Here is a 144,179-nt window from a genome sequence, read left to right as displayed (position 1 = left end):
GCTGGTGAAGAGCCCCTTCCACCGGCTGCACCGCTTCGCAGGCCCCACCCCTCCCTGGGCATCACCGCGGGGCTGACTGCCGCAGCGCTTGCTGCCTGGGGCGGCCCTTGCAGGCCTCCCGGAAGCGTCTGCCAGGCAGCGATGCAACCGCTCCAAACACACCCAGCTGCAAGCATCTTGCCAGGCAGCCGTAGCTCCGGCTGCTGCTGCTGCTTATGAGCAGAGCCCTCTGCAGCCCGGCTGGCACACGGGCACGGAGAGCCCCCCGTGCAGGCTGCCCCACATGCCACCAGTGCCAGCTCCAGGGGGAATCCAGGGGAAGTCGGTCCCTGCCGAGCACCATCGTCCCTGCCCTTGTGCAGGGCGCGGCCGAGGCGCCTTCCGCGTGACCTGGCTTTGGCTGGCCGCTTCGCTGTTCTGGATGCCGCTTCCTTCGAGAGAGAGCGGGGTTCCTGTGATTGTTCTGTGTGCGTTGCCTTCCCCGTGTGCTGCCCTGAGCCCGGGGAAAACCATTCAGCCCGTTGTGACGCAGCGCCTGCCGCCCCCCTCCCTCCCGCTCCCCCCCCCTGCAGTACGAGCAGGAGATCGCCCAGCTGAAGGACCGCCTGCGGGTGTCCAGCCGGCGGCTGGAGGAGTACGAGCAGCGCCTCCTGGTGCAGGAGCAGCACATGCAGAAGCTGCTGCTCGAGTACAAGGCCAGGCTGGAGGACAGCGAGGAGCGGCTGCGGCGGCAGCAGGAGGAGAAGGACAGCCAGATGAAGAGCATCATCAGCCGGTGAGCGGTGGCCTGGGGCGCCCGCTGGGCGGGGTGGCGGGGCTCCGCGCCGGGCACCTGCAGATCCTGGGGGGGCTCGTCTTGCACACAGACCAGGGCTCAACCGCTCAACCCAAGGGCGGCAGAGCCCCGGCGGCAGAGCTGGGGAACGAGTTGCGGGGGTTATTCCGCGGCAGCATTTGGTGGGGCCACACTAAAGCGGGCGAGGATTGCGGGCTGCAGACGCCAGCCCGCCTTGTCCTCTTCCTGTGGATCCCCAGTCGTCCCGGAGTTTGGGCGGCTGTTGCGAAGGCCCCGGGGCTCGTCCGGCTGCTCCGCTGAGGAAGGCAGGTTTGGCCTGAGCCAGGCACAGAGACGCCAGGGCATCGTGTTTCTGCGATGCCCCGAGACGCAGCCAGGCGTGGCGCTGATGTGCTTTCCCTTCCCAGGTTGATGGCCGTGGAAGAGGAGCTGAAGAAGGACCACGCGGAAATGCAGGCCGTCATCGACACGAAGCAGAAAATAATTGACGCCCAGGTAAGGAGCAGCGGGCTCTCGCCCCCAGGCCCGGCGGCCGCGGCCCCGTCCAGGTGTGTCCCGTGACCGGCTCGTGAGGAATGCCCGAGGTGGCACCTCGGTCGGGCCATCTCCCTCCCCAGGGGGTGCCTGCTGGCTTGGGAGAGCCCGAAGCAAGTCTCTCCGAAGCACACCCGTCCCCGGCAGCCCCGGGAGGGCGCCGTGGCGGAGTGCCTCTGGACGAGGAGGCGCAGCTCTGGATGCGGCCCCAGCTGGCACCGGGAGGCAGAGATGCGTGCGGGCACGTGCCGTTCCCCTCGCGTGCTCTTGTGCAGCGGGTGCGAGGCTTTGCTCGGACTTCCTGTGCCTCCCGCTTGGGTGCTCTCACTTGCTCAGCCAGGAGAGAAGAGGACTGGGACCGCATGAAGTCATCGCTTTGATCTCCTCCTGTACGCTGGGCAGGTGAGACCTTGTGCCTAGGGAAGGGCCCTTGCTTGGGAGCTCATCCTTGCCGGGAAACCGCTGGCGTGGCGTCCTCCGGCCGCTGCCGCGTTCCCCTGGCTGTGCCCAGCAGCAGAGGCCCATTGGCCAGTCTGCCCAGAAGCTGCACGGTGGTGCCTCCCTTTACTCCGAGGGAGAGCACACGGAAGGAAGATGGATGCAGCTGGGACCAAGCAGGGGACAGCCCTGATGCATCCCTGAATTTATGGCACAGTTCAGAAAACCAGTTTCCTTCCTCGGGGGCATTATGAAATAATGGCGCACAACATTTCATATAAACATGCGTAAAGATCAGCCGTCTGCACCAAATGGCTCTCTCTTAAGAGCAAGCCACGTGCGGCCCGAGCGTATTGACCAGGCGGGGCTCGGGCACTCCTGCAGTGGCCAGGAAGGCCCTCAGGGTCAGAGCTGGGCTCCACGTTCGGAGCGCCCTCCTTCGCCGGCACAGTGGCTGCAGTTCTTTTGTCCCGGCGGCTGTTGTGCTCTTGCGATGGCGAACGCGGAGCGGGCGTTGTGGGGGAGACGCTGCCTTCCTGCGAGGAATCCCAGCGGTGCCGCAGCCTCCCTCCCCCAAGCAGGAGCAAAGCACCAAAACTGAGGACTGCTTGGGGGGTGGGAGGCGCACTGGGGCAGTCCTCGCCCCCACGATCCTGCCACCTGTGGTCCTCCCGGTTCAGGGGGTAAGGGTTGGGGCAGCCCTATTGAAGGGCACACTTAGCCTTGGTTTAGTTTTTATTATTTTAAATAGATGTTTATATGAATGTTCTTTTCATTCAGGATTTTAGGATGCCCTGGGGAAGGAAAATTGGGGGTTTTTTAATGGGTTAGGCATTGCGTCTTCCATGCGAATTTGCTCGATTTAAATCCAGTGAAAAATGCCTGGCTTTAAACAGCAGCTGCTTGCCTGCTCTCCTGGGGTGAGTGTAGATCTCTTCCGGGTAACCATTGCAGAAGAAGGGCTTTGTTCTCCCCCCTTTGGGAAGGGCCCTGTGCAAGGCAGAAGTGCCCGGCAGGATCCCTGCGGGCTTCATGCGCAGCGCGTGGCTCGCCCTTCGCAGGACCCATGCTTCATCCTCCCCAGTGCATGGAAGCCGAGCACCCTCGGTCGGCCGTGCGCAACCAGGAGGGGCAGGAGAGCGCCCGCTTGCCCAGCCTGGCCGTTTCCCTGCTGCCAGCCGGCCTCTCTCCGCCAGTGGGGAGGGGGAGCCCGGATGCCCCCCGTGCCCCCCACCAAGGCTGAGCAGCACTTCACTGTGTGCCGAGCTTCCGTTTGCATCTGCGAGTGACGTCACCCTGTGTTGAATTGCAGGTCTTAAATGGGGATGAGATAATGCAAGCAGGCAAGTACACCCGATCAGTTCTCTAGCTGAGCACCACCCCATCCTGGCCTGGCGCACTCGCCTCCCCCACGCATTCCAGCTCCCGCCACTCCCTGAGCCCCCGGTGTGGTGGCAGCGCCCGCGGGCCACCCTGCTCCTGCTTTCTGCGTGAGCGGGGCGCCAGCACCCCGCTCCGTCCCCTCCCAAGCACAGGCCCTCCAGACCAATCTGTTTGCGGGGGGTTGGGGGGAGCATCGACTCGCACACACGGATGTCACACCAAAGCAGTGGCGGGAGGGGGGCGTACCGTTGGCGAAAGCAGAGTCCACACTAGACGGCGGCTTGGGAAGAGCGTTGCGGCCGGCACTGACGGTCCCTTCTAGAGCACTTCCGGTCTTCAGTGCAAGTCTGTGCTGTTGAGGAACGTCCCATGAACGCCAGAGCGCAGCCAGTCGTAGGCAGGTTGCCGGGGGGGCTGAGGGGGGTCTGCACGTGGCACACGGAGGGGCTGGGTGGCGTTCAGCGGCAAGGCACGCTCTTCGCTGAAGCACCCGTCTGCGCGCTGCACCGAGCCTGTGCCGGCAGTGACCTGCGCCCAGTCAACCCCCCTCCGTGGCGCCGGGGACCAAGGCCCTCCGGCGCCATCTCAGAGCAGGCACTGAGAGGGAACTCCTGCGCGACAGGCGCTTCTTTGTCACGTGCCTCCAGGTAAACAGGGAAGGCCCATGATCGGCATCTTCTGCCTTCACAGGAGCCCTGGAAGCATAGCGAGAGGAAACCGCTGGCCCAGGCTTGCCCTCGGGACGCTGCTGGGCGATTGCCCGGCGGCTCCGAGGGTGTTGGCTGCAGCGGCTCTTCCTAGCCTGCGTGTTGGGGTGCGCCAGGAGAGAACTGGGGGAGCAGATCAGCCAGCTTGAGGCTCCACGGAGCCCAGGCTGCCCACACCTCCGAGGCTCCGTGCTAAGATGACTGCTCCGTCCTCCGGCAAGACAGTCCAGCTGCACGCTGATCACCGGCAGCCAGCGGGCGGGCACTCTGGACGCCTCGAGCCTCTGCAAGCCCCGGTGCCGCCCTTTCCTCCGCTCCCCACTTGCCGTGCGGAGGCGTGGGACCCGCTTGGCGTGCTCCACAGAAGCTGAGCCGGCTGAGCCCCCATGGGGGGAAGTGTCCTCGGCGCAGGCGCTGTGCTGGGACCTTCCCCCGGAGGGGCGCAGCCGGTCCAGCCGGCCCCTCACGGCAGCTGGGCTGCCTCCTTCCCTTCCCTTTTCGCGGGGCTCATGTGGGCAGAGCGGAGCGTGCACAGCGGCACCGAGCAGGCCGAGTGCCGTTGCCTTCCAAGGGACACGGCTCGCTCGTTCCTCCCTGTCTGTGCCCTTCCGTCCCTCGTTCCTCCTTCCCTCGTCTGCGTTTGGCTGGCAGGGCGATTGCATGCTGCATCGGTGGCTGCTGAAGCGGATGCTGGAAGAGAGCTCCGGTTTCCCACCAAAAGGCCCCCCGTTGCCGCTTGGGTGTCAAAAGGAGCTTCGGCAAAGTGGCCCTCCCCTCCCGCAGCGCCGACTGCCTCCGTGTTGGCCCTCCCTCGCGCCCCTCGGCCTCCATTCCTGGAATGAGGAGCCCCCGTTTCTGAGCCAACGGCGGGAAGCGCCTTCTGGTCGTGCAGAGCCCTGGAGTGACCGAGCTGGAATGGGTCCAAGGAGCCAGGCGCCCCGTGTGGTTTCTGTGTCTTGGCAATGGCATACCATCCCTCACTCCCCCCACCCTCCTCACACTCCCCTCCCCTCCCCTCCCTTCCCCGCTCATTCGTAACTCCTCGTTACCAGCTTCTGGCTGCCACCCCCTCCCCACCATGTCGCGCCTGCTCCTTTACACTGCTGGCATTTATTGGCGGTAAAACTGTTCCGTGTGCTGCAGGGACGCTCCAGGAAGGCATCTTTGGCGTCTCCCGGGGTCCGTCCACGCTGCCTGCCCTCTAGAACGATCGCACACTCATCCCGGTCAACTGCCTTTTTCTGTTCTCCTGCCTGCCAAGACTAACCCTTAAGCCTTTCGGAGCTTCCCTGCCAGCTTCTGCCTCAAAGTTCCTACCTAATCCACCACCGAATTAGCTTTCCAAACTGGCTAATTAATTGGCAGTTTCCAGAGAAGAGAAGCCGGACAGCAGAAAGAGGCAAGCTCACTCTGTCCTTCTGCAGAGCTCTTTGTAGGCTGGGTCAGCCTAGGAAGGACTCCCTAAAGATCTGATGGCACCCCGAGACACGGATCCTGCAGGTCCTGAAGCCACGAAGGCCGTTCTGTGACAAACCCGGACAGTGCCGACCTCACACTGTGTGTTTCCTTGCAGGAAAAAAGGATCCTCTCCCTGGACTCGGCCAACACACGGCTAATGAGTGCCCTCACCCAGGTGAAGGAACACTACAGCATGCAGGCCCGGAACGGCATCTCCCCCACCAACCCCACCAAGCTTTCCATCACGGAGAACGGTGAATTTAAAAACAGCAGCTGCTAACAGCAACTCCTCGCACCAACCAGGCGGCCAGCTTCTCTTTCCTCTCCCCCTGCTCCATGCCAGGTCCCCAGACTCCCTCGGTGTTTCCCGGGGCCACCTGCTTTGGAGCCGGAAGCCTCAGGGAAGTCCAAGAACAGGGATGCCGGGACCACGGACCAGTGTGGCACCTCCCCAGCCGGCTGGCCGGCCCCCCCCCCCCCCCCGCACAGATACAGGCTGGCCTGAGAGTCCCTCCAAGCTGCAAGGGAGAGTCAGGAACTCCTTCCCAAAGCTGGCACCTCGGCATTTCCACGCTGCCTCTCCGGGGGCAGGAGCGTGGCAGCAGCTTCCGCTGGGCTGGCCGTGGCCGAGGGCGGTGTGGCCACAGCTGGAGCAGGCTGCCAGCATGGGATGCAGGGCCCTCATGCTGCCAGCGAGCTGACCGGGCAGCTCTGGGGGAGAAGCCACGCCTGCGCTTGACCGCTGGCCAGAGGGCCCACCAGGAGTAGAACGGCGCAGTCGGCGAGTGCAGGGGATGGCTGGATGAAAGCGCTGTGTCGGTCACTGTTCTCGCATCACCATTTCCCAAGTGACCCCGGAGCCTCCTGCTCTAAAGAGGGATGCTTTGTGAAGCTCTGGGTCGAGCACAGAGAGGCCCTCCGCGGATTGTGGCCTCCTTACTTCCAGGGACGCTGCGAGCCCCTGCGCTCCCCACTCCAGCCCTGGTCCCAAGGCATTCACGGAGGCTGTTTGCACAGTATCAGGGCAGTTCCTTCCACCCCACCATTACAAAACATTCCCCCTCCCCCACATAGGAAATCTCTTTCTCTTTTTATTTATTGGGTTTTTTTTTTAACTTTTATTGAAAAGTTTAAGGTTTCTAGTGATATAATATGTAAATTGCACCCATAAAATGAAGAAAACCCTTCTGTTATTTTAGTTTGTTAATTACCTACATTAAAGCAGTATGTGTGATCATACCCTTTCTTCAGGTTTGTTTTCATTCCAAAACATGGCTTCAAGTGGCTGCCCTTTTTCTAGAAATAGACGTGCAGAACTTGTCTTGTTCATCCACTCCTGAGTAAGAGCAATCAGCTTTTCTTCATCGCTCCCCAACTAAGCGTTTCCCCTTGTTCTTACTATAGTCTTCTTTACAATAACAATTTTGGCAGCTGGTAGGAAAACATCTCACTAAATCTCTGTGTTCCTTAACAACATTCTTCCTTGCATCCTGTGCGGGACACAGTCGCTGCCCAGTGTCAAAACCACGTCACTGCCAAGCAGCTGCGAACGGGCGCGCTCGGCCGGGGTGGGGAACTGCCCCCTGGCCCCCTGGGCACCTGCCGACGGCCAGCCCCTTCCCTTTGCCCCGGCCCTCTCCTCCAGCCACAGACCGTCCGGTGGATCCCCCGCTTCTGTGCAGTCTTCCCCCAGTTCCAGAAGTCGGAGTGCCTCTCCTAAGGATTCGTCGCTAGCAGGAAGCCCTGCAATACGCGGGGTTTTTTAAATGATTGTGCATGAATTCACTCCAGAGTATAGTAAGCCGGGCCTAGTGCGCCTAGGACTCTCCTGCCTGCTCCCCAGGCCTCTGCCCGCATCCTTCCCCGCACGAGTCTCTGGCAGCCAAGCAGTAGAGGAGGGCAGCCAGCACAGAGAAGCGCTGAGCGGATGCCCATTGCTCATGCTTCCCCTGCAGCCGCACCCCTGCCCCTCCCAAAGCAAGCCTTTGGCCCCCGTGGGTTCCGGCAGGGGCCCCTGCACGGCAGCCAAGGGGCAGCCGAGCGGCCGGAGCGAGGGACCCCGCCAGGCATGTCCTGCATTTCCACTTTTGTGGTGATTGCTTGGAAGCTGACTCCACAAATGCAGCTCCGTCAGCAGCCCCCTGATTTGGCCCGAAGAGGAAAATGTGTGATTACAAATAGCACCCCATTCTCTCCCAAATCATCTGCACCCTGTTCACTAACATCTGGCAGGTTAATTGCCAGATGTGCCGGCCTCAGTGCATCTGCCCGACTCTTCCAGCCTCTGCCGGTGCCCCACGCGTGGCTGCCAGCCTTAGCATCTTAATGCCACCGGAAGAGTCCGTGCAGGCTTTCTTTTACCGCTACATTTAAGCTCAACACTAAAGCTTTACAAATGCTATTCCAGTGTTCTTCCCGTATCTTTGGTTTGCAGAGCCTTGAAGTATTTGGCATTTATGGAGATTTAACAATACACATTCAAATTCAGTCCGATTTCTTATAATTCAGATTTCTTGGCATTCTTTGCCCTTTTAGATCACTAATTCCTGATTTGTAACACTGGAAAAGCAAGGGAGAAGGTCTTGTGTTTTATTTGACTTCACTGTATATCAAGAACTTTGTCCAATATGTAAATTAAAAAAGTTTGTCAGTGTAGCATTTTCCCATGCACAGAATTACAGACTTCTAGCTGTAGGAAAGCCAGTTTGATAAATGGCAGAAGAGTGCAGTTATGCGATAGCAGCAAATTGTTATTTTTTCCCCAGATTTCTATTACGAAATCATGTGCATAAAAAGCTTTCTCTAGTACACACCTTTCTTTGTGGCTATTACAAAACCTTGCTAATAAATAGGTTAACTGGGATCAATGCCTTCATTTCCCACCACTGGCAGGCACACGCACCCCTCTCAGAATCGCAGCAGGGTGGTCTTGGCAGGATTCGGGGTGGCGGGCCCTTCCCCTTGTGCCTTCAGCAGTGCGGTCGTGTTCTTAGCCCCGTGGGGCCGTATTCTTCCAAAAAAACAAAAAGCCCCATGCATTCAAGGTTGAATTAAGTCCTTAACTTCTGCAGTGGTGTTGTACAACCACAGTAAGAAAAAAAGGACAGCACTGTAGGCAATAAGCTTATTTTTTCAGCCATCAGATGCTTTGTTCAAACCCTAGATTTTAAACACGTGTGAATCGGCACGTTGACCACGGAGTCGGCAGCCCAGGCTGCCTAGTGGGGCGGCTACATGGAAGGAGAGGGGAAGACCGAGCAGTCCGTTCCGGCTTCCTCTTGCCCCACATGTTCCGATGCCCCTGATTTGGAGCGGGGTGGATGGATGGCGCTCATGAAGGAGAGATCAAGACCTCTCCGTACGGACGATGCCTCCAGGTGGGGCAGGGCTGAACTGGGGAAGAGGTTCCTCTCTGAGCCGCAGAAGGTGTTGGGCTTCCGGAGTGCAAAGCTGTGAGCTGTGATGACCCCCCCCCCGGCCCCCGCCCACGTCGCTTTGTATCTCGGTGTAGAGAAATTCTCTCCATTCCTTTTGTCTCCCTTAGAAGGCAGGCAGGGCGGGAGGGAGGGGGGCTGTGTCGGTGGCACCAATGTTGAATTCTACCCGTACAGTAGATCTGCTTTCTCCAGGGCCTTAATGAGAATGTTATCTGACTGGATTCTTTGTTTCTGCAACGCTAGCTTTCAATAATTTATTTCCTCATGGTTTCTCCCTTAACATAGTACCTTCCCTCCCCACGACCTGTGTTTTTATGCCAGTACTGCTGGACTTTTTGGGTCTCCAAGATCCACTTTTGCATTTCATTGTCTGGGTTTGTTCTAAAGAAGATTTATTTTTGTTCTGTGAATATTTTTGGACAGTTTCTTGTATATGTACAGATATAGATACATTTGAGGTCTTTTATTGATATTCCTACAAAGAATTACAAAATAAACTTTAACTTTAAGCAGTTTGGACTCAGCCTCTCTCTGCAGTAATGAAAGTTGAGCTGTCCGTTTGGAGTGTGAATGACGGGACGTGCCTTTTCTAGGAACGCTCTGAACTGCAACCTCAGGTATTTCCCCAGTCTGGAAGCTGAACCCAGACTCAGCCATCAAGAGTTTGGTGGTGGCCTTGCGGGACCCAGTAGGAACCAAACTTCTGGTAGCCTGAGTCGTTGGCAGGCACCCAGGCAGTGACGCACTGGCTTCCACGGTGGTGCCCACAGCAGTTTCTCAAATTCCCAAACGAGCCTCTGGGCCCAGAAAGCTTGGGGACCACTCCCCCAACCCGACTCTAAACTTAACAGCTCAGCTCCCCTTCGCCCTGGGCCCAAACGCGCCAACTGCTTGAACTGAGACATTCCAGCTTCCCAAACCACCTCCGCCCAGTACATTTCCCTTCGCTCTGGCCTAAACATCGCACCTCCCGAGCAATCCCCCTCCACCCACTCGTAGGGCAAATGCGTGCGGATCAGAGTGACGTAGCCGAAGGGGCACCTTTCGAAGCGGTAGGGTGCAAAACACGCATGGTCCGGGATTTCGAGCAGGACGTGAGTCCCGTCTGCATTCGAACAGATCCTGCTCTACTTTAAGTGATGTGGAGGAGAGGTTCCGTTTCGTTCTGCCTTGGTGCCAGGATATCTCGGTCCCAAGGTAACATTCCCGCTAGCTCTGCGTTTTCCTGGCGGACACACCTTGACTACCCTGCGCTGGAGGACGGGGGCTTCCGTGCCCCTCTGGGTGCCTCGCGGGCACTGGGCGTCCCAAGACGCGGCACGTTCAGGCAGTTCTCCCCTGTCTGATGGGGAGGGTCAGAAGGTGGTGCTGTTGGTCCACTGTGTGGTCTGGAGCTTGGGAAGTGTCATACGGTTCGGGATGCCTCTCTGCTTAATGCCTCCTTATGGGATGAGATCGTTCGGAGATCTGCGTTGGGTTGCAATATATATGCTGATGATGCCAGCTCGCTTTCTCTCCCCATCAGATCCTAGGGAGCCCGTGGACGCCGTGAGCCCTGTGCCTGAGACCAGCCATGCGGTGACTATGGGATGGATGGGCACGTTTTCTTTTATTCAGGACTTTCTCACCCTGCTCTTTAGCTGCTGAACAAGCGTCTCAGATTAGCATGCGAAAACCCAATTATTATTACTGCACTGCATTTATATCCCACCATTTTTCTTCTTGTGAAGAACCTAGGGTGACTTACAGAGTTTCATTTTATCCTCACAACAGCCCTGCGAGGGAGGGAGGGAGGGAGGGAGGAAAGGCCGAGAGTCTGACTGGCCCAAAGTTACCCACTGGGATTCATGACTGAGTGGGGACAAGAACCCAGATCTCTTGGTGGGCATGTCGTGAGCGGAGCTGGCTGGAGCCAGGGGTCAGACTAGATGGCCTGGGAGGCCCCTTCTGACTCTCTTTCTCTTGGGTCCCCGGTCCAGCGTTCCCATCGTCATGCCACACTGGCCTTCTTCATTCTAGTGAACAAATACCACTGGTAGTCACTAATACTAAAAACAGAGCAGTTAATCACGTAGTGAGCAGCTTTACAGCAAAGATTCAAAATAAAACAAATCTACAATTGAAGGCATTTAATGCCCTGGTCAAATAAAGCTTTTCAAACCAGGTGAGCCTTTTTGGGAAGGTTGTTCCATAAATCTGGCATTCCAAATGAGAAGGGCCCTGAGTTTTTCTACCCAGCACGTTTATCACGCACCGGTAATTCAGCACTCATGGTTGTTTACCCGAGACAACAAAGTGACTTTCCAATTTCACTTTGGTTTCTAAGCAACATTTTTCTGAAAACTGTTAAGAGCAAGGAAAAGGTGGCATTTAATTGTGAAAATGAAAACCGTGCAATTTCCTCTTGTAGATTTGCTTTATTCCACAGTGTCACCTACGAATTATATAGGACAACCATAGGGAAGATGGTTTAGTGCTCAGATCTCAGTTCTGCAGTGAAAAAGAAGCCAGAGTTGGCCAACTAACAGCCCTGTGTAGAAAAGTTCCCCGTCTCCACGCACCCTCTGCCTTCCTCTAGTCGGTGTGGGAATCTGAGCCTGATCTTAATGGCTGGGCAAGCTTGCAACCCTGGCATAAAACACACACACCCACACAAGGTCTGGGCACACCTCAGGTAACGGACTGAACAAGAAGAGCCGCATGTCACAGGGCTCTTCTGCACTAGCTTCAGGTTATAGCTGGTCCGGTACCGAATTGGATAGAATTCCCAATAACCAGTTGGGTGGAAAAGTGACCTTTGTGAACCTGTATCTTGGGTGGTGGTTGTGAGGATGAAAGGGAGAGGGGACCAGGTGAGCCACCTTGGTTTCCTTGCAAGAGGCAGACAGGTAGGGTATAAACACGGTGCAAGAACCGTTGTAAGAATGGCCAGGCAGAAAGCACAGAGGCCTGCAGCTCCCAGCGTGGCCCCTGTGACACGGAAGTTGTGGGACTTTCTCTGTCCAAACATTCACAGGATTAGGCCCTTAGGCATTCCATCACATCGAATTTTCTTTTTACCATGTGAAGATGGCGAACTGTTTGTATGTCTTCTGAAATGCAGATAGTTTTAACCGTTGCAAAGAGAGCTTTGGGGGTGTTCCTCAGGCATGAGTCGTCCTGGGCTTGGCCGCGGCACTTTTCTGAGTCGTTCCCTACTGCACTCGTTCTGCTTTTCTGCCTCCACCCAACACCATCCCATTTTCTGGCTCGCTCTTCTCGCAAGGAGTCGGTGCTGCTGTTTCTCCTCTCTTGCGGAGGTGCCCAGGTGGCCTGCAAGCACGTCACTCTGTGCTCGCTTCATACTCAACCCAGGTCAGCTGGAAGGCGCCTGTGGAAAATCCAGTTTCCAGCAGCTGTCTTGCCTGGCAAATGCAAAAGAAAAGCACGCAGAGAGTCGCACTTAAACAAAAGCTTCAGAGAGACAAGGGTGCACATGGTTGGTTTGTTTCTTTCTGGAGCGCTTCCCATATACAGCACCACGTTATTCCACAGGACCTTTTTCTCATTGATTGGTCCAGCCTGTGATGTAGAGTTGAAGATTCCCCCGCCCACCAGGACGCATGCAGGCACCCAGAAAGACAATGGGGGCCCATGTATGCGTGCTGAACAAGGAACGGGGGCTGTGCACCCAAAGCATTGAGTCGCCAGGGCAGAATGCAGGGTGCACTCCTGGAAGGGGGGTGTCTGCTCTCAGGAAGCCCCCGAGCAGGCTCCTTGTTCGTTCATGTGCGTATTCTGGGCAGGGAGCCACCATGTCTTCTGCCAGAGCGAAGCATCGTGCCCTTTGTGATGCTCCAGCGTCTTGCAGAGGAGTCACGGCTGGTTCTGCCTCGGCATGGAATGCTTTTGGATGGGCTTTTATAGTCTCTATCCCCTCTTGCTCACTTCTGCATCCGTGGTGTGATGTGCCTCCGGATGAAGCAGTGGGCCAGGCATGATGGGGGGCAGGGGCTGTGGGTGACTCCTGGGGGTGAGTGCGCATGACTGGTGGTGGTCCAGAGCTTAGTCTGGGGGACCCACGTGCCTCGGCTTCTGATCTGCAAAGGAATTGTTTTAAGAGTGTTGTGCAAAAATAATCACTTTGACTGGGGAAAATTCCTGTGATTCTCAGTAGGGATGGTCCTTCGCTTACGGAAAGATGGACTGTGGAGAAGTCCAACACTTATTCCGGTATGCAAGGGGATATATAAAATTTAATTTCTATTGAAGCTGCTGGTTCAGCTCTCCTGAACTTCTGTAGGAGTAAGGAACTGCTCTCTAACAAAGAACCAACCTCATCCTTTTCTCTTTTCCATGGCAGAACAGGTTTGGCAGTTTGTGGAAGAGATGCTTTCTTTTCACTTTTCATGGCCCAGAAAGGGCTGGCCAACTGGAAGTTGGAAAGCCACAGGCTAGGGCCTCTGAGCTACAGAAGAGCATTGCTCCTGCGTCACACAGGTCCCCAAGTAATGGGTCTAGCAGGGGCAATGCGTGGCACATGGGTGAAAAGTAACCTTGCAGCAGCGTGTGCAAGATTCCCTGGCCGGTGCACGGCCACCTGGCAGGCAAGTGTTCTGCGGAGCGAGGAGAGTACTTGGGAAGCATCTAGAAAGAAATGCTAGCGTGCACCCAGAAGCGTTGGAAGTGCGGCCGGTGTGAAGCAGGGCCTCTTCCCCTGGCCCACACATTTACTCGGGTTGAACTTTGCGCATGAAAACCACGTACAGGGGCCTCATAGCAGTTTCTCTCCTTGCCACTCACCTCGGCCAGAAGTGGCTCGATCAGGGAGCTGTTTGGTGGCAGGGAAGAAACCAGGTCGACCTTCAGAACCAGGTACCTTGCATCTACAGCAAGAGAACAGGAGTAAGAAGGTTACTGATTAGCTGCGATGTGGATTATGGGGCTGGTGGACTCCACCAGCCCTCCTAGCAATAGGGGGTCCCCCACACATGGCTTTCCATCCCTCCCAGCATGCAAGGATGGAGTTCAATCAGACTAGATGCCTCTTCTGCACCCCAACAGTTGAGGGCCCATAACAGGGTGCAAAGGGATGCCCCGATCTTCCTTCCCTCACCCGATTTCCTGCCAGCTTCATACATCAAGGAGAGATCTGCGTTCGGGTTGCCGAGGGTGGGGATTTCTGCACACCTCCGAGCAAACAGAATCCCCGCAGCGTGTGTGCAGCTCTCAGCACAGATAACATGGCCCTCAGGGACGAAACTGGATGTACAGCCCAGTTCGCGAGCCTAATGTGTATAGAGAAAGCCAGCTGAGTGCAGAGAACTGCTCCAAATACCTGACTGGGAAGTGCTTCCGGCAGGATTCACAGGAGGTCCAAAAAAGAAGCCATTGCCAAAACCAGTTCCATTTCCAGCGTCTCCAAAGAAACTGTCAAATCCGAAACTGGCTCCGCTTCCAATGCCTAGCCCAGAAAAACATTGAAGGAGGTACTGTAAGCGGGACCACAAGGTGCGGTGCACTGTGTAGGTTGCTGTGATGTGTCGCCAGCCATCATGTGGAATGGGCTGTTCAGACGGTCTGCTCCAAGTCATGTGGCTAAAAAAGTGAATGTAAACGCCCCAGATCAGCAAGAAGAACTTTCTGGATCAGGGTGAGTCAGGCAATGATCCAGAGCCTCATTCGAGACAAAGGGAAATAGCTAATGCCTCATTTTGATCCAAGAACTTCGGATTCTGCAAATCCACCAGGATCTGCAAGAAGGCAGACCTGGAATGGCACCCAAGTTGGCCCAAACCTCCAAGGGTGGTCTGGAATCATGGACCAAAGAGCTTCATCAGTTTAAACAAGAATAACGTGAAGAATGGCTGGCTGTCCACAGTCCTGAGGTTCACAACTGAGTAATAAATCATACACCTTCCATCATTCGAATTCTCTGAGGGTTGGGAGCAGGATTGGAGCGGGACAAGCAGATCTGCTCTCTCTCTTCATATGTTGGGTAGTGAGACTGCAACGGAGCTTAATCTGGAACCCAGGGATGCAGGGCGCACCCACTCCATTTCTGAGTGGAGGAAAGCACCAATCCTGATTTGTCCTGGAAGGCAGGGGACATTTAGATCTGCGCAATCAAACCCTAGGCATTGCGCAGTGCTGCCGTCTGTTACCGCTAGCGATTCACCTTCATGTTGACAGTCACGAAATGGGACTGCGAGCCCCTATAGCAAAGCACAGAATATGCTCACTGCTCTACCTACACCGAGAGGGAGAGAAGGGAGGAGAAGAAAACCGCAACCAGAGCAACTCTATAAACCTCTCTCTCCGGCTGCCAGAGGAAATCAAAGCAAACTAAGAATGAAGACAGAGAAATGGCAAGGACAGGCACGTGGAATCAGCTGCTCCTGTCCAGGTTGGGTGGAGATACAGCACTGAAGACAATGACCGTACCTCCTCTGAACTTTCTACTCCAGGTTCTTGCAGTGCAAATTGATTTAACATTATTTTAAAACTGGCAGAACATATTTAATAACTTCATACATCAAAATAAATGAGCAAGACTTGGAAATGGCGTTCTTTGGAAGTAGTCGTGCCTGGAAGAGCTTGGAATACAAATGCAGCAAGGAACCTGCTGTTGCACGTATGCCGGATACACAGCTGACAATGAAGCCTTCATCGCTCGCAGCCTGTACATGCCTTGAAATCTTCTGAATCCCCTTGCCCTGACGGGGCTGCAAATTTAGCTATTTGGACTAAAACCTGGGCATCGTGTCCCTTCCTTTTCCTCTTTTGCATCATCTTCTGTTTTACAACAAAATGAGGAATCAACAACTTAAAGGCTGGAAACCCAAGAGTCCATGCACTCAGAGATCTGTGCAAAGCTAGGAAAGCACTAATGAGAACGCAACTGAAAGACAACTGTTGCAGCTGACCAGTTGACTGTCCGTCAAGTTAACTAATTTACTTCCAGTGCCACCATTTTATCTCATGCTGCCAGATCCCAAGAATCACCCAGAGCAGCTGATTAAAATACAGCGCATTTCTGGCACACATGCATAGGGTGCCCCGTGATTCAATGTGCCAGGATCCACCCAGCAGTGCAGCTCCCCTGGTGGCCCGATAGAGAAGGCAGCCGGCTTTCCCTTGCAAGTATTTGCAAGGTGGTGCTGGCCCTGTAGGTGCTTGCAGGATTAGGGCTGGGCCAACCTGCAGGCCAGCTGGGGGCCACAGGAAAAGCATCCTGCTCCTGCGCAGCTTCGCCACAGCAGCAGGCGTGTTGTGAGGACGGCTCTGTGCACCAGATCCGGCCTCTGCCCCCAGCCCTGCCATTCTGGCCTCCAGGTCTCCTGCCCGCCACACGCCCGGCAAGCCTTGATTCTCCTGCAGCCGCCAGCAAGCCTGGCCCCAGAGCACCAGCCAAAGGCGCTTGTGCCACAGATGTGCACTCTCTGCCATCAGAAGGGCCACTGCGGCCCTGCGACGCAGGAATGCTGCACTGGCGGGGACAGCAGGCTCCGCGGGGCCCTCGGGCCACAGAATACATCCTCCCGCTAGCCGGCTTGGCTGGAGAAGGTGTCCCATCTCGTCCACACAGCCAGCACACGGAGTCCTGTTCCGACGGGGAGTGATTTATGGAGAAAGATTCTGCCGTAACAGAGCAAGCATGACTCCGTCATCCCCTTTGCAACCCCCCGTGAACAGTCCAGCCGCAAAACCGCCGGAAACTCTTGGCTGCCCAGGGAACGGCTTGTTAAGGTAAGATGGACGGATTATTTTTTCCTTCAAGGAACCCGAGGCAGCTCTCATAAGCCTCGCCCCCTCCAATTTATCCTCACCGCACCCCTGTGAGGTAGGTTAGGCTAGGTGCCAGTGACTGATCCAAAGTTGCGCAGGGAACTTCATGGCCGATGATACATAATATTGCTCCATAATCACAACTATCCAAAAAATCCATCCCATGAACTTCACTACCACTTACCATTTTGTGAACTGAGCATGTACACATTTGTTCTTTAAAAAACAGCTTATCAGGTTTTTTTAACCTGGTTGTGTGGCAAAACTTGAGTCACACCCACTGTCTTCATGTCCTCAGAGTGCCTCTGAGCATGCATGGAGTCCAGAGACAGCCTGTGGAAATGAAGGAGGCAGGCACAGAAGACAGAAGAAACATGGCAAACTGCTGCAGGACCCAACCCCGAGGCCCTGACCTTGGCCTCGAGGTCCATTCGTCCGTTCTCCTGGTTTCCCCATCCCACTCCCGCTGCCATCTTAATCCTGCTTCCCGGCACGGTGGGGAGGAGGGCCCCGTGATCATGTTTTCCGATGGCGACCGCCATCTCGCTGGGCAGGGAGCGCGTGACTTCCTCCCTGCAACGTCCCCACAGCAACCCCGTAATTCTGGCCACTCCAGCAGCACTGCCTGCAGGGAAATTCTCTCCTGCGCCCTTGAGTGTTTGGGGCTCAGCGTGCACAATGCCCCCACCCCACCCGCCAGCTCGCCTTCTCCAGGCTGGATCCATTCCGCACACCCTTTAAAGCCGAGCTTTACCCTGCTCCCTCCCCATCTCAGGCTGCCGTTCGCAAGAAACACGCCGCTTGTACCTGCCAGTCCCAGCAAGACGGCCAGCAGCTCAGAATGCATCCTTGCACTCGTCTGCAGCCTGCAGGACACATGGCAAGCTGGTGGCGTCTCCTTGTTAAATAACACAGGACGATTTGACTAAGGGAGCCACACCCGCAGCGAACAGGATCTGGCTCTGGGACACTGCCCCGTCCTTGTTTATCTTGAGCCCTTTCCTCCACACCTCTGTTATTTAATCCTCTTTCCTCTCCTTCCCCTGCCTTCCTCTTGCTTCCTTTCGCTTCCTGCCCTACTACGGAAATCCCGATGCTCAGCTTCTCGAAGCAGGACCCTGTAATTTTGGAGGGGCTTCCAAAGAAGCTTTGCACAGTGCCGTTGTCCTGCCATGCTCGCAGGATGTAGCAAGGGCGGGGGCATCCAGACAGATGTGCCACCCCCTCATCGTTCTCCCATCTTTCCCTGCGTCTTTGCCCATGTTCTGTTCTCCCTGCTGCAGCAAAACCATTTAGGAAAAATGATGCTTAAAAATGCAGCAGGGAGCAGACCCCGAGCGTGGTCCCGTTTTGATTTCATGCATCCTGCTGTCACGTCCTTTCACAGAATGGAAAAGTCGATTGCAGGGGCAAGTTCCAGGCCAGGGCCACGCTCCAAACGCCCTGAGACCTCCTTGAGAGCAGGGGGGGCTTTCTCCTGGGCAAGCGTGAGGCGGATTGCACCCCACACCAGGTGCCTTCTCTGTGCATTGAGCAGCCCTTCCTCCAGGCTGCAGCCACGGGACAGGCTGGCACACGGGGACACAGGGAAGCTGGCGGGGGGGGCAGCTCCTCCCCTCCCTGAATTACTGCCCTCCCTGCCGTGCTTGCCCAAGCCACTTTAAGGACTGGGGCCTGCCTTTGCTGGCTTGTCTCTTCCTTCCGCTTCCCCTTCCCTGTGCACCGTTTAAAGAGCCCTGTAGGATACTTTTAAAATGTGGTACACTTTAAAAATTGTAACCAAAATGTTTATCATTTGGGGTTTCCTACTGGATATTGGAAAAAAAAAGATGGAGTAATTCCAGATACTCAAGATATATTCATAGGCCCGACGTCTTTTAGAACTCCTTCCTGAGGGTAGTAAGGAATAGATGCACTGCATGAGATAATAAGAAAATGAAAACACATAACCAGTTGTCACTTTTCCGCCACCTGGAGTTCCTCTGTCTGGTCTCATTTTTGCGGTGGCTTCTGCAGTTGAGGTCAGAAGGTTCGTCACAGGCACGGATTGCCTGGCCCAAGGAAGCCTTGCACTTGTCGGGGTGCTCTTAGACCCCTGCTTTCTGCACTCCAGGAATCCGCACTCTTTGGTGAGTTCACTTCCCACGCCACAAATATTTATTTTTTTTATAATAAGTTTTATTCAAAATTATGACCCTAAAACAAAGAAAAACTAAAAACAACATCAAGCATCAGAAACATCGGACCTGCTGGGTCAGCCCCCACTTTTTTTTCCATTTATGATAACTTAAAAACAGATTTAGATCTATACTAAGTCCTGTTTCTCTAGCCAATAATAAAAAGAGCCCCAAGTTTGATAGAAATCAATATCTTCTTTTTCTTTCAATGACAAAGTCAATCTATCCATTTCTGCACAGTCCAAGATCTTTTTTAGGATCAATTCGTCAGTGGGTGGTTCTTCACTTTTCCAATATTGAGCAAATGCAATCCTCGCCGCAGTAGTTACATGTAAAATCAAATACATTTCTTGTTTACTAATATCAACAGGTATAGTGCCTAATAAGACTTCAGGTTTAAAAGCTAAGGATTTTTGTAACATTTCCTCAAGCCATTTATGTATTTTAATCCAATACTTTTTCGCATTATCGCAAGTCCACCACATAGGATAGAAAGTACCCAATTTATGTTTACATTTCCACCCACGCCACAAATATTTATAATGCTACTAAGCAAACAGCACTGACATTTCCTTGCTCTCTAAGTGAGTAGCACTCTTTCTCCCAGAAGCTTTCAGCTCTTGCTGATGGATACTTCCAGACACCATGCTTCCAATGAGCGGATCTTGCGTAGCATCTCAGCATGGAGTACCGAGAGCACCTACTGACTTGCGGTGCAGAATTAGGTCTGCTAGACACGTGTGGGGTTTGGAGCATGTTCTAGGCTGCATCCAGCCTATTTCTTTAGCTGCCAATCAGCCGCTTTCCTTGTGGAAGTTTGTTCAAAAGTACATTCATTGCAAAGGAGGAAGCATGAGTTAAGCCTGCTATGCCTTTGCTTCGTGTGCATGGCTCCCCACCCCCACCCACAGCAACACACCAGGCCCAAAGTTGCACTTGCGACTTTGGAGCTGTAACTGGCATGGAGAGAACCACGCGGGTGCCCGGGGCAGAGCGCCATGCCCAGCCGCAGCCCCACTTCAGAACACGTTTCGGGCCGCAGGGCTGGGCCCTTAGAGGTGTAAAGGAGGCACGCGATGCACCCTTCAGAGCAGCAAATGGTTTTGCGTCCCCTGCAGGGTGAATTTATTTCAGCATGAGCTTTTGCCGGTGCTGTTCCACCTGATAAAAGGGGCTGTTTCCATAAGGGCTTAAATGAAAATAACGGTGCTAGTCTTTAAGGTGGCCCAAAACTCTTCATTGTTTTTCACTGGAACAGACTAACAGGGTCACCACTTTGGGGCATGCTCTTAAAATATACATTTTCTCATTTCGTTTTCAATTTAGTCTACCCAGTTGTCCTCTGGTGCATCTGGTTAATTTTTTAAGATTGTACGGGAACCCTATATCTTTGCCATTTCCTGCAATTGGGAAAGCCGGTACACACCACAGACCAGTAAATAAATAAAAGAACCACAAGTTAAAATGAATGCCTGAGTTCTGGTTGGCTAGGCCAAAAAGGAAGAGGGTGTCCCTTAAAAAGAAAGAAGCGCTGTGCACGTACTATGGAAAATTGGCTCCGCTTCTAACCTGCCACCCGCAGAAAGGGTTGCTTAAACTTTTTTCCCCACCAAAAGTGGAAAATAATCAAGGGATGTCACAAGGAAAGCAGAAGCCAAACACTGCCAGCAGGCCTCCAATTTGCATCTGCAAACTGTAGAGAGCAGAAAGGGAATAACCCGAACATTTCCATGGCTGGGGGCTCTGCTGCCCCAGGGAAAACATCTGTAGCTTTGAACAAGGAGCGTATTCAAAGTTCCTTGCTGCTCGCCTGCATCCGCCAGGCCCCAGATCCGATCCGCACTTGGTGCACAGCAGCTCTGAGGCAGGGGAGACAACAGTAAACACAAAGCGAGGAACTCAGGCTGCATCCGCCCCATTCAAAAGCAAATCAGATAGCCGGGCTGCGCCTGGAGCCCCTGGGGAAGGCAGGCACGATTTCCTCAGGAGCAGGCATCACTTTGATCTGCCATGTTGGCGGATGCAGCAGGGGATGCCTGAGGCTTGTTTGCATGCAGACGAGCCTTCCCCCACCTGTCCCTCCAGCTGTGTCCTCCTAGCCTGCCCATCAGCCACAGCCAGAATGACCGTGTTTGGAGGTACTGAGAGCTATAATCCAGAACATCCGGGGGCTCTGTGCTGGGGAAGCGTGGCCCAAAGTCAGCAGCATGTTTCTACTAGACTTGAAAGGATGGAAGGCCTGGGCAGGGTCCCTGGCGCTCTGGAAGGCAGCTTTGGCAGCGGAGAAGTGCACCTGCTGCTAACACCAGGCAGCACCTGGCGGCAGGAAAGCCAGGGTGAGGCGAGGGGCCTGCAAGGTTTGGGTGCTGGTCCCAACCTGGCAAGAAGCCACCTGGGCGACTCAGGCGAGCCCCTTTGTGTTCTTGGCAAGAGGCAGCCGGTCGGGATCTGAATGCAGTAAAAAGGTGTGCAGGGTCGTGTTTCTCGTGGCCTCGGCAAGGCAAGGCAAGGCAAGGCTTGGACGACGGAGCAGTGATGGAGCAATCCAGGAAACTGGTGAAGACGTCTGCCAAGATGGCACCAAGGAGTGGCCAGTCTGCTTCCCTTTCATGTGTATTTGTTAGATTTCACTTTCTTAATTTGATTTTCACAAGTACTTGTGAAAAAAACAAACTTCTGCCCATGTGAGCGATTGCAGTTACACATGAGTGGCAGCAGAAACCCTGGGACAGCTAATGTGGGGAGGCTACTGGAAAATCCAGCCGCCCCCCGCCCTCCGCTGGTCCACTTCTCCCCTCCACGGCACAGGCAAAAAGATCTCCACACACTTTTCTCCGCACCGCTGTCAAAACGACGACACTGGCCACCACTTGATTGTTTTTAAATGTTTCTCTTAGAGCTTCGGAGTTGGAGATTCTCCGCCACATGGTCTGCAGATCTCTTCTTGATCATCCCAGAGCGCAGGACATGGAATAACGGACTTTGGTTACAGGAAGCCAGATTCTGGCTAGGTATCAGGGGAAAAAATCCTCACTATCAGAGCAGTATGACACTGGAACCCATGACCTAGGAAGGTGGCAGGCTCTCCCACACTGGAGGCATTCAAGATGCAACTGGATCGCCAGCTGAGGGGGTGGTGCCACTTGGCGGACCCACAACTGCAGTGGGTTGAACCCGCTGGCCTTTCTTGGCCCCTTCCAACTCTACTCTTCTGTGATTCTATCCCTGCAGGGGTCTGCCTCAAAGGAAGAGCAGCATTTCATGTCAGCCTCTGCCGTGTTCAGAAGACAGCTGGCTGATTTTTCTTGCATGCAAAAAGTGTGCCGTCTGATTTGTTTTTCCTCTTTCCACTGGAGGGAGCTAAAGCACGTCCTACTGTTGGGTTGGACACAGCTTCCCTTTGCTATTTAAAGGATGTTGCTGTTTCCTTTTTCCTTTTCTGCACAATCATTACTTGTGTGTGATGCAGAATCCACCGGGCTTTCCTCAAGTGAGCACTTTAGTCACAGGGAGAATCATTTCCCCAGCATTCAAACCACAGCATGTCACTGGGAAGTTAATGCGATTTCCCTTGTAATACGCAGGTGCTTTATTGCTGAGCTGTGTGCGTGTTACATGAGACACCAAGATTTAAGAAAGATGCAGAGAAATTAAAAAGGGTCCAGAGGAAGGCAAAAAGTGATCCAGGGATTGGCGACACTGCCCTGTGAGGAGAGACTGGGAGAGACTGGGCATGTTCAGCCTTGAGAAGAGAAGGCTGAGGGGGGACATGATATCCCTCTGTAAGTCCCTCAATGGCTGCCACAAAGAGGAAGGTCAAGGTCTCTCCTCGCTGATGCCAGAGTGTAGGACATGGAAATAATCAAGTCAAGTTGCGACAACCCAGATTCAGGACAGACATCAGGAAAGGCTTCCTCACTGCCGGAGCAATACGGCAGTGGGACCAGCTGCCTGGAGAGGTGGGGGGCTCTCCCACACTGGAGACACTCAAAAAGAAACTGGGCGGCCACCTGAATGGGATGGTGTGACCTGGTGTCCTGCAACAGCAGCGGGGTGGACCCAAGGGCCACTTTGGGTCCTAGCGGCTCTACTGTTCTGTGATTCTATAAGATCCAGCAAGAAGGGGCTGGAACTGGCAGCACTGCCTCCATCAAGAAAGGGTACATTTGTAGGGTCAAACTAGAGGAGGTGAGAGATGTAGGAAGTGTCCTGAATGGAGCAGAAGGGGGGGGGGAGAGAGAGAGAGAGAGACTGAGTTTTAACACAGCTGCAGCTGTTTAGGAAAGTAGAAATGGTCTCTCTGTGGCTGCAGGCTGAAATAGCACCCACTTTCTCCATCCCTTCTAGATATCTAAGAAGGACCTGAAGGTGTCCTGAAAGGACAGGACTAAAATCAAGACAGCCTCAAAACATATATGAAAGGAAATGGAGCACACCTTTCATCAAGAAGGAAGGAAGGAAGGAAGGAAGGAAGGAAGGAAGGAAGGAGACAGACAGACAGACAGACAGACAGACAGACAGACAGAGTCATCCTACTGTGCACAATCAAAATGTTCATCTTGCCATGATTCATTCAGCTTCACCAAGACCATAACTGGCAGTCAAGCACTAGTTGCTCCTGAATTTTATTGGAACAGAAAGCAGAGCACTGGGCATTCCCAGTCAGTTCCCAGACAAGAAACAGCACTTCCAGCAGCTACGGGTAGCAGCTGAAGATCCTTGGGCAGGGCTGGGGGGAGCGGGAGGCCCTCCAAGCAGCCTTCCCAGGGAATTCCCCAAAGGCAGGACAAAGGCCACCAGCGTGACTGATGTGGTGCAGTGAGGAGCACTGACCACGTCGCTGGCAATTCAAAACAGGCAGCAAAACAGACCTGATGCAAGCCATGGGGTGTGTGAGGAGGGGCTGTTAACCCTTTACCTCCCCCCCCCACACACACACACCAAGTTCTAAATCTGGATCTGCCATTTTCTGCTATTTGGCCCAGGAAGTAAACTGTCTTTTGTTTCTTCGCCCCTTTCTTGCTGATCTCTCCCAAGTGCTTTAGGGAGTTGGCTCATGATATTCTGCTGCCGGAAGTGTTCCCCTCCCTCCGCAGGTACAGAAGCTGACCCGGTGGCCAAATTCATCTTCCTGCGACAGGGAGGTGGGGACAGCATCTTTGCAGCAGGCTGGCTTGGCGACACGCCCTGCCTCCCTCTTCCAAGGGCCCGTTGCCGCTCCCAGCATCCGCTGACCACTGCTTTCTGTGGAGCAGTAAGGGCCCACTCTGGTGCTTTTTCCTGCAAAGGGAAACAGGGCTACCTGGATCCTATGAAGAATTATGTTTTCAGGATTATATACAGCTGCTTGTTCAATTGCAGTCCAGGCAGCTGATATTAAATATTCTTAACGCTGCTGAAACTGCAGACTGATGCGAACCAGGCTCTGCCTGGAGCAAACGTAAATCCAAAGCTCTAAACTCCACACTTTTGCCAGCATTTTTGCTTTTCTGGAGAAGGTCTTGGGGCAAGCTCAACTACATTAAATGAAGTGCCCTGCTAGAAACAGTTCATAGACACATAGAAACAGAGCGAGTCAGAAGGGGCCTCCCGGGCCATCTAGTTCGGCCTGGAGTTCATGAGGGCAGCTGTGAGCCAAAAACGGTGGTTGCCGCGATACGTATTAATTGGCTGGCTTTGGCCCAACATTAATCCAAACCTGTTAGCCAGCTTTGGGATGTGCCAGAGCCGCTTGCCGGGCTGTGTTCCCGAGGCAAGGTATTCGGGGATTGTGGGCTCGGAGCCAAGGAAAATTAGCCCCCTGGGGTGCAGGATCCAGCTGATGTCATGTCTGCTGGCGCTGGATGAGCAGCCAAGCTCCCGGAGGCATTGCGCAGGACCCCAGCCCACCCCCGTCCTTGCTCCTGCTCGTGAGTAGAGGCAAGGCTGTGAGTGCAGCCACTGCCCAGAACATAACCCCCCCCCCCCTTGTGCAGTCGTCATCTTCCTCTTTTTCTCCTCCTCCAGCCCCAGACTGCAGTCTAGGGGGAAGCCTCCGAGAAGGCTGGAGCCGGTTTTCCTCGAGGTGGGTTACGGACGCTGCAAGGTACGTGGCAGCGCAGTTTTGAGGGCCAGTCTCATGCAGTGGTATAAGTGCTGGACTGAGGACCTGGAGGCTCCAGGCTCTAGTCCCCACTCAGCCGTGAAGGTCGCTGGTGCACTCGCAGCCTCACCTGCCTTGCAGGGCTGCTGCTGTGAGGATGCAGCGAGGGGAGGGGGGCTTTCTTGGGTGCCTCGCCAGAGGGGGAAAAAGCCCGGTGGTAAAGTCAGTGTAATAACATGAAGGAAGGATACTGAGGTGAAAGGTGCAGGAGGGTGCTCAGGCCTGGTTGTGGCATGCTCAGGGATACCCTTGCCTGCCTGTGTGTCGCTCAGCATCTGGCACCCTTAGCCAGAAGCGTGGTCATAACTGGAGCAGCGCCTGTTGTGCGGAAGGCTGGGTGGCCGCAGACCCAGAGAGGAAGCTGGGCACGGAGCTGGGCGACCCCTGTGGCTGGGCTGTGCTCGCTCAAGCACAAGGCCTTGACTGGCGCGTCCTCTGTGACACGACGCGTCAGGCAAACAGTGGCACGGCAGCACACAACGAGAGCCGTCTTGTGCTTATGAAGTGCCGCGGCGTTGATAGATGGTCTTGAATTTCAGCAGGAGCCTCTTGCAGATCTAGTTTATTGCTTGGCAAATGCATAGTTGGCAGTCCAGAGCACTTGCGGCCGCGGCAAGTCTAGCGCGAGTAATTACCTCGGTGACAGGGCTCCTACTCCGTCGCTGGGCAGGCCTGTGGATTCCGCATATAGGGGATACATACATGGCTTGTTAAACTGACATGGGGCGCAACTGGAAATGAATGCAAGCCATCGTCACTGTGCTAAGAAGCGCTGCTGCCTGGAGAAGAGCTTGGTTGTGTCTTTGGCTCAGGGATTTCTTGAAGACATGTGAAGACGGAAGTGCTCCGGCTTGTGAGAGAGAGGTCAAGTGCCAGGACAAAAGCAGCACTGGGCACCCATGGCTTGCTGCAGAAGATGCCAAGGGCTGTGAAGCAGGACCTGGGCCCCAAGGCCAACAAGAGGCCCCCTAAAAGAAGCTGCACAAAACATAAAAGGCGTCGTGTGGACTTGGTCTTGAATAGGCCTTTTGGTGCGCTCTGACAAAAAGCAAAGAAAAAGTGTCAAAACCAAATATAATCTTCTGGGACAAAACCACATGGGTAACCACATATAATTTGGCTTCCAATGATCTATCAGCCTTCCCCAACCTAGTGGCACATCTGGACTGCACGACCCAGCATTCCCAGTCAATGGGCCTGCTTGATGGCAGGAGTTGCGGTGCAAATGGCTCTGAAGGCCACCACATCGGGGAAGGTTGCGCTACTGGGTTGGCACAAATCGTAGCTGGCATTGAGGGCTGCTGTACCACCAGCAGGTGCATTTTGGCATGTTCAGCTGGTAATGCCAAGGGGAAAAAACACGTTTTCCTCTTCCCTACAAATGGATGTAGGGCCTTATATATTTATGAATCTATGCCAAAGAGTCAGCCTGATCAGTGTTCTCCAAATAATTTCCCCTCGAAACAAGGGTTTTTAATTAGATTTGCATATTGTGGATGTATTAATATGTTGTCAGTGAAGTGGCTGCACTTCCACAGTGCTACTTTTGCTGTTAATTCTAATTTAAGTTGCCATGGGAAGATCCAACTGTAATTTTTGGATTCCCAGGGGATGATACATTACAGAAAGCATTTTGATGGATTTTGTATCCAGAGTATTTTCCTTACTCTGCAGTATTAGCTTAGATGTTTGTTTCTGGCTTTTGTTTTTTAAAAGCGTTTGAACAAACTAATGACAGAACAGACTTGCTTCTATGAAGTCTAGGAAGAAGGATTTTGTATCTATTGAGAATAATTAAATGGAAGCAAAGGAGTTACGGAGGAAAAGTATGCAGCATTTGGGCAAAATGCAATGATCAAAATATTTTATTGATTTGGGGTTAGGAATTATACTTTAATAAGGCTATTTCTAAAATACTTACATGTAAGGAAAATATTTAAATAACATTTTTTAACATTCAAGATATAAACATATTGGGCCGAATCCAGTGTTAGGTGAATGGACTTCTGTTCCTTGGGTAGAACTTTCCCTTCTTCTCCTCCTTGCAGTCTCCCACATGCCCCCAGATCTGCTCGAGAAGCCCCCACAAATCTCAGGAGCAAATCATTTTTGATATGACATTTGCTTCATCAGCAGTGTCCAAGCCATGTGGATGATACAACTGTATTGATTATACTATACTATATACTCATCTGCACATGGTGGTCAGCGCGTGTAGGATTGCACTGTATGACCTGCAATATGCAATTAGTCTCTTCACATATATCAAGAAGAAGTTACTTAACTCAGTACTGTGCATATGGCTGCATATGTTTTGTGGTACTATATATTCCAATGATGTATGAATAAACACCATTTTTCAATTCAGTTGCTTAGTGAGTGGCTTTCTTTACTATGAGCTACAAGTCAGAATTGCTACCAGTTAAAAATTAAAGGTGGTCTTGGAGATTTCCATAACAAAGGATTAGTTTGTCTAATGGCTGTGAGTAAGCTGGCAAGTAGTTCTTGAACTTGTTCCAAATGTTCTCTCTCAATCATCCAAGAAATGCAGCCTTAAGGGTTAGAGGGATATTCTGTCTACTAATATATTGGATGACTTCTAATTCCTCCTGCCAAAATTTCATCTCTAAGAGCAAGACCCCCACCCCATCCTTTCCCCAGTGCATAACATCTCCAGGACTTGTTCTCACTTGAATTTAAGCCAGCTATGAGATGCCGTCTAAATTATGGAAATGTTCATTATATAGTCAATTCTTTGGAAGTAGCTTTTGTAATGTCAGTTTACTATTTAGGTTCAGTGTGGAAGTTCTTCCATATTGTGAAGTAATATCAATTGTTGAACATGTCTTTTGACTTTTTCTGCCTTACTCAAATTACAAGTGGTTCAGATTCGAGTTTGGGTCATTTCATCTGTAGATTAGGAAATTGCAGTTGTGGCACAAATTGCTAACTTGTCCGACTCATCATAAGAAAACCTCTCCTAAAGGTAAGGAAAAGCTTGTTGTAGAAAACTGAGAGTAGTCAGAGCCCCAGGCTCAGCTTGGGCTTTTTAGTCTATATCAGATGTCCAATAAGCTTCTGGTGGTTATTCCAAAGGAAAGGCCTTTTCTTTATCATCTTGAAACATTAATAAAATAATGAATGGAATTTTAATCTGTTCCAATTAATTCTTCTGTCAGTTAGAACCACTCATCTTGTACTACTAATTTTGAAGTGAAAGGTGTTGGTAATCTAAGCTCCCTCTGCAAAAGGCAAGGACTAAGGGAACAGGGGCTGTTGGAGGTGACTCTCCCATGGACGTTCATGTTCTCCCCCCACCTGTAGCCTTTGTGTGAGCCAGTGGAATACCTGCATAAGACTCCTGCCTGCTGCGTTTAATGGCACTTAAAATCAGGGCCGGAGGCGACCAGCTCCCCTGTGCCTCATGGCAGAGTTGGCTGGGAAGGGCTCCACAGACTTCGTGCAATATTTTTTTCAGGAAGGTTTCTTGTCTCTGCCACTTTGGCTGTCAGGATTTATGTTTGCTTATTGTTCCCTTTCAAGCAGAAGATATAGGGAAGAGTCTGAAGCGTCCCCAAAATTCCTCTTGGGGGCTGCTGAGCATGTGAGAGGTAGTTTTCAATGTGTCAGTCATTTTCTTCCATGTTGGCTTTTTTATCCACATCGTTCTGGGTCAGTGGCTGCCTGAGTTTGCCTTTGCTCAGGCTAAATTCTGGGGCTGCTGGCAGATAAGAACAGTGCAGCTTCCCCATGTTAAATGGTTTAGTGACTGCCAACCCATCAAAGGCTCTGGTCTCTTGAGCATCTGTCCAACTGGCCTCCTTGTCACATGCCTGGTTGAGCAGCGTTGCTTTAAATCATGAATAGCCTGTTGCCAAATAGAGTAGGGAAGACGAAGGGGAGGGGGGACCACAGGAAGAACGAGATTCATGCAGAGTGAAGATGTCTTGAAGGATAATGACTGCTTGAATCCAATGGCTCTACAGATAAATAGATCAGAGGATGCTGGAGCTATGAAAGAAAACAGGGCCTTTTTGTCTGCATCGGAGCTATTTGGAAGAATCCTAGAAAGCATGTATATGCAAATTATTCCGGTAAGTTACCATAAATGTTTGTTATATAGCCTGCCTTTCAGTGACATCATTTCCTTGAAGCTACTAAACTGATGATTCTTCAGAGCAAAACTGGGACACGAAGTGTAGAATTACAAAAGGAATGTTTAAAAGAAAACATCGTGCAGACTGTGACAATGACAGAGCCACACGTGCTGATTATTAATCCAGAACACATGATTCAGTGTTTGGTTTTGGACTATGTGGAATGAGGAGTGAATGCAGGAAGTAGGAAGAATATTCTCTGTCATATACCAAAATGCTTGGTTTTTGTTTTCCTTAGGAATTCTTCCTTTTTCCTTATAGAGTGCAGCACTTGATTGCTCATTTGCAGTATTTGATTTATGGATGATTACTAATTTTTTTTACATTTCCTATAGGATTGATTTTCCTCTCTCAGTGGTTGTCATAGTTACTAGATTCTACCAGTTGGCTAATACGAGCTGGTATAGCATAGTGGCCCATTTGAATCTCAACTTTGCTATAACTTAAAGGCAGCATCTCTCAGCATCAACATCTTCTCTCACCTCCAGTCTACGATGAGGATCATAATACTGACCTACCTTGCAGGACTGATGTAAGCATCATATCCTAAACAATACATGCTCGTCTCTTAATCTGTAGAGAGTTGCAGTGCATTATTTTCAGGTGTCTTATGGCCTTATGGTTCTCCTCCTGCAATCCTTCAGTTTGAGAAGCCTTGGAAAAACTAATCCACCACACTGGATGTATCCATCACCATGGAGTGGTCGGCACTGTCCTGCATTGATTTTCTCTCCCTGCATTATTTGGGTAGTGAAGTCACTCAGGATCCCCACAGTTAGTTTGCACTAAATCTGACGGGATTCTCAGAAGCACTTCTATTTTCCAGACATCTGAGGTCCCATACCTTTGCCCAATTGGTCAGGCAATGGTAGAGTGCAAGATGTAGGAAGCAAGGATATATTGTTGTTGATGTTATATGCTGCATTTATATCCTGAACTTTCTTTCTCCTGCAGGGAACCCAAGGTGCTCACAGGAGTCTTCGTGTTGCCATCTTATCCCCACAACAACAACCCTGTGAGGTAGGTTAGGCTGAGAGTCTGACTGGCTCAAAGTCACCCAGTTGGCTCCATGGCTGGGCAGGGACTAGAACCTAAATCTCCTGAGTCCCAGTCCAGCCCTGGGAACTGACTTTAGAGATTACAAAAGAATGAAAGAGAGAGAGAGAACATGTAAGTGATGAAGTGTGAGAGTTAAGTCTGTATGGCTCCAGTTTTAATTACAGAAATTAAAGGTTTTGGTGTAATGGAAATACTATAATGTCCTATTATTATTATTATTATTATTATTATTATTATTATTATTATTATGCAGTCTAACAAACGTGTCTAATGACATCAGACACAGTGCCCTCTTAACATTAGTCATCAACCAGCTTGGTAGAAGAGTTACATGCAGCCAAACCTGTATTTTTGTGTTGTTTACTCCCCTGGTATATCTCAAGGTTATTGCTCAACATTTTGCTGGTGTATCCTTCATCAAGTATAACCAAAAATGTTTGGTATTTTTTCTCCTTTTAGCTTTCAGTCATTTTTAATCCTTTTATCGCTTATTCCATTTTAATGAGTTGCACAGAAAAACAAAGATCTGCCTCATATGACTATGGTTGATCGGTATTTTAGAAAAGAGTTTTAGCTTTTCAGAAAAACTCAAGAGTTTGATCAAAATAGTGCTGTGGTGGTGGTGGGGAGGTTGGCTTTTCTGCAAATCACTTAAAAGAGGATTCACACCCCTGATATAGGGGCAAGGGGAAGACTGGGCTCATTCATACAATTGGGAGAGAAGAGAGATGAACAGTCTCAGAACCTGGAGGACAAATCTAAATGCTGCACAAAATCTGGCCTCACAGTATAGCCTGAAGGCATTTGAGGCCACCATGCTGAAGCTAAGCTGGTCTGGGTCTGGCCAGTGATTGGTGTGGGGAGACCATCCAGGAACACACATCTCACAATGGAAGAAAGAATGTGGAAAAGCATAGTTTTGATCTATTGTGGCTAATGACTATGCCTAGGTGATTCACGAGCTCACTAACCCACCCAGGTATTTCCACATCACACCCATAAGAACAATTTTTGCTTAGAAAAAATTAAAAAACTGCTTAGAAAAACTACAGAGCAGCCCTGTGTGACTTCAGTGAGGAATGCCCCACAGAAATATAAGTTGTCAAACAAATGCATTGAAATCTGCAGATAATATGCTGATCCTGTGAATAAAGGCTGCATGAAGAGCCATCCTTAAAGGTTTGTGCTTTGTAGATAAAGAACTGACATAAGCACATAGGAACGGATTTATTGACTATCTGAAGGCCAGGTCCCAAAGACAACAGCTCTTGCCAATCATACAGGGCGATGGCTCATCAATGAAATAAACAAAGTGATCACTGTGTCTCCCAGAGGAATTCTAGAGTTCTGTCTTCAGGCTCTCTGATGTGAAAGCATCTGTCCTTTTGCTTAAATCCTTACCATCTGTTCTCACATACGCTTCCAGTCTCTGGCAGTGATTAAATACTGTGAAAAACACCTGTTCCTTTAATTCATGGCTATGGCTGGTTCTTGAAATGAAAAGAAGTTATGCTTTACAAAATTGGAAATTGGTTTGACAACCTAATGAATACAATAAATCAAGCAGAAGCTTAGTGTCATGAATGACTGTGTTGTAATGACCACATATAGCTGGATTCTAGGTGGGTTATGCAGACCACAGAACTGTAGATGTATTTTACTGGATAGCTGAATGGTTTAATTAATTAGACAGTCAGTCTCTGGCAGTAAAGTTCAGCCGAACTTCTTCAGTGTTTGTAGCATATTGCTATCTTGTTTCAAATTTCTGGTCCATCCTCACCTTCCACTACCATTTCCTTCCCTCCCCGCCACCCTCTCAGTTTTCTTTCCTTCCTTCCTTCCTGAAACCATTTTCAGCTTCAGCATGAAATGATGTGTTTGCAATCAATTCTGGATTTGAAGTCATCAACATTTTTACTGTTATGGCTGCATAGGAGAATAGGGTGTGGGCACATTACCTTTTTTAAAGAATTCAAGAGGGTGAAGACAGCCAAGCAGGTTAGCATTTTATTACACATCTGCCCTTGGAGTGGGGTAAAAAAAAAATCCCTCCTTCACTAAATTATACAGGTGACCAAACTGCTCTGCATGCAGAACTCAGGTCAGGCTGGATGGGCTGAAAGCTCCTGAAAATTCCAGCCTCCACATTCTGCTCCCCTCTCACTCACACTGCTCATAAGTAGGTAAATACTGTGAGTAAATTAGTCAGTCATTTAAGGGAATGCAAGTTTATTCAATATATTTTGGTTCTGGTAAGGCTTTGTAAGAGGGAATGGAATACAAATTACAGCCAGAGAATTGCGGCAGAGGTGGGACATACCTTTAATTTTCATAGATTGGGCCAACACTGGACCAAACTATCTCTCCGTTGCGGTATGATGAAAAGAGACAGTGGATTGGTGATATTTTCTACATTCTATTGCAAGGATGAGATAAAGCTAATTTCTGAGATAAAGACTGACGGCTACTGTTCTTCATGTAGTCTTGATTAAGAAGGATTCAGACTGCAAGACCTCTTCATTATGATATATGAGCACCCAATTCCTAAAGGGCTACTTTAGTTACATTTGCTCCATTGTAAGGGTCCAGCGAGTAGTGCCAGCAAGACTCCCTGCTTAACTTCACACTTCCAGAATACATGTCAAGTTGAAAATATGTGTATGCACTTCAAGCATGGTGCTTTGTATCGATGTAGTTTTTCCAGGGTTTGGGAATCAGGAAGGGCCTTAGGGCTACTTCATATGGGCACGGCCCTGAGAAAGTTAACTGTATACCAAGTTTCAGTAGTTTCAGTAGAAAAGGTAAAATTATGTTTAAGCCTACAAACATATGTTCATTGCAGTAAGTCCCATTGAACTCAATAGGACTTAAACATTTTATTAAAAACAACAAAGACTCTTAGCTGACAATGTATTATCAATCTTTCATCTGAATACCCTGTAAACTTAGTCAAAAGATAGATTATACAGCATCTCAAATCAGTGCTTGGTGGATGGAAGATTCCAATCTTGGAGCACAATCTCTCTCCAAAGCCTTGTCTGGCAGGCTTAGCCTCTTTTCCCTCCCTAAATACATTTTGAACTGTAGAGACTCAGAGATACATATAGCTCTTCTACCTTTTGGGGTGCTGGGGGGGGGGAACAGAGCGGTTTGTAGATCTGGCTGACCCATTTCCTCTCCTTTCTCCAACCACTGGCACACCCTTTCTACTTTCCCTGTTCTTCTGTAAGATTACAGCAACAACCTCAGAAGAGGAGCTACCAAAGAGCTTTCTGCAGTAGCTGTGTGTCGTAGGGGAAAGCCATGATTAAATTTCCTGTTTTATGGTTGAGCTGTATCTACTGTCATGGAGTAGGGCATCTGTAGCATCTACGGCTCCCAAAATGCAAACTGAGAGCCATAGGAATGCTTTATACTTGGAATCTGAAATGCATTCGGGATGCTTTATTAAGCCTTGCCAGTATGAATGCCCTATGAGTTTGTATACTCTCAAGAGAAATCAAATAAAGCAAAGTACCACAACTGGGCAGAACGCCATTGGGGAACGAGTTCTATTAGCCAGAGAGTACAGCTGTTGTCTTTCAATAGCATAGAATCATTTACCCAAAACAAGCATTAGAAAAGATTAAAAAGAAACTAAGATTGAACTAATTTTATGTAAGATTGTTATTCTTTAAGAACACTATTCTGGCCTCTGAACTGGCATTTCAGTTTCCAGGTAAAGATAATGTGCATTTAGAACTTAGTGATGTTTGGCTACAGTTTACATTTAAAAGCTGTCAATTAAAAAGTGGTGCTGCAAGACACCATATAGTGACTTTAATCTTGCAAGAAATCTTGCAGTCAGGTCAGACTGATTTCTAATGGATAATAGCATATCTAAGGCAATAATTATAAAGAACATGTGTAAGTGAGTGAAGTATGTATTGTGTGAATGTAATCCAATATGCGACAGCTGAACCCTGGCTTCTCCACTCTGAACAGCTGCTAAATAGGTTAGCAGTGGGTTCTTCCTGTATATTTTGGAACATTTTCAAAACATTATCCACAAATGAATTCCTGATACATGGTTTGTTTTATCCATTCCCTGCCATTCTAATACAGAGTTGAGAACATATACTGTATATATACACAGATGCATTTTCACACAAGGGATATTTAAAAGCCAATTTCAGTTTGAGTGAGTCACTAGGCAGTTTCTCATCAAGCAATGTGAATTCTAAACATTAAAAAAAAATAAAGAAGTGCTTAAGACCTCAAGCACAGGGAAATCTTATTTTTTAAATTTCAGTAACAAATTAATTGCTGTATAGGCAAGTGCTTGTATTACCTTTCTGTACTTTCTGTTTTGAGGAATAGGGAATCATTATTGCAATAACTGGAATATTGTTCCAGTAACAATATTTTGTTAATAGAAACATATAATTATCCGCCTTGCTGGCTCCCAGTTGGCACGTTTATTGTGCTTGAGGTTGTTGTGTGCCATGGGGTTTCATTAACATTACAGAAAAGATAGTTGGATAGTTCTTAGACATCAGTACTAATGAAGGATGCTGTTCCACAGCACCCTGAGGCCCACACTATTGGGCAATCATTTGAATTTATGACTGGGGCCTGCAACAAAATGTTGTAGTATAGATTTCTATTTATTATTCTAGGATATTCTATTCCATTTCCTCTTCCATCACATTTTCTATTCCTTTGCATCCCTTATCAGCATTCTGTAGCCATTCAGTATCCTGCAACTTCATCTGGCTGATTTGGGGCTCCCCACTTCCCTCCCCCAATATTAGCATTTGCATGCATAGGTGCATTCACAATCCCAGTGCTGCCTTTTTGTTTTATTCTTTCTTTATTACATTTCCATCCCATTTGCTTCATAGTAAGGCTCTAGCTAGTAGTGGCAATAAGAACTCCTGCTTAACCTCACATTTCCAGGATACACGTCAAGTTTAAAACATGCACATACACTACAAACATAACAATTTTAGCTGACACATAATCATAGTTTACATGGTATATTAAAATCTTGTAAATGGAACTTTGCATTATTGCAGCTCGAGTCATGAGTAATCAAGTGATGGATGTGTATGTGGAAGTTTGTTATTACATGCAGTCAAGTTGTCTCCAACTCATGGCAACCCTCCAACGTGTCCTTTTCTTGGCAGCCCCGTTCAGCTCTTGTAAACTCACGACTGTGGCTTCCTTTATGAAATTGATTCATCTCATATTTTGTCTTCCCCTTCTTGTCTTCTCCAGGGAGTCTTGCCTTCTCATGATGTGTCCAAAGAACAATAGCTCAAATTTTATAAATTTTGCTTCCAGGGCAAGCTTGGAGGGCAAGCATTGCGGAAATAACCTTCAGTAATCAGTACATACCCCCTCCTGCTTCCTATTTCCAATTATTAGGCTCTATACCTGCAATCATGAAACTGGAGCCACCTCCTGGTTTTGTAAAATCAACACAGCCTTGAGATACCTCAAGAACGTTTTGTTGTTGATTATATTAATGTTCGGGTCAGGAAATGCAAAAGCACTGTTTGAAGATTTAGCATTGATGGAGCAACCACACATGCAAGTCCCACTTGATGAACAGTTATCAAATTGTGAAAATACAGGTCCCTGGAAGGGCCTGCAAATGTGTTGTATACAGAAGTTTCCAAGTTCAGTCCTGGGATCATTTTAGGGCTATCTTATGGCATTAAAATGGGCTATCCCATTTTATAGGAGCTGCTGCTGCTGCTGCTACTGAGCTAGCTAGAGCAATAGTCAGATTCAATATAAGGAAGCCTGGTATGTACTCATAAACCAGAGAAGCAGCTCGGCACTTTTTAACGGTAATCTGGAAAAACATAACCACAGGCTGGGGTGTTTTTTGTGCATAAATATTGTAGATGTCTATGGGATCAATACAATTAACTGAATCAACAGAAGCAAGCATTTCGAAGTCCCCCCCCCCCCCCCCGATTTCAGCAAGGGACATTAGGAAGTTTGCTCTTGAACTCCAGAACCGTAATGTTTAAGGCTGGGCTCATTAAATACAACCATGTATAAATTCTGTAATTTCCCCACCACACTGAAAATACACAAGTATGTAAAAACGTCTTTGTGCATGGTTTTGGTAGAGGATGCCAACTTTTATTGACATATGTACCTGAAACCACACCAACTGCTGTTAGCAAGACCACATGTTGGTATGATCTCTAGTAAAACCCTATTTATTTGCAATTTATCCATTACATTATAAATCACTCCCCGTAGCCCTCAATGTTTTTGAGATAAATTTCACACTTTATTAATGACACAAAAAGCCTACGGAGTATTTACTAACTCTAAAAATGGCGCATTTCCCACACGGGCATTGTACTCATGAAATAGACCCTTTTCAAAATAGAGAGCAAGTTGCAAACAAGGACTATGTTGTGGGCTTTATTTTTTCACGCAAAGTATGTGCCGCGCTTGCTTCAGGAGGCTTCTTCCACGCCTTGGCCAACGGGGGCGCGGATTCAAAGGACAAGCGTACAGCACCAGCCTACACCTGTCTACTCAGAAGTATGGCTCGTTCAGCCCAAGAGCGCTTACTCCCAAGTAAGTGCGCTAAGGCTCGGGCCCAAAACATTGTGCTGACACGCGAGGCAGCGCAGGAGCACAGCGGGCGCCGCGTCTGCGGGCTTCAGAAGCCGGAGGAGACCCGTTGCGGCGGCCGTTGCGGCCGTTGGGCGGGAGAGCGCGCGGGGGAGGGGCGGCGGGCGCAGCCGCGACCAATCCAGACCCCCCCCCCCATCGCTCGGCAGCCTGCTCGCTCGCGCCCCTCGCCTTCGAGCAGACCCCGGTCGGGCTCGACCGCGCCTGCGCGCTCCTCGCTCCCATCAAGCCGAATTCCAGGAGAAAGGAATGCCTGCGCCTGCGCATGCGCCGCGCTTCCCACCGCCTTTCCAGCTGGCGCGCGGCCGCGCGCGTGCGTGTCCGCGTGGAGGGAGATTTCCCCACCCCCCCAACCAACCTCCATAGAGGATAAGCGGCCACCGGGGCTGAATGAGAGAAGCGGCGGCGGCGGCGGGCGAGGCATCCAGCGGCACGGCTGCCCCCTCGGTCGCGGCGTGCGGGCTCGTCTCGCCTGCAGCGGCGGCGGCGGCGGCCGCTTCCCGTCGTCGGCAGGTGAGTGAGGGAGCGGAGCAGGACTCCGGCGGCGGCGGCGGGGCTCGGGCGCGTGGGCGAGGAATGCCCGCCCTGGCGGCCCTCGGGCTCGCCGGGTCTCTCGGGGGGCGAGCGCGGGCTTCTCCCTTGCTCGTCCTCCTCTCGCTGCTGGGGGGGCCCCGCTGGCCTCGCCGCCGCCCTGCAGGCGGGGGTCGGGGCTGCGGGAGGCGCCCTTCCTGTCAACGGGGTCGTCCAGTGCCCCCCACCCAAGCCCACCTATTTCCTCCCACGGACGCGAGGAAGCGGGGGGGGGGGCGCTTGGGGGCTGCGCAAGACCGAGGCGTCCCGGGAATCTTGCGCCGGTGTGATGGACGTGGAATTTATTGGAGTTTTTAATCCCTTGGAAAACAGCCCCGGTGCGAGGATATAAAGCGCAGCAACAGCAACCTGCTTCCTTCTCCCGACTGTAACTGCAAAGCTTTTGCCTAATAGGCATGTAACCTTTTCAACCGTAAATTAACCGTGGGCCCCAAAGAGAGAGAAAAAAAGACATAGATATATTCTCATCGAGAGTTATTCATAAACATTTGCCAATACAGGTGATTCTGTATTCGTTTGTGATATGCAGTAATTCTGGCACACCACATTGGCTGACCTTTTGGCCTCATGTTGTAAAAAGCAAAACTGTAAAGCTAACTGGTCTGGTTTCCTTTCCTTTGTACTCGGGATGTATGTTTGGGATAAACAGGCATGCACATACCTGCCACTTAGGTGACCTGCTATCATCTGGTAAATGGCTTTGGTTAGGAAAGTTTGAATGATTGACTTAGACTTTAGAGAGTACAATCCTATGCATGTTTAGAAAGAAAAAAGTACAACTCCTGGCATTACCCAGCCAGACATGCTAAAGGATTCCTTGTTTTTTGCCTCTAGAGTGACATGGTGATACCTGTGAATTGCTCCGTTCTGGGGCAGAGGTGAAATGTTTTTCCCATGATCCCATACATAGGTCTATCTAGAGTCCTCTCCAGACTGAATGAATTAACAGGTTCCACCCCCACTGGTATAAGGCACTGGGTATTGTTTTCCTTCTTTTCCCAAGCTTGTGGTAGTTTGTAATTGTCTAATTATGGCCCTTATGTTGCCCTATATTTGGGTATGTGATGGAGGTTTGTATATGCCACAATGGGTATGCTGTTTTAAATCTTTCACTGTCGAATCCCCCCAATCTCCTGAAACTAAAGAGCAAAAGATTATTGCTCTTACTTCCTTTCCCATGTTTAGGGCTAAAGGCTCTATCTACCATACACTGAGGAGGGAAGCCTACAACTTTCACAGGGTCCTAGTGCCTCTTAAAGTCAGCATAACCACTAGGGTTTAGCAGTCATTCGTCCTGAAAAAGTATCGGTTGTACTGTCCAGTAGCTAACTTTATTGGAAAGTATTTTTTGAATAGAGATAGATAAACAATAAGGTCAGCCCTTGCTCAGCTGCTGTACTGCCAAAGTACACTCATTGGAGGTCCATGGGCCCAGCTGCATCTGCCTCTAGTTTGGCTACTTGTTTGGGCCAGGTGATTCCCCACCTGGGGCTAGTTGTGCTGCAGAGCCTACTAGTTACTGATACATAATGAGCTGTAGTTGTATTTTTAGTAGGAAAAAGACCTGTTTTATATTTTATTAAATGCACTTATGTGAAATTAGTTAAGGGCACAGTCCTATGCATGCTTACACGGGGGAAAAAATGCTCTGCAATTCCCAGCATGCCCCAGGCAGAGTGCTGGAAGCAACATCAGCAAAAAACAGTCTGTTGCAAGAATTTGGCACATCCTTTCCTTCAGTGAATGACCCCACATAATTTCTATTCTGTTGATTCTGTCAGTTTGCCATGTAGATTATTCAGAAAGATAATTTTACCATGGTTACCATAAAGCCTTTGGGCTCAGTTTTTTGTTTTTTGTTTTTTGTTTTTTGAACTGATGCGCATGAAACCCAAAGGAATAGCTTGACACTTAATTCAGCAAGAAAACTTTGTCCTGCCAAAATGCATGCATGACTGAACAGGTAAGAGAATAAGGTGGTAATGGAGGGCCCATTGTTGAAATAAAAGGCCTGATCTGTCCTGTGCTTCTGGTGTGTGGGATGGCTAATTACATAGGCAGTATGAAAGTGAATGCAGAAGAGTTCGCCCACTCCCAAAACAGGGCAGTGTACTAGTGGACCTTTATTTATGTTTCCCATGATTAGGGTAGAGCTTAGCCAGAAGAGGGGAACAGGAGGGATAATGCAGGCTCTGGATGCTACGTTACCAGGATTAGTTGCTCCACAGGCTGAAGATTAGCCCACTAGGCCTCTATCTTTGGCACAATAAGCAGGAAGTTAAGCGAAGTTACATGTTGAGAAACAGATTTCTTAGGCATTTGCTTTTAATGTATTGCAGTGATAAAGTGCTGAATTTCTTACCTTGCTTACCTTTCTTACCTTTCTTAGTGCCTATTTACATGCAGGCTGCTGATTTTAAAAACTGTATCAGTAAAGCATTTTCAAAATGGAATATTAGTGACTGAATAGTGAACTACAGAATAGTACTTTTAATGTAGAAAGTAATGTATTGTGTAAGTGCCTTTGAATCTTCTTTGGTTATTTTTCACTTGGTGATTTTGTGCTTTGCATATGAGTAGAAGGGTTTTGAAAAGTGAGACTCTGTCCTAAAAGTCCGAACTCTGTTTCCTCTTGCAGCATACAGTGAGGCATGCAACATACTTCCAGGGTGAAATATAAATTTCAGCATGGAGAGAGTTAATATGGTTTGGTGTAGTTAAGTGAATGTGGTCTGTAAATGGATGTAAAAAGGGAAAACAAGATTTTTATCGCTAGATAATTTGTATCAGTGGGAAGTACAATGTATCTTTTGTATAGGAGTGTTTGGGTTTCTTTTAGGATGTGTGTACTTTGGACACTGGGATTTCCGATCATGAGGTATATGCAGAATGCTTGTATGCATGAACTTAAGTCACACCATTTCTAAATGGATCTTCATGGTTGCAATACAGAAGTATTGGATAGTGTGATGATTTAGCAAATAGAAGTTTAGAAGAGAACTGTATGAACAATATAGAATGGTAATTGACTACAATATAGAGCATTTTAAATCTGGTACAAGAGCTGACTAGCACTGGAAGAGAAATATAGGATGTACAATCTCTGAAATGTTTGTGTAGAAAGGCTAAGCCCTGTCCTGTAAGATGCTTTATCATATAAAGATAAGTCAAAATAGATTATAAAGAGAAAATTTGTGCTTAAAGTATATATTGGTTTATATGGTTAATCTGTAAAGCATAGATTGAAAGCGTGAACTTTCAAAATATATTCAAATATATACTCTATTAGTATTTTTCAGAAAGAACAGTCAGGTCTTGTGGCATGTCACCAGTTTGCCATGTTTTGCAACATAAATAAAACATAGGTCTCTGCCCTAATACAGTGGTACCTCAGCTCACGAATGCCTCAGTTCATGACCAAATCGGGTCGCGAACAGAAATTTCATAAAAATTTTGCCGCAGGCCGCAAACTCCGCATCAGGTGATGATCATGAATGCACCCACCTTCCCTGCACAGGCATGATTGCAGTCATGCTGAGAGGCGATGGCCACGATCGGATCGCACCCATCTCCCCCCTCCAGCACGCCCGTGATTGCGGCAGGCCTCTCCGCCTGAGAACATCCAGGATCGATTGCGCCTGGCTCCCCCCACCCCGAGCACGATTGCGGCCATCTCCCCGCCCCCCACACAATCACTGGTGGGGGAGGGGGAGGACCATGATCTTTGTTGTTCTTTGTCACTTTGTTTCAAATTTTTGTGAGTAAAAAAAAAATAGTTAACAGAACGGATTAACCATATTTATATTGACCCTTATGGGGAAATTTGACTTGGCTCATGACCAATTTAGGTCGCGACCAGAGTAATGGAACAGATTAAGTTCGTGAGCCAAGGTACCACTGTAAATATTGTTTTACAAAGTAGTGCCCTCTTACTAGAAGGAAAAGTGGTGAGAAAGATTTGGTTGCAACCTTTGCTCTTAAATATATTGGTTAACCTGCTATTTATTCTTCATGTGGATAACTGAGTTTTGCATCTGAGAGATGTCTTCCTTATTTCATCTCTTTCTAAAATATGTATGTGGACTGAATTTGCACTTTAAGTGAAAATGCAAAGCACAGGTTAGAACTGTAAGAAATGAGCTGTTAATTTCAAAGGTGACAAGTTGATATGGGGTAGGAATAGGCAATTGCATGGGCCACATGGTGGCATGCCATGTTTGTCTGTGTGCCCCCACCCCCAGTTTCCATTTCTATCAAGAACCTAGTGATTGTGTGGGGATGTGGGCTGTCGGGAACAGATTTGTTTTAAGATTGATAATTTTTCACTGAGACAGGTTAAACAGGGATGATGTCTTTTGCATGGCCTTTTCTCTGCAGACCTCAAGCATCAAACCCTTACCAATTGTCTTTCTGCTTCATTAAGGCTTCTGTGTTACTGCTTCTGCTTGACATGACCTTCCTTGCAGTCTTAAAATGCACAGCTCTTGTGAATTGTTCAAATTTGTTGTGTAGTGTGGCTGCTCAAGAGAAGGTTGAACAACTAGGGCAGGTCTGCATTAGCATCTGGGATTCTGTCTGGCCATCCAACTTCCTGGTGCTGATTACTGAAAGAAGAAGGGGAAGCTTCTTGGTAGCCTTGGGAATACTCACTGTGCTAGGGTACAGCAGTTCAGATTAATAACTTCCTATATTGCTGGTGGCTGCAAGATTAATTAGTTCATTGTGATTGGCTTTCCTTTACAAACCCAGCTAAAACAAGAATACATGCCATGTCCTGTGATGAACAGGCATTCTTCTGATCTTTTTGATTCTGAACTTGCTGCCTCTGGCTCCATGTTGATCTATTGTAAATAAAACATATGGGATTGGAGCTGCTCAGGGAAGTAAGTCAGTCACTGTGATATAACAGGGCAGCAAATAGCACTGATGCATGTCGTATTCTTAGGATGCACTTTAGTGATATGCATGTGCAGAAGTACAAAATTCATAATAAAATCTAGTAATAACAGTACATCCATTCTAGTTTACAGTGTTGATTTTATAATTCTTTGGTGTTTATAATGCCCAACTTCATACTTAATCTACCCATAAATAATTGCAAGAGGGTTACAGTAGCTCCCCTTTGCAACATAACGTGCTCCTGTTTGCTTAAAATTGAAAGATGCATGAAAGCCTAGTTGTTGCTAGTGTAATAGATTTCATGAAAGGCATATTTGCCTAGACAGTCCCATCCTTCTCTTCTCTTTTGTCCTCCCTTGGTAATCATAGTTACCATTGAATTTGGTTTCTACAGCCTTTATTCCTTTTGAACCTTAATTGTGTCATGTTTTACCTCCTCAGTGAGCTTCATTTATTTCAGAGCTCATGCAAGTAATCACTTTTATACAGTTTATTAAATCATGATTTCTGCCAGAAATTATTTAGATTTTGCTGATGCCTTATGCAGTCCAGGGTGCCCAAATGCCAGCCTCTGACCTTGATTACCAACAGGTGTCTATGTGAGGTGTATTTTTCATTTTGCTTAGAATCAGGTGTCAGGTATCTTAAGACTATATAGTTTGATACGTAGAATCTATATAAAGTTATAAAAACAACACTGTGGAGGGATAAAAAGGAATGGTTTGTGTGCAAGAAGGGGCGAAGACAGGTACAGCTAGGATACAAGGAAACTTGAACCTCTTCAAGCCTCCTCCCTCCTTCCTTCAAGATGCTCCGGATTGATAGAGTAAGAAGCTCCTTGAGCCAAAATACAGAGCGGGTGAAGGGGGAGAAGGAGATCACTGCTGTAACTTCTCCTACATTGCATTGGATGTCCATTGCACTTGGGCGTATGAGAATCCTTGAACTTTCAGCAGCCTAAAGACTTTCAAGCATTTGGTGGCACATACATGGAAATATCAATAAAGAAATCCTGATAGAATTGTGTATTGTCCATTCATGTAGGAATGTTAGCTCATATCACAAACTGGCATGCCTTTTTGCATACGGCAGTACTACTGTTTGATAATACACCATCAAAAAGTATCCTCAGCTATGTGTCCGGGTGGCATATTGTCACTATCCACAGTGCATGTTGAAATGTGTGTCAATGCACTTCTCTTCAGAGTATGGGCTTTTCCAGAGTATTCTTGGAAAAGATACACAGCTGAGTTCATGTGCTGTTGTTGTTTCATTTCTATACCACCCTGTAGCCAAAGCTCTCTGGGTGGTTTGCACAATCCATAAAAACAAATGATAAAAATACAATAAAAATATCAGAAAAACATTAAAAGGTTAAAAACAGCTAAAAACCTATGGCAAATCACACAGTGTAAAGAATGACCAAACAGAGTGATGCTGTGAAAGACCTGATGTATGAATTCATACTTAGCTTGTATCCATCTAGGGACAAGTGCTTGCTCTATAGGCATGTCTTGAGTAAAGACAGAAGAAACAATTTGTTGGCTTTGTAGAACTATGGTGTATACATTTGCCCTAGCTTTTCTTTGATGCATTAGGGTGCATTGTCAAAGTCACAGACAGAAAAAAAAATGAGGTGAATATCAAAAGATGTGGTAGAATAGTTAGCCACTTGGATTCTCCCTCTCTCTCTCTCTGTTTTCTTGTGCTGTTTGCACTTCTAGTTGCAAGTGGCCAATTTGAACTTGCTGTCTGTTACACTCAGTGTGTGAGTGTACACAAAATGTGTGTGTGTGAGAGAGAGAGAGAGGGTGAGGGCGCATGCATGCATTGTTAAAATACCTATCTAGCCAGAGACAGTAGCCTTCATTAGACTGTAGTAAAAACTTACCCGAGCAGGGAATGGATGTCTAATAAGATGCCTCTCAGTATATCTTACTATAGTGTAGGAATCTCAATTTTCTTACAGGCATTCAGCTCTTCTGTTATTGTTTATTCCTAAAATTTACATTTTTGCCTTTTCAATAGACAGTTGCTATTTGCCTGTTATCCATAGGGATAAAAGCAATTTGTAAATTCACCAGTAGCCATTCTTATACTGTACCCATGAGCAACATAGAACCCATGCCAAGTTGCCAGGTTTAAAAAATGGGGCAAAAAATAACCCACTTTTAGTGCTACAGAGTGCCAAAAGGGGCTAATTTAACATCAGGACAAGCTAAATTTGACCCTTTTTGTGTTACGGAGTGGTTTGCCACTGAATTTTGGCATCAGAACATTATTTATGTTGGATTTTTTAAGGTGCTTGCAAATGCCAGCCCACTGGGAGAGTGATGGGAGGGCGGGGGAGGCACGATAGCTCTGGATCTCCTGCAGCTGCCCACCCTGATATACTATATAAGCTTAGTGGAAACTGCTTCACCATAAAAAAGCTGAAAATTTTGATTTGGCATTCAAATTATTTTATATGCAGAACTGGAGAGCAGAATCACTGAAAAGGCAGCTTATATATTTTTCTTTATAGTGAGCTATGCCTATGTTGCATGCTAGAACTGAAATGGAAAAAAGCAGAATTGAAAATCTCTTGCATTTTTTTTCTCCTCCTATGTTAATGGAAAAAAGAGCTCTTAAGGGTCCAACTCTTCCAAAAAGATACTTCAGCTAAAGATCTCATTGCAATATTGATTAATCTTGGCATTTGCTGATTCCAATCCTCATCAGCTTTATACTTGCATATATCAGGGGCAAGAACTCAACAAAATTTATATACTGGGGGATACATAAGGTAGTTCTCTAAGGAAAGTCTGATCAATGCAGCAGTTTGTTTAGAATGCACATTAAAACAGTTTTTTCCTTTCCATATGCATTTCCTGAGCCAAAGCAATACTTTATTTGTCCAAATAAGCTATTTATTTTATATAATAGGCACCTTTTCCACACAAAAATCTTCCACGATCAACTGATAAAAAAAATAAAGCACAATATTAAAACATCAGATAACAGCTAAATATATGCAACACCCAGGTGACCTGTGTCCCCCTGAATCTTCTGTCACAATTGCTAAAATTGCCCCTGCTGCTCCCTCACTGGAAAAAAACCAAAAATGCCCAACAAACTACCCTTGATTGTTCTTCCTGCATTGTGGAGTGTCTTGACAACACCAGCTTTACATTCTTTTATGTAATTTACACATAAATAGACTTACAATCTAGTCCTTCTAGGATCATTTCAAATTCAGACTGGTAAAAAAAATGCCCCTATATTTCAGCCTTCTGCATTTTATAGTTTCTTTCTGTAAGTCAAAGCCCTGGGATCAGAATTCCCAAATTTGCATTAGTTCTGTTGGGTACTTTTGAGTCCCAAACAAAGGCACAAAAGGAGGTTTGCTTACAAGGTCATCTTAGTCTCCTTTGACAACCATGAGTTGGACCAGACCTCCAGGAAAAGAATTAAAATAATTTGGACAAATTTTACATATTATATATTTTTGACTTTATATGCTGGTCAGTAGCCTGACAGGACTCTCTAAGCAGCTAACAGTATACAACAAACAGTATAAGTATGTATGTTGTATTTGAAGACTGTATGTCAAAATACTGGTGTGCAGATTGACATTCAGCAGCACAAGAACTATATGCAGATTGTTACAGTTTGCTACAGGATAGGTTAAGTCTTAAATTATCTGTACTACCTAAATCTGAAATCCATTCTTACGCTGCTTCAAAATTTCAGGGGGAAACATTCAGTCAAACCAAGTCCTTTCATATGCAGTATTAGCCTTGCCAGAAGTAGTTTTGTTTGGGGAAATAACTCCCAAAGCCAGAAGTGCTAGGTTTCAAACTGCTAAAATTTAAAAAACTGCAGACCTCACATTGGGATGGGTGTCAAGAGGTGGAAAGGTGCCCTCCAGGGCCCACAAAAATTCCCAATCCTGACAAGAACAACTTGAGACAATTTGGTATGCAGCATGTACCTGATGTTTATCATTAGCCTTCTGTGCTCAGTCTGGGAATGGCTGTTTATATGGTGCCTGGATCTGTGATGGTTATGTATGGTCTATGTAAGAAATGGGACATGCTAAACACATTCTGTGCTGGGAAGTCTGTTAATTCAAAATAGAAGTTTATTATATTCTTCAGTTTGGCCAGACTGAAACACAACCATGGAGACTAAAGATGCCTATTTCTGCAGAACTGTGGGCTATCAATGTGGATAGGATGGTAAACTATGTTCTGCCTGAAGGTTATGTAGGCAGTTAGAACACGGGGATTCTGCATGAGCCTAAGGTTTGAACCTGTTATGTTCTAGCCAGTCCTATAAATAAAAACTAAATATTAGAGTAGTTGGTTATACTTTTTACCCGCAGGGGATATGTGAATGATGCGTAAAGAGAGTCCCAGCCAGAGGGAAAAGTATACCTTTCTGTAAATAATGCTGTGGGTATGATACAGACTCCTAAAGCAACATTTCAAGGAAACCCACAATGATGCAATTTAGGTGGGAAAACTTACTGTTGGATATTGTATGTAATCTTATAGTCATAAAAAGACAAACAATGAAGAAACATGATTACATTTCAGAGGAAAAACAAGACTACTACCCCACCACTCTGTGTGCACTCATCAGCTTCTCTGGGTCCTAATGATTCTTGACCAAAACAGGTGTGAGATATTTACATATTCTGCTTTAAAATGAGGATTGTTTACAACGGTCACTTTTTTGTTCTAGATTTTTCATTTCCGAAGTGCAGTGTTTGAAAGAATGTAACTGTGCTGTAGTGGTTAGAGTGCTGCACTCAGATTTAGGAAATAGGGGTTCTCGTTACCACCGAGACATGAGATTCACTTTATTACTTCGAGCCTGTCACTGATTGTGAGACTAATCCACTTCACAGAGTTGTTGTGAGTATAAAATAGAGAAGAGGACCCTCTAAGTCACTTTGAATTGCTTGCAAGAGGAAAGCAGGTGGGATAGACATGTAATAGACAATCCACACACAATTTTATTATTGTTATCTGTAAAATTGATATCTGATTATTTCTCTGTAAACTGGATTGATTTAGATCAAGATTCAAATAGTTGATTTAAATCATGATTTTAAGCAGCAAGAAAAGGGGTTAATTTAAGTCCCTTCATATTTTTTCATATATATCTTGAAAGATGGCTTGAATTTGACTATCAAGTTGTGTTAATTAACTAAATGGGCTATTTTTGCTGATTCATTCTTGCAAGCAAAATCTGCATCTTTTCATCTCACTAATAATTTGCATGCTTACCTTTTTGTCTATAGAGGAAATACATTTAAAAATCTTCTTATAAGAGCTTTTTATCACTAGCTTCTATGGCAGCTTGAGGCTAACAGCACAATCCTGTACTTCTGTCCTGTTGAATAAATTCCATTGTGTTCAGTGGGGTTTGCATGTGGGTAAATGGATACAGACATGTAGACTTAGTATGAGAATACAGGAAAATGCAAGTGGGATGATTTATCTTGCCTTTTCTTCTCCAATGTTTCTCTTGCCTACTTCAACTTTGTCTTGATTCTCAAAAAGTGAAATAGATAACAGAATCAGCTCAGGAGATGTGTATTCCAGTCCCCACTCAGCCACCGAGCTTACTGGGAGTTATGGGAGGTTTTTTTTCCCCCATCTTAGCGTGCATAGGATTGTGCCTATAATCTAGTCTACCTACATTTTCTGTGTCAAAAGCTGCTTTATAGTTTCTTGGTTACTTTTTTTCTTCTTGTTGTTACCTGAATATAATCATTTGACTTTTTTTAAAATACCATAATCATAGATGCCTTGCCTTTCTTAAGAGTGCAAATTATAACAACTTTGAGGATTGTAGCTTTTCAAAAACTTAGGAGAAATCTGTAAAAAAGGCACTACTGAAACAAAATACTCTGTTTTGGAAATGAGTTACAGCACAGCTGTATTTCTGTGTGATCCTTCATGGAAATAGTTCCTAAGTAGTCTACAATACAGGGTTTTAAAATGAAGAATTTCAGTCAATATTTGCAAAAACAATGGATAAAACCAGCAGATAAAAGTGTACTTGTTTGGTCAGATATTTTAAAACATCTTAGGGCACAATCCTATGCATATTTAGACATAAAGAATCTTGCAGTTCCAGACATCTCCAGCCAGCATGCATGGCTGTCTAGGGGGATGCAGGAAGTTAGAGGCCTTTTCCTATCTAAACATATAGGAGAGTGCACCTTAAGTTGCCATCCTAAAGCTGTAAATGCTGTTTTGCTGGTGAATTAGGGACCCCATGGCAGGATGACAGGCTGTATGAGGCCTGTTGGTGAGCCTGAAGAAAGGCCTGTGGGCATATATAGCCATAGTTGTGCACACCTTAAGATGGCTAGGGGGTTTGAAAGTGTCAGGGAAGCTGAGAGCGATGCCACCAGGAGGCCAGACTGGAGAAGACATGCTAGGGAAAGTCCAAGGCAGAAGAAGAAAAGTAAGGCCAAATAAGAAACCGATTGTCTCCTTAAAGGAACCCACAGCCTTGAATTCAGAACAGCTAAGCAGGGATGTCATGGATAGGATGTTACGAAGGGCTTTCATACATTGAGTCACCGTAAGCTGGAGATTCAGGGCTGCCTGATGCAGTCTATAACCCCATTACTGTGATCAAACAAAGACATAATTACAGAACATACTTGAGGATATTTATGGAAACCTCTCTGTGTGCCTATTGTCAAGATCTTGTGAGGTTACTTGAAGTTAATCAGAAGCAAAGCAGAACAGACAGTGTTCTGAACAGTGAGTTCCTGGCCCAGGCCTTTCTCTAGAACAGAGAGAATATGCTTTTGCAGTTACACGTGCAGTTAATTGTACACTTGTACAGGGAGAATTGTGCTTCCCTATGATAGGTCCTTTGTGAAGGATGAGTTGCCTTGTGCAGGCAACAGGGAGGAATAGCTGGTGGGAGGGACCACCATGATCTCAAGGACTGTTTGAGAGTGAGTTAGCTAAAGAATGGTGCAGGTTAAAGTTACTTACCTGCCATAGTCGTACATGGCCCCATCTCTTAGATGTTAACGATATTCTCCTTAAAAGGGAAGATCAAGGCTTGAAGAAGCTGACCCCAGACTTGAATGAACTTCACCTGGAGTCTGAAGGCACTCTGCAAGTATACTATGTATAGATGTGGTACCTGGAAAAAAAACCTGTGCAGCACTACCTAAATGATGGGGAAGAGGATGTCCAGTACAGGTGAAGGCAGTATGGTAGAACACCTGCTCTGCCTTCTTGAGTGCACCCTGTAGAAGCACTGGCATCTTCAGCCCATCTGGAGCCTTGTGTGGGAGGATTCGTCCTTTGTGTGTGCGTCATGGAGATGGCTGCCCGGGTGCATTTTGAATGCCTCCAGTGTGAGAGACCCTGCAACCTCCCTAAGTAGTTGGTTCCATTGTCATACTGCTCTAACAGGCAATACGTTCTTCCTTATGTTCAGCCAGAATCTGGACAATGGAACCAACAGATTATATAGTTTAAGTGATTATAAGATACTTTGTATTGCAAGACTGGAGACAGAGCTCTGATCTCACAGGTGGAAATCTGTGTTCCAGTTCATCTCCCCCTGCAGCTATCAGGCAAAACGCACAGTGATTGCCTCTGTATGGCCAGGAAGTTGATCTCAGCAGGGCTTAAAAGGGGCTTTCTGGGGCAGGAGGGAAGAGTGGACAGAGCAAAGATGTCAGTGTACGTGTGTCCTTTGCAGCCTCCTTCCTACCCCTCTGAAGTGCCCTAGCTGGATGGCTGAAAATGGCTGCTCAGTAGAAATGCAGTGCAGGAGGAATGGGAACGTGAAGGTCCCATTCATGCTGTGCATGGGATGGCTGTAATCCTCCAGTTCAGGGACTTATGAACATCTTGACTGGAATGTACTCTTATGGTGTTAGAAACAAACTGAAGTATTAATTTAAAAAAGTGTAATTGCAGAAATTGTCATGATCTAGTTGAAATTATACTCGTATGTCAACAAAAAGCGACTTGTTTTACAATTTGGTTTAAAAGACCTGTGAAACATGTTCTCCTTTCGTAAAGGAAAATGTGCTATATGTTTATGTGCTTTATGTTGTGAGCCGCCCCGAGGCTTCGGCAAGGGGCGGCATAGAAATGTTTTAATAAATAAATAAATAAATATATTATTTACAAATGGCATCTAATGCCATGAAGGCTATGCTGTATTTGTAAAATATACATCTTTCACATAATTCACATCTTTCTTGGAAAAGCCATTGGTGCATGTGGTGGGAAGCATACTAGTAAATAATTTTTAGGAATAAGCATACAAAGACTTTTCTTAGAAGAAAAGAATGTAATTCATAGTTGATTAACTGGATGAAGATAGTAGATGCTGCTGAGAATAAAATAGAGGTAAAATCGTGTAAATTCAAAACTTTAAAATGATTCTTAGAGTTTATATGCTTTTAAAAATGAAATAAGATAGAAACTATTGGAGAATTAGAAACAGTGATTTAACTATTACGTATGCTCAGATATAGGGGAGAGTGAATAATCACAGAAATGTAATAGAAAACTGGAAAGTACATTGAGGCAGTGCTCAGCAATCTAACGATGCTGAATTACAGAATGTACAATATCAAGTTCTGCATCCAGTCTGCAGAGGCATCCACAGCCTGTATGGGCTTGGTAGTGTAAACCCTGCTTCTTCCATCAGAAATAACAGCAAGAATTCCCTATGCTGCTGATTCGATGTGCTTGGACTTTCTCAGTGAAGGAAAGCTGAGGCCACTTCACACCTTCGTTTTACAAAGCAAAGTGTGGTCCCTGTCAAAATCCTGTCTCTCTGGATGGGAAATCTACCTGGTACTTTGACACTTGATAATCCTGATGCATAACCCGTATTTTATCTCCCTTAGCTGTTCACTCTGTACACAAAACATATTGTAAGAAAAGCTGTAGAATCAGAGGCAAGAAGAAGTCTATGAATGCTCGTCCAGCCCTAGCTATACTGCTTTCTTCCACATCAGCACCCTGAAAGGCCGGCTGTAGCTGGTGCAGAAGAGAGGCACTACTTGTGCAGTGCTGGTGATGAGGCTGTTTTTTGGGAGGGCACTCATTCATGGGGTGTCTTCCAGGAAAGCAGTCTCCCCGTCTGGTGGCAAGGGCTGCATGTGTGCTAGAGCAGCCACTCTGTGCACCGAAGAAGGTTGGTCACAAGGCACGCTCCAGGAAATCAGCTTCCACCCCCCTCCCTGACCACTGTTTGCATGGCTGCTCTGGCAGGTGAGTGGGCGCTGCTTCCAGCTGGAAGGAGATCGTGCCTTCCTCTCGGGAGTCCTGTGGCCACCCTTTTACGGCGGCCACTCTTTGAGCAGCCGCTCCGGCACTTGAGCAGCATGTGCTGCTTGGGCATGCCAGCTGCCATTCCTTTTGACCAACCTTATCCTCCACTTGCTGTTGCTGGCTCAGTTACTGGTGAGTGCCCAGGGTTCATGGGCACTTCTGGGCTTGCTTGCCAGGAACTTACACTTTAGGCCACTGGGAAGCCAAGACATGGTAATCCGGAGGTTCAGCACAAGGCAGACTCCTTGCACATCTCTACAAGGGAGTAATATTTTATGTTGGTGTGTGCTTGAACATCTTTTCATCTGCAAAACATCTAATCTCATGAGTCAGTACTGTACTGTAGGGTTATAATAGTGGTAGTTATTTTTGATTCGCTAGACTCAAGGTTCACAAAGCTGTAACACATTCTCTCAGACTTTGTTATACCTACCTTTCCTCATTATACCTGTGTGTTAAGTTTGCAGATTGCAAATTGCAAATTGGAATGTAATTCAATTGTTTGGAGTATGATAAATTTTCTTAGACAAGTTTTTTACATCCAAGACATACCTTGTAGGTAAATCTAGCATCTGATGGCTGTTTTATATATTACAAGCACAAGTACTTGAAAAAAAAGTATGTGTACAAACAAAATTCTTCACAATACACAGTAGTTAAAAAAAGTTCATACAAGGAACCAGAGTTGGCCGCAGCTGCTTGTTTGCATTTGCCACCGCACACTTGTTCTGAAAATATGAGAAGAGCAGCAGCAGCCTGCTTCTGATTTGAAATCCAAGATGTGAGTGGAATGTTACGTTCTTTCCAAGGAGTGTGTGTATTGCCCCAGATAGCACATGTAGCCACTTGTAGCTAAAATGAATATAAAAATTGCCTCAGAGAAAGTCATTAGCAGGTGGGATAGCATAGGCATAACATTTCAGGTTACAGGTTGAAGCTTGTTTTATATGTGTTAGATTAATCTAAAAAGCAATTTATGTTTTCCATGGCTTTGATGGAACAATTTAACTACACATGTAAAAAGTGTTTATGGAAAACGAACACACAAATGCTTAATCTTTGAAGGGATATTTGAGAAATAGATTTAAGAGTTATAATAGAATCTGTCACCAAGTGAAGAGAAGAGAAGTCAGACTGCTGCTTGTTCTGTATAGCTTGGGTAGATTTTAAATGCTCAAGCTCTCTTGATCATGGTAAAGAGATTGAGATGGTTCTGCAGGATCAACTTTCTTGCCCCTACCTGCTGTTCAGATTTATCCACTCTTCTCCAGTTTGCTTTGCAAACCACAGTTACTGGTCAGTTCTGATATTCTGTAAATCAGGGACGGACAACTTCAGGAGGCCTGGGGCCATTTTTGCCTTCTGGACCCCTCCCACACTTTGCAGAAATTACACAGAAATTTTGCTGGTGGCAAAAACCCAGAAATTTGCTGCTGATTATCAGTGGCAAACTGCTACAATGAGCTAAATTTTCTGTTGTAACCTGTACCATTTCTACCACTGTGCATTGCTGCTGTGTTGGGGTAGCAAGGGCTCCGTGTACCCTGTGGGTGACATGTTGACCACCCCCTGCTTTAAACAGTTAATGATGATATGGGTGTAGTGTAAGATGATGAAAGGAAACCATGACTGAAGAAAACTGGGCGAGTTCATGCTTGACATAATACATGCTCCCCAACCATATCTAGGGGATTGGGAATGTTACATCTGCACTGCGTCAGCATGTTGATCATTAGGTAGTGAATAGTTGTTAAGAGTTGTAAACCATCCCGAGATGTCTGTAATGGGACCGTATAAAAATTTTTGAATGAATAAATAGGCAACTGATGTTGCCACCTAAATAGGCCACATGGTTAGCTGCACAGGCAGCTTAAATTAATTTTAATTAACCTCTTCCTCTACCCTGCTAGACAATGCATCTGTAGAACTTGAGGAGTGTATGGGCGAAGTCCAGCATCACAAAAGGGCCTCTTTGGAACAGATTTGTAGCTTGAAACTGTATAAAATGCATTTGAAGTAATTTTAGGCTGCTGATCAGGCAGAATGGCTTCCAGAGTACCATCCATATAAGACAAAGCAGTCCTTGCCCACAGGTTTACTATATGTTAAAAAAAGGTGCACAAGGAAAAAGGAATGGTGAGGGAAGATGGGGGATCAGCAGTTTTTAGTATGGTTGGTGGGATGGGCCTTTTCTCCCTGCCATCTTACAGCCAGCTGTGGATGGCTGCTGCTGGTGACAGTTGAGGGAGGAAGAGGCTTCCTGAAGGAGGAGGACTTCAACAGTGCTGCTGGAATGGCCCCATTCTCTTTCACCTCCCTCAGCTCTGCTTAAAGTTCCAGTGCTCAGTTCTGGAATTTAAATGTACATTCCATTACAGTTCTGGAATTTAAATGCAAATTGTAAATGTAAATTTGCTTTGCTACCAATAATCTTTTGTAAAAGAGTAGAAACTATTTATCAACTTGTTTTATAACTCTGTTTGAAGCATTGTGGACCTCAGTTGCCTATGACTGATATTTCAGAACTTGGTTTGGGTTTATAGTATCTCTTTAAAGATTCAAGCTGTTTAATTGTGCTGATATACATAATGCAGTTGGCTTTCAAAGATTATATAGTGCTTCTCTCAAGTGGCTCATTGTTCTCTTGGAAATAATGCTTTATTATCTAATCCTAGATAAAAGCTCTGTCTTTACTTTCGTGATTTTTATTGTTAGGTCTCCTTTTAACATAGTCCTTCCCAGACACTCTGCTATATATACAGAACATAGACTTGCAAGCAATTGCTCAATGTATTGTTGCTGCTGACTGTTGCAAATTGTCTCCCATTTTTTTCACCAGCAGGTAGAGCTCAAGGGAGGTAGTGACAGTGAGAATTCCCTCTGCTAATAATCTCAGTGTAATGGTACACTGTGCAGAGGCCATTCTTCAAAAGTTATGGCAAAGAAGCAATGGCAGAGGTCACTGTGTTCCCAATGTTAGGTTGCACCTGCAGTTTTCTCTCTCATTGCCTCATAAGGTACTGGCAGCCTTTAAGGCAGAAGTAAGATGGAATCATAGGCACAGTGTTGCTAGAACTTAGAGAATGCATTAGGACTCTTATTCACATGGGCACTTAGTTCTGTGTTATTCTGTGTTTTGGATGCAGCTCACTTTCTCCTTCTTGTGCAGATTGATATCTTAATCACAAAGGAATTGGTAGTAGGATATGTGTTTCTCTTTCCTCCCATAGTTTTTCTGTGATTCTACTTTACAGGCCCTTTGTCAAACTATGGCTTGAAATTAGTCTTGCACCCTAACAGTGGAGAATACTACTAATGAAGACAGTGAAAATTACATGTTACATATGTCAGAATCCCGAAATCTCAATTTGTGAGAGGAAATAAAACTCTGTGTTGTGGGAAAGATCAATCGTTATGAACCTCTGTGTCTTTATTGTCTGTCCCAGGTTCCTGCGGTTGACTCACGATAAGGCATTACCGGGCAGGCAGAGGTAAACTCGCTGCAGTTTTAATCCAACTACTGGCAATTTTTATACTCTGTCAGTCACGTACACCCGTACAGAGCCATTAAGGACAGAATACAATAAAGTTCTGTGGTCAGCATATGCAGAAAAGATACAGGAATGTCAGTCAATCATACAGACTATAAGATTACACTATCTCACAAGGCAATTTTGACATATCAGTGGAGTAACTTCCAGAGACGTGGATCCATCTCCAGGTCTACTTAGACATGTAAATTTGGGCTATCGTAAGCTCTTGTATTACATTCAGGAAGTCCGAGACCCTGAGTAAAGTATGACAAATAGCTACTTCCTGACAAGCGGTAAATTCCAGAAGAGATTAGATAACTACAATGTGAATGAATTTGACTGAGTGAAGACCCCAGATTCTTTCTGTCTGCTCTTGACCCATAGCCAGGGGGAGGGAAAGAAACATCCATAGTTTCAGCTGACATTTTAAATGGATTCCTGAGATGCACTATGCTTATTTTCCAAAAAACCCCTTATATCCTGAGGTTTGAATAAGATTTATTCTGGCCTCTTTTCCAACACATAGCAGTAGCAGGGAATTGAAAAAAGCTTGAGAAAATCAGGAGGCTGCAAAGGATTGCAGGAATGCTAATTTTTCTTTTAAGAATTCAGTAATATTTTTCCATAATGGACTGATTTTGAAAATAAAATGATTTGGGGACCTCTCATTTAGGCTGTGCTTGCTGCCTGTAGTGCATATTGTGATTTTAGGAGATCCTGAATTTTGTTACCTATTCTATGTGAATTGCCACACATGAAGTGCAAAATGGTACATACTCAAAGCACATGGAAAATTATTAAAGAAGTTAAATTTCTTCATTAGGTTTGGGCCTGTTTCATGGTGCTTTGACAGTTTGCTCCATGAAGTTGCTGATCTTGTAACATAAAAATGTAACATATTCTTCTGTACAGGAGGACTAGAAATTGCTTGGTCTAATGCCAGTTTTAAAAAGGGGAGCCGAGGATATCCAGGAAATTATAGGCCATTTAGCTTAATATATTTTCTGGATAAATGGGAAAGTATTATTAAAAATAAAATTTAGCCATCAGATAGAAACATAAATATTTCTGAGGAGGAATCAGCATGGTTTTATATGCAGGGAAAACACTATTAATGAATATTCTGGTTTAAGTGAGGGCTTTTGGCTTAGTATTACATGAAATTCAATGAAGTGGGAAGAGAATATATTTTTGTATGTCAAGAAAATATAACTATAATGGACTTCAGAAAATAAGGAAGAAGCTTGATGGCAACCATACAGCTATAGATTTCATAAATGTTTATTGATGTAAATACAAGAACTGCATTTGAAAACAAAAATCTAGGTATCAGCAAAATCTCAATTTAAATGAGAGGGGTTCACAGTAAAATAGGGGAATTTTTCAACTACAGCAATATACTATTCTGTTACTAAAACCTTTTCACTTAAACATGTTTTGTTGAGAACTTTCCATATTTATTCCATCTACAGAATATTGGAAAATTTGAGTAATTATGGATGATGCTCTTGACAGGCACGCTTTGGCATTACGCAGTATGTTGTGTGTGGGTAGTTCCAGCTTCACTGCTACTCTAAAGTTGAATGGCCGTCAGTAGCAGAGTGCAGAACCAAAATCCAGTACTGGCCTGTTCACTAGAATAGACACCTGGAGTCTGTGTGACTAAAGCTGTGCTTGCTTATTGCAAGTGGAAATTACCCTTTTACTCCAGAGTACAAGTGAGAAGGAAGAGAAGAGGCAGCTGCTGGGTTTGTCTCTTAAGGTAATTTCTGTTTTGGCCCCAGCACACCATTCAAGGCTACAAAGATACATAGAGATGCTTCTGTTTATTACAAGTTCACTTCAAATATTGTATGCTGCAAAAAAAGGAACACTCTGCTAAATATACACTTTAACATGCATTTTTTAAAGTACATTTATTTAAAAGAAATACTGTGATGTATGTATCAGTATGAACTGTTGAATGTTATTTCAAAAAGTTTAGCACCATTCTACAAATCTGCAGAATTTTGATCAATTTTTTATCACAAAATCTCCAATAGGTTTACAAATCTCTAAAATAAGGAGAGCGTAGTTACTTGCTTATCTTCTGGGTCCTATGAATTGAGTAACAATAATGGCTTCTTGAAAGTTTACAGAAAAAACAAGCATGAAACTCTGGGACAGATGGTTCTTAAAAAGAATATAGATACCTATTTCCTGTCAAACAAGATGTCCTCAGATTTCAGTAAAGAAATTTTCTGTATACTGCCCTAGAGAATTACTGTCAGGGAAAACTAAACTGGTGAAACTAGACTTCAGAATGTGTAAACTGTTCAGTTAAACATTTACAAATGTCCCCACCCCTTTTCTTTCTTTCACTTCCTATTTTATTGCTTCTGGTGTTATACAAAGTTCTGGCTCTTGCACTCTTGGTGACATCAGCCATTGTTATGTGATGCTGTTGTAGCATGTCTTTGATGTTGTCTCTCCATCTTCCTCTGGGTCTGCCTCGCGCTTTTTGGCCTTTATGCTTGTTCGCTCTATTTCTATATTTATGATATGCTTTTTCCTTCCAATTGCCATTACTTCAGTCTTTCTTTTACTGATTCTCATATTGTTTGCCTTGCTTTCTTGGTTCATGGACATAAGATGTTGCTGCATCTCCTTTGCTGTATTTGTTATCAATGCCTGATCATCTGCAGAGTAGTTTGTTATTTCTGTTTTTAAGCCTGACTTTTTTGTTTATACTATCTATGTAGGTGATAAATAAAAGTGGTGATAATAGACACCCTTGTTTTACTCCAGATGTTACTGAGAAGCCCCCAGCCCTTCAATATAATAAAACAAGCATAAATAAATACATTGAATTAATGCTGCAATTATTTCTTCCCAAAACCTGACACTTTTCCAACTACCTAAACCATGACTGCTCCCAACGTACTCTCCTTCCATTCTGTTCCATCTTCCTGACAACAATCAAGAATCCTTTGCATTCCTCCTCCTCCTCCCTACAAGATTATTTTGGGCATGCTCAGAGAAGGGTTATAAAATATGCCGGCGTGGAGAGGGGTAATCATATTCTTAATAAATGCCCATGTTACAAGAATACTAGGCACAGTGTATACTAGACTTTTCCCTTGACCTGACGTAATAGTTTCCCAGAAGATGCTATAAAGGTTGAGAGATCTGTTTCATGCTAACAGCCTACAAGTGAGCTAATAATAGGTTATTGTTTAAAATTGGAAGGGGCAAGTGTGCAAGAAGCAGTGTGTCTATCTTCTAGTCGTGCACAATGGTCCATTGGTTGTTTATACCATGGGCTTTTGTTATATGCAAGCCAGGTTCTTGTGAGTTCAGAGTGGTGGTGTTGTACATGCCAAGTGAGGAAGCTATAGGGATGCATGCAGTCTTTGCGTGCTGACACATTTATGTCTTTCTTCCGTTACTAATCATCTAATCCAGTAGAATGAATCATCAGGTATGAGGTCATTACATTTTTTGTACTCCCCCACCTTGCTGGAAGGCTGTTGTCCTGCAGTCTCCGAGGGATCCCTTTGTCTGACCTCCAGCAGATTAAGCACCAGGGAGCTTGCCTCCTCTCTGTCACAGTTCCTCTCTGCTATCTCCTGCTGCTGTGCCCAAGACATCTTGGCAGCATCTACCCCACCCTCCTCCCCGTGGAACTCAAAATCAGTTTCCATGTCATCTTATTTATTTATTTTATTTATTAAAATATTTTTATGCTGCCCCATTCGCCGAAGCCTCGGGGTGGCTCACAATAATTATAAATTAAAATATAAATATTAAATTAAAATACCACAATACAGTATAAAATAAGCCGCCCTGGCCAGATAAAACCAATAATGTTAACAGTTAAAATGCCGCTTGAATAAAAAGGTCTTCGCCTGGCGCCGAAAAACAAATAACGACGGCGCCAGGCGGACCTCTCTGGGGAGCGCGTTCCATAACTTAGGCGCCACCGCAGAGAAAGCCCTCCTCCGAGTACCCACCCTCCTAATTTCTTTCATGGAGGGTTCCCGGAGAAGGGCCTCCCCTGCCGATCTCAAGGGGCGGCTGGGCATATATGGATGCAAGCGCTCCTTCATCTTGAGGTGCCTTTGCAGAGCAGCTGGGCCTGTGTTCACAAGCACTTTTCTCATGTTCCCTAGCAGCTGCTTTGCACAAGCATGCTACCTCTAATATTGAAGGTGACATATAGCCATCAGGACTAGTAGCTTTTCCAGACTCCTTGGATTTGGAGGGGACTCCCCCATGTAATCCTCACATTGTAGGAACCAGCAGCTGAAGAATTAAGCAAGAGCTCTTTAAAAAACACAGACTACTCATTAGAGGAGGTGGGGTTAGCAGCAGGCCAAGGCCAGTGAGCTTTAGTAACTCCTCAGAAGACACCTGCATGTTGCTGAGGCAACACTACTTGGGTGAGTTCCAGCCAACATCTGTCACACTGATCTGCTCAGGGTGTGGACAGGCCATGCCCTGCATTGCCTGGTGATAGCACGTAGCGGCATGTGATCGTGCATAGCTGCACATGAGTCTGCCTTTCAGTAAGTGCTGTTGAGTTAGATCAACCTTGTTATGAACCTTGACCTGAGCTAAGGTATGACTGGCCCAGTTCAGACTTAACATTTCCTAGATTGTTGAAATACAGATTAGCTGCCAAGAATGCAATTGAAGATGCTCTCTACTTGGCTTTGTACTTGCATCCTCCCCTACAAGTTTGGTCAGTCTTTAAAATTATAATTCCTTATATCCAAATGCAGGAACTGTTGTTTAATGATAGTTTAATAAGCAGAATTTTAGGTCAAATGTTCCAAATCAAGACTTCCAAGTCAAGCCTGCCTTCTACACTCACTGCTTTGATTTCCCATGTGCAGAAAGCTCCATTCTAAACATTTCTGTGAAGACAAGACTATAGTCTTTTCCCAGTATTCACCAACTATTAGCTTTGCATGAATGATTACTTGTGTAATTTGTTGCCTGTGAAAATGTGCGTTGAAAGAAGAGGAAGAAGTTATTGAAGACATTTATACAAGCATCATGGTTTACAATTGCTTCAGTATTCCAACCTGTTCCAAAGCTGGTAACCATAGATTCCTGATTTGCACAAAACAGGAAATTATAGTAAAATGAGAGAGTTCTTTGTTTGCTTCATACCACATAGAATCATAAAATGTAAATCATTGTTATGGTTGAAATAGCACCAACAAAATTTGTAGAGATCTGTTCTCAGCACAAGGTGGCACTAATGTATTAAATGGAAGGCAGGACATTTTTAAAAATGTGTAGTTATCAAAGGTTTAAATTTTCTTTTAAATGCTCTGAACAAATTACAATGAACAACACTCTTAACATAAATGATTCTATGTATAGACAGCCTCTAATTAGTTAAGCAATTGGTGATAATCAAGCTAATGTCTGTCTTGCTTTTTCTTCCCTATTTTCATTAAAGAAGCTCATTTCTAACAATTTATAAACACTTTCTGGAAAAAAAAAAACAAACTGAGCTGCGGTAGATTCAATCTACTTGTAGATTCAATTGTACTCTCTTTAAATTACGTTCTGCAATATTTATTATTATTGTGTTGATTTTTTTTTATATTGATTTGGAGGGTTTACTCCCTCTTGCATTAACCAAGAATTTCTGTATTTTGTGTCAAAGCTGCTTTTTGTGGAAAGAAGTGACAGATTAAATTTATTATATAATAATACCCTAAACAGAGTGTATCATAATATAAAATGACAGGGAACATAAAATATAGAGCTACACATAAAGCAGAAGTCTGCAGTTGCCAAATGTCCAATATATAAATCTTGGGAGGCTACTATTTGCTGAAGAGAGTATCATAATTATGACATCACCGTCAAAGATTTTGCCTCAAAGTGCAATGGGACAAGTATGTCTTACACATGCTACATTCTGAAAATACATGGGTGTTCATACTTAATGAAATATAGAAATATATAGAAATACAAATCCTAATCGTGATGGTTTACAAGTAACTTCTTAGGATAAAAACCCCTATAGTTTGCCAAACATTCCTATACCATGTTAGGCAGCTTTCAGTGATCTTTTACTTCCTTGGCTTATCAAGCCTCACCTTTTCATTTTCTTTTAGGAATGAAGACTGAATTGAAGATGAATTAATAAAGCCGCTGCTGTAAATGTAGGACAGAACACTAATGGTGTGGGCAGTATGGACCTCATGAACGGGCAGTCCAGCAGTGTTAATATTGCAGCTACTGCTTCAGAGGTAAGGCGTCATAAAGAATCTCTTGTTTAAGTCAACTTTAAAAGTGGAAGAGCGTACTGCGTATGTCGAACAACACACTTCAAAGAAAATGCTTGCCTTCTGAAGATAGCATAGTATATAGTCAATTCTTATGTGTTGGAATATTTGAGTAGGAATCCTGAAACTTCTATAAACTTGCTGAAGTACATAATTTTGTATGTTTTGCTTTAACCAAAGATGCCTCTTGTTTCCTGCCTTTTTTATTGCAGCTGTTCATGGCCAGTAAAAATATTTGAAGAAAAACTGAATTGATTTTTATTATACAGTACTATTCTTTCAAACCCAGTCTTGTTTGTAGCTGCTCACCTGGTCACCTGTGGTAAGAATATCATCAAACAACCAGACAGGGAAACTTTTGTAAATTAGCAGGCTGCTGATATGTCCTAAATGACATGGGTGTGTAGCTAGATTAGTAAAACTGTGGATTTCTCTGCAACTTTAATCTAAAAATTAGTTGGAGGAATCTTTTTGCATATACCAGTAAAATGGAATGCAAGCAAAAAATAGACCAGCATTAATGGAAGAGTTAGTTGACATAAAAATTGAATTGATAAAAAGGATGTTTTACTTCCTGACATTAAATAGCTTTTGAAGAGTTCAATAAGCATGCAAATTTTTTGTTTTCTCTCTTTACCAATACATTAAATTTACATTTTTAGCCAACTTTTCCTCTTGAGAAGAATCCAGTGTGGCTTACATAGTCCTCCTCCTATCCATTTTATCCTCACAACGACCTTGTGAAATAGGATAGGATGAGAGACCATGACCCAGTAATGTGAACACTAACCGGCAGTGGCTCTCCAGGGTTTCAGGCAGGATTCATTCCTTCTCCTACCTGGAGAGGATTAAAACTGGGGCCTTCTGCATACCAAAGCATGTGTCCTCCCAAAGTCAGTACAAATCAAATAAAAACTCAATATGGGAAGCTTGGAATGGGGAATTAAAGAGCTCATTATCACAGGGTAGGGAAAGTGGTATTACAATGAGTCAAAATGTAGCTTGATCTTAATTGGAAACTACTTCCAGCTAAATGTACTTGTTCAGGTTCTTAGAGCCTATATAGCAGGTTAAATGAGGTAATCTACATGTCACTAACCAACAGTACCCATAAAGTAAAACAGTTGCCAATAATGGGAGGGCTGCCCTGGAGGCCAGGAAGTATTAATTAGAAGTATGTTCTTGCACAGTGGTAGTTTCTTTCAGTCATTCTAGGCTTTTCATGCAGTATAAATACAGAACTCCTTTTTTTCATGAAAGTACAGTGGTACCTTGGCTCACGAACTTAATTCCAAAACTCTGGTAGTGACCCAAATTGGTTGTGACCCAGGTCAAATTTCCCCATAAGGGTCAATGTAAATAAGGTTAATCTGTTCTGCAACTATTTTTTTTTTTTTACTCACAAAAATTTGAAGCAAAGTGACAAAGAACAACAAAGATCGCGGCCATCTCCCCCCCACCCAGAGATCGTGTGGGGGGGTGGGGGGAGATGGGCACGATCGCGGGTGTGCTGGGGGGGGAGGCAGGCACACGTGTGCCGGGGAGTGCACGGGTGGGGAGGCAGGCGCCCTCGGGCAGGGAACACGGGCACAATCGCGGCCAGCTCCCCGCCCTAGCACGACTGTGATCACACCTGTGCAGGGAAGGTGGGCGCGTTCGCAATCGTCACCCGATGCAGAGTTTGCGACCTGGGGCAAAATGTTTTTGAAATTTCTGTTCACAACCCAATTTGGTCATGAACTGAGGCGTTCGTGAGCCAAGGTACCACTGTACTATTGCTACAGGAGTAGCAGTCTTGACTGAGCTGAGAGACATATTGGAATAATTCAGATGCTTGAAAAGTTTTATACCATTAATAGTTTAATTGATTAAAATAGCTCTCTTTCTGGAACCACAATTAAAATTTTCCATGGCAGGTGTTTTCACTTTGTTTGGTTTAGTCCTATGACAATATGGTAATGCACATGTTAGTAACACTTTCTAGAGCTTTCTTAATTTTTTAAAATTGTTTTAAAATATCTTTCTTTGAAAAAGATTAACATTATGAAATTATATTTTCTTGTGTGAAATATCCAATTCTGATAATCTTTGAATTGAATGTCATTGTTCCTCTCTATTTACGTGTGGTATGAAGATGGTCTTTCAACAAACTTGTATTTTGGAACGGCTACATAGCCACCTTTCAGCTTCCTGCTGAAGGTACCTCTTTTTATTTTGACAGAAGAGTAGCAGTTCAGAATCATTAAGTGATAAAGGTTCTTCTGAATTGAAGAAAAGCTTTGATGCAGTGGTATTTGATGTTCTGAAGGTTACACCAGAGGAATATGCAGTAAGTAATCGACAAATATTTAAAAACTGTATTGACTTGCATCTGAAATTTCATGAGAAGTTGATTGTACAGTTGGACTTCCTACCATATTCCTCAAAAGCCATTCTTGTTCTAGGGGCCCTATAGAGCTGTGTGTATTTCACTAGTGGGGGCTGCAGTGAAAGGGGGAAATTGGCAAACGCTGGACAGAAGTATCCTTGTGTAAATGAGTTTTTGGGCCAAGTTTCTCATTTCATGTCCCATTCCATTCCATTCTAGAAAGCTCCTCAACTGTTAAGAGGGATTTTTTTAAGGAGCATGGGGACTGCAGTAGGGAAGAATGAATGAGCAAGTCCTCTTATGCAATTTTGAATTCAGTCCATTGTCTTCATGTCTTTTTTGTGCATTTTCTGTAATTTTAATAACAGATTTTTTTAAAAAAAATATCAGTTTGCTATCACATCTGTTCCTCTTCAACTGAGGTTTGTCTTGTTCATTTTTAACTGTGCTGTGTTGTGTTTAAATGTTATGCTCTGCTTCTTGCTTGCTTGAAAAAGTAAATAAAGCTCCTGTGGAGCAAAAGTATCCATGGATTCATAGGGTTATTTTTGCAATATAGCCAAGGTTGATTCTTTTAGTGCTTTCTTGCCACTGCAGAGAGTTGCATCATCTTCACTCTTGAGTGAACTAGATAATGGTCTTCCTGTGGAAATGCTAACTGAAATTTTGTTTTGCATTTCTAGAATGGAAGAATATTTCCCAACTATCCTTGAAAAACTGAAGTGTGAGAGTTCTGTGCTTCACTTTGATTCAGTTTATACATAGCAAGAATCTCCCTTTGTTCTTTCCACATAGCTTAAAAACTTTAGAACTGTAACTTAGAAATGGTTAGAGGTAACAGAACAAGTTCTGGTATTTCCATATTCTGTTTTTCCATAGTACGTAAAATGACTCCTACTCCTTGCAGCAAGCAAGGACAGGTATGGTGGTCAGTATTACTCCAATTATACAATATGAATAACAGGCAAGATTAATGTTTGGCTAAAGCTATGTGGGAACTTGTAGCAAATACATTATTTGAAGCTAGTGCCTTCACTTCAGAAACTCCTGGACCAAATCAAACTAATATTCCAAATAATAGACATGCCTAGAGTTGTCTCCATTCATCTCTGAGCACTACATAGTACCTGCTTTTCATTATAATACCAAAAGTGTACACTTAGACTAAGTGTCAGCCAAATGAATGACCCAGTGCTAAATCTGGCTCAGTCGGGAGTGTTGCCTTAAATTGCTTACTTAAGAACAGAAGCAGTTGAGTGGAAATGGAATGAAAACAGAAAGCTCTGCAGATGAGCATGGGACATTTTGGCAAGTGGAAATAGTGCCTCCCCAATTGCTTTGTTAAAGTAGGCACCCAGCAAATCCAGTTCCTGACAAGGATTATGGATTGTAGGTTCATTAATGCAGGACTTAATAATGATTGTTTGAAAACAATAAATAGCAGGGTCAGTTGGATTTATTTTTCATCTCCACCTTATTCAGAGAGCCTTTGACAAAGTGAGCAACACTTAAAATAGTAAACACAAAATGAATGTATAAGTATCAATATTATGAAACATGTAAGTGGCACTTAGAAAATAAACAATTGACTAGCAAAGCTATAAAACAGTTTTACATTAGTGATCCTGTAATTCATGGACAGTGCAATCCAGTGTGGCTGCCCATAACCCTCCAAATCTGAAGGATTCTGGGCATCCTGTGGAGGTCAGCAAGAACACAAAAGGGGGAACCTCCATGCTTCTCTTACTCTTCAAAACACTTAGATGGCTAATTTCAACCATTTAAGTGTTTTATGTTGGAGCGTAAGAAGAGAAGACGAAGGTGGCAGCATCTGTCTCCTTACTTTCCCATCCATGGAATGCCCAGAAAACACTATCTCCGAGGTTTGCTGTTGTAATTTGTTCTTCCTGAGTTTCCAGTGTGAGACATCAGACTCCAAAGTGAAATAACATTGAGCTCAGCAGTATTTCAACAGATCACTGGGCCACTTTGCACAACAGGCTGGGCTCTTATCAGGTTATTTAATCCATGTGAGTTCTGGTTGGTGCCAGATGCGCATGACTAATTTTGAATATGCAGTTCCTAGCTGGGGGTCACAGTGTGGCATGTGAATCTAGCCATCCTGGGTTATTTGAAGCTTAAATAACCCTCACGGAACCCCTAGTGTTGTTTAATCCTTAACCATAGTGATTGGGTTTGCATGACATTCTTCAACCCCAGCCAGAATTTGCATATTGAAAACAGCAGCCACACACGCACAACATGTTGGCTCATCACAGGTTATTTTTTTCTTTTCTGTGAAGTTTCTGTGTGGAGGAATCAGGCAGAGGGTTGTTAGAAAGCCTGCAGGAATGATTGCAAACACATATGGTTGTAAAGATTCAGCTTGAGAATATTTTGTTTTTGTGTCTTTATATCCATCCTAGCATAAGTAGTTTTGTGTGTTTTATTTTTAATATTTTGAGAAGGTACCCATGGGAGCTGCAGTGTAAAACAAAGTGGATGATAGAGCAATCCTCAATTACAGTATTGTTAAAAAAACTGCCAAATATGATGTTTCTCAGATCTATTTTAAACTTGAGGTGTAAATGATAAAATTGAGAGCTACGGGAAAAAAATCACTTATTAACAGATACTCTAAAAGAAAATGATGATCAGATATAGTTATACTTTTAAGTTAAATTTGGGCTCAGATTTTTTTTAAATAAGTTCTATTTGAAATTATAATCCTAAAAAAAAAAAAAAAGAAAACTACAAACAACATCCATCATCAAAAACATCGAGCCTGCTGGGTCAGCCCCCACACCTTTCTTTTTCCATTTATGATAACTTAAAAACATATTTAAATCTAAGCCAAGTCCCATTTCTCTAGCCAACAATAAAAAGAGTCCCAAGTTTGATAGAAGTGGGCTCAGATTTAAAGATTGGTAAGAAAATGGTTTTGCGGCAGAAATGGACAAATAAGGCATTTTTCCTTTGAAACACTGGGTGGGTGTCAGTGATGAGTTTCGGACATTTTCTATTCTGCATGCCTAGGATGGCAATGCTTGTAGTTGCAGCATTTGGTAGTACCTGGGTTTGGCCCAGCCACTTCTACACCATCAAAGTTTTTGTCGTCATTGGAAGCACTTGCTGAGGCTGAGCAGGCAAAACTACTCACAGTTTGTCTCTAAATGCTTGATTTTCATGAATAAAAGCAGGGTTTTAATAGGGAATAAGGAATCTCCGTTTTGGTGTCGAAGCTTGTTGTGTGTTATTCAGCAAAACCACTTGTTTCATATTTATTGGACATCACAGTGTCTCTTTCATATGGAATTAATTGCTGGCAAGACAATGTAGCTGAAGATTGTTTTTAACATGTTATGGTTATGTTCTGTGGTTGTTTCTTTTGGAGAGAAGCTTATTATAAGGATAAATTTTGTGCTAGAGCTATCTTCAGCATTCACTGATGTAAACATTTTCTAAACTGTTTACCTGCATAAATAGATTTTCTGTTACATTTTGATAAGCTGATATCACAAAATTGGCAGGATAAACTCTAACCTCCGAAATTGCAGTAGATTGAGGTCCTTATAATACTTCTAACATTGAATATGTTGCATTCAAATAGAGGGATGGTCACACCATCAGATAATTATTTGATTATCTGGTCTGCTTTTGTGGAAGCCTGTGTATAATTACTAGTAAGTTGCATGCTGAAGTGTATGCATTTCATGCATATTTATTACTATGGGTATATACACATTTAGATATGTATGTTAAACTAAAAAAGAGCAGAAAGAAAAAATGAATTTTGGGTTAACTTTGTTCTCTATTGGCTTAATTTCAGTTAAACATAAGAAGTATGTGGGGCATGTTTTAGAAGATATTGAAAGTGTGAAGAGTTTTCAAAACTTGAACAATATGGGATTATCTGGTGTATCCAAGAAATATCAGATTCTTTAGGCCAGTTCTGTCCAATAGTATAATCCATGTTGAACCATGAATCAAGTTTTCTATCTATCCAGAAGTAAATTTCGCTCTCTTACATTATGTATTGAAATATCCCTAGATGTTATAAGCAGAGAGGGAACAAGGTGGATAAGAACCAGTTATTTAAAAATAAAAACCAAATGTTTCATTTAAAACAATTTTTGTTTATTTTCAGTCATCAATAAATACTAAATATGTTTCTAATTTTAAAAAAGCAAAATATAGTTAATTCTTATTACAAGTATGCTACATCTACCCTTACAATCTAATATAAATAGAAAACTAGTTACTTGCCAGTTAAGAATGGGTATTCATGTGTCAGTTTTGCATCTCATAGGAATAGCTTTGGCCTTCCTAACCACCCGCTTTCACTTTTTGAAAGTGATGGACTTTCAGTTTCCCTAACAATAGCCACATATGTAAAGAAACACAAGTTATATATTATTCTTTTTGCTTATGTGGTAGTGGGGCAAGCAAGGAAGAGAATTAGTTAAGACAGCAGGGGGCAATATGGGAGAGGGCAGTTGGAAACCAAGTAGAAAGCATAAAGTGGAAAGAAAAAGTGCTTTGTCTATGTGTGTTTTAGTTATCACTACATGTAATGTATTGCTGCAGAATCTAAAGCATGACACACGTAATATTGTGTACAGTTTCCTAAATTAATACAAAACAACTCAAAAGCGAAAAAAGATCATACTTGATGCTGTAAAATGCTTTACTTTGAGTTAAAAACATGCTTAATTGATCAGATTTGCACCATTGTTTAAGTATGTGAACTGCTATCTCAGGCAAACTTTAAATCATGGGTTTCTCTTAGTGATTTAAATCCATGATTCAGATTGTATGTCAGTTCACTCTGCGAGGAAATGAGATGGGCTTGCCATTTTCAATTGCTATCTCATGTCATTTGTAACTTTTGAACTTGCACATTTCATATAAAATCCACTATGTGCTGGTTATATTCTGAAAAGTCCTAAACAGCCTGGGACCAGACTACCCATAGGCCAATCTTGGGGTTGCACTCCCTCCTAAGGATAAGGTCTGCAGCTTGGGAGTGCTCCTCGACCCGGAGCTTTCATTGGAAGCTCAGGTGACAGCAGTGGCGAGGAGCGCTTTCCTTCAGCTTCGGCTGATCCATCAGCTGCGCCCCTACCTGGAGTACGATTGCCTAGCGACAGTGACACACGCGTTGGTGATTTCCTGCCTTGACTTCTGTAACACGCTCTACGTGGGGCCGCCCTTGAAGACGGTCCGGATACTTCATTTGGTTCGAAATAGAGCTGCCAGGCTGCTGACGGGGACTGGGCGTTATGTTCGCATGACTCCAGTCCTCCGTCAGCTTCACTGGCTTCCGATTGAAGTCCAGGCCCAATTCAAAGTGTTGGTGATGACCTATAAAGCCCTAAATGGCTTGGGACCTGGATATCTGAAGGAACGCCTTCTTCCATATTTGCCCTCCTGCCCCCTGAGATCTGCGGGAGAGGCCCTTCTCCGGGAACCCTCCATGAAGGAAATTAGGAGGGTAAGTACTCGGAGGAAGGCTTTCTCTGCGGTGGCACCCAATCAATGGAATGCGCTCCCCAGAGAGGTCCGCCTGGTGCCGTCATTTGTTTTTCGGCGCCAGGCGAAGACCTTTTTATTCAAACGTAATTTTAACTGTTAATACTATTTATTTATTTTATTCTTCAGCCATGGCGACTTATTTTATATTATTAACTTGTTTTATATTTTTTATTGTATAATATTTTAATTGATATATTTGTGAGCCGCCCCGAGGCTTCGGCGAATGGGGCAGCATAGAAATTTTCTAAATAAATAAATCTCCTTTTTATCCCAGCTGGACATAGCTATTTTCCAGAGGGAACTTTCTCTGTGTCCCATCAACATTTGCTAGGCTAATGTGGAGGACAAAGACTAGCATACTGATCATTTACAATAAGTCAGGATTCTCTGCACATACATGGCTGTTAAAACTGAATGAGATTTCTTTTCCACCTTTGGGTTCACAGAATCTGCACTACTGCCTCTCTACTTAAGACTTGGGTTTGGTTCTTCTCAGAGCTATCCTTACCCCTCTCTTTTTCTGTAATGATAGGTGAAATGTGGAATGGGAGACCATGGGGAGGGCTGGCCATCCTGAATAGGCATTTTTCTAATATGAAATGTTAACAAAAAACTCCAGTCTTGAAAAATGTATTTCAGTGGATTTTTTTCTCACACCTTTTTTAAAGGGCCAGATAACACTAATGGATATTCCTGTATTTAAAGCTATTCAACCAGAGGTAAGTTTTTCTTATATATTTACCTTCCATAACAGGTTCAGATTTCCTTATGTCAGCTTTCTCATACAGGGTTGCTTCCAATTTAGATACACTGGAATGAATGGGACCTAAGATTAGCATTCCATAATCTGTTTAGATGTGGAATGGTAGAAAATATTGTAAACAAATAAACCAACATCCCATTCATTTAAATGTTTCTACTTTAAACGGGACTAGCAGTGGATACAATTTATATTCTGGAACTCAAAATATGTGTATTAGTACATCCACAAATTTAGTTTTCCAACTCATGAATTTTTAAACAGATTGCTTTAGAATGTTTTGATGTCACTTTGAGATGATAACATTCTTTAGCCACCTAACTATATTATGTTAGAATGAAGTGTATTTTTGTTGTTCAAGTAGTTGGGACAGAATATGCTAGAAATGCGAGGGGAGTGTGTGTGTGTATTCTTGTGTAGCTTTGAATAGAAAAGAAATACACCATAAATTAAGTTCATATATTCTATGATAATATATCAGAGTGGAAGATTACAAAAGCATTATAGTTATTAGCTAGTCATAATTTATCATAATCACTGATTCTTCTCCCTTAAGTCTTCTGCGCATGTTAGAAATCATAGGGCAAGATAATCAGTGCTGCGAATGTTGCTCCAGACTTTGGATGTGTGTTTCTACTCAGTTGAAAGGCAGATAAAGGAATGGAGATTCAACACATGCCAGGTGGTGTTACACACCCCTGAAGACTCAGATTCATACCTGGATGATTCAGTCTTCAGCTTGGATGCAGAGGTTAAAATAGTGGCCAGGAGTGTCAATACAGCTGAGGCTAATGCCCCCCAAAGCATCTGTCATTGCAGACGTGTGTGCTTGTTATGGTGATACATGATTTCATTGCATCCCATTTAGACTACTGTGATATACTGTCAGATGAACATGGAGAATCATTTGGAAGCTTCAGCTGTTCCAGAACACCATATCAGGGTTAATTATGGAGAACATATGACTCCCTTGTTAAAGCAGTCTGTTTCTGGGTACACTTCAGACTGCTGGTTATGAAGTCTTACACAGCTTAGGGCCAGGCTTTTTAAAAGACCTCATTCTTCCATACAGGCCTATCCAGGTTTTAAGGTTTTTGTGGAAGGGCCTTCTTTCATTCACACCACAAAAAAAGACATGTTTGGTGGTATTCCCAAGGCCTTATTCCCAAGGCCTTATTGAGAGAGGCCTTATTGATAACTGTTCCCAGGTTTTCAAACACCCTGCCAAGGTGCTTAGTCTCTTGTCCTTCTCTCAGTGGGTAATAGCATTTTATTCAGGCATTTTATTATTGTCTATAATCTGAGATGCACTCAGGTGAAAAGAAAGTATGCAATGCAATGTATGCAATGCATACAGTTGAAACACAGAGCATGCAAAGTATGAATGAGAGCAAACTGGAAACTATGAATGAAGAAGTGAAACAGCTAAACATCACAGTACTTGGTATGAGTGAACTAAAGTGGACCGGAATGGAATATTTTTGATCAGACAAACACAAAGTGTTTTACTCTGGAAATGACAAACTCAGAAGAAATTGAGTGGTTCTAATAGTGAGCGAAGATATAACACAGACAATAAGACCTGTAATACAGTCCTACCAGATAATTCAATCAGCATTCTTAGAAAGCCCATCAACATAGCCATCATTCAGGTCCAAGCTCCAGCAACAGATGCTGAAGAAGAAATCAGAACTTTTTATGGGGTGTTCAAGAGGAAATTGATGACACACCAAAACAAGACATGCTGATAATTATAGGTAGCTGGAATGCAAAGTTAGGAAAAAGGTGGAATCCAGTGTTGTGGGAGAATTTGGCTTCGGGGTCAGAAACAAAGCAGGAAAATGGCTCACAGAATTACGTGACACCAACATGGTTGTAAATACCTATTTCAGTAAGCTGATCAGACAATTATACACATGGACATCACTCGATGGCCAATAAAAAAGGTAAAGGTTTCCCCATGACATTAAAGTCTAGTCATGCCTGACTCTAGGGGGCAGTGCTCATCTCCGTTTCCTAGCCGAGGGAGCCAGCGCTTGTCTGCAGACAGTCTCCGTGGTCATGTGGCTGGCATAACTAAACACTGAGGTGCAGGAACGCTGTTACCTGCCCACCAAAGTGGTGCCTTTTTATCTACTTGCATTTGCATGCTTTCGGACTGCAAGGTTGGCAGGAGCTGGAATGGAGCAACGGGGGCTCACTCTGTGAGCGGATTCGAACTGTCAACCTTTTGATCAACCAGCCCAGCAGTTCAGCAGTTTAACGCACTGCACCACCGCATCCCCAGAAGGCCAATGCAGAAATCAAATAGTCTATGTCACTGGAAGCAGGGGATGGAAAAGATGTAGTCTCACTGCCAGGCAATACCAGGAGCAGATTGTGCTAGTGATTATTAATTCTTCATATAAAAAGTCAGTTAAGCTGAAGAAGAACACCAGTTAATGCTGGGGTCTACATAAGAAGACCCCATAATACATAAAGGAATTAAGCACCCCATTGCATAGTAGTGCTCTTGTGTGTTTTGTTGTTGTTTTTTTAAAGAGCCTGCTGCATGGTCTGTTGTAAGGGTTAATTGGGTTGAAAATCGTCAAAGTTATGTTGGTATTCTCAAAGGCCAGTTGTTATTGATGTATTGTGAACAGAGAATAAGTTTTCAGTTAGGGGTATGTGGATTTAGTTGAATCCATTCCATCTGTGTTTTTTAAATTGTTTGACATATTTTGTCCCATTAGCCACTCATTGACAAATTCTGATTTTCTTTTGGGACGGGGAATTTACAAGAATTTACTTTCATTTACTGAAGGGTTCATTGGCGAAATCCCCCAAAAAACTAAACAATTGTCTGCACAGAATCCATGTAACTTGGAAAAAAACTGATCCACTGCAGAATGCACTGTGCAGATTCATAGAAATTCAAAGTCATTTGAATCCATTGTGGATTTCTCCAGCATCCTAGTATTTAGGGGTAGTGACTGAGGAGGCATTGTTCCGGTTGTCATTAGTGGCTTTTATTGAGTCATTGAGGTATTTTGGTTATTAACATTGACCTGAAGGTAGTTGCCCTCAGATTGGAGCCAACTAAAAAAAATGGACAGGCTTTTGAAGTAATAAGTATTCCGTGAAATAGAAATTGAATGAAAAAGCTACATGTTTGATTTAAATACAGTTTTCTTTTAGCTTCAGTCTGACATGACTAAAATGTGCAGGTGTGTTCAGTAAAGACATTTAATTTTTCTGGCACACTGTTGAATAAAACTATATCTGCATGAATAAATATTCTTTATAGTAATTAAATTTCATTTCTTTAGTAAATATCCTTTAAAGATGGCTTTCAAGCTACTGTGCAGTAAGCAACTGTTTAACATAATACATCCTCTCTTTAATGTTATTTTCATCTGAATATGCCCTTAACTTACCTTATGTTTAGGACTTGCAGTGTTTGTGGTATACTTAATTGTATGTGTACTTTTTAAACACACAAATTCTCCAAAGCAAGTGAACTTCTTCCAAAGGGAGTTTCTTATAGGAACTAACACCATGCCACAGTGTGGTAAATATTTCTTTCATGCTAATACAGTAGGTTTATTATAAGTACCTGGTAAATAGAAGCTGTACTGGGGAGATTGTGTATAAAATATCAGACATTCATCTAAACTAAATTAATGGAAGTTGCTATTTTAAATGTATTCCTGGATGAATTAGACCTTAGAGTTGTACATTTAATACTTTGTTTTTAAAATGAGCTTGTACATATATAATTAGCAGGATTTGTTATTCAGGGCATTTGTTAGTACAGAAAGCTGAGAAATGCATTTTCTACAAACATACATGCACCTCATCTTTTAATTTCAGTGAGTTGCTGTACTGTTTGTTATTTGGCATCTTTTGACACCAAGAATTTGTAGATAATGTGTAGAGTTAAAAGGCAAGCGGAGGGATGGACAGCAGGGCAGACAGAGCTCCAGGAGAGACAAAGCTGCCGGAAGGACCAATAAAAATGCAGACGGGGAAAGCTACACTTTTCCTTCCAAGTTCCCTTACTTTCAGTGTTAAGCTTCATTGTGGGTTAGTGCGAACGAACTAGGTGTTGGTGCAGTTGGTAGGCCTGTGATGAGCGTGTTTGCTTCCCTACAAAATATCTCTAGATATTTGGAGTTCTGGGATCAGACTAAAACTATGCCTCTCAGGGTGTATAGCTATAGTCTCTACCCTTGAGCTGTGTGGATGCTTTGCAACAGGCTGTGAGACATTTGAGCTATTTAAACAGTATGGAGTATCCTATAAATATTTATTGGAAATTATTTAATTTTATTCAGTTCACAGAGTTGGAAAGGGAAGCTTAAAGGATTTTTTATGAATGCCAAAGTAGAATATACTTCAAGAGCTGAAATATTGTGCATGCTCATCTGCAGCATCTTTAGAGTAGATTGAAAGTCACAGTAGCTTCATGATTGTGATGGTATTAGTCATCTTAATATACTCATATTAATATTGAACTAAGCATGACGCAGGCTTGGTATGGGTAAATTGCCCATATTGGACAGCTTTGCATAATGCTGAATATAACTTCAGTGCTTAAGATATATTGGCAAGGTAAAACATACACAGACACAAAATGCCAGGAGTTCTATTTCAGCTTCACTTAAAACACTGATCCATGTTGAGACTGCCTGGATCAGTGGGCATCATATGTTAAATTTCTAAAATGTTCAGACATGCAAGAAGATGTATCAGGCAGCTAACTATCAACTGTTGTTAAAGCATTGTCTGGCTGTTGCTGATCTTCTTGATGGCTTTGAACACAGTGCTTCAGGAAGGCAGAAAAGCAGATCTGTTCTAATACTGTGGTGATCTATTCAGTGAGTTCTTAACTTTATAGAAATTACTTGTATGTTCAGTGTACTTCAGTGATAAAAGAAAACTGGTCTCATTTTGAAATGTGAAGTAACAATTGCATCTGTCTTAAGCTATTTCACACTGTTAATCCAGGAGCTGTCAAGCTGTGGTTGGAATAAAAAGGAGAAATACAGTTCTGCACCAAACGCAGTTGCCTTTACAAGAAGATTCAACCATGTAAGTATTCCTTTTAGTCATTAAAAAAAAAACCTAAACACCACCCATTTCTTTTATTAACAAACCACTTGTAAAGCTTCAGCTTTGGCTGCATGTACATGTCTTTGATGGTGAAACTTTATTTTTATTTCATTATTAACAAGTCCTGTCTCCTGATAAACCATATTGGAGTAGTATGCTGGTACATTAGCAATCTGTCAGAAAGTCAGTTGCATCCATTTCTCTCTGGGGCACAAACCCTTTAAATAGCTCATTCCCCCATTTGAGTCAAGGCAACAATCTGTCCACAAGGCAGACAGAAACCTCACAAGGCAAGTGTAAGTGTGCATTCCCCCCCATCCCCCAATCAAGCATGAAAAATTGCATGCATGAACTGACTTTGGCAAAGTTAAAAGACATATAAATAACCTTTTATGTAACAGGTAACAAGTGTAGGTCTGGATAAACTCATAGATGACTAAGAAATTTTCAAGATCCCTTTTGAACCATTATAAAGTCATCAAAGTGAAAACGCACCTTCCCTTTCAATTCTCTCTCCCCATCCCTCCCTGGTTACTAAAACTAGACCCAAAGTTGTGATAGTTAAGCAATAAAGTTAGAAACAAATCCACTTGCCAAATTGCTTTGCAGTTTGATAATGAGTGAGAAGCCATAGGTAACAGGCCGAGAAAAGAAAAAAAAAGGAGAATTCTGTTTCTGGTCTGCAGTAAATTCAATACTTGGTGAGAGCCTGAGAACAGCTGGTGGGACAGTCATGGAGGTCTGGGATTAAACAGCAATCATAAGCATGTTTGTTTGTTTGTTTGTTTGTTTGATTTATATCCTGCCTTTTTCCTACAAAGGGCTCAAGGCAGCTTACATCATTCTCCTCCTCCATCTTATCCCCACAACAACAACTCTGTGAGGTAGGTTGGGCTGAGAGTCTGTGACTGGCCCAGAGTCACCCAGTTGGCTCCATGGCTGAGCGGGGACTAGAACCCAGATCATCTGAGTCCCAGTTCCATGCTCTTAACTGCTACACCGCACTGGCTCTCAATGTTTCAATTGAGGTTTGAATGGCAAAGGTAGATGAGCAAGTGATGCTTAGCTATTTAAGGCACCAAGTGTGTGATTTAAGTTTCACCACAAGGAACTGTACTTCTTCCTCCTACAAGAATTACTGCTGCCAGGGTGTAAACATGCAGTGGCTGGAAGTTGTTTACCTTGCGATATCAAGATCCTGAAGGTTAAGTTAATAGGAAACAGAAGAGAGATGAGGTGAATCAAAGGGATCTTGCACAATTTTATTTGCCAGCCGTGTAATTGAGAAGAAATGCTCAGAGACCATAATAGCTTTCTTCTGATATACTTTGAGAAGTCTTCAAGTGGCTCCTTGGAGGATGAAGTCATATGCGTGAAGAGGTGTTTTGTGTTCAACAAGATGAGAGTGATTTGGGTATGTGGGGGCTTAATGCTGTCGCTTTATTGCTGCCTAGACCCAACACTGCACAATGAAGGATTAAACGCATGGTCTGCTCCCCAGAACAAAAAGTGACCCAGCTGGGCTTCTGCGTTGGTTCTTACATGATTTAACAGGAATCAGCAGTTGTAAAATAGCAGGCTGGTGATTTTGGTACCTGAAATTAACAGTAGAAATTAAATTGACCTAGTCCCTCTTGTTTAGAGGTTTTTCCCCCAATTTTGTCCACAATCTTAGTACAAAAATGTTCTTCAGACTTTCCATGTAGCTCCCCTGTCTTTTGCATATGTAACTACAATATAAGAAAATCAAGGGGATGGACACATGGATGAAAAATTAATACTGTAGCCTTGGGAGCAGAACATTTGTATCTGACCTAATGTAGTTACTGTAAAAATTTATGAATCCTATGTAATATATAATAGATGGTTTACCTGTTTTGGCTTATTTATTTGACTTATTTTTGTTGTGTGGGTTTTTTTTTTACAGTAACTCCACTTTAAGACTACATCTAAAAATGTATGCTATAAACTATTACCATCTTCCACTTTTCTTCTATGCTCCCAAAAAATTACAACTAGTATTCAGATGGGAGCAGTAAATGGCTTACAGATGGCTTTTAGTAGAAGTATTCTGAATTTTAGATGTAGCAGGGGTATTGTGCAGTTTACTGCAATCTGTCAGGAGGATTCTAGCATTTCCACAACTAATCATGTAACTACTTCCACATCTGTAGATACCATGGTAAAGTGAATAAGTACCTACAAGCTCAAATTTTGAGAAGTGGTCAAATGGAGGAGGGATCAGTGATACAAAATGTTTTCACCTTTCCATTCTCTTTTCTGAAGAAAAGCCTGTTCTTAAGACAAGGAGACTTGTGTTTTTAGTCTCTGGAGTTGCTGCTATAGTGGTCTCCATTCTGAACACCTACCTTTTAATTGTTTTTCACAATGCTGAGATAACAGTAATTAAAAGAAGCTTATAAGTTTTACTTTTAAAAGATAAAAAATAGTTATACAGAATTGAAACACTGACCTGAGAGATCAGACCAGAGAGATGTCAAGAAAAATAGCTTGGACCATTCTTGCAGAATTTAAGTTCACATCAAAGGCTGTTCATAAGTGAATATAATAGTCTTCTAGCAGACATCTTCACAAATATATTCAGGTATTGTCTATTGAATGAAACGGTTCTGAATCTCTGTTTTGATAAAACCATGCCAATACATGGGAGTATATAAAATGGTCAGAGCTGTTAGAATGGGGGTGGGTGCAAAAGCCAGCATAAGAGCTGTCTTTCACAGTTTCTACTCACCCCTACAATTGAAAAAATTAAAAGGCACAACAAGCCTGAAATGGCTTGTGATGGTGGAAAAGGACTTGTTCCTGCAAATATTCCATCTCCCCTGGAATATTGCAGGAAGACTGAAGGAGGGGAGGGGAGCATCTGTCAGCTCACCATAGGTGGTTCACATGAGAAGAAAGGTATTGTGGCTTATTGCCAGGGTGGATTAACAATAATGTGCCCAGATGGTTTTGAATCCAGCAGATCTAGAGTCTCCTCTCCCCTCTGTGCTTCGCCCTTTCCACCTTCACTAGACTGTAGAACCCCCAGTCATCCTTCCGAGGGAATTTATATCACATAGCTCCTTCCAGGAATCACAGCATTGCTGTGTTAAGTAAAATTTATCCAGGCATGAATTGTGTATTTTGGTGATGCAGTATAGTCCAAATGGAAAGATCAATTTCAGCCATATTTATTGGAATGACCTGGGGTAGTAGAATACAGGAAGTTGATCCATTGACTGATAGAAGAAATTATGTGCTATAATTCAGTATTAGACCTCTTGTGCTCTATGGTATGTTGTGTTATTGGAGAACAGATAGGCTAATTTTAATGAGAAAAATGGAACTGCTATCAATAAAATATTGGTTGTAGAGCACGTGATACTGTTTATGTATGATCAAATTAACCAATATATTTAAGAGAAAACAGACAAAAAGATGGTAGATTTGTTGAAAAGTGGAGCCTATTTATAGCAAACTGGAATCCAAAAGTACATGATGTTGCTCAGCCTTATGCTCAATGTGGAGTGATTTGATACTTCTAAATGGATATAGTATCTATTGTTGTTTAAGCATGCAGTTATTGATGTTTGAAGTTGATACTGAAGAATCATGTGTGATGGGTGTGTGTGTAATTAGCACTCTGTGAATATGTACCCTATAGCTGTAATGAACTTTGAAAAACTATTGGAATGCTTATGGTGTTGATGAATTTGAACACTGAGCTTGAGTAAGAAGACACTAAACTGAATTAGAATTACTAACTGTTTTTAAAAATCTGTACACTTTCAATACCGCTAGCATTTTTCTGTCCTTTTGTATGTGTTACTACAGATTCTGTTTGTTTTTAGGTAAGTTTTTGGGTTGTTAGAGAAATTCTTCATGCACAGACATTAAAAATAAGAGCTGAAGTTTTAAGCCACTATATTAAAACTGCTAAGGTAAGAAAATCTTAATTAATCTTAATCTTAATTAAACTTTCATATCTAAGTTTGGAAATATAATAGATCAATATTTGGTTCCATTAACTTTTATTATGAAGGCATGTTTGGTTTGTCATTTATACAAGATGCAGCTAGGAATTTTAGAACAATAATCAGTGATACTTACTGTTGATTATTTTGTGGAAGAGTGGTTGAAAAGTAGTAAACTGTGATACTGCTAATGGGTTTGCTTGTGGAGTGGAATGGCAACATTACTTACCTTGGACACAATCCAGAGACTTTTCTGATCATATTCCATTGAAACTAACAGTGCATTTGTTGATTCTAGTGAGACCACACTAGAATTACTTGGAATTAAATTCCACATAAATTAATTGGATTGATTTCAAAATAAATATGGTTAGGGTTGAGAAGTGCATTACTTTCTCCCAGCGTTGATTTTTGAATGATACATCAGTAAATTTTGATTACTGGAGGCCTAAGGGCACAGTCCTTTGGTTGCTGGACAGCAGATGGCTACAGGAAATCAATTACCTCCCCATGAATACCAGTTCTTTGTTCGGAGTATTGCTTATATTCACAGGCTGATAATGTTAACTTAAAATTTTAATAGAAACTGAACTGCTGTGTGTTGTTGTTTTCCTCAGAAACTCTATGAGCTAAATAATCTACATGCTCTCATGGCTGTGGTGTCTGGATTACAAAGTGCCCCCATTTTCAGATTGACTAAAACATGGGCAGTAAGTAAACTACATATAAGTAAACTACAAATAACCAATTGGCTCTCTTTTCTTAACTATGAATCTTGAAAATAGTGGCAAAAGTTTCAGCAGCAGCTGAAATGACAATTCATGCTCTGAGACCTTGCTTCCTTCTCACTTCCAGTGGTCTTTCTGTACAGAAAAGCTGCACAAATGAATAACATGCCTGTCCAGAGTTTTTTACTTCTGCTCAGGTTACCTGAGATCAAGAAAGGCTTGAACTTGAAATTGAAGCATGTTTGGCCAAGAGATAGTTTGGAGATATACTTAATTCATTGAGCCCAAAAACCCTGATTGATTTTTGATCAATTCATTGGCTTGGCAGTAATGTGTTTCTGTTGTATGTTGCTTTTACATGGTTTTATCTGTTGTCCATTCAGATGTCTCACAGTTGGTTATAAGAGTTTTGTGGGATCCAGAGAATTAAATTTATTATGGTGTAAACTTCTATAGGCTGCTAGATTCAGTTCTTCTGGTCACGAAGTAGACTCTAGTCCACAAAGGTTTGTCATAATCAATGTGTGTTTTAATGTCATACAGCTCAGGTTGTGTTTTCTGCAACACAACAGCACATCAGTCCTCTGGAAGCTTCTTTTAATCCAGATATCTTAATGAAATACACATGTATAAGGATTATGGTTACTTTGTAGTCTTATGTAAATCCCTAGAATTTTTCCAGGTTATAACTTCACTGGAGATTGTTCATCCTTGCTTGTGCTTAAGTATTTGATTTAAATGAGAAATACCATAGTCACAAAAGATGCATGATTTATATGTTTTTTCTTCACGTCTGCATTTCTTGGTCTTCTATTAAATACACCGCTACGTCTGCATTTCTTGGTCTTCTATTAAATACACCGCTAGTGAGTTATTCAGTACTACTTCTGATAGTCATTACATTAATTTCACATGTATCATAATTTCATATTTTTCTTTAGGTAGTTCAAATGATTGTTATATTGTTGGAGAACAAAAATATAATTCTCATAATAATTATCTTTGATTCTTCCCCCCCGCCACTCTTACCCAAAGTTATTGAGCCGAAAGGACAAAACTACTTTTGACAAATTGGAATATATAATGAGTAAAGAAGATAACTATAAAAGACTTAGAGACTATATAAGCAGTTTGAAGATGACTCCCTGTATTCCTTATTTAGGTAAGATATTTTTAAATTAAACTATATCATAAAAATGGCAATGCCTATATAGTGCCTATGGACAAGATAATTTTTTTCATAAATCCTTTAAAATATTGGTCAAAACTTGTTTCTCTTGAAGGAGAATATCATGTGAAACTTTTTTCAGAAGTAGTGTCTATTTGCCACAGCTGGGTTATGTTAATAACCATTCTTCATATTGAGATAGCCAACACACATCTGCAATGTATGCCTGAAAAATCTATTAATTTTAACATGCCAGAGGAACATCTTTTAAGTTTGATGGTGGAAGTAAACAAGCTATCTTGTCCTTTTGAAGATGGTTCCCAATAATATTTGCAGTTACTTTAATCAAAAGAAACTAGACATATATAATGAAGTTATGATGTTTCTATTATAGTGATGTCAGAGTATTTGTTAACCAGTGTTCATTCCTGGCTTTGTTAAGCATTTTGATAATATGGACATTCATTTTAAACTTTCTGGGCTGGTAAAAATATAATGGGCCTAATCTCTTTAATTGTGGTTAAGGGAAAGTCTTGGTACCAGCATTAATCATGGTGCGCACTGAGCTGATTTCCTCTTAACCAGTGGCTTATTAAGGAACTTAAAAGCATGGTTAACTGGAGCACTTGGTTTATATTAACCTCAACTAAGATGGGAGGGGAGGAACTACACGTAGGACGTACATGGCAAGAAATTGAGGTTTTTGTATCCCAGGTGGCTATTTGTACCAGAATGCTGCTTTTGTAGTACTCTTTGCTGGATGCAGTATGGATGTGTTTAAGAACAGTCATTTTTATGGTCTTGGGACCATAAGATTGTTTGGATGCCCCCCCTACAAGGCTGAAGACAATGCTCCAGTCTCAGAAGGTATAGTCATCTCCTGACCCTCCTTCCATTCTCCCTAAGCCCGGTACAGAAAGAACCACTGTGACTGCTCTCCACATTCGAAAAAGTGATCGAGGAGGAAAGGGGAAGTTCTGGTAGGGAAGAAGGCCAACAAGGGCAGGATACAAGTTATCCTTCGCCTCTTCCAGCGTTATTCCCTCCCCCTCTGAATTACCTTCACAAGGCTGACTAAAAAGCCCATCTAGCAAAATCTGCAGTGCAGGAAGGCCAGGAGGCAGAGATCAGGGGCTTCTGACCACCAAGGTCACATTCCAATCTTGCCCTGCAAGATTTTGTTGGTGGTAAGTTTCTATGCCCTGTTTTTGGCTTGTAGAATCATGCATTGTGTTATCAGGCATCTTGAGCACGTCATGAAATTCTCTTGCGCTTAAGTGGTATAGGGGTAGCATGCCTGAGCCGACAGAGAATGTTATCGTATTATTCATGCATGTAGAAGGAAATTGTAGTGAGCTATTTATTCTGTATAAAGTTGAAACCTATATTTGAGGTTGAAAAATAGGTAATGGTACATGTAAATTTACAAAAGTTTAATCTGAAGCTGTGTGTTAACTTCCAAAATGAAGTTTTACAGAGCATATGCAAATAAATTTTTAAATATGGAGTTCAGGCAGAACTCAATTTAAAAGGTGTTAGAGCAAGAAAATTAGTTTGTGTCTTGTGTTTTCAGGAGGGATTTGATTTCATGAATTGTTTCCTCAGATACTTTTTAACTGAAAGTGGAGTTTGTGCAAAACTGTGGCATATCTGTGCTAAATGCTGCAATTTCTTATAGTAAGGAGATGGTAATTGGCAAAACTTTAACTCATTTTGTCCTGACTACTTGGAGAACTAGTTTTACAATACCTGGGAAGAAAGTTGCTGTTTCTATATTACAGCTTTGAATAAGAAAGCCATTAAAATAGTGATTTGTTCCATGATGCACTGTAGGAATTGGCAATTTATGTGTCATACCCTTTAGAACAAATCACTTCATGAATTAGTTTCTTATACTTTTTTGTTTTCCTCATAAAACATTGAGGCAACATACTTCATAGTCAAAATACCGCCCTAAGGAAGCAAAATCACAGGAGAAAACATTCCAAATCTGCAATATAACAATTTAATGTACTGTTTTATGTGCATGTTATTTTCCTAGAGAAAAAAATAAAGTATAAAATTACTGCATTCAGCCTTGCTATACACTAGCTCTACTGCATGTTCTAGTAGAAAATGGACAACTTTTATTTTCCTTCCATTAGCCATGATCCAAAGAGCATCATGTGAAAATGCAACATTCTTCTGTGTATGCTGGACATGGATTGTACACTAGTTTTTCCCTTTTAGTGGCTCCCCTTTGTGCCCTTCCAAAGAGTTCAGCATCCACAACATTTGGCTAGCATTTTTAGAGCCAAGAATTTTGGTAGCTATTGACCACTGCTCTTTGGGAGATTTGTTTCACTCCTTCTAGTTGTCTGTGGGAGCACCAGAAGTAGTAAGGAAGTACCTGTACCTCCTATAAAAGCCCCAGTTCAAACAAGAGAAACTACTACTTTTTGTACTTCTCTAATGTTTCATAGAGAAAGGTTGGTATGTTTCCCCCAGTTCTACTGGGCATTTTTGGTTCTTTTGTGGCATAAACTGTTGCTCACACTGATAACTTATGGAAATGGAGTGAAAAAATCCTATTGCATGGCCCTTTGGATCCTGGCCTTTTTATTTTATCTGAAGAAGTAAGGTACCTCATTAAAAATGGGTTTTTTAAAATCCTGAAATTTAACATAATGAAATGCATGTACTACTGCAGTAAAACAGTTCCAAAAATTATGCAAAAACAATTTTAAAAGTTAGTGCAATATGTACTTATCATGGTTTCTTGCAGTAAAAACATCAACAGTCATACATTTAAAAATACGTGATTTGAATAAAGAATTTCTCAGTGTCGGTCCAGGTGAAAATTATGGTGGGTACTTCACACTGTGCTCTTTTGAAGATTTTACACATAGTGCATAGTGGCTGCAGACCACCTAGCTTTTTTTTTTTTTAAAGCTTGTTAAAACCCCAAAAAATGTTGTATGGGTCTATCAAAATAATGCAAAAACAAAATCAGCATTCATCTGGTTGCTTGAAATCCTTCACTGCTTCTCCTGATTGCTGGAAATGAGGTTTAATGAAGGAAGAACACCCAAGTTAAAAAATGCAGTTCAGATACATTTTGGCCTTTTCAGTAACCTGTAACCATTGAACCTTCAAAAATTTAGATTAATAGACTGTGATCCCCAGACCTCGTTCCAGCCCAGCGCCTTGTTGTCTGCTGTGCTGCTATGGGAGGAAAAGACAAGCATGGCAAATGTTTCCTCAACATGGAGGAATTAAATATGTAAGAACTACTTTTCAGTCATAGATTGGCAATACCAAGTACTATTTGTTGTTGTTAGTCACGAAGTCATACCAACCCATTGCCTGTCCAAGTACTATATTCAGTATGATATAATTGTTTTTTTGGCAGACAGAGCAATTGTTAAGAGATTCTTTGAGCCTATCATTTGAATAAGAAAGAGGATAATCATTGCAGTAGTTGAATTTCTATTTAATGCTAAGGATTGGTAGTTTTCCCATTGTGTTAGGTTGCATAAATGCCAGGTTACTAAGACATCTACTAGCAAAACAGTTGCAACTCTATCTGAACTTCATTACTCACATCTTCAGTGTTCATGGAACATGTGGGTGCAGATTGATGCATCTGAATTATTTGCTGTATTAATAACAAGCAAGCAGTCTCTAATACTTCAATATCCACAACTATGTTCTAATGCTATTGTTAGAAAGTCCTTTATACACAATCCTTTTGGCTGCTTGTATAATAAGCAAGGTTCCCAAGCAAAATTTTACTTGAGAAATCACTGTACAATGCATTGATATGTGTGCAAGTTATATATTTAATTTATACAGTTCATGTCCTGTTATCTGCAAATGGCCTTTGATCTTTTCTGTGTCAACCTTTTTGGCAACCTAGAATTTATGGTGAAATATTTTGCGGAATGCTTGGCAATCAATGAGAATTGTTAGTCTGAATATACTAGTTGCAGTGATATTTTGTACAACTACAATATCCATGTGTCCTGAATATATTTTTAAGACAGCTGATGACCATATATGCATTAGTAATACATAGTTCCTGTTAGTAAGCACCCAGATCATAAATGAATTAAGCACTCCTAATAATTGTTGAACAGTATTTTCTTTCCATGAAAAATGCATAATATAGGTCATTAGGTTAGGACAGGCATCTCTGATATTTCTGGGTTGGTGAGTAGATTTGGAATTTTGAGAGGATGTTGTGAATACTCACACAAAATGGCTGGCACACACATAACTGGTCACAAAACATGTAACGTTCTGAAAGGCAAACTAGGGGGACTAAAAGTAAAATAATTTGCCCAAGAGCCTAAGTGCAAACAGAGGTGGGGTCTAAGTTCCAGAATTTAAAACAACTCTTTTAAACCCAAATAAAGAAGGTGTTGGAGGGTAGAACTTTGCATCATGCTAGGCTGCCAATTTTGGTAGACTCCAAAGGAGGTACTCAAGGCTGGCTGACTGATTTATCCATTGGATCTCTTCCCCCCACATCATTAACCAGAAGGCTCCCTGAGTGTGTGCCCACAAGTACCATTTTGGAAATACCAGGGTTAAGAGCATATCAGAGCCTCTGAATTCAGCCCTTCACTCACCTGAGGCTAATAATACTAACCTAAATCACTAAAGGATGTGTAGTAATTCAATAAATTACTGAAGAATGTTGAGCACTTAGAAAAAGTGTGGTATAAATACTAACATTTTTAAAGTTTTATTTAGAATTAAAGTATAAACTTAAACTCCCTATCCCAAGGGTAGCATAAAAGCTGTACTATACAATAGTTAACTCTGTAAAAAGCAGTGTCCGATAAAAGCTGTCGTATACAATAGTAACCAATGCTACATTGAAATAACAATGCTTTATTTGATGCAAAATATGCTTGCAAAACCAGAGCTTCTTTCTGGTTTTTTGTCTGTTTGGGGCCTCAAAAAACCAGATCTCCACTTTGAAACAAAAACATAAATAGTTTTAAACCTATGAAAATGAATTGATTTGCACACTTAATGCACAAGGACAGTATCTCATACTTTAGTTTCAGAGCTCAGCCATTCAATATTCATAACTTTTTCTGTAGCTTACATAATTAGTGAGCTTAACGAAAGCCCATACATCTTGGATTGATATATGATTTTAATTGCAGCTTTCTCCTGGTTTGTGAGCAATTAAGAACTTGTATAATGAACATATACAATGTTGCAACAAGAAATGTTCAAAAAATACTTTAAGGAACTCTGCAGAACAAATGCAACATCTCTTTGAAATTCAAGAGCAGGCTTGATTTTTTTAAACAATTGGAGTGTCTCAGTCAATGGGCCTGATCATCATCTGAACTGCTTTTAAGGAGTATGAGCCACCTCTATACTCAGCCCAAAATATTCCATCCTGGTGCTTGCTTCTGTAATGTCCTCCTCTGTACCACACTCCATTGAGATTAGAATGAGCACAGGCATTGTACCACCAACCTCCTTTATGAAAATGAGCACAGTTTCCTGTGAGAAGAATCAAAACATTAACTACAATTTCACAGCACAAGCAAATTATAATTTTCTTTTAATCAATGGAAAGTTAACCTTGCAAATAATTTTTACCCTGTCTGCATTTCTACAAACTGTTCCTCTTCCTCTTTTTAGTGATGGGTGTCACAGTATCAATCAGGAGGAAATACATCCCTATTTATGTGTGTACATGTGTTCATGAACTATCCATCATATACTTAGAAGAGATTATGGGAAATTGGATTTGCCCATGCAGATTTCTTACTCTGTTACTGTTCTCACATTGCACACAGGAGGGAAACACATACCGTAATTTTCCGTCTATAAGACACCCCCATGTATAGGACACCCCCCCCCCCACTTTTCTTACCATCTCCGAGCGAGCAAGCTGCTACTGTGCACACGCACCTGCCGCCTCCCCATGTGCACGCCCACGCCAGTCACCCCCTCGACCATGCCCACGGTTCTCCTCTCAGCCCCCCATGTATAAGACTCCCCTCCATTTTTAGGTAAATATTTTAAAGAAAAAGTATCATCTTATACACGGAAAAATACAGTACATGTCAGCTGCCCCCCCAAGTATATTTGTCCTTGGGAAACAGTTTGACAGTACATAATTGATTTTAAATCTGAGCCTTGATGTGGGTTTATACTAGTCTTCATGCTTTTAAATTGCTAATAAAAAATATTCTTCTAGCCATTCAGTGTGTTACAAAGCATAGTTCTGTATATCAGTAACTAGTATATTTGTAGCCCTTTTCAAAGGCTGAATCACCTCTAAATCAAGTCACCACTTGATTTAAGTTGTAATGCCCTCACATAATGAGGATGGGTACTTTTCTCACGATAGAGCAAGATGCAGAGGTCTAGTTTGTTCTGACATGGCAAATGCCAGTTCTCAGCACACTGTTTTAGTGAGGCTCATGGAGCTTCAGCACCTAGCTGTACAGAATTTTAATCAAATAAATAAATTGCTGAAAGCAGCATGCAAGTTGTGCATATTTGTGGGTTATCCTGCATGCAGATGCTTTGCATAAAAGCCTACATTATCCATTTTAAACTGAAGGTGTCTTCTATGATTTCATTTAGAAATTGTTCTGTACTTTAGTGCTTGATCAGAATTATTTCTTTAGTCTTGAAACATGCAAAATGTAATTTGCATTTCCTACCTGTGTACATATCTCTGTCTCGATCCAGTGTTGTAAATTGTTTTCCGTTGTGCCATATCATGGAGTCACCAGCATTCCCTTGGTAAGTGCCTAGACGCAATCGATAAAATTCACTTTCTGGCTCCAATCGAAAACTGCTGTATTCTGCATATACTTTTTTATTACTCCAGTCTTCTAGTTCAATCAGAAGTCTGTAATTGTCCTGATTAGAAAGCAAGTAAATGTTTTCCAGTCCCAGCCAGTATTCTCCTGCAACATTTCCAAATCCTTTCTGTTAAAAAAAAAATCTGATTAGTTCATCTTGCATTTGACATTTAGAAAGGTCTTCATGTATATTTAGCATGCGACAGAAAACAATCATGGTCCTTTTCTTGGGGTAAATTAACGATTGAAATTTCACCTTTGGGGACAGTCATTGATTACAAAGTCACAAGTATGTATTGTCCTTGTTCTTGATCACCCCATTTTGCATCACCCCATGTTCTGTGATAGTTATACTATCTGTTTCCTTGCATTGCCTCCTATGTTATTGACCGGGGGGGGGGGGGGGGGGGGGACATGACTCACAACCTTAATAATATCAAGATACTGTGCCCGATACTACAAGGCCCAGATAGCCTCAGTGACCCAGTTTACACAATCAAAACAAGCATCCATCGCTTAAATTCCCAGTGTGTGCCAGGCACTGTTTATTTCCCTAATCTGCCCAGATGCAGCTTGTATATCATCCCACTCCAGGCAGCATGACTTGCTTGAGGGTGCAACAACTCTCAAATAATCCACAGACTGTTTTCCAGTGGCATTCCTACTCATTGCCTTGTTTTCTGCTGTTAGGTCCCATCCTCTCCAAGCCATAGGCTAAGCCCACATTGGAGCATTACGTGTGTACACAGCATACCAGGATGGAGGTAGGACAAGGACAAATACCCGGCCTGAACAAATCAGGATGTCATGAGGGTGCAGAGATTTTACTTGCCACGCTGCAACTGCTTTTGCAGGTTGCTTCTCCTCTGTGTCCATTTTGTTTGTTTTCTCAATAGTAATAATAGGACTGCAGTGTTTAGTCCATGAATCAGTAAACTGACTTAAAACTTTTATTCAGCTGATAAAGTGTTCCAATTGGACAACTTTTTAATACATTATTTTGAATCCATATATTTATAAAAACTGCAAACAGCAACCTTTGTTTTAGAAGAATCATTCCTTCCTGTGTTAGAGAAAGAAGAGGGAATGGCTCCTTTTAAGATGTTTGCTGTAACGCATACATTAATCATCTCAAATTTTTAATTTATATATTAGTAAAACCCAAGAGTTCTGAAGAGAAAAGGCTTACTTTGTGTTGATTGTTTTTAATCAATCAGCATCACAATCCTGTTACCATTTACTTAGAAATAAATTGCACTGTGTTAGGACTGAAGACTAAAGAGTGCTTCCAGGGAAGATGCTTACTGTGCAATCACCGTGTCTCATTCACTGCCTTGTATGAGGAATCCAGATGACAGTGTATTCAATTTGTACCCTTTCCGTATTTTCCCACAATGTCATCCATATTTTTCCTTGCCAGAAAAAAATAATTGAGGAGGAAAAGATGAAAAACCTGCACAGTGCCTTTTGATTAGTAGCATCAGATGCCTGCTCCCAATGTGAAATAAAATCATCTTTATTTGTACAGCAATTACTATAAAGTTTTAAATAAAAAAAATGAAAAGATAAGTTTTTGTCCCAAGACTCGTGGTCTTAAATACTGACAAGATAATAGGAATGTGAAATTAAAGTGCAGATTAAGATTTAGTGAGAGTCAACTGCAATAACATTATGTAGCATCCATAAAAATGACATCTTTGTCTGCACATCATGACTACCCAGGGCTTAACCAAACCCTGTGTTAGCTATGCATGAGCAGGAGCATGCTAGCTTCTGCTCAATTGCTGTGGCTAAATTAAACAATCTCCAGATGCTGTGTCCTTCAGTAGTTTTTTGTTGACATCCAAACCCAGGATTGCAGGTGTTTGGGGGACTTGTAACAACTCATACCAGTAATCCATGGGCAAATCATGAGCCTGAAGTCTAGGTTCTCCCCACCAACCTTCCAAGCCCAGAAGGGTGCATGGAAGCAAGCACATTTGTTCACTTCCACTTCTTTATCAACAATCCGGAGTTACTTAACAACCTGTGGGTTGTTTATGATGTGTGAACTGGGTCAATCATAGTTAATGTTGATGATCTTAATACTAGAATACTAAACTAGGCACAAAAAAGTATCTGGCCCAGGTATGCCTTTCAATCATGGTCAGGAGAGACATGCAATTTCCATCTTACATCTACACTTCAGTGTGTTTGCCCATATGTAAAAAAGGTTACCTTGTAATTATCCCAGTTTGTGAAGAAATTCACAGAACCATCCATTCGCTTTTGTATTACTGTCCAGCCCCCAGGATCAAGGCTGTTCTCACACCATAACTGCACTGGCCCATGGCTGTTCTCAGACTTGATCATATAAATCCCGGTACTGGAATAGCCAGCTTGTTTGGCTTCTTGGCAGTCTTTGAATGGTCCTTGTGAAAACAATTTGACATTGAAAAATAGGTTGAGTTTTGTCATGATTGCATTGGAGGTATAATGCTTCCTTCGGACTGTTAACCTGGCATGTGTAAGGATGACCAGATACAAGAAACTATTCTGTGAACAGTGCAGCCTATTTTGCTGGTACTAAAACTATTACTAGAACGCTAGAACTAACAGTTGTCTGACCAGCTGTTTCCAACTGTTCTATTGGTATAGATTTGCCTTTCCCCAAATGTTTTTCATCTGTACTTCCAGTAATTAGGAAGCCCTTGCCTGCCATTTAACTACATATACCTGTTCATTACATGTCAGACAAACTATATAATAAAACATTCTAATAGGTAAATGCAATTTTGGTTTGTATTAATGAAAATTAGTAAAGGAAAAATGGTTTACTTAGAAATATACTTTAGCATCACATAAAGATGACATGCGTAAAATAAAAAATTGCTTATTTTTAAACAGAATATTTCTAAAGATTCTTAGATCTTAATAGCTTAACAGGAAATAGACTATCCCTTGTGATTAGACTTGTAGTCCTAATACTTTAAAAAGGAGAGATTTGATTCTACTTACCAAGTTCCAATTTGGTATTGAATACAGTATTTAGGTAAGAGAGGTCATGTGAGCTTTTAATAAACTCCCTGGTTACAAAATCAACATACGCTTTTACACCCAGTCTCCCAGTTAGGAACATCCAAATTAAGAACAATCCTTACAAATGAGCAAACCTGGAATGAGCTCAAGTGGCAAGCAGCACCTGTGAGCAGTGATCATCAGGTAGTGAGGAGAGGAAGGAAGGCAAGACTAGGAAGGCAAGGGAAGGAGGAGGGGAAAGGCAGTGAGTGACACAAGGCTGAAACAGAAAGCTACTCTAGTGGTAACCACCATCCCAGCAGTACAACCTTGACTCTCCAACACCAGTCCCATCTCCATCATCATCTTCCAGTTAATGTTTGGCTTAACGTTAGCTGAATTGTTAACCCTTTTTACTATTTTTTCTGTCTTTATATCTAAACTGTTATAAGAACTGTACCTACCTACATACAGATTCTTTCTCTCTCTCTCCAGTAGCTGTAGTTACTTTATTACTATGTTGTTATCATTATTAAAATGCTGTATTTTGTATATAAGATCTGTTAGTGTATATGGAACTGTTTCTTCCATGTTTTATATGCACTGTATATACACAATCTGACTTGCATACAAATTTAAATTAAAGACATTCTCGGGAACAGAACTCGTTCTTAACCTGAGGATCAGGGGTACATTTTATTAGCTCATAGGTAATATTTAAGGTCTCATAAATTTGGACTCACCATTTTAATTACCTCAATATTAGTAAACATTCCTAAAATATTAAAATATGCCAAAATAAAAAGTTTACATATACTTCTATTTTGGATTATCAATTTTGGATTATACCTTTGAAGATCCTTATATAAATTTAAGTCTATAATTTTCAAACATCAGCATAGCAAGCTTTTTAATGTCTATACCTCACACAATAGTTCTTGGTCATTAATTTACAAGCAGAAACCTGAAGTAGAACTTAATCCGCAGCAGCACTGTCACTCAGAGTGACAGACTCTCAAGCATGCATGCTAGCTTATTAGCAGTTCTTATGGAACAGAGGGGCAGCTTAGTTTTACTGTCTCCAAAAAGATGTTAAGAATCTGGTCCTAAATCCTCCATGCTTAGTGAGGCTCATGGATTAGCCAACCAATAGATCACAGATTGCCACATTACTGACTGTGGTTCTAAGGCCATGATAGCTGCCGTCTCTCTCAAATAGCATGCATGGCTCTGTATCTCAGGCCTTCATCAGGGGGGCAGATCAAGGGTACGAGACATTCCATTCAATGACAAGGACCCACTGATGGCACCCATGGATAACACCCTCAGCCACATTCACAAAAGGAAAATGTCAGCTCACAAAATGGGAGTGGTCGCTTCACCAGAGCCATAGTCTCTTGGGTCACTTTTCCTCACAAGGTATCTCTCTTCCATAACTCTGGAATGAGGTGACATAGGCTCATCCATCTGCACCCATGAGGTACTACCACCCTCTTTGCATCCTTACATGGCATAGTCATCTTCCTGTAAGCCTTACTGCTTTTCAGTAACCCTTAGGTGTGAGTCACAGAGACCAGAAAAGAATACACGGCAGTATTCAACTGCTGGGATTAACTTCCAGGCTTGGCTTCATGGTTGCTAGATTATCGCCAAGAATGTGCTGAATAAAACAGGGTTATTGAGTACAATATTCCTGCATTCATCCTGCCCTCCAAGTAACATGCAGCCTTTATTTCTTCACTGGCCACCATTATTACTACAATACTTTTAGACCATAATTCCTTACAACTCACTAAAATGTTGTAGTAGCCATGTACATACCATTAAAAATATGAGTATTAAGCTCAGTTTCAATTTTCCTTTAATGATCATGCCCTTACAGCTAATGTGTGCCAACAGCTAATGTATGTGGAAACGTTAAGTATCCACAAATGGTTGACAGTTTGATTCAAGCATTAGTTCAACTATTAGTTGTCTGAATGATGTATTATCTTTAAAATAAATTCAGTCTTTATGGGTGTAGGAAAAAAAACTATCACCAGCATCATTTCCTATATTCAAACATTATAGAGGCTTGCAGCCATAAGGGACTATCTGCACATATATATCTTAAGCACAATTATGAGGAAAGGGATTAGGCCTGCACTGTCCAAGGTGCATCTGGAAAGTAATTGCTTGTAACAACTAGAAGAGATGAAGCAAATAAATGGGTTGGGAGAACAGCATGTGTTACTTCCCACCACCAGCCCTCTAACAAAATGCCCATCCGTCTAGCTGCCCTACCCCTTCCACTTTTTTAATTATCATGTTCTTAATGACAGCTGGAATTGCTGTGAAATCGGTTTCTGTTGGTGCTGAAAAGGAGTTGTTCAAAGGAATTGTTTAGTGTGGTGGAGCTTAGATTCCAGCTCAGAATTTAGGATCAGTGCCCCATTTTTGAGGTTTTGGCAGGTCAGCCCTACTTGAAAGCAAAGAAGTATGTGAGGCAGGCTTTGGGGCAGAAGACGGGCATCTGAGGGCAAGAACAGACACATTTTGGCTGGTGTATTGTCCACTTTCACTATCAAAATGCTTCCACATAGCTTTAAGAAATTAAAAAAAATGTTCAGATGCAGCTTATAGTAAGTGCCTCACCTTCATTGATTAAAGTTAATGGTGGAATCTTGAAAGGGCTTTTTGTAGGTGTCGTAGCTGGATCAGGAGGTGGCCTTACATCTCTGTCTCTAGGATAGCTGGGATCTCTCTGAATTTCATTACTTCCATGGAGTCCTGGAGTGTACTGTTGACTGTTAGGAATGTGGTGTGGTACCACTGGAACTAAAGGTGGAGAACCATGTGTGTCTTGCCGTGAGAATATCCGTAGGCACTGTTCTTCCAACAATGAGATGATAACTGATTGATTATTGACAAGATCAGTTAATGCCGCATATTTTACTTCAAGCTCTCTATATCTTGATGTCATCTTTAGCATTTCGGTTGTGACGTTGAGGATTTTGTTTTCCAGCTGGGAAAGCTCGAGTGAATTGTCCCGTTTGCGGATTATCTCATGTAGGAGCTGCATATACAGCTGAGTTACCCGGGAATTCATGTTACGGCTCTCTTTTCTCAGCAGTTTTACTTCATTTACTATATTGCCATCAACATCCACCACTAGCTGCAAGAGATCAATCTCTCGCTTTTGTTTGGATAATACATCTTTCAGATTCTCAAGATCCATTCTAGTAATTTCATCTCTTTTGTTCTCTGTACTTGGGCCTCTGGTGTTGACACAAATTGGTCCAGTTATTTTTTGTTCAGGGACAATAAAAGTGTAGCCACATTTTCTCCCCTCCTCTCCTGCTTCTGTAGAACGTGGAAGTCGTCTCGGAGAGTTTTTATTGAGCTTAGACTGTTCTGTATAGGGTCCATTGGATAATAATAGTAGTAGCAGCAAATTCAGAATCCATGAGAATGTTCTCATTTTCAAGTAAACTGCATGAAGAAAAATAAGACAGTTATTTTTAATATAAAGACCTTAACAGTACATTAAAATCAACACCAGTCTATCAGAGGCAATAAAGAATAATGCTGAAGCTTTAAAGAATAATGCTCTTCTTTATTAACAGAAGATGAGGCTCCTTATTTAGAGTGGTGGATAGTATGCAGAGTACAACCTGTAAAATTTTGGCTTGTTAACTTGCTTCTAATCACATGCAGCAAATTAGAATAACTTCTGGACCAGGTGATCAGATTTTCATTCCCTAAATAAGAGCTTCCTTCAAATGAATTCGCTACAATGTGAAGCCATTTCAGCATGGTACAATCCCATGTTGCATGAGCCTGTTTCACGGGAAGGATCCACACAGTCCCCATTCATTCTGGTTATGTGGTTCATGTGTTTCATTGCCGTAGCATGAGATATCACCACACTGGTGCAACTTCTGTGCTGCAGGGTGTGTATGTGAAGGGATCCTGAGTAACATAGTGGTGTAGATGACCATGCCTTTGCAGGCCAGTCATTTTTATGGTTCCCTTTGCAAGACTGGCATGGCTAGCAGCTTCAAGTTAGCTTGCTTATATATAAAGTATGACTAGCTGCTTGGAACCTGATGTGCAAGCAGACTTACCTGTAACTGTAGAAAAGATGACATAAATTTAAATATGCAGTTGGTTCCATAAATGAGTAAGGCAAATATAATTTGAGGCATATTACGATAATTGAGGAGTGTAAGAATTTACTGTGTCCATCTTTATTTTCAAATCCAATACTGATACAATTCCCACGAATATTATATTCTCATTGGTCAGATATTTTCTTTCTATATGTATTATACACAAGGAAATCAGTGGCAGATTGCTTGCTCTGTGCTTACATGGGCTCTAATTTGGCTTCTTTGTAGATCATAGTGGATGAGGATGTTCAAAACCCTCAGCATCTTGTGAGATTTCTTGTTTCTTGCACCACCATCCTATTCCACAGGCATAATTCAAATGTGTCAGATGAACTGAGTATCTGGGGTCAAATGGTACCTCCCACCACCACCTGTAGTAAGATGGCCCACATCAAATGGACTAATATTTTTCTATAGCAATCTTTTTTCCAGACTCCACTCCTTGCCCCAGCTCCTTTAAATGATGGTATCAGTTTCATCAGAAAAATACCAGTTCATGCATTTATAGAAGAGGTAGTAAATTATTTACAAGAATTGTAATAGAGATTGCCCACCTACTTTATGTAGCTTAAAGAGGATATATATTTTAGTTTTTTTGCCATTCATAATGTGAAGTAAAAATGGACAAGTAAAGCTGAAAACTGTCCCTTCTGTTGGCTGATAGTTTTTGTTCCAAGCAGCATGTTAATGCCATCCCTTTGCTGCTTCCCAGAGTTTAACTATCTGTGTCAAGAAATCCATTTCCTCTTTCAGATGCAGCTACCTGTAAAAACTCCCACTTCATAGGCCTGCACACATTCATTAAAACATCAGGGCCAGAGCAGACCTGCCAGATTAGACTGAATGACTTTAGGGAGAATTTCATGTCCCTTTCCAAAAGCCTGAAGAAACAATTCAGCCAGCTAGTGATTGGTTAAGGAGGCTTGCCTCACATTGTGGGAGGCTTTTGAATATCAAACAAGGGAGAATTGAGTGGTTGCTGCCTTCTTTTTTGCCTTCACTTCTTGTCTTTGTCCTCAGACTCTCTAGATAAGGGATTGGGCCCTGCCCTGTTTGTGGACATGTGCTTAGGTAATATAAAAGGTAGGTGCAGGTCGCTTCTGCTTTTATTGACTGATTTCTTTGCCTACTGCGTAGTTTCCAAATGTGTTCCATTTCTTGTATACCTTTCATTCCTTCCCCCATCCCTGCCCTTCCTCTGCACAGATAAGTGTAGCGCATATTGCAAGGTTTCTTCCAAGTAAGTCTTTGTTCTAAATCCAGAGACTTTGGCATGGTCAATTGTTCCTGCTTAACCTTTCAGCCTAGGGCTTTAGCCCTTGGTACTTAAGCCCTAAGAAATAAGGGCTAAAGTCTGGGAGTCCCTTGGATCAGGCAGAGGTGGATGGAAGGGGCGGTGGCAGCCTGCCTGCACTGCCAAGAGCTGGGGCAATCCACTCCCTCCCTGGCTTCACAGTGTGCTTATCTGTGAGGGGATAACTTGTCAAATGGAACCAGCGTTAATATTTGTTAGGTTATATTGATGACCTCCAACCAGTATGTTTTAATAGGACACCATAGCATGTTTTCACCATGCTATGAAAACTACCTAAACAACCTCACTTCTGTATCGTGCAGTGTGATATGGCACCTTATAGGAAGATCTTCATCCACAAAGATCTTCCCTGTTACTCAGGTATCATTGATGTTGTTTTGTATACCATGCATATTTATTTATGTACATATTTTAACTCTTCCTATCAAAATAGTTTTCTCTGTGGTTTGCAAATCATCAAAAGACTTAAAACATTAAACATTTAAATTCCAATGCAAATATTTAAAGCAAAGTACAATGTAAAACAACAAAAAGATAAAACAAATTGAGCCAATGTGATGTAATGGTACGTGTTGGACTGGTACTCAGTAGACCTGACTTCTAGTCCCCACTCAGCCTTGAAGTTCACTAGGTGACTTTGCGTCTGTTAGTCACTCTCAGCCATTAAGTTCACAGAGTGGTTGTTGTGAGAATAAAATGGAGGGAAGGGGCTCTATAAGCTTTCTTGGGTACCTTGCAAGGGAGGAAAAAAGGCAGCAGCGGCAATAGAATAGCCATATTAGTTGAGAATCATGTCTCTAAAATGCATGTGAGAAAACAAAAGTCTTTGCCTGACACTGAAAAGAGAACAATATAGGTGCAAAGTATTCTCTTTGGGAAGGCCATTCCATAATGTAGAGACCCACAGCTAAAAGGGCCCTCTCTTGTAGCTATCTGCCTGGCTTCCTTCTGAGGCAAACCTTGAAAGATGACCTCAGAGAATGACTAGATACTATTAATGATCAGCAAAATTAACTGATTCTCTACTGCAGTCCATGTGCAGGAACAGGCAGTCCCTGAGTTACAAATGAGTTCTGTTCCTGATAATGTTTTTAAGTCAGATTGGTATGTAACTCGGATCTTGCTTCCTTTTCGCACCAAGGAAATGCTAGAAGGATTTCCTTCTCCAGATGGGCAGGGTAAGAAGGCATGCCTTGGAGGCCCTCCCTCTTTCCCCATTCGCTTCCTCCCTCTCTATGGTGATAATTTTCCACGGTAGACCACAAAACTCCAAAAGTTTCCACATTCGTTACCACAAACTGTTTGTCTTTAACTAGGATTTTAAAATTAATAGGCTTTATGGCAGTTCATGCATAGGTACAGATGTGTATAACTCAGATGTGTATAACCTGGGGACTGCCTGTACTGATAAAATGTTACAGTAGAATATTAGAAAAAATTCCAGAAATACAGGAAACATAATTTAAATTTTGTGCCTGGTCTGAGTAACATGATGAGATCTTGTGCAGTCCTGCCCAAAAATCCCTTTTGTCCAACGTACCCACACTGTATGTGTACTACCCGGTGATTAATTACTTAGGAGCTGAGGGCGAGTACAATGCAATAAATATTTGATAGAGAAAGTGCCCAACCACATTCACATATTTTATTATTGTGGTGGTTAATGTCTTATTGTGTCTAATTTGTAAATTAAACTTTATAGCATGTACAATATATAGTGTTTGCTACTATCCATGGTTTCAGGTATCCACTGGGGGGCTTGGAACCTATCCTCTGCAGATACAGGAGTCCTACTGTATAGTTTATTGTATCAATATTTACAGCTTTTGGATATCAGAAAATTCAAGCTGACTTCCAACCATGCATCATTTCAGAGAAGATATATCAGAGGCAATCTGTATCCTGTTTTGCATTTTCTTTCAGTTAAATATGTCTTCATTGAATTTGAGAAAGTGCTAGGCAGTTGAGCACTTTGAGATGCACCCATATAGGTACTCAGAAGAGAATTTCTTTGTTTCTTTGTGCCTCGTCAAAGCATAAACTAGTCGTGGCTACAGCCAGATAGAAGCTTTTGGACCGATTCTGTTGTCATAGTGCATTTGGTTCAGTGTATGATACATTGATATATGTATATCAATGTATCATATATGTATGATATATGTAACTGATATATTTTAACCTTTTCCTCAGGTAAACACACTTGTGAGTGACAATGCTAGCTGTTTTCCATGTCGTTAGATATCAGTGACATTTGGCTTCATATGCAAAGGCTTCCCTAACAATTCCATCTCAAACAAGAATTTTTTCCGTTTGCCCATATAATAGCTCCAGGATTATTCTTGAATTTTCTTCCTCCTGCTTTCAGATACATGGACTCTGCTCTGTTCTTACCTTCTCAGGTGCTTTGTTATGTGAAGAAGTTTATACTTTAACACTATCTATTTACCTTGTGCTCTATCACTGTCTACAGAATATCTTCCATATTGTGTGTCCTGAAATGATCTTGCCAAATTGAATCCGATTTGCACAGTGCTAGTATAAAAACAAAGGAAGCAACTAATGTGTTTCTCAGTATTGGTTTCTTCGTTTTCTTGATACGTTCAAATGCACTATCATTGTAAATAAAGATTTGGTTATTTATTTATTTAAAGTTTTTCTATTCCATCCCATTACTAAAAGTCTCTGGATGGCTTACAAAGAACAAAAAGCCAAAGAACAAAAAAAACCACCACCACAACAAGTTTTCTCAGGGCTAATTCCTGAAACTTTCTTAATAAAGTTTGCTTTTTTCCCTCAGTAAAAAAATATATTGTTGATATTTAATTAGTAACAAAATATTTTAAAAAAGCAAAACTGTCCTAACTGCATTGCCCTAGTTCAACAAAGGCATCTGCTCAGGATTCATTAATATTGCAAAAAACAAAACAAAACAAAACCAAACCAAAAACCTTATCTTGTTGAAACTGTACGTGGAAAAATAGGTTTGCAATGGAATAGTAAGTATGAAAATTTATTCTAGCATATTTTAACGTGTGCACAAAAAGCCATTTGTTACTTGAATGGCAGTCTTCATATTAAAGTGCAGAAATCTTAGGGGTGGATGCTAAGCTGCAATATAGATCTGCATTCATTTTGCCATAAGTGGGAATGTTTCCATTTCTCATACCTTTCTGCATCATTGAATCTGGCAACATTTTGGATATCTTAAAAAACAAACTCCTCAGTCCCTGCCAAATATTTATAGTCTGAATAAACTACAGATTCCAAACCTAAGGTCCAAATGTGTTTGGTCTCATATAGTTGACTGATGAGGGAGACCATAATCTTAAGTGTCTTGTTCAGTTGTTCTACTTGCAAGTGCTTGACCTGAAATATTATATTAGATTATATCATCTGTTTAATAAAATCCTGCTGTTTCAAGTCATTGGCGGTTTATTCATCATCTGTGAAAACTGAGTTACTGAATGGAGGCAGTTGCTTTTCTTTAAGGACCAACACCAGAACTTTTCATTTACTTTTCTTATTATCTGCTTTGATTTCTTAGGAAACAAACAGCACTCATAGGTACATGCATTTATCTTTGAAAAAGCGTTCCTCTTCAGCACTTGCAGTGCTAAATTCTTTACTGTTAGGTAGAATCTAGAAAAGCAATTCATAGGGGTGCATGTTTAAAATGCTGTTGTATGTGTGCATGAGATGGGAGGAGCAATTTGGAGAGCCTGGTTTGCTTAAATTTTAGTTCATGCATTGATTATTTGCTTTGTCGTGTGGTTGTCATTATTTGATAGCGCTTTTGGTGAAGTGAACTAGGCATGTCTCCATATAATGGCAATTATACAGCGAACAAGAGCCACAAATGCAAACCTAGGTATTCCACTGTCAGTAATGAACTAGCAAGCACTTGGATTTCTTTATCTCCAATAGACTATAGTGAAGTCAGTCTTGGAGTCACCACCAATGTGAAAATCAAAGCAAACATCTACAACTAAACTGTAGCTTTCAAGGAATATTTAAATTTACTTTTACTAATGGTTAAAATGCTTCTATAAGCAGACATGGGCATGCTGAAAGAATATATTCCATATAATTTCTTTTGAAATCATTATTTAAAAACTTGGAAGTTTTGAATTTTAAATGCTCTTGAGAAGTGTTAAATTACACCCAAACAAAAACTGCAAGAATGACAGTCATTTATAGTTGCTTAAGGTCTGATATTTTTTCCATACAGTTAATTGTTCAAATGAACTGCTGATCTCTTCATTCATACTATCACAGATAGCTGCATGAATTCTGTAGACCTGGTTCCTTCCAGATATTTTGGACTTTGAGTTCCATCAACCCCAGCCAACCTAGCCAACGGTCAGGAATTTTGGGAGCTGTAGCCAAAATATCTAAAAAGCACCAGGTTGAGGAAGACTGCCCTAAAGCAATCTAGTTCCCCAGCTAGGTGATGTAATAAACAAGAAGCTTATATTCCATTTTGCTAAGAAAACACTATGATAAGGAACTGAACTTTTTAGCTACTGCACCCATTTATTTTATGTGCAATGGTACTTCTTTGAAATGGGATGCAAAGCATAATTTTAAGCACCAGTTATTTTGCCAAAGTGTTTTCATGTATTACGTAAGTGTTTCTGCCCCACTGCAAAATGAAAGTTCATTGTTACTTTTATTGGTTCTATGATAGTTAGGCCTTTCAAAGAAAACCTCCAGAGCTTAGAGTCACCTATTGCTCTTTATTTACCATGAAGATTACAACAATTGAGTGAACTTGGGCTGCACACGTTCAAAATGATCAGTTGCAGTCCAGGATCACTTCTATCTTATGCTGGATTTTTTTGTTTCCCCCTTGTAGGCTATTCAACAGTTTCTGAGTTTTTCAGACTACAGATAGCATTCCTTGGAGTAAGTTAGTTCATTAAAAATTATCCTAAGGAATTTGCTTCACAAGTAAGGATGCGTTGAATTGCAAAGGGTAATTCAAGTATGCCTGCGAAGCAACATTTTTAATGAATAAATGATCAAAAGTATTTGGTTGCACAATACAAATTGTTCTTCACAAATAGGGGAAATTAAGACTTTAAGTGTAGATTCTTGCAGCAATTAATATAGCTAGAAACCTGTGACAGTACTTGAGACATGCTGATTTATTAGTTTCATTTCCTGTTAGTCGGACCTCCCAACTTGATGTTTCAGTTCTAAGAAATACCAAAAATGCTTAGAGAAGTTAAGACTGTTCTTTATGATAGTAGTCAGGTAGCCAATCCCCCCCAGCCCCAAGTCAAATTGTAAAGGGGGAAGAACTGGAATTTTCCCTTCTTCCACTTTATAAGTACAACACAACTCAGTTGTTACTAGTAACATTACACATACTTTCTGTAACAGAGTAAAACAAATATAAAGTTAGGCAAAATAAATAAAACCGAAACAGTATGCATATTTATAATAAATTGTATGTAAGTGCAGTCTTGTCCCTATGCAATATATGGACAGTACTAACTTCAGAAAAGTTGCAGGCATATTAAGAACAAAGAAAATAGGTAAACACCAACCTTGCAACAACTTTTTCCTTTGAAGTAAAAATCCAGAGGCTTTTTCTGTGTATATTCTCCTCCTGAAGTCAGTACAGTTGCCCAGTAATTAATGTCGTTCTAGAGAGAACTGTTGCTTTGGCTTGCCATGTATTACATCCAAGTATGTATCACCCCATTTAATTTAATAAGAGAATTAACTATCACAATCATTTTCTTCTACTCCAAAAAACACAGACATTTTTTGAAGCTGCTCTGCTTTTGCCTTGTACTTGCATGCTGAAATGCACTAACCAGCAACAGCTGACCTTACTTCCATATACAGCACACTTGGGTGTGTTTCTTAAACAAATGCATGCCTAGGCTTAAAAGTCAGCCCATATATGATGTCACTGAAAGGGGGGGGCGCCTCCAAAGGATTTCCTACCCGCAACATTTGGAGAAGAGATGGAATTAGGGGGAGGGTATGAACAAGGAGAGATTGTTTGCTTATTTAAGGGGGAGCAGCAGATGGGGAAACAATAAGATTTTGGGCAATTGCAAAACACTTTTGCTTTGTTCTCTAAAAGTGCCTTTCATGTCGTTTCAGTAGTGAGCTGAATTTTGAGGAGAGGTTCTTTTTGTCTGATAAACTCAGTTTTTTTCTTTCCAGGTTGCATGAATACGTAGAACAGTAACATGAAACATTTGTAAAACTGAAGAGTGCAGACCAGCATGTCACATTCGATTCTTTTAAGTTTACTTAATGAGAAACAGTTCTTACTGCAGTGGTAATAAAGAAATGTTATGGAAGTAATATAGTGTTAACTTTTTGTGTTACATAGGCATAGAAATATGTAGTGGGGGGGGGAACATTGGTAATAAAAGAATGAACCACTTGCAGCCAAATTAAATGTTCAAATAGCAAAAGATTCCATATCCAACTGAAGCTGCATTTGATGATTTACTCACAACAGTGTCCACGTCATTTTACAGTTTTATTTTCAAAGGAAAAAATATTCAGTCCTCTTGTCTTTTTAATCTATTAACCTAGACTGTATACTTAATTATATAATTGTTTAGGTTGGTAAATTATTGGCCACCCTTCAGGCAAGAACCCTGGGAATGTTTTGGGAGGAATTAGCCATTTGTTTCTCCCACTGAACCTCTGCCCACCCAAGCACATTCCCGTCAGCAGCCCTCATTCTGCCAAACTGTTAAGCTTAACAAGCAGGCAGGGAAGATTCTGAATAGTTCGAGGCCCAGAATACCGAGGCTCTCCACTTCTGAATTAAAGCTGGGAAGAATGTTGTAGAAATTGTCGGTTTGAAATTATTGTTTCCTGTACGATCAGACCGCTTTGGGGTTATTTTCTTGATTTAATTGGAAAAAGAAACTAATCAGTTTTGTCCTCTGAAATGTACAATTTAATTAGTATCTGTTGCAAGCATTATTCTCTGGTTTGGTTTGGTTTGGTTTGGTTTTGCATACTCTTGTTTGGCCCTTGGGTGTTTTCTGAGAGATCTATAGCACCCTACTCATTATTCCCCACAGCCTAGTTTGATCAGCCATAGTAGTGCAGTCATAGCAAACTTGCCTATATCAGGATCATTGGGGCAGAGATATCAAAGGCATTTCCCCTTGTCCTTACTGAACCTGATGAAGATTGCTGAGTAGGAAGAGGCTTCAGTCTGTCCCCTGGTTCTGCATATATCAGTAACGGGTATCTGTATATGAGTGGCCTAGCTTCATCCACCACACGACTTGCCCACTTCTGGGTTAGAAAAAGAAAGTTAATAACAGAACTTAGGGTAAAGATTAATTGTCTGTTACAGCAGGAGCATGGCAACTTTTGTTAAGTATTTTTTTTTTAATTTCCATATTGGGTTGGAGGTGTTTTTACGGGTTCTCTGTGCTTTAATACAATGGTTACTGTGTTTTGTCATACCTGTAAGAGGTAATTGCCATGGTATTCTTTTAAATCTAGAATACAATGCAATAAATATAAAAACAATGGATTCTGCGACTACTTAGCCTTGTGATATTCTGTGTTAAGATGATGTATTGGCAACTTTATTTACATAGCAGTTGGGGTGGGAGAACATTTCAAGGCAGTACAGCCATAATGGCCGGCAGGGATATTTTTTCGATTGTGTTCATCTTACATTATCTTTATTCCTCAGTGGATGGGTATTGAATAGGCAGACTGCAGATGTGGCATTAGTTTCAGGGTGTGGACATGTTATGAAATGGGGGTCCTATTTCATGCTGATTTACAACCCCCATTGACACCTACCAAGAATGTCCCATCGCAGCCCCCCCCCCAGTGCTGGAGTGACGGTCAAGTTTTCCACTGCTACCCGTCTCCCTCACCAATACCTGTTGTTGCCCCTCAGCCACCCTCCTGGGGTATGTGACATTGCTCCCTGCATTTTATATGGTATACAAGCCCATGATTGCAAAATGAAATTTTATGACTGTGGAACATCTAGAAAGTAAGAAGCCTGAGAACAGCAAACATTGTGAAGAATTCCTCTTAGGTAGTTCGGTCATATCTAAAGCTAAAGGTGATGTTTGATCACATGGAGGTATAGCAGTTTAATTTTTATAATTAACAGTTAAAGACTTTTAACCTCCAGTGGTAAATGTATTTTTATGTGTATAAAATTTTGTTATTTTAATACTAAGTTCTGTCATAAAGGCAGAACTACATGTTTGATTTCCACTCGGAAATTATGTTTCTGATTTAATTCTCTTCCTTTCACTGCCCTGGATGAACAAATCTCTTTGTGATCTTCTGTTAATCAGGTATTTATCTCTCAGACTTGACATACATTGATTCAGCATACCCATCAACAGGGAGCATTCTGGAAAATGAGCAAAGATCAAATTTAATGAATAACATACTTAGAATAATTTCAGATTTACAGCAGTCTTGTGAATATGGTAAGTTATGTTGTGCACTTAAAAACAGTATTCTCATACTTCATAAGCAGTGAATAAAGTTGTTTGAGTATAAAATTCAATAAGGTTTAATCGTGTGTGTTTTTGATTCAAAAGAGAGAAAATGGGTTGGGAGACGAGAACCACACAATAAAACTTCTGACTTCATAAAGAGCAAACCAAACCTTTTGCCCTTGACTTACACAAGTCATTTTTGAAAGTTAGAGGACTTCCCAAAATACTGTAAGATAGAAAAATTGGAACATGTCAGCTATTAAGACATATCTATTCAGAAGTCTCAGCAGACATTCCTAGAAGTCTCCTAGCATAGTGAATAAGTAAAATTGTATTAAATAATAGCTCTGGCATTGAACTGATGGCACTGAATCAATTTAGATTCAGTATTATCCATAGATTATGGAACTGCAGGTGGTCAGTGGTTTAAACCGCTGTGCCGCTGGGCTGGTTGATCCAAAGGTTGCCGGTTCGAATTCGCACGACGGGGTGAGCTCCCGTACTCTGTCCCAGCTCCTGCCAGCCTTGCAGTTCAAAAGCATGCAAATGCAAGTAGATAAACAGGTACCACTTCGGTGGGCAGGTAACAGCGTTCCGTGCACTTCGGTGTTTAGTCATGCCGGCCACATGACCACGGAGACCATCTGTGGACAAGCGCTGGCTCCCTCGGCCAGGAAACGGAGATGAGCACCGCCCCCTAGAGTCAGGCATGGCTGGACTTCACGTCAGGGGGAAACCTTTACCTTTTATTATTCATAGAGTAAACCTTACTAAAGGATGAATATTTCTTTGCAATCTTTGATACTTCAGAATGAAAGAAATCATGTACACAAGGCAACCAAAAGTGACATGCATGGTAGGACTAGTTTTTTGAAACCATGGCCTGTCCTAAGGTTTCCATGCTTTATCATGGTTTCTTCAGTCATCTGGACCCCGGGATTGCCGTTTTACCATTGCTGGTCTGAAAACAGCATAGAATCACCTGGCAAGAGCAGCTGTGTAAATCAGTGCCTCTAGCTCTCATCTCTATTGCCCTCAGCTTCCTAGCAACAGATGCATCATTGTTTGCTTTACCATTGGCCAAGTGATGTGCCCATATTCCTGTTTATTTTTGGAAACAGAAACAGTGTGAAAATACATGAAGGGAGAAGGAGGGATTGTTGCAAAACTCTTTTTTCCTTTACTAAAAATCTCTGTGGTGGCCAGAGCATCAGGAAAGCACCACAAATATGCTGGTAAACTTGGGATGGGGAAGGAGAAAACCCACCTAGGATTGCAGTGGACTAATCAGAAAGAGGCTTTCCTGACTTCAGCCCCATGTGGATCTGAGACATGGAGTGGAAATACCATATCCTCCAGCTGCTGAAGAAGTCTACTCTTGAGCAGCAGGCAGGCAGGGAGGCCCAATCCACTCTGTGCCACTGCCCCAAGCACAGTGTGGCATTGCAGAGAGGAGATTGATTTGTCCTGTCAGCTGGAGAGAGACCTTGTTCTGCTCTGTGTATTACCATGCCGAGCATGGTGCAGAGCAGATCCATGCTGCCATCTTGAGAGAAGACCTCTGTAGCCATTGTCTGAATGTTTGCTTCACTCTGTGCTGCTGCCATGAGCGTGGGCCAGTGAAGCGGGGCTAGCATCCATGCTACCAGCTGGAGAGGTCCTCTTGGCCCAGCAGCACAGGTGATTGCTCTGCTCTGAGCTGTGTGGCAGACCTGGGTTGTTAACACAACATCATGGCTTGTCATTACATGTGAAGCTCCTTGTGTGTTATTGTGATTACTGATCATGATAAGAAACAATCATTGCAACAATGAGTGTGTTTGCCTGACAGCCAAGCAGTATCAACAGTCAACCGTTGGTGGTTGTGTCATGCAAAATGTGTTAGTGCATCTATGAAGTAGGATATGTGTCAGTTTAAGCATTTTGCTCTTTAGAGTAGCAGTCACAATTCCGTGTATGCCAGAGATCCATATGTGCACACTTACAGGGGTCTCCATAGCAGTCTGTAGCAATAGCTTCTATTGTGACTTGCCCATTTGAACCACCAAATTGGTTCTAATATTTTGGTTGACAGTCATAGTTGCCCAATTTCATATTGGAAATTATTACTGAACAGGACTGTGGGGATACCAAGTGTTCATTCTCATTAAATTTCTCCTTGAAGGTTATTTCTTTTTCTTCATGTCCCCCAATATGTGCACCTTTTAAAGTACCTTTTTCCCCAAACAAAAATGTGCATTTTCACAAAAGCACAAAAATGCATTTGAAGGTGACACTATGTGCACTTTTGCAAGTCCACACTTTCATACATGACTGCAAGTTTTGAACCTTGTGATTTTTTTAAACTTAGAATACTGTTCTTGTTTACACTGGCACTTCCACATGGGTTCTATAAATATGATTGGCAAACAGGGATGGAATTCTTGTATATCCCTACAGGATAGTATCAAAAATGGAACTGTTGTTCTCCAATTATTGTATTGCCTTATATTATGCATTGTGATTCAGTTATCATGAATCTACTTTAGGGAACCGACGGTATATAAATGCCTGCTTTTCTGAGAGAAAAAATATTTATGGAAAATTATGCAGCTGCACTAATAATGGATATAAAATGACTGAGATACCTTGCTTTTTTTCTAGATATTCCTGCATTACTTCATGTTCAAAAATACTTGAATTCTGTTCAGTATATAGAAGAACTTCAAAAGTTTGTAGAAGATGACAATTACAAGTGAGTATAAACAAATTATAGGGTATCACTTAATGACTTTTTCCCAAGGCATTTCCATAAAGAATAAATGAAGGTAAGAACAAGCCCCTGCCCTTTGTTTCAGAATTATTTGGATTTTTCAGAATTTCCCTGAATTGTAGGATTCTGTTTTCCACAAATTATTTCTTGTATCTCCCCTGACTTGCAACTGAAAGGAAAGCTATAGCAATGGTAGGTGTAGTGCAAATAGTTACTCAGGGGAATGTTTCCTGTGTCGATACCCCTCTCCTTCTCCCTCACTCCCCACAGCCTACTACCTCTGTGTATTACCTGCATTCAGTGCGAGGTCCACCAATACAAATGTGCACAGGCCTTTTAAAGTCAAGGCTGGCAGCTGCTGTAGGCATTGAGATGCTGCTGTGAAACAGCGCTGTGGCAGCTGCTGTTGTGCACGTCTCTGTCAACCTTACAGGGCAGGAGAAAACCTGAAGGGAGCCACAGTAACTCTGACGTTCATACGGCCATTCAAAATCAGAAATAACATTGAAAAGAAAACCAAGTTACATAACCTGACATCTAGTTTAAGGAATGTGTGGTTTCTTTAAATAATAATGAAATTTAGCCACTGGATCAGTTATTTTAAATCTCAGTCCCTCTGCTTTTGTTTTTTACAGTTTGAAATGGAAGACATCAGATCTGCTTTTTATTGGAAAAGGAATCCCTCCATTTGACCACTAAACAAAATCCTATTTTTCAAAACTGAAAACCTGAATTTCATGTCCTAACTTGATACCTTCATTAAAGATATAACTAGCAATTCCCATAAACTACTAGAAGGTTATTTGCCATTTAAAACAAAGAAAGATTGTCAATGCATTTTTTTTGAGAGAGTCAAACATTTCAGCTTTGGACTGCTGCATAGGGCAAAACATGAATAGTAAATTTATATCTTAAATTTCTTAAGGATAGTGTGACTGATTGCCTTTCCCTGCTCTGTGATCTTGCTAAACATTTTTGTTTGTTCCTAAATACAGGCTTTCGTTAAAGATAGAACCAGGAACTAGTACCCCACGGTCTGCTGCCTCTCGTGAAGATTTAGTAGGTAAATGTTTATCAAAAAGCATTCTGATTCAAACATTTTAGCAGCTCCTTTAATTTTGTTTTAGAATTACCAATTTGGGGTATAAATCAAAGAGAGGGTAAGGGCGCAATTCTGTGACTAACCAGGCTGCTTGAAAAACCACATAGCCCTGCAGCAGCACCACTGAGAAGGCCCTTTTTGGTGCCTGCTCTCAGGCTGAGGAACCCCCTGCTAAGAGAAGCTAGGGTGACCCCTCTCTATCCATGTGCCAGTAGGTGCAGGCTTTCTTATTTGGGCAGGCCTTTGGCACATCAGCTGATCTGTTGCTGGAGGGGTTATCATTGGTTGTATCCTGTCTCCTATTGATGTATTTCTAATTCCGTTTTAATGTATCTGTCTTTATGTTAGGTTTGGATTACTTTTTAAATCTGTATTTTATTTTATTGTTAACTGCATCATTTTTGATGAAAATATGAGATACTAATAAAATAATCAGTACTAGTCAGACTGAGCTAGAATCAGTTCTCATTTCTTCTTCATTTTCTTGCAGGCCCTGAAGCGGGAGTTTCCCCACAAAGTGTACGAAAAAACGCTGCCGCGGAGGGAGCACTGCTACCACCAACGCCTCCATCCCCTCGGAACCTGATGCCACATGGGCATAGGAAATGCCACAGTTTAGGATACAAGTCAGCATTTAGCTTACAATTCAGCTTAGATACAGTGGCTGCATTAGCAGGCTGCTGTATCTGTGAGTCAGAGTTTGTTTATCCAGAGAGTGTCAGTCTTTCAAAGGAGGAAAGTCGTCACCACTTGTGTGGCCAGTTCTTGGTTTGTTTTCCTTCAGCTTTTTCTGCAGGATTTGTTAACCCGTTCTTTGTCAAACAAACCTGGAAACTCTGGTTTGTTTAGTGGTTTAACAATAAAGAGTTAAATATGGTTTGATGGGGCATTTTGGCGTTGTTTATTAAAAGTGGGAGTTGCAAGTGGATAGCAAGTTGTGCACTCAATTGTTTCCACACAGCCCTGCCAATTTGTAGGTTAAACAAAAGATTGGCCGTGACATGAAATCTTAGTGACAAATCTTGCTGAAAGCAAGCCAGAATTCATAAACCAGCTTCAAGCAACAGTGTCGAACTAGGATCGCTCCCTGGGTTAGGTTTAAAAGCTCACACATACAAGTCCTAGCTTAACATTATGTGTAAACCAGACCGTTATGTTAGCATCCTGATTGCCATCAATTATTGCTCTGTTTGATGAAACCCAAAATGATTTTAGACCCTTTTAGATAGTTTAAAAGGGTCTGATTCACTCTTTTAAAATTTGGCATATGATACTAAATTTTAAATGACAAAATACACACAAGGCAGTGTGTGTTGTGAGTGGCTCTCGTGGCAGGGAGCTAATTTCTGTTGCAGCAAAAACCAGCTGTCTAAATATGTAGTACTATCACTGAGGGTCCCACTCATATATTTTTCCGCTTGCGCCCAAGTTTAGAATTGCTAGCATGATTCCACTCTTTGATGGTCCCTGTCATATATTCTTGTCGAACTGCCTGTTGAGTTACTGTATAAATGTGTACTAGCAAGTGCTGAACCCTGTTCTATCTTGCATGTACTGTCTTTGTTGCAAATTAATGTGCTGAAGTCATTGTTTCATCTTTTGTTTTTGTCTAGTTTCATTCATAAGATGAATACAGCGGAGTTTAAAAGTGCAACGTTTCCAAATGCAGGACCAAGGCATCTATTAGATGACAGTGTCATGGAGCCCCTTGCCCCTTCACGGGGGCAGGCAGAGAGTTCCACTCTTTCTAGTGGAATTTCAATAGGTAAGATGTTAATACAGATTCATGAACTTCTTTCAGCTTGAGGACAAATTTCATTTCAGGGAAGCTCTTGGGAACCACATTCCAATGGTGGCTGGAGCAAAAGAGGCAGGGCCAAAATTACTGGCATGTTTTAGTGCAAAGCTTCTGCTGCCTAGGAGATATATCTCAGCCTGAAAAATGGGGCGTGGAGAGACTGCACAAAGCCAGGAAACCAGCTAACAGATGGAGTCTGGGCAGGAAGGGAAAAGGGCATGGCTGCTTGGAGAACCCCAAAGGGTTTTATTGGAACTCCACATGGGCCGGATTTGACCCCCCCCCCCCCCGGGGTGCTGCAGGTCTGTTTCAAATGTACTGAAGCAGTGAAGAGGATTTCGAGGTATCTAAACACATGCACTGGGACAATGCTGCTGCTATAGGTCCAATAGGATAGTTTTCAGAAAATCTCAAGGCAACACATTCCACTTGCTTCTGACATGCTGTTTATTCATTACATTTACCTTCTGCCATTTCTTCAGAGAGTTCAAGTATACCTAGGATTCACAGAGAGTTTTCCATCCAAGCGTTGACCAGATCTATTTTCAGGTCATGATCTCATTCAATTATTTCGAAGACAGCAGTCTTCTTCCCTCTCCCTCCTCCAGCACATCTTCTAGATGGCCAGAAAAGGCCATCTGGATGAATTGCAGGGTGTAATATTACATGGTGCCTCCCACTGGATAGCCATAAGCCTGTTCAAATTTGGGTGTTGGCCTGCATCCTTAATCTGATAGAAGATGAGTTTTCTTTGGCTTATGCTTCATTTTAGCTGCTGCAGCATCTTAACACATATATACTATTTTCCACAAAAGTAACAAAGCAGTGAATTTAAAGCACAGTGGCATAAAACAATAAAAACAAGACAATAGGATTAATCAGAAGTAAAACTGCAGTTTACAGTTTACTACAAATCATAGCTGGCTGGATCATACTTTAGGGAAGGCCTTTTTAAGGCGATGAGTTTTATCTTGGAAGCTGGAGAGTATCAAGCTATTTTACTGAATATCAAGCTTGATACAATCCAACATCTGCATAGAAGTTCAGCTGGAGGGGTATACCGGTGCGCGCGCACACGTGTGTGTGTGTAATCTGAAGTAGCCCAGTTTATTTTGAATTATTCCTGCGCACAGGGTTATTTAAAGTATAGGAGTATAGCTAAGTAAGAATTTATGAAAGTGGCATTTCACATAATTTTGAAGTAACTTTCCAGTAGAGGTGTTAAGTCAAATAAGAGATGTAAGCCAACTTGGATGTTTACATTTCAAATAATATAATTAATTAAGCCTTGGGAAGTTGAGCTCTTATCCAGAATTTCCATCCCACCCCAGCGTATTTCAGAGATCATTTTGGCAGTATAAAATGATTCTGGCATTGTCTCAGACATCACAAAATCAGCCCAGATTATGTATATGCTCAGTGAACAAATTCTGTGTGCCCTTCAGCATATCTGGAATACTAAGGTGTTTGGGGGCGTTTTTTGCTGTACAAGGGATTAGGTACTTGTACTGGCATCAGTCCTAGAAACTATTCTGAGTAATGTGTGTCTTCATTCAGATGGAGGATAACATAAATGGAGGATAACATAAAAAGCCAAATATTTTTACCTTAAAGACTAAATTCATAGAACATTTATAGCTGTAATAAAATGTTTAAAACTATGACTATTTCAAAAAGAAGCTTCCTTTTTAAAATGTTGACTTTTTGAAGCACTGAGTAATTTGAATATGTGAGGATTATAGTGCATAAATTAAAACATCTTTTTTTGCCAGTTAATCCGCATGCATCCCAGTGATACGTCAGCCAGAGATTGTGGCAACTGCCTATCCGAGTAACTTACAAGGAATGAATTCTGATGCAAAAGAATATCTTTTTTAGTTTTAGTGCATAGACTTTTAGTTTAGTGCATAGACCTAGTAAGAGCTGTCATTTCCAGCAGTAATTTCCAGTTTGTGTTCTGTTAAACTAATAATATGGAATTGCCTCTTTAGCCAAACAGCAATCTTGGTGTAACACTTGAAGAAATTGAGAGAAAAGCATAGCATAAATTGCAAGGAAGAGAGTTTTCTGGAATGAAAGTAGCCAGAAGTGGTATAGAGAATGAGTACATTTCAGTATCCTCAGTCAAACTAGATTAGGCTTGCATTCTTATGGGGGCACTGTTGTACCTAGTCTGGAGGCAAAGGGGACAAGGTTGGAAGAAGAAGGTAGCCTCGGCTGCTGAGTCACTCCACTGCAGCCTCACTAATCTTCCCCTAGGAACAATTGGTTGGAAACTGGCTGGCCCATGGGCAGGGTGGTGGTGGGAGGTGACCAAGATATTCCTTGTTCCAGTTGCCACTAGGACCCCCAGTGGCAATATCTCAGGGTGATTTGTCCTATTATTGCAGATTGCTAGAATAAGGTTCTGGCAAATCCTTTGATGAGAAAGTTAACAAGAATTAACCTTAGAAGGGATTCACAGTATCCTTTTTCAAGGATACCTTAGTTCTTCCATTCCTACAGGGCAGATGTGACAGCAGCAAAAAAAGAAAAAAAAATAGAGCGGGAATGATAACACAATATGATCTCTTTTCTCAGTGTTTGTAATCCTGGAGTATCATGTTGTCTTACTAATTTTTCAGGCCATTTCCCTTCATTTTATTAAGGGTATTTCCACCAGTATTTCTTGGAGCATTCTCCCATGATTGGCAGAGCTATCAAAGAAAGAGATAATTTGTTAATTCAAACTGGCATTATGATTCTAGGTAGCAGTGACGGTTCTGAGCTCAGTGAAGAGACTTCATGGCCAGCATTTGAAAGGTAGGAGAAGTTGCAATAACAGTGTTTTGCGTAGTGTGAAGGGCTGCTTCACATATGACAGTTCCACATTTTCACGTAGGAGAAAAAGTGTAAAAAATGTGTATAGAAGTTGATCACGTGCACATTCCTGTGTGTTCTGCTTCTGTCTAGGGAGCTGTTTTGTGTTGTTGAGAGAGACAATATCTGTGTAGGAAAGAATAATATGTGAAACAGCCCTAACTTTATCATGTAATTGTAAAATTATAGAAAATTAATAGTTATGAATTCATGGCCAATACTCCTAGCATCCAGGTGTCTATTAGAACCTGTTCAAAGCAACATATTTCGGTGAATTAGCCTCACAAGATTTGTTTTGATACTATGAGCAGCTGGCCTTGCTTGTGACTACCAGCTGGAAACTGCTGTAAGTCAGGTCTATAACTTGAAGAGAAACAACTCTCATTTCTTCAGCTCTCAGCACTAGAGACTTTCCCAAGAAAAATAGCTGTCCTGAGATGTTTCCTAGTTTGACACATGGCCTTGCTAGCCACCCAAAATAACTTGAGGGTTCTGTGCAGCTGGGTAGACATAGAGAGAAAGAGAAGCTGATGCTACATGGTCAAAAGCCTGGCAAACTCATGTCAGAAACTGGTCTGACCTCCCCGCTTCCTTCCACCCAGATCAGGATTAGACGTTTCTAACTGCAGTCTGAATTATGTTACAACTGGCCAGTTACGCTGAACTGGTGATACAAAAGAGGAGTATTGCCGAAGTCATTAACAGAAGACACCAACAAAGTTAGAATGCCAGAAAATAGGGAAATGTAGCTTAATGCTCAGAAATTGGCTCCAAACTGAATCCTTTTCCATCCAAAAGGAAGATCTGCCCTTTTGGGGTGATTCCTGCTGCTTGTGGGCCAGTTAGTGGGAACATGGGATAGGATAGGCTGGACATGCACATGGTAGACATGTCATGAGCGGAGCCAGCTGGAGTCGAGGGTCAGGCGAGATGGCCCAGGAGGCCCCTTCTGACTCTCTGTTTCTGTGTATCTACTCAACTGGTCTGCCCTTTTGATCTGCGGCCGGACTGTGGGACTGGTTATGTTACATTCTGCCTGTTCAACGGCATTTCTCACAGAACTGGCTGTGGTCTGGTTCTCACCAGTATCTTGGCTTATCTCTGGGTCTGCTGGCCTTGGCATTTCAGCTCAGAATTCTGATCCCACCTCTTCTTCCAGTTTTGATTCAGACCTAATGGCCTCCTTGGGCCCTTCCAACTCTACTATTCCACGATTCTATGAAATTCCATAGGTTAACTATCTGTAGTATGAAGTAATGGTTCCTGTAATCTGTCCTGAATCTTCAGCCAGTCAGCTTCTTGGGATGACCACAGGCTATAGTATTAATTCAGAGGGAGAAATTAGAGAATATCTACATGATTTCTTATTTTTCTACATCTCTGTCATGTCTCTTCCTCCTCTTCTTTTTTGTAAGCTAAGTAATCTGAGATGTTGTACCTACTCTCATACAAGAGATGCTGCACCCCTTAGACCATTGTACTTGTCTTTTTCTGCACTTGTTTCCAATTCTGCAATATGTAGAAGAATATTATGCTAAACAATAATATGTTTATGTTGTAGGATTGCAGACTGACTCATGCAATGGCCTTTCCTTGTGAAAACCTATATTTAGAAAAGATGATAGAGCTAAAAGCTTGGTTCATTCCTGTGACATAAATGGCAAGTTTCACATCCATCAAGACAAGGCTTCCTTAATTTGCAATGCCACGTACAGGTGTCATAAATAATAGGCTTAACATTGTGTTTTCTGAGGTGGTTGCATTCTTGTCCTGTATGCAGTCCCCCTCTGAGCCCCTCCTTAGTCTCTTGCCCTTGAACTTAACCATCGGAGTTAAATCTATTCATTTAATTGAGCCAGGCTCTCTCATAAATGGCAGCCCTATCTCTGTTTCTCCCTGATGGTCTGAATAGCACTTCGGGAACAACAGTAATTAATAACAATAATGTCATATGGGTTCACTTATTGAATGAGAGATGCAAGATTGCTGTAGCAAGGATGGTCAGTAATTTCAAGGCTGCTGCTTCTAGACAAGAGTAACAATTGCTGCTGGCAGGAAGCTTGACTCGAGAAGATGGGATGGTGCCTTTTGATGTTTAAGTATATTCCTGAAGCTGATCTAAGTTCTATCTTGTTGCCTTCATTGCTTCAGCCAGTTTCCTCACTGTGAATCTACATTCACAATAGAACTGTTTCTTTTTGCTAGCATCCCGCTCAGTTTGAAAGACATTTTTAGGGTTTCCTGCTTGATAGCCAATCATTCTGGTCGCTTAGATCCATATTACTTTAAATGCAAGATTCTCAAAATATAAATAATGAAAGGTAGGTAATTCTGTTTTCTTCCAGGAAGTTGGCTGTGCCATTGTTCCATAATGTCTAAGAGAGCTCAAGCTCATGAGTCTCTTCTGGGTGTCAATTGTTTCCTCTTGCTTTAAAATCCTTTTCTCTGTTACAGCCTTCTTAACTCAGGGAAAAGGCAGTGGGCAGCTTGTCTTCAGCAATGTCCGATAGCCAACTCTTACTATAGGATGTCATCACATCTTGTTTCTCTATGAATCCTGGATGCTAGAAACATTCAGGCGAGAAATTCCTTCCAAAAAAGTGCCATTCGTACATGGGAGAAATTCTAACTCTGAACATGTGCCCAACCCCCTCCATTCTTCCACAGATCTTTTTGTCCTCCTGAAATGGTAAATTCTGGTTCTGCAGTTGGACTAGATGACAAATTGCACAGCACAATTATTGCTTGAAAGCAATTACTGATGAACATAATGGCTTTCTGGAACTTGACTGGACAGAAATGGCTTGAAATTAGAAACCACAGAAACAAACATTCTTTTTCACTGGAGACAAGCAACCGTATGCTAAGAGACCACAAGTGCTGTCAACCTGTGTATGTGGTTTTAGAAACAGACGTTTCCTCATTGCAATGCCCATGTGCTTTTTATTGGGTTATTTATTTATTTATTTATTTATTTATTTATTTATTTGGATAAATTGTTGCTGCTGTTTTTATTCACTTTTTTGTAACACTGGGACTACCTCAGGGCTCAAGACATCTCTCATTGTTCTTAAGTAACACACGATCCTTTATATTAGAATAATTCTGTCAGACAGGAATAAGTAGGATGGAAAAAGTGCTGTCAGACTCTTTAGACAGTGCCAGTCGTGATTCATCTTTCAGAGAACAGCATTCACAGTTGATGTTTCATTTTTATGTAACACTGGGAAAGTCTCAGTAGTTTGATGCAAACTCTTTTAACCAGAAGATGCTAGAATTATGGTTCCTATTCAGGCTTTGCATCATGCATAGCATTAACATCGGGATTAAGAGTACTGGATAAATTGGTCCAGAATTAAGACTTTTCCAGATTGATGACTGTGCCAAAACTATATGACGATGCCATTTATATATCAATATTAAAGTGGGCTTCAATCAAAACAAAAATGCCTATTGTTTTCTTTGGCCAAGGCTTGTCAAAGAATTAGTGATTATTTAAGGCAAATGTTATTTTCTTTTAATAAATTAAGTACTTGAATTTCAATCCAGCTGAAATCAAATGATATAGCAAGTTGTGTTTTTCTTTGCAAATGCTTTACTTACATTTTAAAAGTGAAATGGTGTAATCAGTCAGGGTATACAGTTAATTTAGCCTCTATTTGCTATTTATTAAAATACCAATATCAAATACTGTTGCATCCTGGAATATGAAAAATAATATATGGTCATTACATTCAGGTAATAAAATCATTGTTATGAATGATCACATTAAAACAACAATATTTTTTCTGCACTTCTTTCTTTGCAAGAATGGTCAAAACCTAGAGCTCTTATGATATGTTGCTTTCTCCAGACGTTACCCAAGTGGATTTAGGTACATAGTGTTCCATTTTTTAAAAATAAAAATGATAGAGCAGCTTTTTAAATGCTAAACCCATTACTTGGGATGTAGTAACAGTGTGGCAGAGAGGAAGTTTATTACAGTGTTCTAACACATGATTATGACTGTGAATTCAAAATATGTAATTCATGCAATTTATAATGGAATCCAACAGGAACAGATTATATCATTCTCTTGGTCCGGTGACAAGAATGGCACGAAATGGCTATCGAGGCCACATGAAGGGCAGCAGGTACTAACCCCTTGCATTTAGGGGTCAGACTTTTTCCTCTGGTGTTGGTGACTGAAGTGGCTGTAATTTAGTATTCCTTACCTTTCTAACTTGTTGCCAAATGATGTTGGTAAAATTTCCCTGTAAAAATGTGCCTTCACTCTTGTGCGATTTATAGACTGTGGCTGGCTTGTTCTGATCTGCAAATCCAATTTCTTAAAAGTACTGCACTGTTACCTACAGAAGTTTAAAGATGCTCTTTAAACGTACTTTAGCACTTCGTGATGCTTGAAGTCATGGGACGACAAGAATGATGTGTGAACCTAAGCTTCTTACTTTAAGAATCTTTACTAAGAATGTTGCATTTTTTAACTCTGAGACATATAAATGGCAAGTTCCTGGTGATCACTGCCTAATTCCATTTTGAGTGACATTTTTTGCCAAATGTCTTGGAAGCTTCCATACACATCAGACTGTTTTGCATTCCTAATTAAACTTCAGCCTCTATAACTGGGTGGTTATCCCAGAAGTTTAAATAACTGTAAAAATCAAGCATTATCTGAAACAGAGTCATGCATTGGATTCCTTGTATGCATTGGATGAGATTTTCACAGTAAAAGCTTGTCAAATCTCTCTTGACAACTTGTATTTAACAAACAGATGATGAGTGAATGGAATGATTTTTCCAAGATGTTTCAGAAATCCTTCTTCCCTCAGACGCTTCTGGAGAGTTGATGGCTGTGCCCACATCAGCTGCCTGGCATGCACTGATGCAAATGGTTGCGTCAGTCAAATATTTCCTGTTGTTAAAAGTTGGTCAGCTGCTCACTTGCTAGAACACATGCTCTGTCAAAACAGGTTCATTTAACTGCTCTGGGCCAGGCTTTCTGCTTTCCTGCTGCTTCTGTTACTGCTTTCAAATAAGTTGGTATGTTATTGTGCATGTACTGAGCTTTTATTTTTTTCTGTTTCAGTAATTCAAGTGAGTCTAACAATCTAGGCTTTCTGCTAAGTCTGGAAAAGTCTATAAAGAACAGTTTTAAAAACATATATTCAAGAGAAACCTCTTTTGTTGAAGAAAACTTGAAGTTGAGTTTGAACCATTTGAGCTGTTAGTGTAATTCCACTGTGTCTGTCTAAAGTGCTGACAATTATTCTTGTTTGAGTCAGTTGGTGTACTGAAAAGCTTTCTTGGTGTTGCTTGCACTTCTGAGGGTTGCAACCATGAAAGTAGCTCTTCTAAAGTCAAGGTCTCTTTCCACAATGGGATCTAATAAATGAGATGGCAACATGTTACAAACTGAAACACAGAAGTTAATACCAAATTAAGTTATATTTGGAAAATGACTATTGGGATATTTTGTATTTTCCAGCACTTCACTCCTCATGCTGTTGTTGTTGTTGTTGTTTAATAGTTCTGCAGAGTCCGAAGATTTAGCTGTTCATTTGTATCCAGGAGCTGTTACTATTCAAGGTGTTCTCAGGAGAAAAACTTTATTGAAAGAAGGCAGAAAACCTACAGTAAGCTATAGAATTATTATTTAAACTGTCTCTAGTTGTTTTATTTTGTCTTTCAAAAAGGTTTGATTTGGTTGGTTTTCCACTTAGACCAGCAGTGACGGTTCCAGCGATTGAATAACTTGAAACTCTTTATGTCAGAAAATGAAAGTTTACTTTGTGCAGAGGCAAGATACGATTTTTTTAAAGGATGGCAACACATCTCATGGCTAATATAAACACTATCTGCAGCCTCTTGGTAGATGCTATTTTCCAATTTGGTTGGACAGGCAGAAGTTCCTTGTCTAGGCCAAAATAGGATGCTGTGGTTACCCTGGTGACATGGAGAGTCTCTCTGCCACTGTTGAACACTTATTGTGGTTGCTGTTCTTGGCATAGGGGAACCTTATCAGACTGATCTTCGTGATGGACAGCTGTTGCATGTTATAGGTCCTGCAAAGAGTCACTGTCATGGAAAATAATGTTTTAGCAGCTTCCATTAAATCAGCTCTCATCTCTAGGAAACCAAAGTTAGTTGCAAATACAGGTGCTTTACTCATTTTGTTGGGCAAAGGCAAAAAGAGAAGGATTTCAAACAGATTATATCACATTATCATAGGATTTGTGATGAAAGCTGCTCACACGCTAGCAGAATGGACCACTAGAAACATAGAAACAGAGCGAGTCAGAAGGGGCCTCCCGGGCCATCTAGTCTGACCTCCGGCACCAGCCGGCTCCGCTCACAAGTATACCACTAGTATAATAGGAACTTGTGCTTCTTAAAACTATGAGTTTCATAGCTATCACCAAAGTTTAAAACAAATCTAGAGATGGCTGCGTGCTATCCTCCTGTCATGTCTCAGCTTATTCTTCTGTTCCAGTGGAATGGACTTCTAGTTTAACAATAACTATTGGGTTTTGATGCTGTTTGCATACTTATATAATAGTAGATATTCATCTAATTGTGAATTTTGGGGATTGGTATGGGGATATTTAGTTTACCTGTAGTTCTCAAACTGAAAGACTGAAAGTCTCACTAATAGAGTACCAGTCATTTCAAGCAGGCCTTGCCTTCAGGAGACAATGTGGATTGCCATTTATGGATTACAGTGTTGACAGTGAGAATAAAAAAAAGCCTTCTCCTTTTAGATGGCTTTCCTCTTCCTTGTATCATGTGCTGTGATCATTACTAACAAAGACGTTTTTACCTTGCTGAACTGGTTTGCCCTTGGAAAAAGTTGCATCGCATTTTGCAATTTTTTTATTTAAAAAGTTGTCTTCAAAATAATTATATGACTCATCTCTTTCATAATCAAGAGTAAAAGATGTTGTAGTGGATATTGACCAGATTTGCACAGTCACCACAGTCCATAGTGGTCCATAGGCTGCTTAGGTCACAAGGTTTTGAAAGCATGACAAGCCACGGTTGTGGTTTCAGTACACAGAATGGCTACATGTGCTGCAACCTACCATGGCTTAAAGAAACGATGATGGGCTGCCTGCTTGACTGTGTGAACCAGCCCATTGTGTATTGCAGTTAAAACATCCTGGCTTGGAAATATTATCCTGCTTACAGTAATTGAGAATGGGGTAGGGTTAAAAAACTAAACAAGCAAAATGAAAATGAAATGATACGGGCCTCTTGGCTTCTCTGACTATTGCCTACAGGTAGCATCCTGGACAAAGTACTGGGCAGCACTGAGTGGAACCCAGCTCTTTTATTATGCTGCAAAGTCTTTGAAGGCAACAGAGAGAAAACATGTATGTATTCTATCATAAAACAGGCCAAGTTGGCTGGTATATCTTAACCCACAGGGATAGTCAAAATCAAACAGATTTTCTGGATATTAGTACTCATCATTTTTAATCTTTTAAGTCTTGATTCCCTTCTCTCTCTCTCCCTCCTCTTTCCCCACTCTCCCTTCTCCCCTCCAACTGTTGTGAATAGTTTGCCTTTTTGTTGTTTAACAAGACAGTGCTCAGCCTTTTTCCCACTGGCAGTAGAACAAACATTTTTCCCATTCTTTTGGGAGAGTTGCATTTTCTACAACCATGAACATTTTTATTGATGTTTCCCCTTTAACTGTTTTCACTGTGCCCACTTTTCTCTCCGAGATCTCACTTTGAACCACCAGATTTTGATTTTCTTCTGCCAAGCAGCTCAGCAATCTTGAAAAGCAATTTCAGAATCTGTAAGTTTGAAATATGAAAGGCTGTGGAAGCATCCATATGACTTTATCTGGATCTTTCATGGCATGTACAAAATACATAAAAGCACAATGTAGAGGAGACTGTGGCTGTTCTGCAACCATACATTTTGTTAGTACTTTTAATATTCCAGGCACAAAATCGAACTACTACAATGAATAAATTGATGTTCATAAATTGAATGTTCTGTGATTTCTTTCTCAGTGTTCAAAATGGTCAGTTACTTTTACATGAAGCAGAACTCCAAGATTAATTTCAAAAGATTTTAGGTTGCGAAACTTTTACTACCAAGTAGAATGGTAGCCGCATAAACCCTTTCTGATATTTTATGGTTGGAATGGAGAAGCAAGCTTTTTTCATTTCAAATTAATATGACACAGTCCCCAGGCTGCAGTCTGTCTCTCTTTAATATGTCCACTGTGGCAGACATGTCTTCTGCATCAAGTTTGGATCAGTTCTCATTTAATTATTATTCAGAGTAGCTGCTGAGAAAGGTTCTATAATGCTGCTGCCTCCGATAGCATACAGAGTGAGCAAAAATAAACTTCATTTCACACGGATTAGATGTAACTTCACAGGCCACCTTACCTTAAAGGCTGATTGTCACATACATGCACATCTCTTGATTTCTCAGTGTTTGATTACTCTGTACTTGGTAGTTTGCAACTGATTGTATGAACTTATTACACTGAGAAGAAGAGGATTCATAGCTCTGGTGTAGATCCCACACTTTCTGAAAAGTCTTATGTTCAGTCCCTGATAAACAGATCTAAGGTAGATAGGATGGGAAGGGCTTCTCCTTAAGACCTTAACCACTTTCAGTTGGAGTAAACAGAACTGGGCTAAATGGGTCAGTGGACCAAGGCAGCTACCGAAGGCCATGCTTCCTGGGTAAGGTTTGTACTTGGTGTGGGCAAACGATCCTAGGAGCCAGATGTCAGTTGCTAGCTAGAAGGCTGATATTCAGGCTTTTTCGTCTTGCCTCGCTGCAGGAGACATAGAGCAGAACCCTGTGCCTGATCTTAAGTTTTCTCGAAGGAGATCTGAGGAACTGAAAGAAACAGTGGTGACACAAAAGATGACGTTCTCAGCCATATTGACAAACTGAAAGTTAACAGGTCCATATGGTATCTGTCTTACAGTTCTTAAAAGAATCAAATATGAATACAAATTTAAAAGGGTTGCTGAATCAAATCACTGTCTGTTTAGCCCAGTGTTCTGTTCGTGTGAGAGCACACAAATGGCATGGATGCAGTAGTATGTTTTAACATATGTTCCCTGGTCTGATAATAAAGAGGCAGTTCCTGTCCTTCATACAAAAAGGTACCCTCACTGTCCAACATTTCATTTTCCTTCAGTAGAGCAAACAATCTTAAAGAGCAATATTAGATAGCATCCGTAGTGGGAGATACTGACTTGGATCCCAACTAGGCTTCCAGAGCAGACCCAAGGAGAGCTGTGAGAAAAAGGGGGATTAATAAAAGTCACCCTTTTGCATTGCTGGGAGTAATCCATGACTGGAACTCTACTCTGTGTGTGGACCAGTGGTGGGAACAAACTCAGAATTTCAGCTGAAGTTGTTTCAGAATAATTTACGTGAAGGAGGATTCTTTCTGAATGTCTTACATCTGTTTTACAGTATAGTCGCATCCTGGCAAATCTTAACTGTGTCCTTCTGCTTTCCATTTATCTTGTGCCTGGGTTGGTTTTTTTCCCCTTAGTTCAAGTCTACACCAAGCAAGAACGTGTCAGTAGTAGGGTGGATGGTCATGATGGCTGATGATCCCGAGCATCCAGATCTCTTCCTCCTCACAGATTCTGAGAAAGGTCAGTAGCATCAAGATTTTGTGGTAGCTTTTCATTGTGATCATAAGCAATGGAATAGAGCAGGATGTTGTCTTGAGCTGAAGGTATGACTGCCTTTTCTGCCATTACTCATGGAAATAATTGAATCTGAGGACCACCCTGGTCATCTTCATGTAAGCTTAGTAGCATGCATACTATTCAAAATATTACATTTTACCCACCAGAAAACTTTCAGAAATTTTTGATAGGAAAATGGCTATTGACACTTCATTTAAAAATGTATATCTCACTTTATAATCCAAAAGGACACATGGGCTGGCTTACAAATAGTGAAAGCATACAATAAAAATACTCTGAAAACAGAAACAGCCATATGAAAGAAATTAACTGAAAACTTCTCCCAAATATTTGTGCGACTTTTCCAGTTTGCTTTCCAGGGCCTGTTGAAGGTCCTATTTTTAGAGTCATGCTTTGAAACTTTTTACTCGAAGCCTTTCTTCAGCATGGCTCTATAACTGAAAATAATTTCAGTCTTTTACTCTTAAAAACGTCCATGGCCACCTATTTATCCATTGGGAAGTCTCTGGAAGGTTTGGTGAAAGTAACATACTTTAATAAAACTGCTGCCTCTCCCCATGCTCTTGGAAAGCAGCAAAGGAGCACAGTTGACGAGGGGTGAGAGGCTCGAGGTCCCCCATCTTCCGTGCCTAGGATCTGGACACATCTGTCTCCACTTTTAGCAGCAAGTCGCCATCCCCATCTCATCCTAAGTCTGGCTGGGAGGCCAAGAAGACGAGGCAGCCATGTCTGCTCAGCGGAGAGCTGAACTCGTTGAGTGGAGGCCTAACTCTTTCAAGAGTCCTATTGATTTGAACTATGAGTCACCTAGCTACAACACCCCTAATCTTGCCTGCCTTAATCCCCCAATGGTTACGTTTGATTGTGTTTGTGTTACTTTTCACGTATAGTATTTTTATTGTGTTTGGAAAAAAGCAGAATGGCTGTGTTTTGATCAAGTCTATGTTGATGACTGTTGTGCAATAATATTATATATGCCATGTTTTATCATCAGGCCCGTCAGTATAGGTTGACTTGAAGTACCAAAAGCTTTTTAAGTATTTATAACCTTTCGTCTTCCCTTCTGTGTCGTTTAGGGAACTCATACAAGTTTCAAGCTGGTAACAGAATGAATGCAATGTTGTGGTTCAAACACCTGAGCACCGCCTGTCAAAGCAACAGACAGCAGGTGAGAGGACAAGAACTACAAACGGCGCTGGCAGTTGGCAAGTAGCAACGATAGCAGAGCACTGAGTGCCTCTGCACTGAATGACCTATTTGGTTAACACAAAAGTTCCTCATGAATCTCAGGGCCAGTTGAGCCCCCCCCCCCCCCCGCCCAACATTACCAAATGAGAGCCAGAGCTGTATTTATTTCCCACGTGGTACATTTGAATGCGTAGAGAATCAAAAGGGCATTATGAAACATTATGTACCATTTCCACCTATAAACCAAAAAATAATCAGATAGCATTGCTTGAACTAGAAAAGCGTTTATTTTAAAGACTTGCATGTTGTGTTCTTTAGTAAGTGTAAAAAAGATTCCTTAGATCTTGTATATATTTACATTTAATCCAGTAAATAATTTATGATTACCAGGCATGTCAAACAATTTTTCAGATTTTTTGTTATGGGAAACTAATCCTTCTTCCTTATTTCTGGTGCTCCTCCATTGATATACAAAATGTCACCCTTTTTAGGTATAATATTACTAAAATCCTGTGCCTATTTCAGTTCTTTATCATACAAATCCAGAAATCACCTTCATTCCTTCTAATTGTGATAACAAAAGTTATTGTCCAAGTATCAAAAATTGTATCAGAGTATACTTTTCCACAAATACATAATCAATTTTTGCTGCTAGAATTTCTCTCCATAGTTCCTCCATGTCCAACCCACAAAAGAACGGAATGTATCAGAGAAGTGGGGATGGGGGGACTGCCCCTTTCATTGACTCTAATTCAGGCTACAGGCTAAAGTAAATCCCTCTAAAGTGAATCTGAATTTTTCTATAGTTAACATAGCTTTTATTCAGTTCTGGATTTTAAAGTTTTATCAGATATAACACCCCCCAAAAAAAAATCCTGCTATAGGCTTGAACTTTGATGAACCTTCAGTTTTCCCTTCCTTTGGTCTGAAAAAGAAGAGGACATCAAAAGCATCTGCTCCTGATTTTAAATTACTTTGGGATTCTGTTTAAGCTGTGGTTAGTGGGAACAAACCATAGTCTCATAATCTGAGTTTTTAAGGCACAGTTCTGCACATCTGGATGTTACGGGGGCAGCACACAAGCACACGGGCTCCTCATGGCTTGTTTGCATAGTGAAAACCATGGGTTCCCCTTGTATCTGAACTTGAGCTTAGCTGAAACATCTAATCTACTTGTCCTACAAAACCATTGCATGTGCTTTCAGGTCCCTGCCAACTTGATGACTTTTGAGTGAGAAGCTGCTTCAGAACTGGACAGGGATTAAACTTCCGAATCCTGTCTGTCTCATGGTTTGGGGAAGGAGGCCCTAGTGAAAGCATGCCAGCTATTCTTCTGTGCCAGAACAAGGATGGTAAACAGTTTCAAATCTCTACAGTACTGAACAAAAAAAAAAAGCACTAAGAGTTCAGGGGACGGAAATGCAACGTGAACTGTCAGGGAACATGCTGCTGCTTAATATTCTCTGAACTGATCTGTGGAAACCACTGCCTTAAAGAATGAAAGGAAAACCAACATGAAACACCAAATAGCGCACGTGTGTGTGAAACCTCTGGCGGTGCTATGCTTAGGTTAAATAGGTTGTAGCTAGTTTTCATTTGTGTTAAGTTGATTAGATTTTAATTTAAAAGCCCAACTTTTTGCAGTTGTTCTTCTTGTAAAAAGAAATAAATCCCAACTGTGTAAGGATGTCAAGGGGTGGGTTTGCAATGATGCAGCGTGTGTGTTCTCAAAGAGTACATGGACTATACTTGTATCACTCTCTTGAGTTTTTGTTGGGCTTAGAAAATTTGAAACACAATTTAATTTGTTTAGGCTTAGAATGTAAAAACTGTAATATATGCAAATTTCTTCTCTTTTCACAAAAGCACTGACTTTGCAGAACTTCGTACTGTATTTTTTTTCCTGAAAGTGGCACAACAGCTGAGCGTTCAAACATGACACTCTTCTTTTCTTCAAGTTTTTGTTTGACAGTTTCCTAGTAGAAATAGTCTATGGGGTTTTGTAATGCAAGCTCTGATGGATCAGAGTTCATGGATCAGAACTGAGCTTTTGTTCCTCAGCATATTTTTAAATGGGCTACATTCTTATTTCCCCAACAAGCACTTTGAATATGCCTTGTAAAGCTCTTGCACGGGTTATTTACTGTTGAAATATATCCCCTCTCATATATCAGATATTTTACAGATAACACTTTTACTGCAGCTCTCTTCATGCAGTTTGAGAAGCATGTACTTGTATATTTTGGAATCGGGAGTTTCATTGAGTTCTTCTGTCCCTGATACAGAAGTCAGACCTATATAGTCACCTAGCACTAGTACAAATTTCAGATAGTCAGGAGAAACAGTAATAATGTGTTTCAAGAAAAATATATAAATGGAGTAAAAATCAAATAGGACAAATTGTTTTCTACATGAAAAAGAATTTTGTCATTATACCCATATTCTGAAAAAATGTTTCAGCCACATTTGTGAAAAATAACTTGTGCTCTAAAGGTTTTTTTGTTTAATGTGGCACTTTATTTTCAAATGCTTTGAGGCCACTTCAGAATCCTCCGATGGGTGATCCTTATTACTAAATTTAAGCAAGTCAGGTATGAAAAGACTGCATCTTGTAGGCAAAACTCATTAATTAAAGAGATGCTCTCCTTCAGTATATAGACTGTGAAAGAATTTGCTTTACTCTTACTGAATTTATTAATAGATGAGTGTATGTATATAATTTTTTTAAAAAATCACTGACTCATGTTTCCAGAGTTCACAGAATCTTTTTTCCTATGGGTGGGATAGAGCAGGGACTGGCAGGAGCAGGAGACAATAAAGCTGGTATAAAAGTGGCACTCGGCCGCTTTGAAACCTGCTCCTTTTTCTTCCTATAAGAATGTTCACAGTGTTTTAAACACCTTTTATTTGTCCCATTCTACATTCTTGAGGAATAAATGTTCAGTTCTGACCTTGTAGTTATGTATGTTGGAAAGGAAGGTTTGCTTGTTCAAGTCACTTCTAGTTTACATGTCTCCACAAAAGAACCATTTAGGGTGTTTCATAGAAACATCTTCATAGCCAGCAGTATTACTGTACAGAGTTTACATGACTTATGTTCCATTTTCAAAATTACTGTGTGTCTCTTTTCAAAGTATTTTTTAAAAGGACAACACTATAAATGTATGTGTTTTTTCCCTTTAGGATTGTGGAAGGTAACCCTGTGGAATTTTTTTTTTAAGAGAAAATGTGGGAATGGGGGAAAGCACTAGTGTACATATATTGCAGGCATATCCCATTTGTCCTTAATGTTTTATGAGTAGAAATATGCAACTGGGAGCAAGCCACAATTTCATGTAATTCGGGTTTGCTATAGTCAATTCATGCTACAGTTGTTCAGTTGGCATATTCATTAGGTTTTGGCATATTAAACTTCTTTATGGAAGTTTCCAATACTTTGTCCCAATCATAGCACACTATATCCTCCTCAGTCATTTTTAACAGGTTTCTCAGGATATGGTTTGCTTCATCCTAGACAAGTTTTTGTAGATTGGTCTCTCCCATCAAGATCTAGTTTAAGTGAAAGAGCTGTTTCTGTGAAGGCAAAACCTGCAAAATGGTCACATGAAACAGCGCAAAGCCAGATTAACAATTGCTGAGTTTGTTGTTTATTTTCCCCCAAAAGCTGCCTTGTATATCCTTGCAGGAAGTTTCAAAAGTAGTAGAAAAAAACTTAGGAAGCTGTAGTGACTATTTTCAGCCAAATTTTGACCCAACTTTAAATATGATAACTCTATGTGAAAGTTCTAGTTGAAAATGAAGCTGTTTAATCTAGTTTATGGGAATGACAGAGTTGTGACAAGTTCAGGGATTTCTGCTAGCTTGCATACATTCCATAGATACTGTTTTATCTCGGGTTAACCTAGGCATTTTAGAGCAGCACAGAAGCACGGAGACTTCCATTTTTTAATGCTTGATTTGTCAACAGTAGCTTTGTTTTTATGTTTAGGCAGATAGGCATAGTCCTTCACAGAGTCCTGAGACAGGAAAAATACTTGTAATTCATTAGATATCCTTTATACTACTTCTTGTAAGAAAACTAGTTTTAAAAAGTTAGTTTTACTAGAAAAAACTATTTGACTTCTGAAGTTTGTGTGAAATTTTATTGTGTTACATTCCAGTGACATAAAATTCCACAGCTCAGTGTTATCCATTCCATTAGATTTATATATTGGTTTTGAAAGAGGTGGGTTTAAAACAAAGGTTATGTCAAAAAAACCCTGAAATCAGTCTAAATCTGAATGAACCATTCTGATTGCTACCCTTTGAATCGTTGAGCTGGCTGTGTGAACTGTAGCACTAAACAAAGATTCTCATTTTCTCCCCTTTTCCCCCTTTTTGGCAGTCAGTAATTGAAAACAAGATGACTTGTATTTTTCCCTTTGTTCTAATGCAGTAGCTACTGAAATATATATTGTGCAATGCAATCCAATGAAGCTGTCCACAGCCCTCCAGATTTTGAGGAATACAGGCATCCTACACCTGGCAGAGGGGATGTGAGGCTGAGGTTTCCTTCATCTTCCTCCTCCCATGCCAAAACCTGTGGCCGTTTATGAGTTTGGATGCAGAGGAAAGTGAGATGCTGCTAGGACACTGTGCATGCCTGTGGAGCCTTCTCCTCTCCTACCCACCCCCAAAAGCCCATCTCTGAGCTGGTGGTCTTTCTACACCAGCGGGAAGTCAGAACTGGGGCTTTGAATTATCCAATGGCTCGCTAGGCACCAACATAGGATTGTACCCTAAGTTTATTTAAGGGTATGTTTTTATGGATCTTCCCAAACCTATTCAAGTAGTTTATGATTGTTAATGATAATAAAAGTTTCAACAAACGAGTCCAGCTGGAATTCACAATCTGAGTCATGTACTTGGTTTCTGTGCACACACAGAAAATAACGGAAGCACTGCTTGTACCGCTATGACTCAGTTTGTAGTCTAGGTTGAGTCACCTTTTAAGGAAGAAACACTGACATTTCTTACAAGAAGAAATGTTTAATACTGAATGGAAAAAAACCTATTTTGATAAAAACTAAAAAGAAAAACCTCATTAGACAGTTTAAAAGAAAGCTTTTCGTGCCAGTTCACTAATTCCATATTCCTGAATTGCTTTTTCTGCATAATGCCTTGATTGGAGAACCTTTGTTGCACACCTCAAATTTGAGCTGATTTTCCATACAATAAATTTCAGGGACTTCATGGTTCACCTGGTTGTGTGCATTCTACCATTCTGAATCAGTCGTTTTTGTCTTGTTGCCTTTCAGCAAGCCAACAGGAGATAGGATAGGTAGTGTCATCAGAAGGTTTTTTCCCCCCTAAAATCTCAGCCAACCCTCTAAGGAAGCTTTCCATGTGATGAAACTGTAGCTCAAGCTTCTTCACTAAAGATTTTTTTCCCTATATAATCTCAGTGTAGGGAGATTTTAGATGGAGGAACTATGAGATTTAGTATGAAATTGAGGCATGTTGTGCTTATATCTTGAAACATACATTGGTTTGGCCAGATGGAGATTACAGGGAAAAGGATCCTGAGAAAACTTGCAGAGTTGCTCATGTGGACTGCACTTGAATCATAAAAGCTTGTTGGGAATGTTGCTGCTCAAGGCTTACCGCTACCCGATATAAAAGGCAGCGTAAAGCAGTACTGTAGGGTTAAATGATGAGCTTCGTTTCCTGTTGATTTTGAAGCACATTCCTGTAACTTGGTGTATGAGTCTGCCATCGCAAACACAAACCTGTTTCAAATTAAGTTTGGTCACAAGGTGATCTTCCTATGCTCTTCCAGTTGCATTTTTTTCCTCATCCTTTTGTACATATTTCTTTTTCATTTCTGAAAAAAGCATTATTAATCCTGCTCTACTTTTCCCACTTGGCATACTGTCTGCTGCAGAAGCTTGAATACACTGGTATTAAATAACCATGTTTCTTTTCCCTGAAAAGTAAGCCTTTCAAGATATGGTGAGTTCCAAGTTCTTCCTTTCCCCCCTTTAAAAATGGCTTGTGTCTTAAGATTGAAAGCTTCACTTAAAATTGTGAGCAAACGCAGAATGTTTCTTCGAAGGAAACTAGCATTTCTTGCCCATAATAAGGTCTTGAGCATGCGGTATCTGCATAAGAGTTTTGTCAGTGCCTTAACCACCTGTTTGAAGACCAAGGGGGCAGACCACAAAGTACTACTGCTATGCAATCCCCCATTAATGCAAATTGGGTTTTCGCAGGAGTCACACACAGGCCCCACTTCAGTGAAGGAAATTTGTGCAGCCAGCAGATTAGCTCTGTTGTTTTGCCTCCTTTTTTTGTTTTGAAACTCAGAATTCTTATAGTCATAGACCCAGTGGCTTCCCACTTGAATTTGTATAAATTTCATTCCACTGTCAGCCCCTTGAAAACAAGGATCTAGAGTTGATTTGTGGGCCAGCTCGCCCATTTATATTGGTGGGAAAGCTCCTGGGTGTGCTGGGGACCAGGGCTGGGCCTCAGGAATGTGCGTGTGTGCCACCACATAAGTGACTTTGCATGTGAGCTGGGTATTTACCCAGACCCAACCCCACCACCACCGGCGAAGGAGCTTATTGGAGTCATCGTTTGAGCTCACCTTTCAAACAACTAGCAAGATCATTTCTGGTTTGGTTTTGTTTTTCATTTTCTCGATTCTAGAATCTGGTGGTTTAGGCCAGCATCTCTTTAAAATTAGCCATATTCACATGAATGTGTTAGCTGCAGGCTCTTCTCATGCTGCTGCACATTCCAAATGCCTGTCATTCTAGTGACCAAAGATCAGATTGTATGTAAAATCTGAACATCAATAAGTAAATATAGGGAATCTCTCCAATGTTTCAACATTTTATTATTCATTATTAACTAGGTTTTTTAGTTACCAGATAGCACCACTGAGAAAATTTGGTTTCAGATAAGCTTGTTGTTCCAATTCATCCATGCAGAAAGCATGTTTCCTTTTAAAAATTGTATTCTTGATGGAGACTATGTCAGAAAAAATAACCTGTACAAAACATGGTAGGTAACTTAAGCCAGGGATGGGCATTCCAACCATCCACCCAGGCCCTGCATAGGCCAGATTCCTTAATGGGATGCCCAGTTATGTCATTTCCTGCCATTAGGGTTGCTTCACTGGCACCACATCCTCCTCAGTAGGGAAAGAAGCAGTGGCTAGACCACTCCAGCCGTGCCTGGGGCAGAAGCAAGGCGAGGCATTCAAGGAAATCTCATCTGTAGTCAGATGGTAATTCTCCTCCCCAAGGGGCCTGGAAAGGGGAATTCCTCCGATTTCTGGTCAGGATCAGAGATAAAAGGGGGATTCCCACCCCTCCTTCCAGATTCCCAAGGGCCTTACAGCGTGAGCATCGGGTGGGACCCATGGAGGGAGCAAAAGGTTTGGAGGACCAGGTTAGGGCTGCCAGCTGTAAGTTCTCCCTTCCCTGCTTCTCGTCTTGAAGCATTCTGATCTTGAATAGCCAACTGACTGTGCATCTTCCCGAGCTTTATCAGAGGAAATGACATTTTCACAAAGGGATTCATAATGGAGCATATCTTCAACAATAACCGCTAAAGCCCAGCTGCAGGTATTGAAGGACGGTGCAAGCCGTTTCTGGCTGCGGATTGTGCAAGGAGAAACATTCCATCTGGAGGCGGATATTACAGATGCCTTGGAGGCTTTTTCAGGGAAGGGCTGCATATCGTTGGAGATGATTATAACCCACTTTCTCATAGTTCTTCTGCCTGGGCCTTATTTGACACCTAAGGGAGGTCATATCCCATTTCCTCTCTGCAGTGAACCTCTAGAAGAGGGAAGCACATTTTGAATTACCAAATAATTTCTTGCTTGCCCTTTAATTACCCATAAACCTATTCAGAGTGGATCAGTGGATGACAGGAGGTGTGACAGTTCTGCATATTCTTGCCTATTTCATAGCCTTGTTAGAGACAAATACAGCCATTCAAATCATACTGTTGTTCACATACACACAAACTGCTCAAGAGGTAGAGTCAACGTTATGCTGAACACAAGCCATTTTTACTGTTGACCTAAAGCACCATTTTGAGGGAGGTTGAATGCACTATGACCTCACTGAGTGATGTGCAGTTTGGCTGTTGCTATTTCTTTCTCCTTCTGATTTTGAATACTTATTGTATGTGTGTGTTTGAATTGTGTGTTTGCATAAGCTGTTTCAAAACAGCTTGAAGTATGAACTTAAAAATAGAATTTTCCTACTGAAATAAATTACTTAAAATTTGAACCATGTGCACTGTCATTTTACATGCATTTATATTGCAGCAAGTCCTAAGTGCTGAGCCAGTTTTCTTTAAATGGAGTGACACATTGGAGCAACTGGAATTTGGCCTTCATGAGATGGTTTTTCCTTGAGTGGAAGACAATATGGAAATATATCATTGCCAGTAACCATACCTAGAAAATAGATTTTATTTCTCTCCAGGGCTTGCTGCATCCTGAGAGTCAGGATACTTGAACCGTACTGCTGAATCGCACATAAAATCCAACTGTGCTTCTAAAATCTTACAAATGCTAAAATCTCAGTTCCTCTGGCTTCCTTCACAATCTGGAAGCAAGCTTTTAAATACACTTGAAGATGTCCAGCATTTATTGAGCTTCAAAGGGAACCCAGCTGAGGGAAGCTGGGAGTGTCCTTCAGAAAGCCACTTTTTGAGGCAGCAATCTTTCCCACAGTGCTTCACCATGCCATGTTGGGGTTCCAGTGATCAAATTTCACCTCCTAAATTCACCCCAAACTATAACGGGAAGCTAGTGCTTGGAGCCTAGATATAATAGGGTCCCAGCGAAGTACGCAAGGGCCATTAGCTTCCAGTCATCAAGGGCAACCCTTGATGTTAGAGCATTCTAGACCAGTAAGCAACATACACCATGACTATTTAACATTAATTGCCTTAAACATATATTAAAAAGTATAGGGTTAATTTTATTGTGGCTTTCATCGGAATCTTAAGAACACTGAAAATGATTGTGTTTAGCTGTCCAAGCCCTTCCGGTTGGAGAATGTTCTAAATTCAGATTGGTGAAAGAGCGAGTGACGGGCGCTGAACAACAATCCAAAAGATGCGGTCATGGACCTTTCACCAAATGGGATCGAAGACGCAAAGCTCCCGAGTACCTTGGTATTATTATAGAATGGAGATGGAATCAGTGACTGGTCTCCTTACCCCTCAAATTGCAGGTGTACTTCAATCTTTTCATGCACAAATATAGACAGATTGGCCTACTTTTGGAACCAAATTCTCTTGCCTGTTAGTTGTGTTTTAAGCCCAGTGAAATTAACTGGACTAAGGCCCATGTTTTTATGCATTCCCACCAATAATTGCATGTGCAACTGAACACAATGGGCTTCCGTGGAATAGGAAATCAAATGGAAGGTCCGGGACAAATGATCTGTTGCCTTTGGGGCTTTCCCCTTCGAAACGAGGTCCACTGTGGACAGGACTGTGACTACATCTAGGTCCCAGCACCTCCTGGCCAGTATCAAAGATTTAAGAACAGGCTAATGATGGGGGCAGCTGAGGTAAGATGAACACGCTGAGGGGAATATGGTGACCTAAGGGAGTAGTCTCTGACATACGCTTAGTGTGCCAGTCTTCTCTGCCATTCACTTTGCCTCACATCGTCTTGGAATATAGCAATTCATCTCTTGCTGAGAATGTCAGATGTTAATTTGTGCGGATTAACGTTTGTCGTGACTGGAAAGCTCCCTTCTGCTTTCTTTCCTCGGTGGTACCAGATCCTTCGAGGCTCACTGTTGGTTTTGGGGTGTTGTTTGTTTTTGTTTTCTAATGAGATAGAGCAGTTTTCATAATTTCCAAATTAAAGCTCCTTTTACAATCCTTTAAAGTGTTTAATACTGTCTAAGAGTAATGTGGAATTAATTTGTCTGAGAGGTTTTGTCCATTTTTTCCGAGGATTTCTTTCCCCTCATAAAACCTTTCAGTAGTGTTTACTGCAACAGAATTTGGTGGTCAGATTTTCTGACAAGAGCTGCTTCCAAAGCATACACACAGCTTCTGTTCTTGCAGGCAGACAGCGCCTGGGGCACCGTAAGGGCACCAGGGGTCAAATGCTGTTGGTGCAGGAGCTGTGTAACTCTTGGCTGAATGTGTGTTTTTCCAATCCCCCAAGGGAGGTCTTTTTTCACCTGTCTAACTTCTCTCCACATAATAGCCTTGCCTGTTTAGAGTTGCCCTGCTACTCCCTTTTGTGCAATAGCTTTATCATTTATATATCTCAGCTGTTCCACTTAGCAGCTGAAGGCGGCATACATAAAGTTAGGTGATGTTCTCATAACAACCTTGGAAAGGCATTTAAGGATTGAACAGTAATACGCCTCCAACCAGTCAGCTTCCTGACTGAATGGAGAGTTGAACCCTGGTTCCCCTGGCCCATGTCCAGCACTTGTTCCATCAGCTTGAACTGCTCGGTGCTTTCATATTAATTAAACACTTCAGAAAGAAAGTCAACACAACGTTTTTACAAATAAGAACTTGAACATGTCTTACCCTCCCCATATGGAGGCCACTGGAAGAAGACTTGGTATAACTACTTTTCAGAGTTTGTATTTGGAGATCATTGTATCTCAAAAGAAACCTTCCCAGCTCTTAACATTTTAAGCTGTAACATTGGGGGGGGAGGGTTTTACTGTGAATTTGAGTGTTCAGAAGTTTGCAGTTCCAGTGTTTCTTTTCTTGCAATGTTGCAATACTTTTCTTCCAAGAATACTTCCCCACAGGCTGATACCCGCCCCGCCCCCCCACAACATGGATTTTAGGCATAACCCAAAAGAAAAGAAAAAAGGGCATTCAGAAAGAAAACTTTGATAAGAAATGTCCCTGCACCCAAATCAGTGTGTCCCAAAAGAATTTTCTCTTACTATTGTCTTCATAATAAATGGAAAATCACTTATACGATCACTATTCAGAGCACAAGGGTTGGAAAAATAGTGTCACTGATGCTACATTTCCTGTCAGTCTTATCCAAAGTGATCGCTGTTGGCAGCCAGCTAAATTTCTGTTCTGGAGTTGTTGGCCAAAAGAATCCAGTGTTATCCTATCCTAGCAGGAAAAACTGAGCCGCCAAGTAAAATGCCATCCCGTTTTTTCAGTGTCCCACAACACTGCTTTTTCAACAGATTTATTTGTATGTTTGTCTGTCATATTTACATGAAAGCCACCCATTAGCATTGTGCTCTCTGTAGTAGCAATGCTAGGGTGATCAATAGGAGGAAGCCCCATGGCTTTGGATCAGAGCCTATGCTTCATACTCACTGATGAAACGCCAGTTCAACGTTCTATTCTGGACTTGCTACAAAACCACCCACCCTCCTGCTCCCCACACACACACACGCTTTTAGCCACAACACCCTAGCAAACACTGCAGCACCCTTGGCATTTGAATGGTAGATACTGATCTTGATGGGGGAAAGTACAGACATGGCTGGATTGTCCCGTAATGCCTTATCCCTAAAGATAGCATTCCTCGAAATATTTCACAGTCTAGAACAAGGTACCACCCCCCTACCAAGGGTTACTCTCTGTGTACCTCTCCCACTGCTTAACTCACTTCTGTTTGCGGTATTCACGGTGCAGTATCTCATCTCAATCACCCTTGTATTAGACTTGTAAGATGTGCCAGTATCATCTTCATATTCTATGACTGATTGATTGATTGATTTAAAGTTTTTCTATGCTATCCCATTACTAAAAAGCCTCTGGATGGCTTACAAAGAACAAAAAAACATACCTCTAGAATGCATATGGCAGTGACAGGAGCTAAGAGAACGCTCAGGCCACCCAGAGAGCTCATGACTGAGATATCACCCTACACCAACCCTATAGCAGCTTGGCCATATTGCTTGGCTGCCATTCAGTGGCAATTGCAATTGGGGGCCTGTAGTGACCATGTGCATTTATCTGTTATTGATCTAATCTGCCCAGTTCTTTGGGCCGATTTCTGGATGCTGAACAGGCCAGGTGTGGCTGGTGCTGCCCTTCCTCATGTCATCGCCCATGTGATGATACGCTAGTGCAACTGCTTCGCCATGCTTATCTATCAGCATGTTTCATCCCTCCATTGTGATTCATTAACAAGCAAACAGGTTGATGTGTCTCCTTGTTGGCAGTATAGGAAACAGAAGAAGACTGACTGATGTTCACAACTGAACCTTTAGGCCTTTTATTAGGAATCAGCAGAACTTTTTGTGAATAAATTAATTCATCGCTTTGGATGTCTGGTACCCATTAGGCTAAAGCAAGTTTGCTACTATGGTATCCAGTAAATGTTTCCTAAACAATGCCTCGCTTAAATCAAAGGCTTTGTGTTGCCGTTCTTCCGTCTGCCATATAGTGTACAAGAGCTGTCACTAGAAAATAGCTTGCTGGCCACCAGTTCAGAATGTGAAGACACCACTCCTCACTGCCACGCATGCCAGTACATTCCTAGTAGCTTATTCGGTTAGGAAGACAGACCATAACTGTTACGAAAACTGAAGATGGCACAAGAGAGGCTTAGCTCGTTGTCGTATATTTGCACATTTTTATTGTCTGTCCTCTGGTTTAATGGATTTTTGAAACAATGGTTGTGTGCGTAAACTGGATAAGCGTTTATCAAAAACGAATAATGCTTCCAGGCCTCCTCATGCACACACTTGGCAAATATAAAGTGTGAATATAATGAGTAAGTGTTTGAAAAATTGCTTATCATAAACACCTTCTCCCATCATCCTTTTTTTGAACCAAAGCAATTGGACAAGCCTTTTCAGCTACAGGAATGGGAAAAGCCTCTGGCAGCCACCCCTAAGTGCCGCTTGGGCCCTGTGGAGGCAGCTGTCAGCCGCATTTGTCCGCTGGTGACTTCGTAAGAGCTTATATGAAACTTGCTTGTAGTTGGGGCACATGGTCGAGGTCCATGGCTCAAACTGACTGAGCGACAAGCCATGTGTTATCAGTGTGGGCCACAGGCTAGAGGGAATAGACAAAAGAGGAACCTCCGTAGGAAATGGGTACTGGGGCAAATGGACAAAAGGGTATACCGGGAGGAGGAGGCCCGTTGCAGAAGGATTCTTTGCAGGGCTAAGGCTGATTACGAGCTGAGACTTGCCAAGAATATCAAGAGCATAAAAAGGGCTTCTTTCAGCATGTAAATAGGAAGAGGAAGGGGAGACAAGTGGTGGGACCACTAAATAAGGAGGAAGGAGATCCAGTGACTGATATGTGGGAACAGGCACAGACGCTAAATGAGTATTTTGCCTCTGGGTTCTCCTCAAACCAGGACGGGGGAGATCTGCATAGGAGATTAGATGAGGCTGGGGACATAGGGGCACAGATTAGAGTCACCCCTCCTAGAAGTCGAGGGGCTCCTCAGGGCACCAGGCCCTGACAGGTTACACCCGAGAGTACTTAGAGAGTTGGCAGGGGTTCTCTCACGCCCGCTGGCCTCCATTTTTGAGGCATCGTGGAGAACGGTTGAAGTTCCAGAGGACAGGAGGGTGGCATCACTGGTCCCAATGTTCAAAAAGGGTAGCAGAAGGGACATGGGGAATTACAGACCTGTTAGCCTTACGTCCATTGTAGGAAAAACAATGGAAAGGCTCATAATAGAGATTTAGCGATGCTAGATAGGGAAGGGACCTCGGGGTACTGGTTGACTGCAGGCTAAACATGAGTCTGCAGTGCGATGTGGTGGTCAAGAGGGCGAACGCCACCCTTGGCTGCATAGCCAGAAGTGTGGCTTCTAGATTGTGAGAGGTATTACTGCCGCTCTACACCACTCTGGCGCACCCGCAACTGGAGTATTGTGCTCAGTTTTGCGCCCCTCATTACAGAAAGGATATTGCCAGGTTGGAGTCAGTACAGCGTAGGGCCACAAGGTTGGTGGCCTGTTTGCAGGGGATGGGGTATGAGGCGAGACTGAGGGAGCTGGGCCTCTTCAGCCTGGAGAAGAGGAGACTCGGAGGGGATCTGTTGGCGACATACAGGTACGCGAGGGGGTGTCACACGGAGGTGAGTAGAGACCTGTTCTCCCCTGCAGAGGAAGGCAGGACGCATTCCAATGGAGCAAAGCTCAGGGAGCCAAGGTTCAGTTTGGATGCCAGGAAGCAGTCAGGACCCCGAGGGTGTGGAATGGGTTTCCACCAGAGGTGGTTGAGGCCCCATTGGTGTGGGTGTTCAAGGATAGACCAGACATGCACATGGTGGGCATGTCATGAGTGGAGCCGGCTGGAGCTGGGGGTCAGTCTAGATGGCCCAGGAAGCCCCTTCTGACTCACGCCATTTCTGTGTTTCTATTTCAGGTTCACACAGCACTGCAACCCACTGAGGCTTCCAAGGCATTGTGGTTTGTTGTGTCGTGCAAAGTCACAGAGTGCTGGAAGTGAGCTCGGGGGGATGATGGAAGTGGTTGTGTTTCTAGAAAACCATTGCGGCACATGTTGCACCTTTGCTCTGCCCCACTGTGACGCCTGTTCAAACATTTCACAAGCTGCTTTGGTGCTATAAAACTCTGGGAAGCCTGTTTGACTAGAGAAACTAAGAAGGAGGTTTTGTACGATAACCAAACCTGTCTAAGAAATCAGTAAAAATAGCAAGGACATGCTGTCTGCACCACAGGCCTCTCCGTATGCCCCATGCCAAGTTAAACCGTCAGGCTACTTAATGGGATCCTAACACCATGTATGCCGAGAAGCAGTACCTCTGCGTGTCGTGTTCTCGACTGTTTCCCCAAGCACAGCCCAAGGGATCTCTGTCCCCCAACACTGCCCCAGCTGACCTGCCTTCTCCAGGTTCCTGCAGTCCGAGTGATGCAGCACGTCAGGCTCTGGAGGAACACGGCCGACGCCGATGAGCTGCGTGGGCCTTGCTGCCTCACAAGCCCCGCCGGGTGGCTCGCCTCTTGCTAGCGGAGGAAAGAAAGGACCGTGCCTGCCACAGGTAACTCTTGCTCTGCGAGGCTCGGAAACCCCGGCCGCCGGCTTCTTCAGGTGCTAGTCGGGATGGTAGTAGCTCTTGTGAACATCTTTATTTAATGCCGTCCTAAGACTAAGGTGGCGGAGGGCCCGCACAGGAGGAGGGCCAGCTCCCGCCTCCCGCTCCCCTCACCTGGCCCAACATGCTATCCATTAAGGGCTGGAGTCCAACATGAAATCACTCCTTTCCCTTCTGCTCCAAGCAAACTGCGACAATCGGTTTTGTTTTGTGGAATTAATTCCTGCTTGGAATCAGCTACAGAAATGGTTGAACAATGCACTCAACTGATTCCAAAAAGGGATTTTTTTTTTTTTTTATTTTTCAAGTTAAAGGGATTTCAAGGAAAGGGAGCGATGCCCCCACTGGGAAGTCCCTGGCCTTCCCCTGTCTGAGCAGCCCTGAACTAGCTTCCAAGAACATTAAATTCCAGCTGCCTTTTCCAGGCCAAGCATCCCCCCCCCCCTTCTATGGGTCTTTAAATGAGGAGATTTTCCAGCCAAAATATTCGTCATGTTTCCAAGCTTCCCCACTGCTTGATTTACATCCCAAGAGTGCTGAGGGGAGGGCTCCAGAGTTCTGTGTTGAGTGTGAACGTACCTACCTGCAGATGTGTGCACTGGTATACCGTAGCCCACGCTGCCCGGGCTCCACCTGCACACCGCCTCCGCAGCCAAACCGATCAGGTTCAGAGGGAGGCGCCACCGGTTCCTGCCGCTCTCCTGGAAACCAAGAGGGCATGGCGTGCTCACCACCTGAGGCTCCCAGAAAGCCTCAGTGCAGCAGCCACCTGGCCCCACACTTGAAGAAGCAGCGTCCCCCACAGTCGCCAGGGCGCAGAGCCACTGGGAGGGATCACTGGCTTTCTTCGGAGGAGAGCGCACATGAGCGCTAACAGGACCGGGCAGCATTCGCTTCTTGCCGAAGCGTGCCGTGGGCCTCGCGCGCAGCCCCCGCTCCCCTGCCACGGCGGACCTGGCTGCGTGGGGGGATCGCGGGTGGCTCCCCGCCACGTTTCTGCAGCAATCCCCAGCGGTGGCCGAAAGGGGCCAGATTCAGCTTTAAAGCCTGCCTGCAGTGGCACACAGTGGTGGAGGCGCAGCCTCTGGGCGGTTCTGGAGAATAAAATCGGCCCTGAAGGTTTTTCGGCGCCAGGCCAAGACCTTTTCATTTAAACGGCATTCCAATTGTTAGCTTGCTTACTGATTTTATATCTTTGGCCAGGGCGTTTCCAATTATATTGTTTTTATATGATTATATGTATTTATTTATCGTTGTGAGCTGCCCCGAGGCTTCGGCGAATGGGGCAGCATAGAAGTTTACTAACTAACTAATAAACAAATAAATAAATAAGGTGCCCACCTCTGGCAGAAACCGAGACCAGGTAACACTCCTATGAGGCAGATGATCTCCGAGAACCTCTCCCCACACCAGCTAACTCCAGCCTGAGATCATTCCGCATATACTCTCGCTCTCTCTCGCTCTCTGTTTCCATTCACATAAATGTGTGTAAAACACCTGCGCTTCTAGGCACGGGTCTCCTCCCTTCAGCTGGCATGAGCTGGAAGGCTCTAATAGGGTTTTCACGCAAAGACACACATTCACCTAGCATCAAACCACCTCCTGTGCGTTGGCTCCCATCAGCTGAACACCAGCCGATCAGCTAGCAGCCCTAACTGGGGAGATTTAGCTCCCCTGGCCCATGAGAAGGCAACCCAAAAGGCTGAAGAGACGTGCAGCAATACACTGGCCTCCCAGCTTCCTGATGAGGTTTCAACTTCAATGCTCTTTCCTGAGGAAAGCTGCTTCGCAAGTGCAATTAAGAAATCAATATTCTGGTGGATCATCTCTTCCAGTGCGCTCCAAATGGGCTTCTTTAACAGCAGTACCGTTCAAAGATTTCTCCAGAGTTACAGTCCAGAGAGAGCTGCTCTCTGCCTTCGGCTTCTCCTGGCACAGAGCCTGAGGTGTCCTGAATGCGTTGGGAATGATATACAAAGCAGCTGGTCAATATGTCTTCTGTACAGCTCTTGTTGTAAGGAAGGGCATTGCCTTAAAGTGCCTGGCCCTGAATATGGATGCGTGAGGAGATGGGAGCAGGACAGCTGCTGCTCTGTGAAATCTGAACCCCTTTCCCTTTGCATGCGTGGGGCAGAAGGGAGGGCCTGGAGGCCGAGGGCTGGTTCACTTCTCTGTGCACATTGTGAAAGGAAGCGTTTTCTCCTCGCCTTAACGGGTTTGATTTTTACCATACGCACACAGACTGTACAGTTTGTATGTTCTTCAAGAGTCTCTGTGCACCATGGAAAGTCCTCGTTTTATGGCGCTTGACCCTAGTAAATCCTGTACTTTTTAAATTCCTATTTTTAGCTTCTGCGGGATGCCAGCTTAAGGAGATTTTGTTCTAGGGTGAATTTCGAGACTTGCCTGAGCTGAAATTTTCCCTCCTCCTGCAGGCACTTTGTGTATACATGTATATCAAATGTATGTGCACAGAGATTTTTTTTAAACTCGGAGAAGGGAGTGCAGCAATAGAGATGATGGCTCAGGAGAGGTGCGGCTTTGGGGTGGGCCTAATTTCCTCGAGGCCCTTTGGCCCACTAGCTTAGGCTGGGAAGCTAGTCCAGCCCTTCCTCCGATGCAAGTGCCTGCGAAGTGGCCGTGACCTGCGGGTGACACAAAGGGGAGCGGTGCTTTCTTCCTAGCATTTCTCGACAGGAGAAATGCTTCTCTGACTTCAAGTTAATGCACAACAGGTGATGAGCAAGCGAATGCGGCACGTACAGCAAAGCATTCAGCCGTGTGCAACCATTTCCCTGTGGTGTCTGTGGAATTTTTCCATGCAGGATTGGCCAACCCCGTCAGAGCCAGTTCACATGACCAGTCAGGCCACCATGGGTTTGGCACGTGCATACAGCCCTTCGGAACCTGGTCAGGGTGGGTTATTTGCATGGCTAACAAGGCCTGTTTTAAGGTGGTGAGCGGTGCGTGGAACCCACTAGCAGCGCATCCCCACTGGGTTCGGACAACAGGCCACAGCTTGAAATTTCAACATGGCTGCGCACACATCCTACAGCCCACTCTGGCTTGAACAGGCCACAAGTGGGCCACAGTGATCATGTGAACCAGGCCAATAGATTTGAGGTGCACAGCTCAGGGACCAGCTAGCGCAACTAACTGGGAAATGCTTCTTCTGTTTGACTTTCCATGCTTACACTTTCAGCGGCCTCCCAGGGCCAGATGTCATGGCTCCCAGGCGGGCCTCCATGCTAGCCCTTCAGAAAACGATTACAAGGACATCGTCCAAAAGTGTATTGTTTGGAGTGGTATGTCCCAACCTTCCCCAGCTGTGCCCTGTCAGACGTCTTGGACTGCATGTCCCAGGATGATGTTCTCCAGTACATCTCCAAGGCACATGGCTGAGGAAGGAAACACATTCTGCATGACGGCCTTCCAAAGCCCATCCAGTTTTCTCCCTGACCTATAAAATACAAGCCAGAGTTGTGAGCCTGACGGGCCAGTGGCACAGACGCGACAGTCTGGTGGTAAATGGGCTGTGTAGCTCCTCAAGGCCACTTGTGGCAGCTTTTTGTCTCCCGCCTAACAGGCTTTCGGTGCCCACAGGCAAGAGTTCGTGCAGCTGGGATGGCACGTGGCAGGCTCCCCGTGGGCACCTTGCCTCTCTCCTCCTCTGTTATTTTTCATCTTTCGTCTTTGCTCCCTCAAGAACTCCATTCCTCTTTTAATCCAGCAAGGACTTATGTAAGAAACCAAAAAGCAAGTTAGGAACAGGCTGAGCTGACTGGCAGATCTTAGCAGAAACATTTTTGTTGCTACCAAATATCAACATTCTCCAGGCCAGGGGCCATGGCATGTGTTGGAGAAATGATGTGACTCCAAAACAATCCTCTATAATAAAGGCTTGCCAGCTTTAATTTGCGGATCAGTCAACTCGAGTTTTAGTTCAGAGATCAGGAGCATATGACCCTCCCGATGGCATTAGCTGCCAGCCCTAGGCCCTGGCTGTTGACCATGTTGCCTGCAGTTGATTAAGACTTGGAAGCCAAGAACATCTGGGTTCCCACATCTTTCTTTAGTCGATAGACACTTGGCAGGGTTGTTCTTCTTGTGTTCCTTGTATTTTAATTCTGGTCTGTTAGTAAAATACGGAACACAAATGCTTAGCACATTCAAAGACTGCAAGAGCCAGTATGACTCTTAGCCACTGAGAGCCAGTGGGGTGTAGTGGTCAACCTGGATTCTAGTCCATGGAGCCCCCTGGGTGACTCTGGGCCAGTCACAGACTCTCAGCCCGGCCTACCCCACAGGGTTGTTGTTGTGGGGATAAGATGGAGAGCAGCAGGAGGAGAATTATATGAGCCACTTCACTGTACGAAAAAAGGTGGGATAGAAATCTATCAGATAGATAGATAGATTATAATAATTCTTATAACACACCTGTAAGATAGACCATTCCATCTATGTGCGTTCATTTCTTTGTTTCTACATTTATATAGTAATACTAATTTGAAAGAAGTGAACAGTGGAAAAAATGTAAAAATGTTGTTGTTGTTAGTCGTGAAGTCGTGTCCAACCCATTGAGACCCCACGGACAACATTCCTCCAGGCCTTCCTGTCCTCCACCATCCCCTGGAGTCCACCCAAGCTCACGCCAACTGCTTCAGTGACTCCATCCAGCCACCTCATCCTCTGCCGCCCCCTCCTTCTTTTGCCATCTATTGTTCCCAGCCTTAGGCTCTTCTCCAGGGAGTCCTTCCTGCTCATTAGGTGGCCAAAGTATTTGAGTTTCACCTTCAGTATCTGGCCTTCTAAAGAGCAGTCAGGGTTGATCTCCTCTAGGACTGACTGGTTTGATCACGAGATCTGAGGGACCCGCAGGAGTCTCCTCCAGCACCACAGTTCAAAGGCCTCAATCCTTCGGTGCTCAGCCTTCCTTATGGTCCAGCTTTCACAGCCATACATTGCAACTGGGAAAACCATAGCCTTGACTATATGCACTTTTGT

The 144,179-nt window shown here is 42.8% G+C and overlaps 3 protein-coding genes across 17 annotated transcripts in view; 2 read left to right on the top strand and 1 right to left on the bottom strand.

Annotated features, from left to right (window-relative positions):
• The window catches only part of RASAL2 (RAS protein activator like 2), a 206,580-nt gene extending 197,315 nt beyond the window's left edge, over window positions 1-9,265 (top strand). For 7 of the 10 annotated variants that reach the window (XM_044439125.1, XM_044439123.1, XM_044439119.1 and 4 more), the window contains 4 exons: window positions 573-775; window positions 1,204-1,291; window positions 3,081-3,111; window positions 5,432-9,265. In XM_044439125.1, coding sequence (XP_044295060.1) covers window positions 573-775; window positions 1,204-1,291; window positions 3,081-3,111; window positions 5,432-5,574 — 465 coding nt within the window. In that variant the 3' untranslated portion in view covers window positions 5,575-9,265. The remainder of the gene's footprint in view (window positions 1-572; window positions 776-1,203; window positions 1,292-3,080; window positions 3,112-5,431) is intronic. The other 3 variants (XM_044439124.1, XM_044439120.1, XM_044439118.1) reach the window with 1 other exon arrangement.
• Window positions 9,266-36,993: 27,728 nt separating this feature from the next.
• Window positions 36,994-132,412, top strand: RALGPS2 (Ral GEF with PH domain and SH3 binding motif 2). Of its 6 annotated transcripts, XM_044439148.1 has the most exons (21): window positions 36,994-37,013; window positions 37,098-37,213; window positions 61,166-61,300; window positions 63,558-63,665; window positions 69,908-69,958; window positions 74,989-75,072; window positions 78,948-79,037; window positions 79,688-79,780; window positions 80,834-80,960; window positions 104,575-104,712; window positions 107,368-107,458; window positions 108,472-108,539; window positions 109,069-109,204; window positions 110,192-110,343; window positions 113,124-113,178; window positions 117,291-117,368; window positions 118,763-118,868; window positions 120,513-120,605; window positions 122,774-122,879; window positions 124,013-124,104; window positions 125,330-132,412. In XM_044439148.1, the coding sequence occupies exons 3-21, from the start codon at window positions 61,244-61,246 to the stop codon at window positions 125,357-125,359; spliced, it is 1,755 nt and encodes a 584-aa protein (XP_044295083.1). In that variant the 5' UTR covers window positions 36,994-37,013; window positions 37,098-37,213; window positions 61,166-61,243; the 3' UTR covers window positions 125,360-132,412. The 6 variants fall into 6 exon arrangements, 5 of the variants coding, with proteins under 5 accessions (XP_044295083.1, XP_044295084.1, XP_044295086.1 ...); XM_044439149.1 differs by lacking the exon at window positions 117,291-117,368; XR_006415580.1 differs by lacking the exons at window positions 113,124-113,178; window positions 117,291-117,368; window positions 122,774-122,879; window positions 124,013-124,104; window positions 125,330-132,412.
• Window positions 85,669-102,629, bottom strand: ANGPTL1 (angiopoietin like 1). Its single transcript, XM_044439154.1, has 5 exons — window positions 101,809-102,629; window positions 93,425-94,261; window positions 90,011-90,204; window positions 87,650-87,920; window positions 85,669-86,474 (listed from the first exon to the last, which is right to left on the bottom strand). The coding sequence occupies exons 2-5, from the start codon at window positions 94,248-94,250 to the stop codon at window positions 86,287-86,289; spliced, it is 1,479 nt and encodes a 492-aa protein (XP_044295089.1). The 5' UTR covers window positions 94,251-94,261; window positions 101,809-102,629; the 3' UTR covers window positions 85,669-86,286.
• Window positions 132,413-144,179: the final 11,767 nt, after the last annotated feature.

This window comes from Varanus komodoensis, unplaced genomic scaffold, assembly GCF_004798865.1.
Source record: "Varanus komodoensis strain SLA01 unplaced genomic scaffold, ASM479886v1 scaffold34_1, whole genome shotgun sequence".
Lineage (NCBI taxonomy): Eukaryota > Metazoa > Chordata > Lepidosauria > Squamata > Varanidae > Varanus > Varanus komodoensis.
Note: the sequence above shows the minus strand (reverse complement) of the source record. Positions and strands in the feature narration are given on the sequence as shown.

What these genes read in the sequence shown, in the direction of transcription:
- RALGPS2 (XM_044439148.1), top strand. Translation starts at nt 61,244, where the DNA reads ATGGACCTCATGAACGGGCAGTCCAGCAGTGTTAATATTGCAGCTACT. An exon ending in ACAGCAGTCTTGTGAATATG is followed by an intron (nt 104,713 to 107,367) that starts GTAAGTTATGTT and finishes CTTTTTTTCTAG; the next exon opens with ATATTCCTGCATTACTTCAT. An exon ending in GTCAAAGCAACAGACAGCAG is followed by an intron (nt 124,105 to 125,329) that starts GTGAGAGGACAA and finishes ATGTGCTTTCAG; the next exon opens with GTCCCTGCCAACTTGATGAC.
- ANGPTL1 (XM_044439154.1), bottom strand. Translation starts at nt 94,250, where the DNA reads ATGAGAACATTCTCATGGATTCTGAATTTGCTGCTACTACTATTATTA. An exon ending in ATTAACTTTAATCAATGAAG is followed by an intron (nt 90,205 to 93,424) that starts GTGAGGCACTTA and finishes TGTTTTCACAAG; the next exon opens with GACCATTCAAAGACTGCCAA. An exon ending in AGACAGAGATATGTACACAG is followed by an intron (nt 86,475 to 87,649) that starts GTAGGAAATGCA and finishes TTCTTCTCACAG; the next exon opens with GAAACTGTGCTCATTTTCAT.